The sequence below is a fragment of the Oncorhynchus masou genome, unplaced genomic scaffold (genome assembly GCF_036934945.1).
Source record: "Oncorhynchus masou masou isolate Uvic2021 unplaced genomic scaffold, UVic_Omas_1.1 unplaced_scaffold_897, whole genome shotgun sequence".
Taxonomy (NCBI): Eukaryota; Metazoa; Chordata; class Actinopteri; order Salmoniformes; family Salmonidae; genus Oncorhynchus; species Oncorhynchus masou.
Genome location: NW_027015440.1, coordinates 163,577 through 293,046, shown reverse-complemented (window position 1 = coordinate 293,046; position 129,470 = coordinate 163,577). Strand labels below are relative to the sequence as shown.

The 129,470-nt window shown below is 47.3% G+C and overlaps 1 protein-coding gene across 2 annotated transcripts; it reads left to right on the top strand.

Annotated features, from left to right (window-relative positions):
- Positions 1-7,971: 7,971 nt before the first annotated feature.
- LOC135538043 (TBC1 domain family member 15-like) lies at positions 7,972-101,975 on the top strand. Of its 2 annotated transcripts, XM_064964039.1 has the most exons (17): positions 7,972-8,244; positions 9,208-9,306; positions 9,401-9,472; positions 13,607-13,766; positions 15,548-15,773; positions 44,720-44,822; positions 50,181-50,381; positions 64,606-64,734; positions 68,361-68,464; positions 72,464-72,558; positions 75,184-75,300; positions 77,082-77,182; positions 81,691-81,790; positions 85,576-85,673; positions 86,120-86,236; positions 95,985-96,071; positions 96,998-101,975. In XM_064964039.1, the coding sequence occupies exons 1-17, from the start codon at positions 8,101-8,103 to the stop codon at positions 97,220-97,222; spliced, it is 2,178 nt and encodes a 725-aa protein (XP_064820111.1). In that variant the 5' UTR covers positions 7,972-8,100; the 3' UTR covers positions 97,223-101,975. The 2 variants fall into 2 exon arrangements, with proteins under 2 accessions (XP_064820111.1, XP_064820112.1); XM_064964040.1 differs by lacking the exons at positions 85,576-85,673; positions 86,120-86,236; positions 95,985-96,071; positions 96,998-101,975 and adding an exon at positions 84,742-85,568.
- The last annotated feature ends 27,495 nt before the right edge of the window (positions 101,976-129,470 follow it).

The window sequence follows — 129,470 nt, the reverse complement described above, 5'->3', positions numbered from 1 at the left end:
CTATACATACAGAGATTGGAACACAGGGCAGCCCTATATACATACAGAGATTGGAACACAGGGCAGCCCTATATACATACAGAGATTGGAACACAGGGCAGCCCTATATATGCAGAGATTGGAACACAGGGCAGCCCTATATACATACAGAGATTGGAACACGGGGCAGCCCTATATACATACAGAGATTGGAACACGGGGCAGCCCTATACATACAGAGATTGGAACACGGCAGCCCTATACATACAGAGATTGGAACACGGGGCAGCCCTATATATATGCATAGCCCATACAGAGATTGGAACACAGGGCAGCCCTATATATACATGGAACACAGGCAGATACAGATTGGAACACAGGGCAGCCCTATATACATACAGAGATTGGAACACGGGGCAGCCCTATATACATACAGAGATTGGAACACAGGGCAGCCCTATACATGGAACACGGGGCAGCCCTATATACATACAGAGATTGGAACACAGGGCAGCCCTATATACATACAGAGATTGGAACACAGGGCAGCCCTATATATATACAGAGATTGGAACACGGGGCAGCCCTATATACAGAGATTGGAACACAGGCAGCCCTATATTACAGAGAACACAGGGCAGCCCTATATATATATACAGAGATTGGAACACAGGGCAGCCCTATACATACAGAGATTGGAGAGACTGGAGCAGAGGGCAGCCGTACCTCTGCATCCGTTGAGCATTTGAGGGGTTAAATGCCTTGCTCAAAGGCACAACGGCAGGTGATTGCATCTTGGTTACTGATGCTCTCAACTCTTCAGTTGCCGGCCCACTTCCGACCAGAATTGGAACGTTACAGGTCCACTTCTCTAACCTCTATGTTACCTGCCACCCCCAAAGGAAATGGTCATCCAACGTGGGGCTTGAACACTGAGATTAAGAGATTGTGCTCCACCGACTGAGCTAGCCAGGCAATGATTTGAACTATCTGGTTATGTGTTATAATTGTGCGTCATTGTCTTGTTGTCAGTGTGTATAATGGTGTTGTTATCATTGTGTTGTTGCCATTTTGTGTCATTGTGTTGTTGTCATGGTGTATCATTGTTTTGTTGTCATGGTGTTGTTGTCATGGTGAATCATTGTGTTGTTGTCAGTGTGTATCATTATGTTGTCATGGTGAATCCATGTGTTGTTGTCATGACGTATCATTGTGTTGTTGTCTTTGTGTATCATTGTGTTGTTGTCATGGCATATCATTGTGTTGTTGTCTTTGTGTATCATTGTGTTGTTGTCATGGCATATCATTGTGTTGTTGTCATGGTGTATCATTGTGTTGTTGTCATGGCGTATCATTGTGTTGTTGTCTTTGTGTATCATTGTGTTGTTGTCATGGTGTATCATTGTGTTGTTGTCATGATGAATCATTGTGTTGTTGTCAATGTGTATCATTGTGTTGTTGTCATGGTGTATCATTGTGTTGTTGTCATGGTGTATCATTGTGTTGTTGTCATGATGAATCATTGTGTTGTTGTCTTTGTGTATCATTGTGTTGTTGTCATGGCATATCATTGTGTTGTTGTCTTTGTGTATCATTGTGTTGTTGTCATGGCATATCATTGTGTTGTTGTCATGGTGTATCATTGTGTTGTTGTCATGGTATCATTGTGTTGTTGTCATGGCGTATCATTGTGTTGTTGTCTTTGTGTATCATTGTGTTGTTGTCATGGTGTATCATTGTGTTGTTGTCATGGTGTATCATTGTGTTGTTGTCATGGTGTATCATTGTGCTGCTGTTCTGGTGTATCATTGTGTTGTTGTTCTGGTGTATCATTGTGTTGTTGTTCTGGTGTATCATTGTGTTGTTGTCATGGTGTATCATTGTATTGTTGTCATGGTGAATCATTGTGCTGTTGTTCTGGTGTATCATTGTGTTGTTGTCATGGTGTATCATTGTGTTGTTGTCATGGTGTATCATTGTGTTGTTGTCATGGTGTATCATTGTGATCTATGTGGATTTTACATGTTTTTTTACATCTCATCCTTACCTGCTGCAAAACCAATTGCCCTCTGGGACAAATCAAATTCCATCCATAAATCCCTTTCTATATCATCAGTCACAAAGTGCTTTTACCGTAAGCCGGCCTAGATCCCTATGCAAGCAGCAGTAGAGTAAACATCTCCTTAGAAGGAAGTAACCTTGAGAGAAACAAGAGTCAGGGAGAAACTTAATATCTTCTCGTCTCCTTCTCAAAACCCACCGGAGGAGAAGTCTCCTCGTCTCCTTCTCAAAACCCACCCCGGAGGAGAAGTCTCCTCGTCTCCTTCTCAAAACCCACCGGAGGAGAAGTCTCCTCGTCTCCTTCTCAAAACCCACCGGAGGAGAAGTCTCCTCGTCTCCTTCTCAAAACCCACCGGAGGAGAAGTCTCCTCGTCTCCTTCTCAAAACCCACTGGAGGAGAAGTCTCCTCGTCTCCTTCTCAAAACCCACCGGAGGAGAAGTCTCCTCGTCTCCTTCTCAAAACCCACTGGAGGAGAAGTCTCCTCGTCTCCTTCTCAAAACCCACCGGAGGAGAAGTCTCCTCGTCTCCTTCTCAAAACCCACCAGAGGAGAAGTCTCCTCGTCTCCTCAAAACCCACCGGAGGAGAAGTCTCCTCGTCTCCTTCTCAAAACCCACCGGAGGAGAAGTCTCCTCGTCTCCTTCTCAAAACCCACTGGAGGAGAAGTCTCCTCGTCTCCTTCTCAAAACCCACCGGAGGAGAAGTCTCCTCGTCTCCTTCTCAAAACCCACTGGAGGAGAAGTCTCCTCGTCTCCTTCTCAAAACCCACTGGGGGAGAAGATCAGAGGGGAAGGACCTCTAGCTTTTTCCAATGTGTTTTTGAGATGGAGACGAGGAGAGAGAGGACGCGAGGAGTATGCATTTGAGATTCTCCCTCATACGGGAGGAGGCCCATCCTTCTGGCAGGTTGACGTTTATTGTCATTAATCTTGCCCTGGAGGCAGAACTGTGTGATTTTCATTACATGGGCCAGCTTAAAAGTCAAAATAGTCTGTATTGTAAAAATTAATGAAAACAAACATTTGCTTTTTGGTCTTCATTTAAGTTTGGGATTAGTCATTAGGGTTAGCAGTGTGGTTAAGGTTAGGTTCAAATGTATATTTTCTGACTTTATGGCTGTGCCAGGTTGTGACTACTCTGCAGGCTGCCTCTAGGGCAAGATTCATGACAATAAAAGCCAAACTGCGTCCTCCTCTTGTTGTACTGGTTAGAAGCTAATAATACACACGACCACTAGGTGGCGACATCACACCAGGAAAACTTGTGGGAACCGTTAACACAGACCAAGGTGGTGACATCACACCAGGAAAACGAATGGGAACCGTGAACACAGACCAAGGTGGTGACATCACACCAGGAAAACTACATGCCAGGTTTCCTGGACACTTTTTACAGAATGACATCAATAACCTCATGAAAACAGTGAACTGTGTTTTTAAAGACGTTAGTCGGTGTGTGTGTGTGTGTGTGTGTATATATATTTGTGCTCGTGCGTGTCCGTGCGTGTGTAGCAGGGCACCATGGAGAGAATATTCATTTTTAGTCATACACGAAACTGCACTCGCACTCTGTCTAACTGTGGGAGTCATCATCATGTTTGTGGTTGAGTGAACCAGAGACCAAGCGGTTCTTCACGGAGTTGTGTACTTGAACTTAGAGCATTATTACTGACTGCTGTAGCCTCCAGTGGGAACAGACTGAGTGGTGAGTTAGAACAGTTTAGGAGAAAGTGATACACACTTCCCTTCAGACTCATCCAGGGGCTGTCCCAGATATCCCTTCTGTCTCCTGAAATATTAGCCTCATCCATCCCAGATACCCCTTCTGTCTCCTGAAATATTAGCCCCATCCATCCCAGAGACACCTTCTGTCTCTCCTGAAATATTAGCCCCATCCATCCCAGATACCCCTTCTGTCTCTCCTGAAATATTAGCCCCATCCATCCCAGATACCCCTTCTGTCTCCTGAAATATTAGCCTCATCCATCCCAGATACCCCGTCTCCTTCTCTCCTGAAATATTAGCCTCATCCATCCCAGATACCCTTCTCTCTCTCTCTCTCTCTCTCTCTCTGTGTTTCTCTCTCTCTCTCTCTCTCTCTCTCTCTCTCTCTCTCTCTGTGTTTCTCTGTCTCTCTCTCTCTCTCTCTAACTCTCACTCTATTTCTCCCTCCTCTCTCTCTCTTCTGTGAAGACAAAGAGGTCTTACAGGAGCCAGAAGAGGTAAATGTGTGAGCTGGTCTGTAAATGGAGCAATTCCAGCTTTAATTTGCTATTAAGAGAGAACAAGATGCACTAAATTATACATTAGAAAGAGAGAGGAGAAAGAGAAAACCCACTGACACCCCTATCAGATCACAGCAAAATCACATTCTACTTGAACAGAGCAATATTCAATCATGAGGCATCAAGCTGAATAAACTGCATACATTTTAGAAATGTTATAGATGAAAGGAAAGTAGTGTAGAAACCTACCAGAAAGCAATTAATCACAACAAATTCAATCCCTTTTAGACAACTTTCTGGACAAAACTTTTCACTGCAATAGCGAAGGTGTAAACTTGGCAGTAGAAAGCCTAAATAGCTTCACAATCAAATCTAAACATTTCAACCAGACAACCTAAGAATATGAACAACAATGACAAATGGTTGGATGAAAAGTACAAAATCCTAAGAAATGAATTGAGGAACATATCTAACCAAAAACACAAAGACCCAGAAAACCTGAGTCTACGCCTTCACTATGGTGAATCACTAAAACAATACAGAAATACACAGTAGAAAAAGAAGGAACAGCACGTCAGAAATCAGCTCAATGTAATTGAAGAATCCATAGACTCTAACAACTTCTGGGAAAATTGGAAAACACAAATAGTTATCTATCCAAAATGGAGATGTCTGGGTAAACCACTTCAAAACATATGTTTTTTTATAACAAAGAACAAACAGCAAAAACACATACATGAACAATAGAAAATATTAGTCAGCTATTAAAGACTACCAGAACCCACTGAATTCTCCAATTACATTGAATGAACTACAGGACACAATTACAACCCCTCCAACCCTAAAAGGGCTGTCGTGTTAATGGTATCCTACATGACATTGTAAGTTATACAGACAACAAATTTCACCTCGCTATATTTAAACTCTTTAACATCATCCTCAGCTCTGGCATCTTCCCTAAAACTTGGAACCGAGGACTGATCACCCCAAACCACAAAAGTGGAGACAAATCTGACCCCAATAACTACCGTGGGATATGTGTCAACAGCAACCTTGGGAAAATTCTCTGCATTATCATTAACAGCAGACTTCTACATTTCCACAGTGAAAACAATGTACTGAGCAAATGTCAAATTGGCTTTTTACCAAATTACCGTACGACAGGCCACATATTCAAATCAAATCAAATGTATTTATATAGCCCTTCGTACATCAGCTGATATCTCAAAGTGCTGTACAGAAACCCAGCCTAAAACCCCAAACAGCAAGCAATGCAGGTGTAGAAGCACGGTGGTTAGGAAAAACTCCTAGAAAGGCCAAAACCTAGGAAAAAACCAAAGAGAGGAACGAGGCTATGAGGGGTGACCAGTCCTCTTCTGGCTGTGCCGGGTGGAGATTATAACAGAACATGGCCAAGATGTTCAAATGTTCATAAATTACCAGCATGGTAAAATAATAATAATCACAGGCAGAACAGTTGAAACTGGAGCAGCAGCACGACCAGGTGGACTGGGAACAGCAAGGAGTCATCATGTCAGGTCGTCCTGAGGCATGGTCCTAGGGCTCAGGTCCTCCGAGAGAGAGAGAGAAAGAGAGAGAGAATTAGAGAGAGCATACTTAAATTCACACAGGACACCGGATTGGACAGGAGAAGTACTCCAGATATAACAAACTGACCCCAGCCCCCGACACATAAACTACTGCAGCATAAATACTGGAGGCTGAGACAGTAGGGGTCAGGAGACACTGTGGCCCCATCCGATGAGACCCCCGGACAGGGCCAAACAGGAAGGATATAACCTCACCCACTTTGCCAAAGCACAGCCCCCACACCCACCACTAGAGGGATATCTTCAACCACCAACTTACCATCCTTGCACCCCCTTATTGACAAACAAAACACAACAAAAGCAAAGTCTTCTCATGCTTTGTTGATTTCAAAAAAGCCTTTGACTCAATTTGGCCTGAGGGTCTGCTATACAAACTGATGGAAAGTGGTGTTGGGGGAAAAGCAACATTATAAAATGAATGTACACAAACAACAAGTGTCCGGTTAGAATTGGCAGAAAACACACCCATTTCTTTCCACAGGGCCGTGGAGTGAGACAGCTTGATCCCCACCCTCTTCAACATATATCTTAATGAACTGACGAGGGCACTAGAACAGATTCTTTTCAGTCCTGGGCCCTGACAGTAAATCTCAGTAAGGCCAAAATAAAGGTGTTCCAAAAAAGGACCAGTCACCAGGACCACAAATACAAATTCCATCTAGACACTGTTGCACTGGAGCACACACAAAACTATACATACCTTGGCCTAAACATCAGCGCCACAGGTACCTTCCACAGAGCTGTGAACGATCTGAGAGACAAGGCAAGAAGGGCCTTCTACGTCATCAAAAGGAATATCAAATATGACATCCCAATTAGGATCAGGCTAAAAATACTTGAATCGGTTATAGAACCCATTGCCCTCTATGGTTGTGAGGTCTGGGATCCGCTCACCAACCAAGAAAATAAGGAGAAAACTATAAAGCTGTTTGGCCCTAAACAGAGAGACACAGTGGCAGAATACCTGACCACTGTGACTAACCCAAGATGAAGGAAGGCTTTGACTATGTACAGACTCAGTGAGCATAGCCTTGCTATTGAGAGAGGCTGCCATCGGCAGACCAGCCTCTCAAGAGAAGACAGGCTCTGTGCTCACTGCCCACAAAATGAGGTGGACACCGAGCTGCACTTCCTAACCTCCTGCCCAATGTATGACCATATTAGAGACACATATTTCCCTCAGATTACAGACCCACAAAGAATTTGAAAACAATCCAATCTTGATATTGGTTGAAATACAGTACCACAGTTGTGCCATCACAGCAACAAGATATGTGACCTGTTGCCACAAGAAAAGGGCAACCGGTGAAGAACAAACCACATTGTAAATATAACTCATATTTATGCTTATTTATTTTCCTTTTTGTACTTTAACTATTTGCACACCATTACAACACTGTACATAGTCATACTATGACATTTGAAATGTCTCTAATTCCTTTTAAACTTTTGTTGTTTATTATTGTGTTTCACTTTTGTTTATTATCTATTTCACTTGCTTTGGCAATGTAAACATGTTTCCCATGCCAATAAAGCCCTTTGAATTGAAGAGAGAGAGTTGATTTTATCACCTGCTCGCTTAAGGTATGACGACAGTCTTTGACCGGTACCCCCTGTACATAGCCTCGCTAGTTATTTTATTGTTGCTCTTTAATAATTTGTTATTTTTCTATTTTCTTATTTATTTTTTACTTCAGTTAATTTTAGTAAGAAATTCTTAACACTGTTTTTCATGAAACCGCATTGTTTGTTAAGGGCTTGTAAGTAAGCATTTCACTGTAAGGTCTACTTCACCTGTTGTACTCGGTACATGTGACAAATACAATTTGATTTGATGATTTGACTGAATATGTACAGGGTTTTACAACCTTTGTCTGGAATAAAAGCCGCAAATTAAACACTAAACAACATCCTATGACAAAGTCCAAAGGTGCCACCTCCCACTCCTACTGCCGGGTGTAATCATTAGTCCAAACAGTTCCAAAGAAACGAGTGATTCTATTGGACAGATTAAGGTAGGTCCCGCCCCGTTTCGTTCCGTTTATGAAACGTTTTGCAACAGAATCAGGATAATGACTACACCCCTGTTAACGCTAATGTTCCATGGCAAATGTTTGCGGAAGTGGAAGCTTGAACAAATAACAGTTCAATTAATAATCTCTGTTGTATGCGAGATACACTCAATTTTTTCAATGATCTCGTTATTTGCGTCGTTGGTTTACAATGAATGTGTCAAAAATCAGCAACACACATTGACGAGTATTTAGTTATTTATTCTGCCCTCCCCTCCCAAAACAACTGGAAACGTGTGAGCTGTCCTACTACGTCGTCAGCTGAGACAGGCGACATGGCGACTTCAGCGGGCTTCAAGGTGCTGAGAAAACAGATTTGTGGCATTTAGTTAAATAATAATATATATATATATGTTTTGTTTTCATTGTCAACGGATCATGTTGTCTGTGAGGGTTTGTAAATAGTTTAACCGAAAACAGTTGGCTCGAAGTTGAGAAAGCCATTGTCGACACATGACAGTTAACGTTAGTTAGTAGAAGTTGCCTGTCCAGTTGGCAGAGTAATGCAGATTCATGTGAAACAAAGTGGTTTGCGGTCATAAGAAGTTACTTGTAAAATGTTGAACCTGTCTACTTCCAGAATACCAACAGGCTCATGTTGTTAGCTTTCATAGTGACAAGTCGAGCTAACTTGTCGTAACGTTACTAACAACCACCAAAACAAACATGCAAAACAGTTTAAAAGTTGTCAGGAAGTTGGTTGAGGCAGCTACCTAGTTAGCCACAACATCACATTTCTGAAAAGGTAGAAAGGTGAAAGAATGTGAAATTGGTCAATGTTCAAAGAGCAAAATTATAAACAATACAGCCAATGTATCCTATTACATTATCACATGGACATAGCACTTGATTTGGATGAAGTTAGCTAGCTAGGTACACTAGGCATATTTGTTTACCAAGTCTCCAACAACAACATAACATGAGTTGTATCAAATCAAAATCAAATGTTATTTGTCACATACACATGGTTAGCAGATGTTAATGCAAGTGTAGCGAAATGCTTGTGCTTCTAGTTCCGACAATGCAGTAATAACCAACAAGTAATCTAACTAACAATTCCTAATCTACTGTCTTATACACAGTGTAAGGGGATAAAGAATATGTACATAAGGATATATGAATGAGTGATGGTACAGAGCAGCATAGGCAAGATACAGTAGATGGTATCGAGTACAGTATATACATGTGAGATGAGTATGTAAACAAAGTGGCATAGTTAAAGTGTATTCATCTCTGCATGCGTTTCCCTCTTTCTCTCTCAGGTTCTATATGAGCATGATGGAGTTTTTATACACACCAACCCAGAAAGTAGTGAGGAGCAGGATTCTCTGACTTCGGGATCCCTGCGTGTCCTGGACCAGGTATGTCAATATGGAACAACAGAGTGAGATGTGTCCTTCCCTGTTAGGATGTCCACAGATCAGACTCAACATTCCTTCTCCTCATTCCTACCAGGATGGAGACATAGTGCTGGAATATAAACCCGTGGAACATGTTGACCACTCTGCCATGCTGTGTGCTGCCAAGGTTAGACGTTATTTACATATCTTTTGATGTTATATTCCATGTTTCAGGTCATCATAAACAAAGTGTACACATGTGCGTATATTAAAATACTAACAAGATTACTCTTATCAATCTTACTGGTACATTCATATAGAAAAACTGCTGATTGGCTTTTGGCCACAACTGTTGGCTGGTGCTGATAATACAGACAGAGCAATTTGTTTAACATGGAAATAGCTGTTCTATCAGTCAGCCTACAGTAGCAGCCAATGTGTGGTGTTCAATGTAGACCTACATTTCATGAGACCTTTGAAAAAAAAAAAATACGCAGGACTTGACGTGAACCTGTTTATCCACTTGTCCTTCAGACCAGGAGGTGACTGGAAATTGTGTTTGATGCAAGAAACCACTTAAAATACAATTCATTATTATTCTGACATTATTACAGGGAATTAGACAAATTATACTACCTTCTACCTATTGGATACTTATATTATTCAAGCCTGTCTCAAAATACACAACTGCCCCTTTAAGACAAAAACAAAAGCCCTTTACCTGACTCTCGTTTCAAAGATGTCTAGAAATGTACATGTGTTGTGGTCTTGTAGGAAGCAATCACTCCCCTATTGCTGACTACAGATGACCTATCACTGGGCTAATACCAACGTAATTAGAACAGTAAAACTAAATGTTCTGTCATACCCGTGGTATACGGTCTGATATACCACAGCTGTCAGCCAATCAGGATTCAGGGCTTGAACCACCCAGTTTATAATTGTGTGTGTATAGGACTACTGCAGCTCTGATTGGTTATGCCACCGGTCTGTGTAGAGTACGGGCTGAGTGGTGCCTGTCAACGCAATAGAATCATACAGCGATGTGTTCTGACTACAACAACATCTCTTGCATTGTTAGTTTTGCCTACTAAGTCTTGCACAATTAGTTTTGTTTTGTTATGTTGCGTTGGAAGTGGCTAATAACGCATTGACTCGATCACAATTAGTTTTGTTTCGTTATGTTGCGTTGGAAGTGGCTAATAACGCATTGACTCGATCACAATTAGTTTTGTTTCGTTATGTTGCGTTGGAAGTGGCTAATAACGCATTGACTCGATCACAATTCGTTTTGTTTTGTTATGTTGCGTTGGAAGTGGCTAAGAACGCATTGACTCGATCACAATTCGTTTTGTTTCGTTATGTTGCAAGTGGCTAATCACGCATTGACTCGATCACACTTCGTTTTGTTTCGTTATGTTGCGTTGGAAGGGGCTAATCACGCATTGACTCGATCACATTCCCACAGCTTAAAGGGAAATGTTGATAGTGTTAACCGCCTACCCAGCCAGCCACCTACCCAGCCACCTACCCAGCCACCTACCTACCCACCTACCCAGCCACCTACCTACCCACCTACCCAGCCACCTACCTACCCACCTACCCAGCCACCTATCTCAACCCAGCCAACTACCCAGCCACCACCTACCCAGCCAGCCACCTACCCAGCCACCTACCTACCCACCTCCCCAGCCACCTACCCAGCCATTTACCTACCCAGCCACCAGCCAGTCACCACCCAGCCAGCCACCTACCTACCCAGCCACCTACCTACCCACCCAGCCAGCCACCTACCCAGCCACCTACCTACCAGCCAGCCACCTATCTCCTTGCCCACCCAGCCAGCCACTTTCCCCCAGCCATGGAAACCTACCCAGCCCCAGCCAGCCACCTACCCAGCCACCTACCTACCTACCCAGCCACCTACCTACCCACCCAGCCAGCCACCTACCCCCAGCCACCTACCACCCAGCCAGCCACCTAACCAGCCACCTACCTACCCACCCACCCAGCCACCTACCCAGCCACCTACCTAACCACCCAGCCAGCCACCTACCTACCCACCTACCCAGCCAGCCAGCCACCTACCTACCCAGCCACCTACCTACCCAGCCAGCCACCTACCTACCCAGCCACCTACCCAGCCACCTACCCAGCCACCTACCCACCCAGCCACCTACCTACCCAGCCACCTACCCAGCCACCTACCTACCCACCCAGCCAGCCACCTACCCAGCCACCTACCTACCCAGCCACCTACCTACCTACCCACCCAGCCAGCCACCTACCCAGCCACCTACCCAGCCACCTACCTACCCACCCAGCCAGCCACCTACCCAGCCACCTACCTACCCAGCCACCTACCTACCTACCCAGCCAGCCACCTACCTACCTACCCAGCCACCTACCTACCCAGCCACCTACCTACCCAGCCACCTACCTACCCACCCAGCCAGCCACCTACCTACCCACCCAGCCAGCCACCTACCCAGCCACCTACCTACCCACCCAGCCAGCCACCTACCCAGCCACCTACCTACCCACCCAGCCAGCCACCTACCTACCCACCCAGCCAGCCACCTACCCAGCCACCCTACCTACCCACCCAGCCAGCCACCTACCCGGCCACCTACCTACCCACCCAGCCAGCCACCTACCCAGCCACCTACCTACCCACCCAGCCAGCCACCTACCCAGCCACCTACCTACCCAGCCACCTACCTACCCACCCACCTACCTACCCACCCAGCCAGCCACCTACCTACCTACCCACCCAGCCAGCCACCTACCCAGCCAGCCACCCACCCAGCCACCTACCTACCTACCTACCTACCTACCTACCTACCTACCTACCCACCTACCTACCCACCCAGCCAGCCACCTACCCAGCCACCTACCTACCCACCCAGCTAGCCACCTACCCAGCCAGAACTCTGTACTGTATATAGATAGTACAACATTTTGGGGTCACTTACACATTTCTGAAAAACAGCAGATTAAAAAAAAAAATGGAATATCTACGTAGGTGTACAGAGGAGCATTATCAGCAATCATCACTCCTGTGTTCCAATGGCACGTTATATAGCTAATCCAAATTTATAGTTTCAAAAGGCTAATTGATCATTAGAAAACCCCTTTTCACAGAACAGTGCAAACTGGTTCTAACCAAAAGAGAAGTAGAAGGCCCCGGTGCACAACTGAGCAAAAGGGCAAGTACATTTGTGTCTGGTTTGAGAAACAGATGCCTCACATGTCCTCAACTGGCAGCTTCATTAAATAGTACCTGCAAAACACCAGTCTCAACGTCAACAGTGAAGAGGCGACTCCGGGATGCTGGCCTTCTAGGCAGAGTTGCAAAAAATAAATCCATATCTCAGACTGGCCAATTAAAAATAAAATATTGAGATGGGCAAAAGAACAAACACTGGACAGAGGAAGATTTGGGGAAAAAAAGTGTTATGGACAGACGAATCTGAGTTTGAGGTGTTAGGATCACAAAGAAGAACATTCATGAGATGCAGAAAAGATGCTGGTGGAGTGCTTGATGCCATCTATCAAACATGGGGGCGGCAATGTGATGGTCTGGGGGTGCTTTGGTGATGGTGAAGTGGGAGATTTGTACAGGGTCAAAGGGATCTTGAAGAAGCAAGGCTATCACTCCATTTTGCAACGCCATGCCATACTCAGTGGACGGCGCTTAATTGGAGCCAGTTTCCTCCTACAACAGGACAATGACCCAAAGCACAGCTCCACACTATGCAAGAACTATTTAGGGAAGGAGCAGTTCGCTGGTGTTCTGTCTATAATGGAGTGGCCAGCAGTCACTGGATCTCAACCCTATTGAGCTGTTGTGGGAGCAGCTTGACCGTATGGTACTTAAGAACGGCCCATCAAGCCAATCCAACTTGTGGGCGGGGCTTCAGGAAGCATGGGGTGAAATCTCTTCAGATTACCTCAACAAATTGACAACTAGAATGTCAATGGTCTACAAGGCTGTAATTGCTGCAAATGGAGGATTCTTTGACAAAAGCAAAGTTTGAAGGACACAATTATTATTTAAATTAAAAATCATTATTTATAACCTTATCAATGTCTTGACCCTATTTCCTATTAATTTTGCAACTCATTTCAGGTATGTTTTCATGGAAAACAAGGACATTTCTACATGACCCCAAACTTCTGAACAGTACTGTTGATAGTACAGTATATGGGTGTGTGTACTGTATATAGATAGTGCAGTATATGGGTAGGTGTGTGTGTACTGTATTTAGATAGTACAGTATATGGGTGGGTCTGAGTATACCTGTATTCTCTCTCCCAGGAGTCGAGCTCTGTGTTTGAATGGGGACAGCGGCACCAGGGTCCAAGCCAAGACCCAGGAGACAAGCCTACCAGGCAGGTGGAGCACCAGCTGGGCTATGAGACAGAATGGGACATGGTTCACACTGTTCAGTTCAGGAAGAAACCCAGCAACAATGAAGGTGAGTGGAAGAGAACACAGCAGAACAGAGTAGGCCTGGGTAGGCCACAGTAGAACACCCTAGAACACAGCAGAACACCCTAGAACACAGCAGAACACCCTAGAACACAGCAGAACAGAGTAGGCCTGGGTAGGCCACAGTAGAACACCCTAGAACACCCTAGAACACAGCAGAACACCCTAGAACACAGCAGAACAGAGTAGGCCTGGGTAGGCCACAGTAGAACACCCTAGAACACCCTAGAACACCCTAGAACACAGCAGAACACCCTAGAACACAGCATAACACCCTAGAACACAGCAGAACAGAGTAGGGCCGGGTAGGCCACAGCAGAACACCCTAGAACACAGCAGAACACCCTAGAACACAGCAGAACACCCTAGAACACAGCAGAACAGAGTAGGCCCGGATAGGCCACAGCAGAACACCCTAGAACACAGCAGAACACCCTAGAACACAGCAGAACACCCTAGAACACAGCAGATCACCCTAGAACACAGCAGAACACCCTAGAACACAGCAGAACAGAGTAGGCCCTGATAGGCCACAGTAGAATGGTTATTGATTTGACCTGTTCATTTAGTCAGGGAAAGTCATGGAGAACATATCAATGTTTTAGCATCATCATGCTTCCTCTATGGAGAGACAAATGTCACTATTCCTACTGCAATGAGAAATGTCCGGTTTCTTTGATCTGTCAAAGTCTTGTACTGGAACCGCAATGTCTAGTACTGGAACCGCAATGTCTAGTACTGGAACCGCAATGTCTAGTACTGGAACCGCAATGTCTGGTACTGGAACCGCAATGTCTGATACTGGAACCGCAATGTCTAATACTGGAACCGCAATGCCTGGTACTGGAACCGCAATGCCTGGTACTGGAACCGCAATGCCTGGTACTGGAACCGCAATGCCTGGTACTGGAACCGCAATGCCTGGTACTGGAACCGCAATGCCTGGTACTGGAACCGCAATGCCTGGTACTGGAACCGCAATGCCTGGTACTGGAACCGCAATGCCTGGTACTGGAACCGCAATGCCTGGTACTGGAACCGCAATGCAACATAATTGTTGTTCTTGGCCTTGCCGTTCTGTGGTTCTTCCTGGTGAGACTTAACCTTGTTAAGCGTGCAGTGGTCTCTCTCTCATATATACAGTATATTTCTCTCTCTCTCCCTCCTCTCTGGCTGGAATTCCAAAACACCTCCCCTCTTTACGTCCAGAAGCTGCTTTAGCAGAGCGACCATGATTAAGTTGGTTGGAGGAGAGGAGACTAATTGCTTCAGTTTTCCCACAGTACGATCAATCTTCTCCAGCAGGCCCTTGGGGGATTAATCAGGCCTCCTGCTACTTCCTGCTCTGCAGACATTTAAATGTCAAGCGAGTCAAATTAAAAAGCATTACACATGGATCTATACAACTATAGATGAAGTGTGGCATGAACGTTGTGCTGCTTGTCTCTCTGCATTAGGAAAACCCCTAGCGAGAATACACACACATACTCTCATTTGTGTGTGTCTCTCTTCTGTGTGTTTGTACATGTGTATCTAAACCCCCCCCCCTCTCTCTCCATCTCTCCCCCTCCTCATTGTGTGAGTACATGTGTAGTGTTGTCTATCTAAACCCCCCTCTCCACCTCCCTCACCTCATTGTGTGTTTCTGTGTATATCCTGTATCTAAACCCCCCCCCCCCTCTCCATCTCCCCCCTCTCCACCTCCCTCACCTCATTGTGTGTTTCTGTGTATATCCTGTCTCTAAACCCCTCTCCCTCTCTCTCCAGGTGCTCCTCCTCAACCCGCTCCCATCCCAGAGAAGAGTAAGGGTTCCCGGCTGTTGTTCCATCTCAGTGACCTGGCCTCGGTCAGGGTGAAGGAGGAGGGCTGGTCCTACCTGGTGTTCACCCTCAGAGACAGCAACATGGGGGTTGAGCTGCCTGCCCTACACTTTCACCAGGGAGGTAGTGAAGTCTTCCTGGACTGTCTCAGGAAGTACATGCTGCTGACAGAGTACGTAGACCAGACAGTACATATACATGCTGCTGACAGAGTACGTAGACCAGACAGTACATATACATGCTGCTGACAGAGTACGTAGACCAGACAGTACATATACATGCTGCTGACAGAGTACGTAGACCAGACAGTACATATACATGCTGCTGACAGAGTACGTAGACCAGACAGTACATATACATGCTGCTGACAGAGTACGTAGACCAGACAGTACATATACATGCTGCTGACAGAGTACGTAGACCAGACAGTACATATACATGCTGCTGACAGAGTACGTAGACCAGACAGTACATATACATGCTGCTGACAGAGTACGTAGACCAGACAGTACATATACATGCTGCTGACAGAGTACGTAGACCAGACAGTACATATACATGTTGCTGACAGAGTACGTTGACCAGACAGTACATATACATGTTGCTGTCAGAGTACGTAGACCAGACAGTACAAATACATGCTGCTGACAGAGTACGTAGACCAGACAGTACATATACATGTTGAGATGCATGCTGCTGACAGAGTACATAGACCAGACAGTACATATACATGCTGCTGACAGAATACATAGACCAGACAGTACATATACATGCTGCTGACAGAATACATAAACACACTCAACTTCGTCTCTCAAAAACAGAACTGCGGGAGCGGGGCTAGGTGAGGGAGCTGGGGCTAGGTGAGGGAGCGGGGCTAGGTGAGGGAGCTGGGGCTGGGTGAGGGAGCTGGGGCTGGGTGAGGAGCTGGGGCTGGGTGAGGGAGCGGGGCTGGGTGAGGGAGCGGGGCTGGGTGAGGGAGCGGGGCTGGGCGAGGAGCGGGGCTGGGCGAGGAGCGGGGCTGGGCGAGGGAGCGGGGCTGGGCGAGGGAGCTGGGCGAGGAGCGGGGCTGGGCGAGGGAGCTGAGCGAGGAGCGGGGCTGGGCGAGGGAGCTGGGCGAGGGAGCGGGGCTGGGCGAGGAGCGGGGCTGGGCGAGGAGCGGGGCTGGGCGAGGAGCGGGGCTGGGCGAGGAGCGGGGCTGGGCGAGGGAGCGGGGCTGGGCGAGGGAGCTGGGCGAGGGAGCTGGGCGAGGGCGAGGGAGCTGGGCGAGGAGCGGGGCTGGGCGAGGAGCGGGGCTGGGCGAGGGAGCGGGGCTGGGCGAGGGAGCGGGGCTGGGCGAGGGAGCGGGGCTGGGCGAGGGAGCTGGGCGAGGGAGCGGGGCTGGGCGAGGGCGAGGGAGCTGGGCGAGGGAGCGGGGCTGGGCGAGGGAGCGGGGCTGGGCGAGGGAGCGGGGCTGGGCGAGGGAGCGGGGCTGGGCGAGGGAGCTGGGGCTGGGCGAGGGAGCTGGGGCTGGGCGAGGGAGCTGGGGCTGGGCGAGGGAGCTGGGGCTAGGTGAGTCTAATACAACTTATTCCACTTAATTCAAATGTTTAAAAAAACAAAACAACTTTAGCAATAGAAAAAGTCAGGGAAGAGTGTTGTATGTATTGCCTCTGGTCACACTGCGTATGTGGTGATCTTTGTGTTCCTCGAAGGGCCACTATCCTATGTCAGCCAAGGCACAAGCCCAGTCCCACGGTGAACACAATTACAGGTTAAACAGACAGTTACTAGTGGACTGAGCAGAGCAATCACGCCCTGGACAGACACACTCCAGAACACACTGCGCTCTAGAATTGAAAGTCAAGTCTTTCCCAGTGCTGGAGACGATTGCTTTCAGGAAAGTATGACCCAGTCCCCACCCCCTCCCCCAGTCCCCACCCCCTCCCCCAGTCCCCACCCCCTCCCCCAGTCCCCACCCCCCAGCCAGATGTAGCCTGTTCTGCTGTACAAAAAACAGTGGCCCGGTGCCCACACACCAGGTGGTCTGGTTAGTTCTGTGGCCGCATGTGAAGAGGCGTTAAGTCTGAGTCCGTGTCCCAATTGGCACCCTATTCCCTATAATAGTGCTCTACTTTTGACCAGAATCCTATGAGCCCCGGTAGAAAGTAGTGCACTAAATAGGGAATAGGGTGCCGTTTTGGTACACATCCTGAAAGTGGTTTCTGTTCTGCTTCCACTCTGCCAGGTTCAGTTTAAAACATAAATAAAATGAATGCATTTTTATTTGTCACCTGCTTTCGTAAACAACAGGCAGGTTGAAATGCTTTAAGGCTTCCCTTTTCCAGCAATGTAGAGAGAAAGATACAACTCTCTGCTGCTATCCCCCCTGTGGGTTCCTCTCTGCTGCTATCCCCCCTGTGGGTTCCTCCTATCCCCCCTGTGGGTTCCTCTCTGCTGCTATCCCCCCTGTGGGTTCCTCCTATCCCCCCTGTGGGTTCCTCCTATCCCCCCTGTGGGTTCCTCTCTGCTGCTATCCCCCTGTGGGTTCCTCCTATCCCCCCTGTGGGTTCCTCCTATCCCCCTGTGGGTTCCTCTCTGCTGCTATCCCCCCTGTTGGTTCCTCCTATCCCCCCTGTGGGTTCCTCCTATCCCCCTGTGGGTTCCTCTCTGCTGCTATCCCACCTGTGGGTTCCTCCTATCCCCCCTGTGGGTTCCTCTCTGCTGCTATCCCCCCTGTGGGTAACTCTCTGCTGCTATCCCCCCTGTGGGTAACTCTCTGCTGCTATCCCCCCTGTGGGTTCCTCTCTGCTGCTATCCCCCCTGTGGGTTCCTCTCTGCTGCTATCCCCCCTGTGGGTGCCTCTCTGCTGCTATCCCCCCTGTAGGTTCCTCTCTGCTGCTATCCCCCCTGTGGGTTCCTCTCTGCTGCTATCCCCCCTGTGGGTTCATCTCTGCTGCTATCCCCCTGTGGGTTCCTCCTATCCCCCCTGTGGGTAACTCTCTGCTGCTATCCCCCCTGTGGGTTCCTCTCTGCTGCTATCCCCCCTGTGGGTTCCTCTCTGCTGCTATCCCCCTGTGGGTTCCTCTCTGCTGCTATCCCCCTGTGGGTTCCTCTCTGCTGCTATCCCCCTGTGGGTTCCTCTCTGCTGCTATCCCCCCTGTGGTTTCCTCTCTGCTGCTATCCCCCCTGTGGGTTTCTCCTCTCTGCTGCTATCCCCCCTGTGGGTTCCTCTCTGCTGCTATCCCACCTGTGGGTTCCTCCTATCCCCCCTGTGGGTTCCTCTCTGCTGCTATCCCCCCCGTGGGTTCCTCTCTGCTGCTATCCCCCCTGTGGGTTCCTCTCTGCTGCTATCCCCCCTGTAGGTTCATCTCTGCTGCTATCCCCCCTGTGGGTTCCTCCTATGCCCCTGTGGGTTCCTCCTCTCTGCTGCTATCCCCCTGTGGGTTCCTCTCTGCTGCTATCCCCCCTGTGGGTTCCTCTCTGCTGCTATCCCCCCTGTGGGTTCCTCTCTGCTGCTATCCCCCTGTGGGTTCCTCCTATCCCCCCTGTGTGTTCCTCTCTGCTGCTATCCCCCTGTAGGTTCCTCCTATCCCCCTGTGGGTTCCTCCTATCCCCCTGTGGGTTCCTCTCTGCTGCTATCCCCCTGTGGGATCCTCTCTGCTGCTATCCCCCCTGTGGGTTCCTCCTATCCCCCCTGTGGGTTCCTCTCTGCTGCTATCCCCCTGTAGGTTCCTCCTATCACCCCTGTGGGTTCCTCTCTGCTGCTATCCCCCCTGTGGGTTCCTCTCTGCTGCTATCCCCCCTGTGGGTTCCTCTCTGCTGCTATCCCCCTGTGGGTTCCTCCTATCCCCCCTGTGGGTTCCTCTCTGCTGCTATCCCCCTGTAGGTTCCTCCTATCCCCCCTGTGGGTTCCTCCTATCCCCCCTGTGGGTGCCTCTCTGCTGCTATCCCCCTGTGGGTTCCTCTCTGCTGCTATCCCCCTGTGGGTTCCTCTCTGCTGCTATCCCCCATGTGGGTTCCTCTCTGCTGCTATCCCCCTGTCGGTAACTCTCTGCTGCTATCCCCCCTGTGGGTTCCTCTCTGCTGCTATCCCCCTGTGGGTTCCTCCTATCCCCCCTGTGGGTTCCTCTCTGCTGCTATCCCCCTGTGGGATCCTCTCTGCTGCTATCCCCCTGTGGGTTCCTCTCTGCTTCTATCCCCCTGTGGGTTCCTCTCTGCTGCTATCCCCCCTGTGGGTTCCTCTCTGCTGCTATCCCCCCTGTGGGTTCCTCCTATCCCCCCTGTGGGATCCTCTCTGCTGCTATCCCCCTGTGGGTTCCTCCTATCCCCCCTGTGGGTTCCTCTCTGCTGCTATCCCCCCTGTGGGTTCCTCTCTGCTGCTATCCCCCGTGGGTTCCTCTCTGCTGCTATCCCCCCGTGGGTTCCTCTCTGCTGCTATCCCCCCTGTGGGTTCCTCTCTGCTGCTATCCCCCCTGTGGGTTCCTCTCTGCTGCTATCCCCCTGTGGGTTCCTCCTATCCCCCCTGTGGGTTCCTCTCTGCTGCTATCCCCCTGTGGGTTCCTCTCTGCTGCTATCCCCCTGTGGGTTCCTCCTATCCCCCCTGTGGGTTCCTCTCTGCTGCTATCCCCCTGTGGGTTCCTCCTATCCCCCTGTGGGTTCCTCTCTGCTGCTATCCCCCCTGTGGGTTCCTCCTGTCCCCCCTGTGGGTTCCTCCTCTCTGCTGCTATCCCCCCTGTGGGTTCCTCTCTGCTGCTATCCCCCCTGTGGGTTCCTCTCTGCTGCTATCCCCCCTGTGGGTTCCTCTCTTCTGCTATCCCCCTGTGGGTTCCTCCTATCCCCCTGTGGGTTCCTCTCTGCTGCTATCCCCCTGTGGGTTCCTCCTATCCCCTGTGGGTTCCTCTCTGCTGCTATCCCCCTGTGGGTTCCTCCTGTCCCCCTGTGGGTTCCTCCTCTCTGCTGCTATCCCCGCTGTGGGTTCCTCTCTGCTGCTATCCCCCTGTGGGTTCCTCCTATCCCCCTGTGGGTTCCTCTCTGCTGCTATCCCCCTGTGGGTTCCTCCTGTCCCCCCTGTGGGTTCCTCCTCTCTGCTGCTATCCCCCTGTGGGTTCCTCTCTGCTGCTATCCCCCTGTGGGTTCCTCCTATCCCCCCTGTGGGTTCCTCCTATCCCCCCTGTGGGTTCCTCTTATCCCCCCTGTGGGTTCCTCTTATCCCCCTGTGGGTTCCTCCTATCCCCCTGTGGGTTCCTCCTATCCCCCTGTGGGTTCCTCCTATCCCCCTGTGGGTTCCTCTCTGCTGCTATCCCCCTGTGGGTTCCTCTCTGCTGCTATCCCCCTGTGGGTTCCTCCTATCCCCCCTGTGGTTTCCTCCTCTCTGCTGCTATCCCCCTGTGGGTTCCTCCTATCCCCCTGTGCGTTCCTCTCTGCTGCTATCCCCCTGTGGGTTCCTCCTGTCCCCCTGTGGGTTCCTCCTATCCCCCCTGTGGGTTCCTCTCTGCTGCTATCCCCCTTGTGGTTTCCTCTCTGCTGCTATCCCCCCTGTGGGTTCCTCTCTGCTGCTATCCCCCTTTGGGTTCCTCTCTGCTGCTATCCCCCCTGTGGGTTCCTCCTATCCCCCCAGTGGGTACCTCTCTGCTGCTATCCCCCCTGTGGGTACCTCTCTGCTGCTATCCCCCCTGTGGGTTCCTCCTATCCCCCCTGTGGGTTCCTCCTATCCCCCCTGTGGGTTCCTCTCTGCTGCTATCCCCCTGTGGGTTCCTCCTATCCCCCTGTGGGTTCCTCTCTGCTGCTATCCCCCTGTGGGTTCCTCCTATCCCCCCTGTGGGTTCCTCTCTGCTGCTATCCCCCTGTGGGTTCCTCTCTGCTGCTATCCCCCTGTGGGTTCCTCTCTGCTGCTATCCCCCTGTGGGATCCTCTCTGCTGCTATCCCCCCTGTGGGTTCCTCTCTGCTGCTATCCCCCTGTGGGTTCCTCCTATCCCCCCCGTGGGTTCCTCTCTGCTGCTATCCCCCTGTGGGTTCCTCTCTGCTGCTATCCCCCTGTGGGTTCCTCTCTGCTGCTATCCCCCTGTGGGTTCCTCTCTGCTGATATCCCCCCTGTGGGTTCCTCTCTGCTGCTATCCGTCTGTGGGTTCCTCCTATCCCCCCCCCCGAGCGTTCCTCCTATCCCCCCTGTGGGTTCCTCTCTGCTGCTATCCCCCCTGTGGGTTCCTCCTATCCCCCCAGTGGGTTCCTCTCTGCTGCTATCCCCCCTGTGGGTTCCTCCTATCCCCCCTGTGGGTTCCTCTCTGCTGCTATCCCCCCTGTGGGTTCCTCTCTGCTGCTATCCCCCTGTGGGTTCCTCTCTGCTGCTATCCCCCCTGTGGGTTCCTCCTATCCCCCCAGTGGGTTCCTCTCTGCTGCTATCCCCCCTGTGGGTTCCTCCTATCCCCCCTGTGGGTTCCTCTCTGCTGCTATCCCCCCTGTGGGTTCCTCTCTGCTGCTATCCCCCTGTGGGTTCCTCCTAGCCCCCCTGTGGGTTTCTCCTATCCCCCTGTGGGTTCCTCTCTGCTGCTATCCCCCCTGTGGGTTCCTCTCTGCTGCTATCCCCCCTGTGGGTTCCTCCTGTCCCCCCTGTTGGTTCCTCCTATCCCCCCTGTGGGTTCCTCCTATCCCCCCTGTGGGTTCCTCTCTGCTGCTATCCCCCTGTGGGTTCCTCCTATCCCCCCTGTGGGTTCCTCTCTGCTGCTATCCCCCTGTGGGATCCTCTCTGCTGCTATCCCCCTGTGGGTTCCTCCTATCCCCCCTGTGGGTTCCTCTCTGCTGCTATCCCCCTGTGGGTTCCTCTCTGCTGCTATCCCCCCTGTGGGTTCCTCTCTGCTGCTATCCCCCCTGTGGGTACCTCTCTGCTGCTATCCCCCTGTGGGTTCCTCTCTGCTGCTATCCCCCTGTGGGTTCCTCCTATCCCCCCTGTGGGTTCCTCTCTGCTGCTATCCCCCTGTGGGTTCCTCCTATCCCCCTGTGGGTTCCTCTCTGCTGCTATCCCCCTGTGGGTTCCTCTCTGCTGCTATCCCCCTGTGGGTTCCTCTCTGCTGCTATCCCCCTGTGGGTTCCTCTCTGCTGCTATCCCCCTGTGGGTTCCTCTCTGCTGCTATCCCCCCTGTGGGTTCCTCTCTGCTGCTATCCCCCTGTGGGATCCTCTCTGCTGCTATCCCCCCTGTGGGTTCCTCCTATCCCCCCTGTGGGTTCCTCCTATCCCCCCTGTGGGTTCCTCTCTGCTGCTATCCCCCCTGTGGGTTCCTCTCTGCTGCTATCCCCCTGTGGGTTCCTCCTATCCCCCCTGTGGGTTCCTCTCTGCTGCTATCCCCCTGTGGGTTCCTCCTATCACCCTGTGAGGTTTCTCTCTGCTGCTATCCCCCCTGTGGGTTCCTCTCTGCTGCTATCCGTCTGTGGGTTCCTCCTATCCCCCCTGTGGGTTCTTCTCTGCTGCTATCCCCCCTGTGGGTTCCTCTCTGCTGCTATCCCCCTGTGGGTTCCTCTCTGCTGCTATCCCCCCTGTGGGTTCCTCTCTGCTGCTATCCCCCCTGTGGGTTCCTCTCTGCTGCTATCCCCCCTGTGGGTTCCTCTCTTCTGCTATCCCACCTGTGGGTTCCTCTCTGCTGCTATCCCCCCAGTGGGTTCCTCCTATCCCCCCTGTGGGTTCCTCCTATCCCCCTGTGGGTTCATCTCTGCTGCTATCGCCCCTGTGGGTTCCTCCTATCCCCCTGTGGGTTCCTCCTATCCCCCCTGTGGGTTCCTCTCTGCTGTTATCCCCCCTGTGGGTTCCTCCTATCCCCCCTGTGGGTACCTCTCTGCTGCTATCCCCCCTGTGGGTACCACTCTGCTCCTATCCCCCCTGTGGGTTCCTCCTATCCCCCCTGTGGGTTCCTCTCTGCTGCTATCCCCCCTGTGGGTTCCTCTCTGCTGCTATCCCCCCCGTGGGTTCCTCTCTGCTGCTATCCCCCCGTGGGTTCCTCTCTGCTGCTATCCCCCTGTGGGTTCCTCTCTGCTGCTATCCCCCCTGTGGGTTCCTCTCTGCTGCTATCCCCCTGTGGGTTCCTCTCTGCTGCTATCCCCCTGTGGGTTCCTCTCTGCTGCTATCCCCCTGTGGGTTCCTCCTATCCCCCCTGTGGGTTCCTCTCTGCTGCTATCCCCCTGTGGGTTCCTCCTATCCCCCTGTGGGTTCCTCTCTGCTGCTATCCCCCCTGTGGGTTCCTCCTGTCCCCCTGTGGGTTCCTCCTCTCTGCTGCTATCCCCCCTGTGGGTTCCTCTCTGCTGCTATCCCCCCTGTGGGTTCCTCTCTGCTGCTATCCCCCCTGTGGGTTCCTCTCTTCTGCTATCCCCCTGTGGGTTCCTCCTATCCCCCCTGTGGGTTCCTCTCTGCTGCTATCCCCCTGTGGGTTCCTCCTATCCCCCTGTGGGTTCCTCTCTGCTGCTATCCCCCTGTGGGTTCCTCCTGTCCCCCCTGTGGGTTCCTCCTCTCTGCTGCTATCCCCGCTGTGGGTTCCTCTCTGCTGCTATCCCCCTGTGGGTTCCTCTCTGCTGCTATCCCCCTGTGGGTTCCTCCTATCCCCCCTGTGGGTTCCTCCTATCCCCCCTGTGGGTTCCTCTTATCCCCCCTGTGGGTTCCTCCTATCCCCCCTGTGGGTTCCTCCTATCCCCCCTGTGGGTTCCTCCTATCCCCCTGTGGGTTCCTCCTATCCCCCTGTGGGTTCCTCTCTGCTGCTATCCCCCTGTGGGTTCCTCTCTGCTGCTATCCCCCTGTGGGTTCCTCCTATCCCCCCTGTGGGTTCCTCCTCTCTGCTGCTATCCCCCCTGTGGGTTCCTCCTATCCCCCTGTGCGTTCCTCTCTGCTGCTATCCCCCTGTGGGTTCCTCCTGTCCCCCCTGTGGGTTCCTCCTATCCCCCCTGTGGGTTCCTCTCTGCTGCTATCCCCCTTGTGGTTTCCTCTCTGCTGCTATCCCCCCTGTGGGTTCCTCTCTGCTGCTATCCCCCTTTGGGTTCCTCTCTGCTGCTATCCCCCCTGTGGGTTCCTCCTATCCCCCCAGTGGGTACCTCTCTGCTGCTATCCCCCCTGTGGGTACCTCTCTGCTGCTATCCCCCCTGTGGGTTCCTCCTATCCCCCTGTGGCTTCCTCCTATCCCCCTGTGGGTTCCTCTCTGCTGCTATCCCCCTGTGGGTTCCTCCTATCCCCCTGTGGGTTCCTCTCTGCTGCTATCCCCCTGTGGGTTCCTCCTATCCCCCTGTGGGTTCCTCTCTGCTGCTATCCCCCTGTGGGTTCCTCCTATCCCCCCTGTGGGTTCCTCTCTGCTGCTATCCCCCCTGTGGGTTCCTCTCTGCTGCTATCCCCCTGTGGGTTCCTCTCTGCTGCTATCCCCCTGTGGGTTCCTCTCTGCTGCTATCCCCCTGTGGGTTCCTCTCTGCTGATATCCCCCCTGTGGGTTCCTCTCTGCTGATATCCCCCCTGTGGGTTCCTCCTATCCCCCCTGTGGGTTCCTCCTATCCCCCCTGTGGGTTCCTCTCTGCTGCTATCCCCCTGTGGGTTCCTCCTATCCCCCCTGTGGGTTCCTCTCTGCTGCTATCCCCCTGTGGGTTCCTCTCTGCTGCTATCCCCCTGTGGGTTCCTCTCTGCTGCTATCCCCCTGTGGGTTCCTCTCTGCTGATATCCCCCCTGTGGGTTCCTCCTATCCCCCCTGTGGGTTCCTCCTATCCCCCCTGTGGGTTCCTCTCTGCTGCTATCCCCCCTGTGGGTTCCTCCTATCACCCTGTGAGGTTTCTCTCTGCTGCTATCCCCCTGTGGGTTCCTCTCTGCTGCTATCCGTCTGTGGGTTCCTCCTATCCCCCCCCCCCGAGCGTTCCTCCTATCCCCCCTGTGGGTTCCTCCTATCCCCCCAGTGGGTTCCTCTCTGCTGCTATCCCCCCTGTGGGTTCCTCCTATCCCCCCTGTGGGTTCCTCTCTGCTGCTATCCCCCTGTGGGTTCCTCTCTGCTGCTATCCCCCTGTGGGTTCCTCTCTGCTGCTATCCCCCTGTGGGTTCCTCCTATCCCCCCAGTGGGTTCCTCTCTGCTGCTATCCCCCCTGTGGGTTCCTCCTATCCCCCCTGTGGGTTCCTCTCTGCTGCTATCCCCCCTGTGGGTTCCTCTCTGCTGCTATCCCCCCTGTGGGTTCCTCCTAGCCCCCCTGTGGGTTTCTCCTATCCCCCTGTGGGTTCCTCTCTGCTGCTATCCCCCCTGTGGGTTCCTCCTGTCCCCCCTGTTGGTTCCTCCTATCCCCCCTGTGGGTTCCTCCTATCCCCCCTGTGGGTTCCTCTCTGCTGCTATCCCCCTGTGGGTTCCTCCTATCCCCCCTGTGGGTTCCTCTCTGCTGCTATCCCCCTGTGGGATCCTCTCTGCTGCTATCCCCCCTGTGGGTTCCTCTCTGCTGCTATCCCCCTGTGGGTTCCTCTCTGCTGCTATCCCCCCTGTGGGTTCCTCTCTGCTGCTATCCCCCCTGTGGGTACCTCTCTGCTGCTATCCCCCTGTGGGTTCCTCTCTGCTGCTATCCCCCTGTGGGTTCCTCCTATCCCCCTGTGGGTTCCTCTCTGCTGCTATCCCCCTGTGGGTTCCTCCTATCCCCCCTGTGGGTTCCTCTCTGCTGCTATCCCCCTGTGGGTTCCTCTCTGCTGCTATCCCCCTGTGGGTTCCTCTCTGCTGCTATCCCCCTGTGGGTTCCTCTCTGCTGCTATCCCCCTGTGGGTTCCTCTCTGCTGCTATCCCCCTGTGGGTTCCTCTCTGCTGCTATCCCCCCTGTGGGTTCCTCTCTGCTGCTATCCCCCTGTGGGATCCTCTCTGCTGCTATCCCCCCTGTGGGTTCCTCCTATCCCCCTGTGGGTTCCTCCTATCCCCCTGTGGGTTCCTCTCTGCTGCTATCCCCCTGTGGGTTCCTCTCTGCTGCTATCCCCCTGTGGGTTCCTCCTATCCCCCTGTGGGTTCCTCTCTGCTGCTATCCCCCTGTGGGTTCCTCCTATCACCCTGTGAGGTTTCTCTCTGCTGCTATCCCCCCTGTGGGTTCCTCTCTGCTGCTATCCGTCTGTGGGTTCCTCCTATCCCCCCTGTGGGTTCTTCTCTGCTGCTATCCCCCCTGTGGGTTCCTCTCTGCTGCTATCCCCCCTGTGGGTTCCTCTCTGCTGCTATCCCCCTGTGGGTTCCTCTCTGCTGCTATCCCCCCTGTGGGTTCCTCTCTGCTGCTATCCCCCCTGTGGGTTCCTCTCTGCTGCTATCCCCCCTGTGGGTTCCTCTCTGCTGCTATCCCCCCTGTGGGTTCCTCCTATCCCCCTGTGGGTTCCTCCTATCCCCCCTGTGGGTTCCTCTCTGCTGCTATCCCCCCTGTGGGTTCCTCCTATCCCCCTGTGGGTTCTCTCTGCTGTTATCCCCCCTGTGGGTTCCTCCTATCCCCCTGTGGGTACCTCTCTGCTGCTATCCCCCTGTGGGTACCACTCTGCTCCTATCCCCCCTGTGGGTTCCTCCTATCCCCCTGTGGGTTCCTCCCTGCTGCTATCCCCCCTGTGGGTTCCTCTCTGCTGCTATCCCCTTGTGGGTTCCTCCCTGCTGTTTTCCCCCCTGTGGGTTCCTCCTATCCCCCTGTGGGTTCCTCCTATCCCCCCTGTGGGTTCCTCCTATCCCCCTGATAGTTCCTCCTATCCCCCCTGTGGGTTCCTCCTATCCCCCCTTGAGGGTTCCTCCTATCCCCCTGATAGTTCCTCCTATCCCCCCTGTGGGTTCCTCCTATCCCCCTGTGGGTACCTCCTATCCCCCTGTGGGTTCCTCTCTGCTGCCTCCTATCCCCCCCCCGAGGGTTCCTCCTATCCCCCCCCGAGTGTTCCTCCTATCCCCCGAGTGTTCCTCCTATCCCCCCTGTGGGTTCCTCCTATCCCCCCCCTGTGGGTTCCTCCTATCCCCCCTGTGGGTACCTCCTATCCCCCTGTGGGTAACTCTCTGCTGCCTCCTATCCCCCCCCCGAGGGTTCCTACTATCCCCCCCCAGGGTTCCTCCTATCCCCCCCCCGAGGGTTCCTCCTATCCCCCCAGTGGGTTCCTCTCTGCTGCTATCCCCGGTGGGTTCCTCCTATCCCCCTGTGGGTTCCTCTCTGCTGCTATCCCCCTGTGGGTTCCTCTCTGCTGATATCCCCCTGTGGGTTCCTCTCTGCTGCTATCCCCCTGTGGGTTCCTCCTATCCCCCAGTGGGTTCCTCTCTGCTGCTATCCCCCTGTGGGTTCCTCTCTGCTGATATCCCCCTGTGGGTTCCTCTCTGCTGCTATCCCCCTGTGGGTTCCTCCTATCCCCCAGTGGGTTCCTCTCTGCTGCTATCCCCCTGTGGGTTCCTCCTATCCCCCTGTGGGTTCCTCTCTGCTGCTATCCCCCTTTGGGTTCCTCTCTGCTGCTATCCCCCCTGTGGGTTCCTCTCTGCTGCTATCCCCCTGTGGGTTCCTCTCTGCTGCTATCCCCCTGTGGGTTCCTCCTATCCCCCCTGTGGGTTCCTCTCTGCTGCTTTCCCCCTGTGGGTTCCTCCTATCCCCCCTGTGGGTTCCTCTCTGCTGCTATCCCCCTTTGGGTTCCTCTCTGCTGCTATCCCCCCTGTGGGTTCCTCTCTGCTGCTATCCCCCTGTGGGTTCCTCTCTGCTGCTATCCCCCCTGTGGGTTCCCCTCTGCTGCTATCCCCCTGTGGGTTCCTCCTATCCCCCTGTGGGTTCCTCCTATCCCCCTGTGGGTTCCTCCTATCCCCCTGTGGGTTCCTCTCTGCTCCTATCCCCCTTGTGGGTTCCTCCTATCCCCCCTGTGGGTTCCTCCTATCCCCCCTGTGGGTTCCTCCTATCCCCCCCGTGGGTTCTTCCTCCTATCCCCCCCGTGGTAAATTAAGTGGGTGTCAGTGTAATTCCTAAATTCACCACTAGAGGGCTTCAGGTTCTATGGAAGTCAGTCCATTCAGTTGCTGTCAAATATATTAATATCATTACACAATTAACTATTTCTTCTAACATATGTCAAAATTCACCAATCGAATGGTGTTCACACGTTTATTTGTTTGACTTACAACTGGCACAGGACCCCAAAAAATGTGACCTAAACTTAAATTTGGGGCTCCCGAACGGCGCAGCGGTCTAAGGTACTGCATCTCAGTGCAAGAGGCGTCACTACATTCCCTGGTTCGAAATCCAGGTTGTATAACATCCGGTTGTGATTTGGGAGTCCCATAGGGCGGCGCACAATTGGCCCAGCGTCGTCCGTGTTTGGCTGGGGGTAGGCCGTGTTTGGCTGGGGGTAGGCCGTGTTTGGCTGGGGGTAGGCCGTGTTTGGCTGGGGGTAGGCCGTGTTTGGCTGGGGGTAGGCCGTGTTTGGCAGGGGGTAGGCCGTGTTTGGCTGGGGGTAGGCCGTGTTTGGCTGGGGGTAGGCCGTGTTTGGCTGGGGGTAGGCCGTGTTTGGCTGGGGGTAGGCCGTGTTTGGCTGGGGGTAGGCCGTGTTTGGCTGGGGTCGGCTGTCATGGTAAAAAGATAAAGAGACCTTGTTCTTAACTGACTTGCCAAGTTAAATAAAAAAATTTTTTTTTTTTTTTAAAGATTTTTCACTTCCAACTAAAAAAATGTTCTGGACCAAAAAATTCAAAATTCTAATTACTTTGGTTGGAGGCAAGTAATTCTCGGCAAGTGTAATTTATCCTACTTGTAGTAAGTTGCAGGTGCCTAAAGTGAAATTTATCCTACTTGTTGTAAGTTGCAGGTGCATACAGTGTAATTTATCCTACTTGTAGTAAGTTGCAGGTGCCTACAGTGTAATTTATCCTACTTGTTGTAAGTTGCAGGTGCTTACAGTGTAATTTATCCTACTTGTAGTAAGTTGCAGGTGCCTACAGTGTAATTTATCCTACTTGTAGTAAGTTGCAGGTGCCTACAGGGTAATTTATCCTACTTGTAGTAAGTTGCAGGTGCCTACAGTGTAATTATCCTACTTGTAGTAAGTTGCAGGTGCCTACAGTGTAATTTATCCTACTTGTAGTAAGTTGCAGGTGCCTACAGTGTAATTTATCCTACTTGTAGTAAGTTGCAGGTGCCTACAGGGTAATTTATCCTACTTGTAGTAAGTTGCAGGTGCCTACAGTGTAATTTATCCTACTTGTAGTAAGTTGCAGGTGCCTACAGTGTAATTTATCCTACTTGTAGTAAGTTGCAGGTGCCTACAGTGTAATTTATCCTACTTGTAGTAAGTTGCAGGTGCCTACAGGGTAATTTATCCTACTTGTAGTAAGTTGCAGGTGCCTACAGTGTAATTTATCCTACTTGTAGTAAGTTGCAGGTGCCTACAGTGTAATTTATCCTACTTGTAGTAAGTTGCAGGTGCCTACAGTGTAATTTATCCTACTTGTAGTAAGTTGCAGGTGCCTACAGTGTAATTTATCCTACTTGTAGTAAGTTGCAGGTGCCTACAGTGTAATTTATCCTACTTGTAGTAAGTTGCAGGTGCCTACAGGGTAAAAATGGCCGTTCAACCAGTGTTGAAAAGCATCAGTAGTACTTCATCACATCAAATCAAGTAATAACATGGCTGTATACAGGAAGTACCGGGTAATAACATGGCTATATACAGGAAGTACCAGGTAATAACATGGCTATATACAGGAAGTACCGGGTAATAACATGGCTGTATACAGGAAGTACCGGGTAATAACATGGCTGTATACAGGAAGTACCGGGTAATAACATGGCTGTATACAGGAAGTACCGGGTAATAACATGGCTGTATACAGGAAGTACCAGGTAATAACATGGCTGTATACAGGAAGTACCGGGTAATAACATGGCTGCATACAGGAAGTACCGGGTAATAACATGGCTGCATACAGGAAGTACCGGGTAATAACATGGCTGCATACAGGAAGTACCGGGTAATAACATGGCTGCATACAGGAAGTACCGGGTAATAACATGGCTGCATACAGGAAGTACCGGGTAATAACATGGCTGCATACAGGAAGTACCGGGTAATAACATGGCTGTATACAGGAAGTACCGGGTAATAACATGGCTGTATACAGGAAGTACCGGGTAATAACATGGCTGTATACAGGAAGTACCAGTACTGAGTGGATGTGCAGAGGTATGAGGTAATTGAGGTAGATAGGAACATTTAGATAAGGGTAAAATGACGAGGCAACAGGATAGATAATAGACGGTGGTAGCAGCATATGTGGTGAAAGTGTGTGTGGGGTCAGTATGCGTGTGTGTGTGTTGGGGTGTGAGCTGTGTGTGTGTGTGTGTGTGTGGGGTCAGTATGTGTGTGTGTGTGTTGGGGTGTGAGCTGTGTGTGTGGGGTCAGTATGTGTGTGTGTGTGTGTTGGGGTGTGAGCTGTGTGTGTGGGGTCAGTGTGTGTGTGTGTGTGTTGGGGTCAGTGTGTGTGTGTGTTGGGGTCAGTGTGTGTGTGTGTGTGTGTGTGTTGGGGTCAGTGTGTGTGTGTGTGTGTTGGGGTCAGTGTGTGTGTGTGTGTGTGTGTGTGTGTGTGTGTGTTGGGGTCAGTGTGTGTGTGTGTGGGGTCAGTATGCGTGTGTGTGTGTGTGTGGGGTCAGTATGCGTGTGTGTGTGTGTGTGTGCGTGTGTATTGGGGTGTGAGCTGTGTGTGTGTGTGTGGGGTCAGTATGCGTGTGTGTGTGTGTGTGTGGGGTCAGTATGCGTGTGTGTGTGTGTGTGTGTGTGAGTCTTGTTCAGCAGTCTTATGGTTTGGGGATAGAAGCTGTTCAGAGTCCTGTTGCCTCCAGACATTGGTACCGTTTGCCGTGTGGTAGCAGAGAGAACAGTCTACGACTTGGGTGACCTTCCTGCCGCTGAAAAACATCCCCACAGCAGGATGCTGCCACCACCATGCTTCACCGTAGGGATGGTGCCATGTTTCCTCCAGGCATGATGCTGCCACCACTATGCTTCACCGTAGGGATGGTGCCATGTTTCCTCCAGGCATGATGCTGCCACCATTATGCTTCACCGTAGGGATGGTGCCATGTTTCCTCCAGGCATGATGCTGCCACCACTATGCTTCACCGTAGGGATGGTGCCATGTTTCCTCCAGGCATGATGCTGCCACCACTATGCTACACCGTAGGGATGGTGCCATGTTTCCTCCAGGCATGATGCTGCCACCACCATGCTTCACCGTAGGGATGGTGCCATGTTTCCTCCAGGCGTGACACTTGGCATTCAGGCCAAGGAGTTCAATCTCGGTTTCCTCAGACCAGAGAATCTTGTTTCAGAGTCCTTTAGGTGCCTTTTGGCAAACTCCAAGCGGGCTGTCTTGTGCCTTTTACTGAGGAATGGATTCCGTCTGGCCTGATTGGTGGAGTGCTGCAGAGATGGTTGTCCTTCTGGAAGGTTCTCCCAACTCTGGAGCTCTGTCAGAGTGGCCATCAGGTTCTTGGTCACCTCCCTGACTAAGGCCCTTCTCCCTTGGATTGCTCAGTTTGGCCGGTTGGCCAGCTCTAGGAAGAGTGTTGGTGGTTAAAACAATATTGGGAACCTTCACCCTGCAGAAATGTTTTGGTACCCTTCCCCCAGATCTGTGCCTCGACACAATCCTGTCTCGGAGCTCTAAGGACAATTCCTTCGACCTCATGGCTTGGTTTTGGCTTTGACATGCACTGTCAACTGTGGGACCTTATATAGACAGGTGTGTACCTTTCCAGATCATGTCCAATCAATTGAATTTATCACAGGTGGACTCCAATCAAGTTGTAGAAACACCTCAAGGATGATCAATGGAAACAGCATTAATCCGAGCTCAATTTCGAGTCTCATAGCAAAGGGTCTGAATACCTATGTAAATAAGGTATTTCCGTTTATTAAATTTTAAGGCATTTGCAAACATTTCTAAAAACCTGTTTTTGCTTTGTCATTATGGGGTTGTGTGTGTAGATTAGTGAGTATTTTTGGTTTCTTTAATCAATTTTAGAATAAGGCTTTAATGTAACAGAATGTGGAGAGAAAAAAATCAAGGGGTCGGAATGCTTTCCAAATGCACTGTATGTCCCTTATGAGTACCGGTAGCCTCATTTAATTCATATGATTATTATTGGCAATCTCATCAACTGGTGTTACTGCTGATGTTGTTTACAACGTGATACAGTCACGCCTTCATAAAACATAATGCATCACAATATTGATGTGGACGTGTCTTGTTGGTCAGTGTACACTGTTTGGTACAGTCACCAGGAATGTGTTGACTCAGGGGTAGAGGTTTTAACACAGACTACAGTACCTGACATCTATGAAAGGACACTACAGGATAACCCTGGGTTTGTCTGTTTGGTACAGTAACCAGGAATGTGTTGACTCGGGGGTAGAGCTTTTAACACAGACTACAGTACCTGACATCTATGAAAGGACACTACAGGATAACCCTGGGTTTGTCTGTTTGGTACAGTAACCAGGAATGTGTTGACTCGGGGGTAGAGCTTTTAACACAGACTACAGTACCTGACATCTATGAAAGGACACTACAGGATAACCCTGGGTTTGTCTGTTTGGTTTTGTGTTTATTTGTTTGTTTCATGATTTCCCTACACATTGATTACCTCCCCATAAGGAGTAGAAAGGGGTGTGGTCCCGTTTGTTTAACCATCTACTGTGACATCAGCATGGTACTATATATAGAGGTGCTGTGAGAACCGAGAACCGAGGCCCCAGCATACAGCCCCCAGTGGCGCTGTGAGAATAGCCCCCCCTCTCAGCGGCGCTGTGAGAACAGGGCCCCCCCCCAGCGGCGCTGTGAGAACAGGGCCCCCCCCAGCGGCGCTGTGAGAACAGGCCCCCTCCCCCAGCGGCGCTGTGAGAACAGGGCCCCCCAGCGGCGCTGTGAGAACAGGCCCCCCCGCCCCCTCCAGCAGCGCTGTGAGAACAGCCCCCCCCCTCCAGCGGCGCTGTGAGAACAGGCCCCCCCTCCAGCGGCGCTGTGAGAACAGCCCCCTCCCCCCAGCGGCGCTGTGAGAACAGGCCCCCCCTCCAGCGGCGCTGTGAGAACAGCCCCTCCCCCCAGCGGCGTTGTGAGAACAGGCCCCCCCTCCAGCGGCGCTGTGAGAACAGGCCCCCCCTCCAGTGGCGCTGTGAGAACAGCCCCCTCCCCCCAGCGGCGTTGTGAGAACAGGGCCCCCCCCCCCCAGCGGCGCTGTGAGAATAGGGGGCCCCCCGGCGGGTGGGCCCTGTGATCATTTACAGGTGGCTTCATTGCTCATCCAGCAGTGATTTATGTTGTTTCTGCTGCGCTGCTACAGAACCTGGGAGGAGAGATACTCACTCACTCACTCACTCACTCACTCACTCACTCACTCACTCACTCACAGGCTCTGGTCTAATGTAGTGAACAGGGAATAGGGCTCTGGTCTAATGTAGTAAACAGGGAATAGGGCTCTGGTCTAATGTAGTAAACAGGGAATAGGGCTCTGGTCTAATGTAGTAAACAGGGAATAGGGCTCTGGTCTAATGTAGTCAACAGGGAATAGGGCTCTGGTCTAATGTAGTAAACAGGGAATAGGGCTCTGGTCTAGTGTAGTTTAGTAAACAGGGAATAGGGCTCTGGTCTAGTGTAGTAAACAGGGAATAGGGCTCTGGTCTAGTGTAGTAAACAGGGAATAGGGCTCTGGTCTAGTGTAGTAAACAGGGAATGGGGCTCTGGTCTAGTGTAGTAAACAGGGAATAGGGCTCTGGTCTAGTGTAGTAAACAGGGAATAGGGCTCTGGTCTAGTGTAGTTTAGTAAACAGGGAATAGGGCTCTGGTCTAGTGTAGTTTAGTAAACAGGGAATAGGGCTCTGGTCTAGTGTAGTAAACAGGGAATAGGGCTCTGGTCTAGTGTAGTAAACAGGGAATAGGGCTCTGGTCTAGTGTAGTGTAGTGAATAGGGCTCTGGTCTAATGTACTGTAGTAAACAGGGAATAGGGCTCTGGTCTAATGTAGTGTAATAAACAGGGAATAGGGCTCTGGTCTAGTGTAGTGTAGTAAACAGGGAATAGGGCTCTGGTCTAGTGTAGTAAACAGGGAATAGCGCTCTGGTCTAGTGTAGTAAACAGGGAATAGGGCTCTGATCTAATGTAGTGTAGTTAACAGGGAATAGGGCTCTGGTCTAATGTAGTGTAGTAAACAGGGAATAGGGCTCTGGTTTAACGTAGTGTAGTAAACCGGGAATAGGGCTCTGGTTTAACGTAGTGTAGTCAACGGGGAATAGGGCTCTGGTCTAATGTAGTGTAGTTAACGGGGAATAGGGCTCTGGTTTAACGTAGTGTAGTAAACAGGGAATAGGGCTCTGGTCTAACGTAGTGTAGTAAACAGGGAATAGGGCTCTGGTCTAACATAGTGTAGTAAACAGGGAATAGGGCTCTGGTCTAACGTAGTGTAGTAAACAGGGAATAGGGCTCTGGTCTAATGTAGTGTAGTCAACAGGGAATAGGGCTCTGGTCTAATGTTGTGTAGTAAACAGTGAATAGGGCTCTGGTCTAATGTAGTGTAGTAAACAGGGAATAGGGCTCTGGTCTAATGTTGTGTAGTAAACAGGGAATAGGGCTCTGGTCTAATGTAGTGTAATAAACAGGGAATAGGGCTCTGGTCTAGTGTAGTAAACAGGGAATAGGGCTCTGGTCTAATGTAGTGTAGTAAACAGGGAATAGGGCTCTGGTCTAATGTAGTGTAGTAAACAGGGAATAGGGCTCTGGTCTAATGTAGTGTAGTAAACAGGGAATAAGGCTCTAGTAAACAGGGAATAGGGCTCTGGTCTAATGTAGTGTAATAAACAGGGAATAGGGCTCTGGTCTAATGTAGTGTAATAAACAGGGAATAAGGCTCTAGTAAACAGGGAATAGGGCTCTGGTCTAATGTAGTGTAATAAACAGGGAATAAGGCTCTAGTAAACAGGGAATAGGGCTCTGGTCTAATGTAGTGTAATAAACAGGGAATAAGGCTCTAGTAAACAGGGAATAGGGCTCTGGTAAACAGGGAATAAGGCTCTGGTAAACAGGGAATAGGGCTCTGGTCTAATGTAGTGTAGTAAACAGGGAATAGGGTGCCATTTGAGAGACAGCCCAGTCTCAGCCCTGTATGTGTCCAACAGAATCACACAACTGTCTGTTCATCTATCAGCTGTTTTGTAACAGTTTCTCAGTGGCCTTTAGCAACGCCTTCCCCTCTCTAGTGGTAATAATACCTGCTGTCACACCGTGCCTGTGTCCCAAACCCCACACTATCCCCTGTATAGAGGGTCTCTGGTAGGAGTTAGTGCTCTATATATGGGATCGGGTGCCATTTAGGACGATAGTAACCGCTGTCACACCGTGCCTGTGTCCCAAACCCCACACTATCCCCTGTATAGAGGGTCTCTGGTAGGAGTTAGTGCTCTATATATGGGATCGGGTGCCATTTGGGACGACGGCTGTGGGATTTATCTGCGTGCGGGGAGCTGCTATTGCAGTTTATCCCTTTTTTTTTCTCTAGATGCTGCCGCGCTGTGATTGGTTATTAAAGGCTTCTCTTCCCTTCAACGGATGGGACAGTTTTAACGTGTTGTGTTTCTACACCATGTCTATGCTAATGCTGCGGGTGGTGAGTTGCAGTGTGTTCTGTGTGTGGCTGGCTACATTGTGTTGGTGTGGCCTTCTCTTACCTTCCCTCTGCTGTGTCAGGCTAACAGTCTACTGGTCTATTAGGACCAATTGTGAGGGGGGGCGGAGAGAGAGACTGTCAATTCTAATAACCCCTCTTAGCCCTCTCCTCGTTTTCGAGTGTCCCTCGGTGTGGGAGTGTCCCTCAGGCGGAGCATTTAGTCGTAGGGAGAGATAAATACCCCTATGGAGTGGGACATCACTCATGCACAGCAGAAGCCGACAAAGGATTGCTCACCTCGCACTTCACTGAAGACGAGCCTCGTGTTTTTCACCATGCCACTACTGACGGCAGTAATAGCATTACTTATGATGTATTTCTCATGCAACAACACGTACTCACCGTATGAGAAACAAATGGGAACCGCAAAACAATAATGGGGTGGTAATGTAGCTGTCCTCTGGCTGTGGTTCAATGTAGAGTAGTAATGTAGCTGTGGTTCAATGTGGAGTAGTAATGTAGCTGTCCTCTGACTGTGGTTCAATGTGGAGTGGTAATGTAGCTGTCCTCTGGCTGTGGTTCAATGTAGAGTAGTGATGTAGCTGTCCCCTAGCCGTGGTTCAATGTGGAGTAGTGATGTAGCTGTCCTCTGGCTGTGGTTTAATGTGGTGTAGTAATGTAGCTGTCCTCTGGCTGTGGTTCAATGTAGAGTGGTAATGTAGCTGTCCCCTGGCTGTGGTTCAATGTAGAGTAGTAATGTAGCTGTGGTTCAATGTAGAGTGGTTATGTAGCTGTCCCCTGGCTGTGGTTCAATGTAGAGTAGTAATGTAGCTGTGGTTCAATGTAGAGTGGTAATGTAGCTGTCCTCTGGCTGTGGTTCAATGTGGAGTAGTAATGTAGCTGTGGTTCAATGTAGAGTGGTAATGTAGCTGTCCTCTGGCTGTGGTTCAATGTAGAGTAGTAATGTAGCTGTCCTCTGGCTGTGGTTTAATATTGCTGTCCCCTGGCTGTGGTTCAATGTAGAGTAGTGATGTAGCTGTCCTCTGGCTGTGGTTCAATGTGGAGTAGTAATGTAGCTGTCCTCTGGCTGTGGTTCAATGTGGAGTAGTAATGTAGCTGTGGTTCAATGTGGAGTAGTAATGTAGCTGTCCTCTGGCTGTGGTTCAATGTAGAGTAGTATTGTAGCTGTGGTTCAATGTGGAGTAGTAATGTAGCTGTCCTCTGGCTGTGGTTCAATGTAGAGTAGTAATGTAGCTGTGGTTCAATGTGGAGTAGTAATGTAGCTGTCCTCTGACTGTGGTTCAATGTGGAGTGGTAAAGTAGCTGTCCTCTGGCTGTGGTTCAATGTGGGGTGGTAATGTAGTTGTCCTCTGGCTGTGGTTCAATGTGGAGTGGTAATGTAGCTGTCCTCTGGCTGTGGTTCAATGTAGAGTAGTAATGTAGCTGTGGTTCAATGTGGAGTAGTAATGTAGCTGTCCTCTGACTGTGGTTCAATGTGGAGTAGTAATGTAGCTGTCCTCTGGCTGTGGTTCAATGTAGAGTAGTAATGTAGCTGTGGTTCAATGTGGAGTAGTAATGTAGCTGTCCTCTGACTGTGGTTCAATGTGGAGTGGTAAAGTAGCTGTCCTCTGGCTGTGGTTCAATGTAGAGTAGTAATGTAGCTGTGGTTCAATGTGGAGTAGTAATGTAGCTGTCCTCTGACTGTGGTTCAATGTGGAGTAGTAATGTAGCTGTCCTCTGGCTGTGGTTCAATGTAGAGTAGTAATGTAGCTGTGGTTCAATGTGGAGTAGTAATGTAGCTGTCCTCTGGCTGTGGTTCAATGTGGAGTGGTAATGTAGCTGTCCTCTGGCTGTGGTTCAATGTAGAGTAGTAATGTAGCTGTCCTCTGGCTGTGGTTTAATATCGCTGTCCCCTGGCTGTAGTTCAATGTGGAGTAGTAATGTAGCTGTCCTCTGGCTGTGGTTCAATGTGGAGTAGTAATGTAGCTGTCCTCTGGCTGTGGTTCAATGTGGAGTAGTAATGTAGCTGTCCTCTGGCTGTGGTTCAATGTGGAGTAGTAATGTAGCTGTCCCCTAGCCGTGGTTCAATGTGGAGTAGTAATGTAGCTGTCCTCTGGCTGTGGTTCAATGTGGAGTAGTAATGTAGCTGTCCTCTGGCTGTGGTTCAATGTAGAGTAGTAATGTAGCTGTCTTCTGGTTGTGGTTCAATGTGGAGTAGTAATGTAGCTGTCCCCTAGCCGTGGTTCAATGTGGAGTAGTGATGTAGCTGTGGTTTAATGTGGTGTAGTAATGTAGCTGTCCTCTGGCTGTGGTTCAATGTAGAGTGGTTATGTAGCTGTCCCCTGGCTGTGGTTCAATGTAGAGTAGTAATGTAGCTGTGGTTCAATGTAGAGTGGTAATGTAGCTGTCCTCTGGCTGTGGTTCAATATAGAGTTGTAATGTAGCTGTCCTCTGGCTGTGGTTCAATGTAGAGTAGTAATGTAGCTGTCCTCTGGCTGTGGTTTAATATTGCTGTCCTCTGGCTGTGGTTCAATGTAGAGTTGTAATGTAGCTGTCCTCTGGCTGTGGTTCAATGTAGAGTTGTAATGTAGCTGTCCTCTGGCCGTGGTTCAATGTAGAGTATTAATGTAGCTGTCCTCTGGCCGTGGTTCAATGTGGAGTAGTAATGTAGCTGTCCCCTGGCTGTGGTTCAATGTAGATTAGTAATGTAGCTGTCCTCTGGCTGTGGTTCAATGTAGAGTAGTAATGTAGCTGTCCTCTGGCTTTTGTTCAATGTAGAGTTGTAATGTAGCTGTCCTCTGGCTGTGGTTCAATGTAGAGTAGTAATGTAGCTGTCCTCTGGCTGTGGTTCAATGTAGAGTAGTGATGTAGCTGTCCTTTGGCTGTGGTTCAATGTGGAGTAATAATGTAGCTGTCATCTGGCTGTGGTTCAATGTAGAGTTGTACTGAAGAAGGACTTTCATTTCATAATAGCAGTTTGACAGTCACATTTCCTTCACTCTGTAATTTTCTGCAATTTCTTGGGGATTAATGATGAACCAGTTGAAGCCATTAAAACCAGTGTTCTGAACTATAATTTCTACCAAACGTTTTAGGGTGCATTCAGATGGCCACACAGCTCCATAGGCATTACAGCTCTTCATCATCGACTACACAATAAGCTAGAAAATAGTTAGCTACGTTACAAACATCTTCAATCTCTAATGTTACTACAATATTTACATCAGCTACGTTACAAACATCTTTAATCTCTAACGTTACTACAATATTTACATCAGCTACGTTACAAACATCTTATCTCTAACGTTACTACAATATTTACGTCAGCTACGCTACAAACATCTTTAATCTCCAATGTTGCCACAATAAAGAACAATGACTTGTGTTTGACTTTGAAACGTGTTTTAATGAACATCAAGGCAAGCTTACAACATTGTTCATTCAATTTGTAGTAAATGGCTTTATCTAGATTCTTTACATCCACTGGTTCACAAGATGACAGCTTGGTTTGCTGGTTTATTGGAGGACCATACTATAAGTTCCATTTAAAATGGACAAAAATGCAATTTCTCAGGCAAGAATTTTGCTAAGACTGTCTGGAAGTGATCTAAGTGAGGGGAAAACGGAAAACTATCTTTTATTGGCAGAGAGGTTTGGAACTCTTTTTGTTATTGGTCTATTAACCAGTTTACGGCATTGTGATGTCACCATGGAAAGCCGGAACTCCCGCCCATGCCAACCTGCTGATTAGAAGGTCGTCTGGATATCGTTTTTTTTTCAACTAGAAACTATCAGAAATTAAACGGATAAAATGTTTTCACTCTTTAACAGTTAGTTTCATCAACTGTTGTACAATATGATATAAAACACTGAATTTGGAACACACTGTGCCTTTAAACAACACAAATGCCAATTAATTCAAACGTCAACACTCCATTTAGCAAGCTTAATGTATAGCTAGCTAGCTAATGTTAGCTAGTCGGATAGCTTGTTAATTTGTGATTTTCGTAAATTAATGGCAAAAAAAATGCAAAATCGTTTGTCAAAATATTAACATATACCTGTTAAATGTACATCATTATTTGCATGATTTGTTATGAAGTTATGACTTATATTTGCTTCCATCCTAGTATAGGCGTACTCATCCACAGATAAAAGCCCATTACAATCAGCTTCCATTTGTAATCAACCTTTTTCCCAAATATCAATAAGGAATGTTTCAATGTCACTGGAGTCTGGAGGAGTTACAGAATGACCCTCCTATTGTTCTTCACTTTGTCATCCTCATCCCGCCTTTCTCTTTCCTCATTTCCTCTCCTGGCCGGAGTGGGAATAGGCCACCCGTTATACCCCTATAAATGGCACCTTATTCCCTATGAAGTGCACTACTTTCTAAAGTACTTTATAGTGTCGTTTGGGACGGAGCCTCACTCTCTCCTCTGTTTTTAAATCAGCCAAACTGAGCACAGTGGAGTTTGTTTGAAATAGCTCTGAATATTAAAATCACAGAGTATATTACAGCTGGCAGAGGTTTTTAATGAGTTGCAAGCCTTTAACAACTGCTGTGTTGGTTTTCTGGGGCTGCAGGACTATTCAAACAGGCTAATTAACTTTACATCACACTACTGTCCCAAACGTGACCCTATTTATTCACTATATAGGGCACCTCTTTAGAAGTAGTGCACTATAAAGGGAATAGGCTGCCATTTTGCCAGATGGCGTTTTTTTTATTTGTTTATTTTTCATTAGCATCATCGCTAACGGCTACAGAAAGGGGTAGACAAACGGGCACAGACAGACAGGGGCTTTCTTGTGATCTGGCCTCTTCAAATCAAAGTTTATTTGTCACGTGTGCCGAATACAACGGGTACATTACATTGAAATGCTTACAGTCTCTAACCAACAGTGCAAAAAGGTATTAGGTGAAATATAAACAACAGTGAAAAATAACAGTAGAGAGGCTATATACAGTAGAGACTATATACAGTAGCTAGGCTAATAATAATAATAATAATAATAATATATCCCATTTAGCAGACGCTTTTGTCCAAAGCGACTTACAAGTCGGCTGGGGCCACTACTTTTACATATGGGTGGCCCCAGCGGGAATCGAACCCACGACGCTTGGCGTTGCAAGCGCCATGCTCTACCGACTGAGCCACACAGGACTATATACAGTAGAGGCTATATACAGTAGCTAGGCTATATACAGTAGCTAGGCTATATACAGTAGAGGCTATATACAGTAGAGGCTATATACAGTAGTGAGGCTATATACAGTAGCGAGGCTATATACAGTAGCGAGGCTATATACAGTAGCGGGGCTATATACAGTAGCGGGGCTATATACAGTAGCGGGGCTATATACAGTAGCTAGGCTGTATACAGTAGAGGGGCTGTATACAGTAGAGGGGCTGTATACAGTAGCTGGGCTGTATACAGTAGGGGGGCTATATACAGTAGGGGGGCTATATACAGTAGGGGGGCTATATACAGTAGCGGGGCTATATACAGTAGCGGGGCTATATACAGTAGCGGGGCTATATACAGTAGCGGGGCTATATACAGTAGCGGGGCTATATACAGACACAGGTTAGTCGGGCTGATTGAGGTAGTACATGTAGTACAAGTACATGTAGATAGTTAAAGTGACTATGCATATATGATGAACAGAGAGTAGCAGCAGTGTGAAAGAGGGGTTGGCGGGTGGAGGGACACAATGCAGCCCGGTTAGCCAATGAGCAGGAGCACTGATTGGTCGGGCCAAGTGAGGTAGTATGTACATGAATGTCCAGATAAAGTGATTATGCATATATGATAAACAGAGTAGCAGCAGCGTAAAAGAGTGGTTGAGGGGGGGCACAATATGCAAATAGTTCAGGTAGCCATTTGATGACCTGTTCAGGAGTCTTATGGCTTGGGGGTAAACACTGTTGAGAAGCCTTTTTGTCCTAGACTTGGCACTCCGGTACCGCTTGCCATGTAGTAGAGAGAGAGAACAGTCTATGACTGGGGTGGCTGGGGTCTTTGACCATTTTTAAGGCCTTCCTCAGACACCGCCTATTATATAGGTCCTGGATGGCAGGCAGCTTAGCCCCAGTGATGTACTGGGCCGTACACATTACCCTCTTGTGTCTTGCGGTCGGAGGCCGGGCAGTGATGCAACCAGTCAGGATGCTGTCGATGTTGCAGCTGTAGAAACTTTTGAGGATCTGAGGACCCACGACAAATCTTCAGCAAGTTGAAGGAATTTATTCATCACCGACTTATTTTGTTTGTTTTATGATCATCTTTGGACAATTATAGAATTTTTTAATAAGTTAATCACATTTAGTTGATGTCCTGCTAGCTTCAATACATTTAGGTGATGTCCTGCTAGCTTCAACACATTTAGGTGATGTCCTACTAGCTTCAACACATTTAGGCGATGTCCTACTAGCTTCAACACATTTAGGCGATGTCCTACTAGCTTCAACACATTTAGGCGATGTCCTGCTAGCTTCAACACATTTAGGTGATGTCCTGCTAGCTTCAACACATTTAGGTGATGTCCTGCTAGCTTCAACACATTTAGGTGATGTCCTGCTAGCTTCAACACATTTAGGTGATGTCCTGCTAGCTTCAACACATTTAGGTGATGTCCTGCTAGCTTCAACACATTTAGGTGATGTCCTGCTAGCTTCAACACATTTAGGTGATGTCCGGCTCGCTTCAACACATTTAGTTGATGTCCGACAAGCTTCAGTAGTTAAATGTTTTAATATTGTTGACTTGTGTTTTAATATCTGGATCCCGTCCGTGTTCTCCACAAAGCAGATCTTTGTAGGGCCCTACATTTGGGCCCTACATTTGGGCCGCAGCCCCTGTTTGACCCCACTCTACGATATGATATGAGTAACGCTAGTCACTGAGCCTACCTACTATAGTACAGGGCTGTTGATGAACTAAGTGTGTTAGTGTTTCCTGTGCTACTCCCCGATGTGAAGCAACCGTTGTCAGACCTGGTGTTTTTTTACGTGTTACATTTTTAGTCTTTTAAAGAGTCCCTATTCAATTTCCATGAAAAATCAATAGAGCTCTTCAATAATTCATGGAGGAACAAGTCCTAGTGGGGATCATCTTAACCATAGAAAAGACTCTTCCCCCACATCCCAAATGGCAGCCTGTTTCCTATTTAGTGCACTACTTTTGACCAGAGCCCTATAGAACCCTATTCCCTATATATAGTGCACTACTTTAGACAAGGGCACTATAGAACCCTATTCCCTATATAGTGCACTACTTTAGACAAGGGCCCTATAGAACCCTATTCCCTATTTAGTGTACTTCTTTTGACCAGAGCCCTGTGGACTATGAAGGGAATAGGGTGCCATTTGGGACCCAGGCACTGGCTGTGGGGCTGTTAGCACCAGAAGTAGTCTACTCCACACATCAGCCAGACACTAACAACACACCGTTAAGACCTGTGACTTGTAGTAGTCTACAGGATGGATCTGAGTACAGCTTAGTGAAGGACTGTTAAGTGGTTGTCACAATATTGGTTTCTGTAGTGGCAGAATCCAATACTGGACAAGCTTGTTCCCTGAGACCATAGACTCTCTGAGCTTCTCTCCCAGACAAGCTTGTTCCCTGAGACATTGACTCTCTGAGCTTCTCTCCCAGGCAAGCTTGTTCCTGAGACATTGACTCTCTGAGCTTCTCTCCCAGACAAGCTTGTTCCCTGAGACCATTGACTCTCTGAGCTTCTCTCCCAGACAAGCTTGTTCCCTGAGACATTGACTCTCTGAGCTTCTCTCCCAGACAAGCTTGTTCCCTGAGACCATTGACTCTCTGAGCTTCTCCCCCAGACAAGCTTGTTCCCTGAGACCATTGACTCTCTGAGCGTCTCTCCCAGACAAGCTTGTTCCCTGAGACCATTGACTCTCTGAGCGTCTCTTCCAGACAAGCTTGTTCCCTGAGACCATTGACTCTCTGAGCGTCTCTTCCAGACAAGCTTGTTCCCTGAGACCATTGACTCTCTGAGCGTCTCTTCCAGACAAGCTTGTTCCCTGAGACCATTGACTCTCTGAGCTTCTCTCCCAGACAAGCTTGTTCCCTGAGACCATTGACTCTCTGAGCGTCTCTCCCAGACAAGCTTGTTCGCTGAGACCAGAGACCCAACTGTCACTGGGGGCCGTGGGATTTTATGATTGGAATGTGATAGAAAAAGAAGCAACAGTGGGCTTTAGGACCGTGCGGACGCCTCCGAGCGGTCGGGTTGAATGTTTGGAGTGTTTATCCGACTGGAAAAATAATAATAAATATTATGTCAACCCCCCCCCACACACACACACACACACACACACACACACACACACACACACACACACACACACTTCTAAAACCAAAGTTGTGTCCCTGAAACCACCGACTCTTGGCCTCGTCTCATGATCAGTCCATGACACAGAGGCTTTGAACGTTCCTCCTCTGTTCTCTGTCATATCTCACTTATTCTAATTTCTCTTTCTCTCTCTCTTTCTTCCCTATTAGGTCTACCACAGATGCCTCCCTCCTCCAGGTCAGCCCCCACAGCAGAGCTCTGTCCCAGTCCTTTGAGAACCTGCTAGATGATGCCACCTTCGGACTTATTACGGTACAACCTGAACACTCTAGTGTACACCTGCCCCCTCACACCCTAGTGTACACCTGCCCCCTCACACCCTAGTGTACACCTGCCCCCTCACACCCTAGTGTACACCTGCCCCCTCACACCCTAGTGTACACCTGCCCCCTCACACCCTAGTGTACACCTGCCCCCTCACACCCTTGTGTACACCTGCCCCCTCACACCCTAGTGTACACCTGCCCCCTCACACCCTAGGGTACACCTGCCCCCTCACACCCTAGTGTACACCTGCCCCCTCACACCCTAGTGTACACCTGCCCCCTCACACCCTAGTGTACACCTGCCCCCTCACACCCTAGGGTACACCTGCCCCCTCACACCCTAGTGTCCACCTGCCCCCTCACACCCTAGTGTCCACCTGCCCCCTCACACCCTAGTGTCCACCTGCCCCCTCACACCCTAGGGTACACCTGCCCCCTCACACCCTAGGGTACACCTGCCCCCTCACACCCTAGGGTACACCTGCCCCCTCACACCCTAGTGTACACCTGCCCCCTCACAACCTAGTGTCCACCTGCCCCCTCACACCCTAGGGTACACCTGCCCCCTCACAACCTAGGGTACACCTGCCCCCTCACAACCTAGTGTCCACCTGCCCCCTCACACCCTAGGGTACACCTGCCCCCTCACACCCTAGTGTACACCTGCCCCCTCACAACCTAGTGTCCACCTGCCCCCTCACACCCTAGTGTCCACCTGCCCCCTCACACCCTAGTGTCCACCTGCCCCCTCACACCCTAGTGTCCACCTGCCCCCTCACACCCTAGTGTCCACCTGCCCCCTCACACCCTAGTGTCCACCTGCCCCCTCACACCCTAGTGTCCACCTGCCCCCTCACACCCTAGTGTCCACCTGCCCCCTCACACCCTAGTGTCCACCTGTCCCCTCACACCCTAGTGTCCACCTGCCCCCTCACACCCTAGTGTCCAGCCAGGCTCTGTACGGCCTCCTCCCAGCCGGGCTCTGTACGGCCTCCTCCCAGCCGGGCTCTGTACGGCCCCCTCCCAGCCGTGCTCTGTACGGCCTCCTCCCAGCCGGGCTCTGTACGGCCTCCTCCCAGCCGGGCTCTGTACGGCCCCCTCCCAGCCGTGCTCTGTACGGCCCCCTCCCAGCCGGGCTCTGTACGGCCCCCTCCCAGCCGGGCTCTGTACGGCCCCCTCCCAGCCGGGCTCTGTACGGCCCCTCCCAGCCGGGCTCTGTACGGCCCCCTCCCAGCCGGGCTCTGTACGGCCCCTCCCAGCCGGGCTCTGTACGGCCCCCTCCCAGCCGGGCTCTGTACGGCCTCCTCCCAGCCGGGCTCTGTACGGCCCCCTCCCAGCCAGGCTCTGTACGGCCCCCTCCCAGCCGGGCTCTGTACGGCCTCCTCCCAGCCGGGCTCTGTACGGCCTCCTCCCAGCCAGGCTCTGTACGGCCTCCTCCCAGCCGGGCTCTGTACGGCCTCCTCCCAGCCGGGCTCTGTACTGTCTCAGGGTTCACAGAACAACTCTGCTGTTATTTTAATGAGTGTGACTTAATGAGAGCAGCACATTTGTTGGTTTGTTTTATGAGGCCTCTGAAAGCCTGGGTAGGAGAAATGAAATATGTCCTAAATGGCACCCTATCCCCTTTATAGTCCATAGGGCTCTGGACTAAAGTAGTGCACTATATAGGGAATAGGGCTCTGAACTAAAGTAGTGTACTATATAGGGAATAGGGCTCTGGTCTAAAGTAGTGCACTATATAGGGAATAGGGCTCTGAAGTAAAGTAGTGCACTATATAGGGAATAGGGCTCTGGACTAAAGTATTGCACTACATAGGGAATAGGGCTCTGGACTAAAGTAGTGCACTATATAGGGAATAGGGCTCTGGACTAAAGTAGTGCACTATATAGGGAATAGGGCTCTGGTCAAAAGTAGTGCACTATATAGGGAATAGGGCTCTGAACTAAAGTAGTGCACTATATAGGGAATAGGGCTCTGGTCTAAAGTAGTGCACTATATAGGGAATAGGGCTCTGAACTAAAGTAGTGCACTATATAGGGAATAGGGCTCTGGTCAAAAGTAGTGCACTATATAGGGAATAGGGCTCTGAACTAAAGTAGTGCACTATATAGGGAATAGGGCTCTGGTCTAAAGTAGTGCACTATATAGAGAATAGGGCTCTGGTCTAAAGTAGTGCACTATATAGGGAATAGGGCTCTGAACTAAAGTAGTGCACTATATAGGGAATAGGGCTCTGGTCAAAAGTAGTGCACTATATAGGGAATAGGGCTCTGAACTAAAGTAGTACACTATATAGGGAATAGGGCTCTGGTCTAAAGTAGTGCACTATATAGAGAATAGGGCTCTGGTCTAAAGTAGTGCACTATATAGGGAATAGGGCTCTGAACTAAAGTAGTGCACTATATAGGGAATAGGGCTCTGGACTAAAGTATTGCACTACATAGGGAATAGGGCTCTGGACTAAAGTAGTGCACTATATAGGGAATAGGGCTCTGGACTAAAGTAGTGCACTATATAGGGAATAGGGCTCTGAACTAAAGTAGTGCACTATATAGGGAATAGGGCTCTGGACTAAAGTATTGCACTACATAGGGAATAGGGCTCTGGACTAAAGTAGTGCACTATATAGGGAATAGGGCTCTGGACTAAAGTAGTGCACTATATAGGGAATAGGGCTCTGAACTAAAGTAGTGCACTATATAGGGAATAGGGCTCTGGACTAAAGTAGTGCACTATATAGGGAATAGGGCTCTGGACTAAAGTAGTGCACTATAACTGGGTAATAAAGGATGGGGGGTACAGGGGGGGTACATGCTCTGAATAGAGGAGAACTGGGTAATAAACTTCGTACGCCATCAGCACCAGGCTACATGGCCAGCGGACAGAGGGAATAGTTGGCAGGAGTTGTTTTTTAGGTCGCCTCAGGGACTTTTAATTGCGTGTCATTTATCTATTGTCTTTCTCGTTGACATTTTGACTCTTGTAATAAAAATCTTTTTTTTTTCTGTTTGAAATAGAACCTCTGTCAGGTCTCAGTGTTGTCCTTTATAATAAAAAGTGGGCCGTGCCTCTGCTCCCTCCCAACCAACCGCGGGCACGTTTTTAACGGCGTCTGGTAATGCGCTGTGGGCAGATAGCAGGCCTAACTGCGGTGGTCCATTGTTTTAGATCCCGACTGTGTTATGGAATAGCAGCGACATCTCATAGACATTAACTTGGCTGCCTGTCTGAGTGGGAGCACTGTACTCATTATCATTAAGGTTCAGGGTGCCTCCTCCCGGCCCAGCCTCCTCTCTCCTGCTCTATATCAGTATTACAGGAGCCATTTAGTAGAGCAGGGATTGTGGGGGAGAAGCTAATGAGCCTTGACTTGCTAATAACATTGGGTGGCCTCTCTTCACAAAAGGGGTTAACGCTGCTGGAATATTGTTTTCTAATGTGACTCTAAAAAAAAAAATATCCAATTGCAAAGATGAATGAGCAGCGTCTCAGCTGGCCGGTAACCAACGTCAGGAGAAATAGATTGGCCTCTTTTCTGTCTTTCATTCCTGTGCTACTTTTTGTAGCGAGAGTAAAAATAAAATAAAAGAGGCCTTTGAAAAGCATTTAGTTTTCTTGGTGATGTGATATTGTAGGCTTTTACTTCTTCGTAGTGAGAGAACGCAGTGTGGAGAGTTGACAGTGTAAGAGTACGCAGTGTGGAGAGTTGAAAGTGTACGAGTACGCAGTGTGGAGAGTTGAAAGTGTTCCAGGCAGTGAGTGGCCAGGGGAGGGGGGGGGGGCTACTAGGTTGGGCGTCTGAGATGATGACCAATGCTGTTGTGCTTTTGAGATGCTTTCGCCCGTTGCTTTTGATGAAAATCGAAAGAAGTTATAATGTGCAGTAAGTCATCTGGCTGTGGGCACTTCCTAATGTAACATTTCACACCTGGGATTCAGGTGAAAATAGCATGGCTAAAATAAGCTCGTGTCATCTTAAAGTGCTTATAATGAGACTGCAGCTAAACTACATCTGTCTGGTGCCACAGCGTTAACAGTGACCTCCTTCATGACCCCTATCTTCCCTGTCATCCCTCTCCTCTCTCCTTCTCTCTCCTTCTCCCTCTCCTCTCCCTCTCTCCTCCTCTCTCCTTCTCCCTCTCTCCTCCTCTCTCCTTCTCCCTCTCTCCTCCTCTCTCCTTCTCCCTCTCTCCTCCTCTCTCCTTCTCCCTCTCTCCTCCTCTCTCCTTCTCCCTCTCTCCTCCTCTCTCCTTCTCTCCTCCTCTCTCCTTCTCCCTCTCTCCTCCTTTCTCCTTCTCCCTCTCTCCTCCTTTCTCCTTCTCCCTCTCTCCTCCTCTCTCCTTCTCCCTCTCTCCTCCTCTCTCCTTCTCTCCTCCTCTCTCCTTCTCCCTGTCTCCTCCTCTCCTCATCTCTCTCTCCTCCTCTCTCCTTCTCCCTGTCTCCTCCTCTCTCTCCTTCTCTCCTCCTCTCCTTCTCCCTGTCTCCTCCTCTCCTCATCATCTCTCTCCTCCTCTCTCCTTCTCCCTGTCTCCTCATCTCTCTCCTCCTCTCTCCTTCTCCCTGTCTCCTCCTCTCTCCTTCTCCCTGTCTCCTCCTCTCTCCTCCTCTCTGTCTCCTCCTCTCTCTCCTTCTCCCTCTCTCCTCCTCTCCTCCTCTCTCTCCTTCTCCCTCTCTCCTCCTCTCCTCCCCTCTCTCCTTCTCCCTCTACTCCCCTCTCTCCTTCTCCCTCTCTCCTCCTCTCCTCCCCTCTCTCCTTCTCCCTCTACTCCCCTCTCTCCTTCTCCCTCTACTCCCCTCTCTCCTTCTCCCTCTCTCCCCCTCTCTCCTTCTCCCTCTCTCCCCCTCTCTCCTTCTCCCTCTCTCCCCCTCTCTCCTTCTCCCTCTCTCCCCCTCTCTCCTTCTCCCTCTCTCCCCCCTCTCCTTCCTCCCTCTCTCCCCCTCTCTCCTTCTCCCCTCTCCCCCTCACTCTCTCTTTTCCCCTCTCTCTCCTTCTCCCTCTCTCTCCTCCCCTCTCTCCTTCTCCCTCTCTCTCCTCCCCTCTCTCCTTCTCCCCTCTCTCTCCTTCTCCCACTCTCTCCTTCTCCCACTCTCTCCTTCTCCCACTCTCTCCTTCTCCCTCTCTCTCCTCTCTCTCCTTCTCCCTCTCTCCTCCTCTCTCTCCTTCTCCCTCTCCTCCTCTCTCCTTCTCCCTGTCTCCTCCTCTCTCCTCCTCTCTTGTCCCCCCCAATCTTCTTCCTTTTTCCTCTCCTCTCTCTCTCTCTCTCTCTCTCTCTCTCTCTCCCCTGTTCCGCTTTACTCCCTCTCTCCACCAATCAACTCTCTCTCCTCCCTCTCCCCCACTAGAAGTTTTCCCAGGACCCAGTCACCACTACGCTGGGTGGTTTCTCCAAGGTGACCAACTACCTGTTTGACGCGTTCCGGGGTCCAGACACGGTGCTACTGAAGCAGAGGCCTGTCGGGGAGGTGGCTGACCTGCTGAATGAGACCATACCTGGTCTGGACATCAACCAGCTGGAGGAACCAGGCTTTGAGGTTATCACCAGGGTGAGGAACACACACACACACACACACACACAACCAGCTGGAGGAACCAGGCTTTGAGGTTATCACCAGGGTGAGTCAGAGTAGACAATGATGAATGAACTCACTCACTCACTCACTCACTCAGGAACTCACTCACTCACTCACTCAGGAACTCACTCACTCAGGAACTCACTCACTCAGGAACTCACTCAGGAACTCACTCAGGAACTCACTCACTCAGGAACTCACTCAGGAACTCACTCAGGAACTCACTCAGGAACTCACTCAGGAACTCACTCACTCAGGAACTCACTCAGGAACTCACTCAGGAACTCACTCAGGAACTCACTCAGGAACTCACTCACTCAGGAACTCACTCACTCACTCACTCAGGAACTCACTCACTCACTCACTCACTCACTCACTCACTCACTCAGGAACTGGAAAATGGCGCCAGAAGAAATGGCAGCAGTTTTACGGGCGTCCAACCAGTTGTGCTGTTATGTGTTGTTTTTTTGCGTTATTTGTAACTTATTTTGTACATAATGTTTCTGCAACCGTATCTTACGGCAAAAAAAGAGCTTCTGGATATCAGGACAGCGATCACTCACCTCGGATTAGACAAAGATCTTCTGGATATCAGGACAGCGATCACTCACCTCGGATTAGACAAAGAGCTTCTGGATATCAGGACAGCGATCACTCACCTTGGATTAGACAAAGAGCTTCTGGATATCAGGACAGCGATCACTCACCTCAGATTAGACAAAGAGCTTCTGGATATCAGGACAGCGATCACTCACCTCGGATTAGACAAAGAGCTTCTGGATATCAGGACAGCGATCACTCACCTCGGATTAGACAAAGAGCTTCTGGATATCAGGACAGCGATCACTCACCTCGGATTAGACAAAGAGCTTCTGGATATCAGGACAGAGATCCCTCACCTCGGATTAGACAAAGAGCTTCTGGATATCAGGACAGCGATCACTCACCTCGGATTAGACAAAGAGCTTCTGGATATCAGGACAGAGATCACTCACCTCGGATTAGACAAAGAGCTTCTGGATATCAGGACAGAGATCACTCACCTCGGATTAGACAAAGAGCTTCTGGATATCAGGACAGCGGTCACTCACCTCGGATTAGACAAAGAGCTTCTGGATATCAGGATCACTCACCTCGGATTAGACAAAGAGCTTCTGGATATCAGGACAGCGATCACTCACCTCGGATTAGACAAAGAGCTTCTGGATATCAGGATCACTCACCTCGGATTAGACAAAGAGCTTCTGGATATCAGGACAGAGATCACTCACCTCGGATTAGACAAAGAGCTTCTGGATATCAGGATCACTCACCTCGGATTAGACAAAGAGCTTCTGGATATCAGGATCACTCACCTCGGATTAGACAAAGAGCTTCTGGATATCAGGACAGTGATCACTCACCTCGGATTAGACAAAGAGCTTCTGGATATCAGGATCACTCACCTCGGATTAGACAAAGAGCTTCTGGATATCAGGACAGTGATCACTCACCTCGGATTAGACAAAGAGCTTCTGGATATCAGGATCACTCACCTCGGATTAGACAAAGAGCTTCTGGATATCAGGACAGTGATCACTCACCTCGGATTAGACAAAGAGCTTCTGGATATCAGGACAGTGATCACTCACCTCGGATTAGACAAAGAGCTTCTGGATATCAGGACACCGATCACTCACCTCGGATTAGACAAAGAGCTTCTGGATATCAGGACAGTGATCACTCACCTCGGATTAGACAAAGAGCTTCTGGATATCAGGACAGCGATCACTCACCTCGGATTAGACAAAGAGCTTCTGGATATTAGGACAGCGATCACTCACCTCGGATTAGACAAAGAGCTTCTGGATATCAGGACAGCGATCACTCACCTCGGATTAGACAAAGAGCTTCTGGATATCAGGACAGTGATCACTCACCTCGGATTAGACAAAGAGCTTCTGGATATCAGGACAGAGATCACTCACCTCGGATTAGACAAAGAGCTTCTGGATATCAGGACAGAGATCACTCACCTCGGATTAGACAAAGAGCTTCTGGATATCAGGACAGAGATCACTCACCTCGGATTAGACTAAGAGCTTCTGGATATCAGGACAGAGATCACTCACCTCAGATTAGACAAAGAGCTTCTGGATATCAGGACAGAGATCACTCACCTCGGATTAGACAGAGCTTCTGGATATCAGGACAGAGATCACTCACCTCGGATTAGACAGAGCTTCTGGATATCAGGACAGAGATCACTCACCTCGGATTAGACAGAGCTTCTGGATATCAGGACAGAGATCACTCACCTCGGATTAGACAAAGAGCTTCTGGATATCAGGACAGAGATCACTCACCTCGGATTAGACAAAGATTTTTTTTCTTCAACAAGCAGACGCAACAAGACATTCTCCGAACACCCGACAAGGCCAACATCCCCGTTATTCTGTAGAGGAAGAGACGCAGGTACAGAGGACACAGAGCAGGATGCCTTGTGAGGATCCGCAGAAGGTGTGTGGGAAAGCTGCCGTTACCTTAAATATTACTCGCCAACGTGCAATCATTGGACAATAAATTAGGCGAGGTACGATCACGAATATCCTACCAGCGGGACATCAAAAACTGTAATATCCTATGTTTTCACGGAACCGTGACTGACTGACGACATGGATATTCAGCTAGCAGGATATACGCTGCACCGGCTAGATAGAACAGCACACTCCGGTAAAACGAGGGGGGGGGGGGGGGGGGGGGTCTGTGCGTATTTGTAAACCGCTGGTGCACGAAATCTAATGAAGTCTCTAGATTCTGCTCGCCTGAAGTAGAATATATTGTGATAAATTGCAGGCCACACTACTTGCCTAGAGAGTTTTAAAGCTATAGTATTCATGGCTGTTTATTTACCACCACAGACTGATGTGGTCACTGAGATCACACTCAGTCAGCTGTATAAGGAAATAAGTAAACAGGAAACCACTCACCCAGAGGCGGCGCTCCTAGTGGCCGGAGACTTTAATGCAGGGAAACTTAAATCAGTTCTACCAAATCTCTATCAACATGTTAAATGTGCAACCAGAGGAGGAAAAACAAATCTAGATCACCTGTACTCCACACACAGAGACGCGTACAAAGCTCTCCCTCGCCCTCCATTTGGTAAATCGGACCACTACTCTATCCTCCTGATTCCTGCTTACAAGCAGAAATTAAAGCAGGAAGCACCAGTGACGAGATCAATAAAGACGTGGTCAGATGAAGCAGATGCTGAACTTCCAATGGCATTGAGGAGAACACCACATCAGTTACTGGCTTTATCAATAAGTGCATTGAGGACGTTGTCCCCACAGTGACTGTACGTACATACCACAACCAGAAGCCATGGGCTACAGGTAACATTCGCACTGAGCTGAAGGGTAGAGCTGCCTCTTTCAAGGTGCGGGACTCTAACCTGGAAGAAATCCCGCTATGCCCTGTGACGAACCATCAAATAGGCAAAGCGTCAATACAGTCTTGGAGATATAGACAGACTTAGGAAACACATACAGGCGATCAGATCTGACCGCGTTTAACGTCTCCAGAACCACATCAATATGACATACTGTAGCAATCTTGTGAGATGTGAAGCACGGCTGCTTACTGCCTAGTGCCCACCTGTCTCACTGGCTAGATGGGACTCTCAGCCAGGACCCGAGCATTCTGGCTAGATGGGACTCTCAGCCAGGACCCGAGCAGACTGGCTAGATGGGACTCTCAGCCAGGACCCGAGCAGACTGGCTAGATGGGACTCTCAGCCAGGACCCGAGCAGACTGGCTAGATGGGACTCTCAGCCAGGACCCGAGCAGACTGGCTAGATGGGACTCTCAGCCAGGACCCGAGCAGACTGGCTAGATGGGACTCTCAGCCAGGACCCGAGCAGACTGGCTAGATGGGACTCTCAGCCAGGACCCGAGCAGACTGGCTAGATGGGACTCTCAGCCAGGACCCGAGCAGACTGGCTAGATGGGACTCTCAGCCAGGACCCGAGCAGACTGGCTAGATGGGACTCTCAGCCAGGACCCGAGCAGACTGGCTAGATGGGACTCTCAGACAGAAATGCCCTTTTTCCTCACACAGATACAGCTCTACCGTCTGTCTCCATTAAAACAGGAGGTTGTGGTAACAGCCACCCAGTTCCTCTCTAATTGCCTCTCTGTTTTAATTAGAAGTGACCCTCTGCTCTCAGCGTTGCCAAGGCAACCCGCGCTGCTCGCTTGCCTCCTCTTCTCTCCACAGGTGTGGTTGAGTGTGATGTTGGATGACATGTGCTTTGCTAAACATAGGAATAGTCACCCCACACAACCCACTCAGTGGAATGGCACCCAGAGTGGAACGGCAAAATCACACTCTCTGTGCTTCTCAGAAACGGCTGGAAATGAGAAATCCACTTAAATGTGGTTTGAACTTTGTTTCTCAGTAGGTTTATAGGACCGAGTGTGGGGACGTCGGTAGGTCTGTGGGACAGAGTGTGGGGACGTCGGTAGGTCTGTGGGACAGAGTGTGGGGACGTCGGTAGGTCTGTGGGACAGAGTGTGGGGACGTCGGTGGGACAGAGTGGGGGGTGGGACGTCGGTAGGTCTGTGGGACAGAGTGTGGGGATGTCGGTGGGACAGAGTGGGTGGGGGGGCGTCGGTAGGTCTGTGGGACAGAGGGTGGGGACTTCGGTAGGTCGGTGGGACAGAGTGGGGTGGGGACGTCGGTAGGACAGAGTGGGGGGTGGGACGTCAGTATGTCTGTGGGACAGAGTGTGGGGACGTCGGTGGGACAGAGTAGGTGGGGGCGTCGGTAGGTCTGTGGGACAGAGGGTGGGGACTTCGGTAGGTCGGTGGGACAGAGTGGGGTGGGGACGTCGGTAGGACAGAGTGTGGGGACATCGGTGGGACAGAGTGGGGGGACGTCGGTAGGTCGGTGGGACAGAGTGTGGGGACGTCGGTAGGACAGAGTGGGGGGACGTCGGTGGGACAGAGTGGGGGGACGTCGGTGGGACAGAGTGGGGGTGGACGTCGGTGGGACAGAGTGGGGGGTGGACGTCGGTGGGACAGAGTGGGGGGTGGACGTCGGTGCGACAGAGTGGGGGGGACGTCGGTGGGACAGAGTGGGGGGGCGTCGGTGGGACAGAGTGTGGGAACGTCGGTGGGACAGAGTGGGGGCGTCGGTGGGACAGAGTGGGGGGCGTCGGTGGGACAGAGTGGGGGGTGGGGGCGTCGGTAGGTCTGTGGGACAGAGGGGGGCGTTGGTGGGACAGAGTGGGGGGTGGACGTCGGTGGGACAGAGTGGGGGGTGGACGTCGGTGGGACAGAGTGGGGGGGACGTCGGTGGAACAGAGTGTGGGGACATCGGTGGGACAGATTGGGGGGGACGTCGGTGGGACAGAGTGGGGGACGTCGGTGGGACAGAGTGGGTGGGGGGGCGTCGGTAGGTCTGTGGGACAGAGGGTGGGGACTTCGGTAGGTCGGTGGGACAGAGTGGGGTGGGGACGTCGGTAGGACAGAGTGGGGGGGTGGGACGTCGGTATGTCTGTGGGACAGAGTGTGGGGACGTCGGTGGGACAGAGTAGGTGGGGGGGCGTCGGTAGGTCTGTGGGACAGAGGGTGGGGACTTCGGTAGGTCGGTGGGACAGAGTGGGGTGGGGACGTCGGTAGGACAGAGTGTGGGGACGTCGGTGGGACAGAGTGGGGGGGACGTCGGTAGGTCGGTGGGACAGAGTGTGGGGACGTCGGTAGGACAGAGTGGGGGACGTCGGTGGGACAGAGTGGGGGGACGTCGGTGGAACAGAGTGTGGGGACATCGGTGGGACAGAGTGGGGGGGGACGTCGGTGGGACAGAGTGGGGGGACGTCGGTGGGACAGAGTGGGGGTGGACGTCGGTGCGACAGAGTGGGGGGCGTCGGTGCGACAGAGTGGGGGGACGTCGGTGGGACAGAGTGGGGGGGCATCGGCATCGGTGGGACAGAGTGTGGGGACTTCGGTGGGACAGAGTGTGGGGACGTCGGTGGGACAGAGTGTGGGGACGTCGGTGGGACAGAGTGTGGAGACGTCGGTGGGACAGAGTGGGGGCGTCGGTGGGACAGAGTGGGGGCGTCGGTGGGACAGAGTGGGGGGGGGTGGGGGCGTCGGTAGGTCTGTGGGACAGGGGGGGCGTTGGTGGGACAGAGTGGGGGGGGGCGTCGGTAGGTCTGTGGGACAGAGTGTGGAGACGTCGGTGGGACAGTGGGGGGGGGGGACGTCGGTAGGTCTGTATCACCTCCTCCTGGTTCTAATCTTCTGTCTTGGTGCTACTGTAATAGAGAACGTGTTCTCAGTAATCAATATATGAATAATAAATAAAGAGTGCACTATATTTATTTATTATTCATATATTATTACTGTTATTATTAAACCTCATGACCAACAGAGTGCGCTGTAATAATATGTGCCGGTAGGCAGCAGGTAGGGTGAGGGGGAGGCAGGCAGGGTGAGGGGAGGCAGGCAGGGGGAGGGGGCAAATCTGCTTTTCTGTCATTGGGCAAAGCAGTTACCCTCAACAACAACTGCTCCCCAGGCAGCGCTGACGTGGATTAAGCCCCCCCCCCCCCCCCCCCCACCCCCGCTCTGATTCAGAGGGTTAAATGAGGAAGACACATTTCAGTTGATGACATTCAGTTGTACATCTGACTAGGTCTCCCCTTTCAACGTCAGGACTGTTGTCCTCAACTGACTAGGTCTCCCCTTTCAACATTAGGACTGTTGTCCTCAACTGAGTAGGTCTCCCCTTTCAACGTTAGGACTGTTGTCCTCAACTGACTACGTATCCCCTTTCAACATTAGGACTGTTGTCCTCAACTGACTAGGTCTCCCCTTTCAACATCAGGACTGTTGTCCTCAACTGACTAGGTCTCCCCTTTCAACATCAGGACTGTTGTCCTCAACTGACTAGGTCTCCCCTTTCAACATCAGGACTGTTGTCCCCAACTGACTAGGTCTCCCCTTTCAACATCAGGACTGTTGTCCTCAACTGAGTAGGTCTCCCCTTTCAACATTAGGACTGTTGTCCTCAACTGACTACGTATCCCCTTTCAACATTAGGACTGTTGTCCTCAACTGACTAGGTCTCCCCTTTCAACATTAGGACTGTTGTCCTCAACTGACTAGGTCTCCCCTTTCAACATTAGGACTGTTGTCCTCAACTGACTAGGTCTCCCCTTTCAACATTAGGACTGTTGTCCTCAACTGACTACGTATCCCCTTTCAACGTCAGGACTGTTGTCCTCAACTGACTAGGTCTCCCCTTTCAACATTAGGACTGTTGTCCTCAACTGACTACGTATCCCCTTTCAACATTAGGACTGTTGTCCTCAACTGACTAGGTCTCCCCTTTCAACATTAGGACTGTTGTCCTCAACTGACTACGTATCCCCTTTCAACATTAGGACTGTTGTCCTCAACTGACTAGGTCTCCCCTTTCAACATTAGGACTGTTGTCCTCATCTGACTAGGTCTCCCCTTTCAACATCAGGACTGTTGTCCTCAACTGACTAGGTCTCCCCTTTCAACGTCAGGACTGTTGTCCTCAACTGACTAGGTCTCCCCTTTCAACATCAGGACTGTTGTCCTCAACTGACTACGTATCCCCTATCCCATTTAGCAGATGCTTTTATCAAGTACAGACAGTAGTGTGCATAAGTACAGACAGTAGTGTGCATAAATGTAACATATGGGAGGCTCCAGCGAAAATCTAACCAAGGACCCTTGGCATTGCAAGCGCCATGTGCTCTCAATCTACCTGGTTTAAATAAAGGTTAATACATTATGTAAATAGATCTGTGGTGAGTAAATAGTAAATCGCTCTCTCTCTCTCACACACACACACACCCTTCGATTGGCTGATGATGCAGAGTGTAACCTCTGAGTCGCGGAGGAATGCAACGCACGGCAGATTTTTTAATTAGATTTTGATTACATGAACCTCCTGGCTGGCCACTTTATTACCTTGTGGAAATCATTAGAAGAGAGGGAGAAAGATCAATAGTGTAACTATGCTACTTTACCTGTTTAAAACAACCTCTGTATAAAGAGCCACACTATACGAAGGTGATCAGATATGCAGCTTTGAAGGTTCCCCAAGAACACCGTGGCCTTCATCATTATTAAATGGAGGTAGTTTGGAACCACCAGGGGCTGGTCGCCAGGACAACCTGAGCAAATGGGGGAGAAGGGCCTTGGTCAGGGAGGTGACCAAGAACCCGATGGTCACTCTGACAGAGCTCCAGAGTTCCAGAAGAATAACCATCTCTGCAGCTCTCCACCAATCAGGCCAGACAGAATCCATTCCTCTATGGAGATGGGAGAACCTTCCAGAAGAACAACCATCTCTGCAGTTCTCCACCAATCAGGCCAGACGGAATCCATTCCTCTATGAAGATGGGAGAACCTTCCAGAAGGACAACCATCTCTGCAGCACTCCACCAATCAGGCCTTTATGGTAGAGTGGTCAGACGGAAGCCACTCCTCACTAAAAGGCACATGACAGCCTGCTTGGAGTTTGCCAAACGACACCTAAAGGACTCAGACCATGAGGAACCAGATTTTCTGGTCTGATGAAACCAAGGTTGAACTCTTTGGCGTCACGTCTGGAGGAAACCTGGCACCATCCCTACGGTGAAGCATGGTGCTGGCAGCATCCTGCTCTGGGGATGTTTTTCAGCGGCAGGGACTGGGAGACTAGACAGGATCAAGGGAAAGATGAATGGACCAGAGAGATCCTTGATGAAACCTGCTCCAGAGCACTCAGGACCTCAGACTGGGGCGAAGGTTCACCTTCCAACACGACAACCCATAAGCACACAGCCAAGACAATGCAGGAGTGTCTTTGGGACAAGTCTCTGAATGTCTGAGTGGCCCAGCCAAAGCCCAGACGTCTCCGGAGAGACCTGAAAATATCTGTGCAGCGACGCTCCCCATCCAACCTGACAGAGCTTGAGTTGATCTGCAGAGAAGAATGGGAGAAACTCCCCAAATACAGGTGTGCCAAGCTTGTAGCGTCATACCCAAGAAAACTCTAGGCTGTAATCGCTGACAAAGATGCTTCAACAAAGTTCTGAGTAAAGGGTCTGAATACATATGGTAATGTGAAATGTCAGTGTTTTTATTTTGTATCATATTTTTTTCAAACAATGTTTAACTTGTTTTTGCTTTGTCATTATGGGGTGTTGTGTATAGCTTGATGAGGGGGATTTAAATGATTATAATCCATTTTAGAATAAGGCTGTAATGTAACAGAATGCGGATGACGTCGAGGGGTCTGAGTACTACCTGAATCCACTGAATGGAGAAGCTTAGTGGAACTCTCTCTCTGAATCCACTGAATGGAGAAGCTTAGTGGAACTCTCTCTCTGAATCCACTGAATGGAGAAGCTTTGTGGACTTCTCTCTCGTTCTGTTTATACAACCCACACCTTAAGAAAAAATATTTTCACTGATGTGAGAAAAGTTCTTCCTAAATCTCTTTCTAGTTATTTTCCAATGAAGGCGTAACAAAATAGCGCTGTCTTGTGTGTGTTGGCTGGCTGGATGTTGGATAGTGATGGTGCTGCACGAACACATGCACACACACACACACACACACACACACACACACACACACACACACACACACACACACACACACACACACACACACACACACACACACATCCCTGCTTATCACAAAGCTCATGAATTATTGACTCCTATTTACAGTCCACCCCGTCCCCCCCCTTATCAGCCCTGTTCCCATGGAAACAGTTCTCCGCTTCGTAGCTTAGGCTTTAGTTAGTCTGTCTTTCTGGCTGAATCCTCTTCTTCTATCTCTCTGAGCAGAACTGTTCAATTGACTTAAGTGTCTGAAAAGAGGACAGAGTGTCGTCGCTACGGTATTGTACCAGGTTGTTGGCCTGGCAAACCAAACGTCACACAGCTGTTAATTGGACGTGTGTGTAGGCTAGTACTGGACACAGAGTTAGAAATGACACACACACACACACACACACACACACACACACACACACATTAGAAATAGTGTTTTAAATGATTTCCATTTTAAAACAGCCACAACGTAACCAGTGTGTCCAGCCAGAGCTTGGGGTTTTGTTGGATTTCAATGGGGTCGTGACCCTCATGACTTGGTCTTTCTCTCTGTCTCGGCTATATTGGCATGGGAAACATATGTTAACATTGCCAAAGCAAATGAAGTAGATATTAAACAATTTACAGTAAACATATGTCTATATACAGTGTTGTAATGATGTGCATATAGTTTAAATAAACATAAATATGGGTTGTATATTCAATGGTGTTTGTTCTTCACTAGTTTCCCTTGTGGCAACAGGTCACCAATCTTGCTGCTGTGATGGCACACTGTGGTATTTCACCCAATAGATATGGGAGTTTATCAAAAGTGGATTTGTGTGATCTGAGGGAAATATGTGTCTCTAGTATGGTCATACATTTGGCAGGAAGTGTGGTTAAGTGCACCACAGTTTCCACCTCATTTTCTGCAACTGTGAACTCACTGTTTAGGGCAAAATGGCGTTCGAGTTTGCACAGTTTTTTTGTTAATTACTTGACACGTTGAAAATAATAATATTTTTGTTTTCTCATGATTTGGTTGGGTTCTAGTTGTGTTGCTGTCCTGGGGCTCTGTGGGGTCTGTGTGTGAACAGAGCCCCAAGACCAGCTTGTTTTCTATGTTGTCTCTATAGCCAGGCTATGGTCACTGAGTCTTTACATTGTTAATGTCTTTCTTTTGTTTAAATTCTTAGATTTTGACAAGGTATTTTGCTGATTTGATATCTCAGTCCCCTCCCTCTCCCTCTCTCTATAGTGTGTTATTGGTGTAGCAGTCAGTCCCCTCCCTCCCTCTCTCTCTATAGTGTGTTATTGGTGTAGCAATCAGTCCCCTCCCTCTCTCTCTATAGTGTGTTATTGGTGTAGCAGTGAGTCCCCTCCCTCTCTCTCTCTATAGTGTGTAATTGGTGTAGCAGTGAGTCCCCTCCCTCACTCTCTATAGTGTGTTATTGGTGTAGCAGTAAGTCCCCTCCCTCTCTCTCTCTATAGTGTGTTATTGGTGTAGCAGTCAGTCCCCTCCCTCTCTCTCTATAGTGTGTTATTGGTGTAGCAGTGAGTCCCCTCCCTCTCTCTCTCTATAGTGTGTTATTGGTGTAGCAGTAAGTCCCCTCCCTCTCTCTATAGTGTGTTATTGGTGTAGCAGTGAGTCCCCTCCCTCTCTCTCTCTATAGTGTGTTATTGGTGTAGCAGTAAGTCCCCTCCCTCTCTCTATAGTGTGTTATTGGTGTAGCAGTAAGTCCCTTCCCTCTCTCTCTCTATAGTGTGTTATTGGTGTAGCAGTAAGTCCCCTCTCCCTCTCTATAGTGTGTTATTGGTGTAGCAGTAAGTCCCCTCTCTCTCTCTATAGTGTGTTATTGGTGTAGCAGTAAGTCCCTTCCCTCTCTCTCTCTCTAGTGTGTTATTGGTGTAGCAGTAAGTCCCCTCTCTCTCTCTATAGTGTGTTATTGGTGTAGCAGTAAGTCCCCTCCCTCTCTCTCTCTCTAGTGTGTTATTGGTGTAGCAGTAAGTCCCCTCTCTCTCTATAGTGTGTTATTGGTGTAGCAGTGAGTCCCCTCCCTCTCTCTCTCTCTATAGTGTGTTATTGGTGTAGCAGTGAGTCCCCTCCCTCTCTCTCTCTATAGTGTGTTATTGGTGTAGCAGTGAGTCCCCTCCCTCTCTCTCTCTATAGTGTGTTATTGGTGTAGCAGTGAGTCCCCTCTCTCTCTATAGTGTGTTATTGGTGTAGCAGTAAGTCCCTTCCCTCTCTCTCTCTCTAGTGTGTTATTGGTGTAGCAGTAAGTCCCCTCCCTCTCTCTCTATAGTGTGTTATTGGTGTAGCAGTGAGTCCCCTCCCTCTCTCTCTCTATAGTGTGTTATTGGTGTAGCACTAAGTCCCTTCCCTCCCTCTCTCTCTAGTGTGTTATTGGTGTAGCAGTCAGTCCCCTCCCCCTCTCTCTCTATAGTGTGTTATTGGTGTAGCAGTAAGTCCCTTCCCTCTCTCTCTCTCTAGTGTGTTATTGGTGTAGCAGTAAGTCCCCTCCCTCTCTCTCTCTCTAGTGTGTTATTGGTGTAGCAGTAAGTCCCCTCTCTCTCTATAGTGTGTTATTGGTGTAGCAGTAAGTCCCTTCCCTCTCTCTCTCTCTAGTGTGTTATTGGTGTAGCAGTAAGTCCCTTCCCTCTCTCTCTCTCTAGTGTGTTATTGGTGTAGCAGTAAGTCCCCTCTCTCTCTATAGTGTGTTATTGGTGTAGCAGTAAGTCCCCTCTCTCTCTATAGTGTGTTATTGGTGTAGCAGTAAGTCCCTTCCCTCTCTCTCTCTCTAGTGTGTTATTGGTGTAGCAGTAAGTCCCCTCTCTCTCTATAGTGTGTTATTGGTGTAGCAGTAAGTCCCCTCTCTCTCTATAGTGTGTTATTGGTGTAGCAGTAAGTCCCTTCCTCTCTCTCTCTAGTGTGTTATTGGTGTAGCAGTAAGTCCCCTCTCTCTATAGTGTGTTATTGGTGTAGCAGTAAGTCCCCTCTCTCTCTATAGTGTGTTATTGGTGTAGCAGTAAGTCCCCTCTCTCTCTATAGTGTGTTATTGGTGTAGCAGTAAGTCCCTTCCCTCTCTCTCTCTCTAGTGTGTTATTGGTGTAGCAGTAAGTCCCCTCTCTCTCTCTATAGTGTGTTATTGGTGTAGCAGTAAGTCCCTTCCCTCTCTCTCTCTCTAGTGTGTTATTGGTGTAGCAGTAAGTCCCCTCTCTCTCTATAGTGTGTTATTGGTGTAGCAGTGAGTCCCCTCCCTCTCTCTCTCTCTATAGTGTGTTATTGGTGTAGCAGTGAGTCCCCTCCCTCTCTCTCTCTATAGTGTGTTATTGGTGTAGCAGTGAGTCCCCTCCTCTCTCTCTCTATAGTGTGTTATTGGTGTAGCAGTGAGTCCCCTCCCTCTCTCTCTCTATAGTGTGTTATTGGTGTAGCAGTAAGTCCCTTCCCTCCCTCTCTCTCTAGTGTGTTATTGGTGTAGCAGTCAGTCCCCTCCCTCTCTCTCTCTATAGTGTGTTATTGGTGTAGCAGTCAGTCCCTTCCCTCTCTCTCTCTATAGTGTGTTATTGGTGTAGCAGTAAGTCCCCTCCCTCTCTCTCTATAGTGTGTTATTGGTGTAGCAGTAAGTCCCCTCCCTCTCTCTCTCTATAGTGTGTTATTGGTGTAGCAGTCAGTCCCCTCCCTCCCTCTCTCTCTATAGTGTGTTATTGGTGTAGCAGTCAGTCCCCTCTCTCTCTCTATAGTGTGTTATTGGTGTAGCAGTGAGTCCCCTCCCTCCCTCTCTCTCTATAGTGTGTTATTGGTGTAGCAGTCAGTCCCCTCTCTCTCTATAGTGTGTTATTGGTGTAGCAGTAAGTCCCTTCCCTCCCTCTCTCTCTATAGTGTGTTATTGGTGTAGCAGTCAGTCCCTTCCCTCTCTCTCTCTATAGTGTGTTATTGGTGTAGCAGTAAGTCCCCTCCCTCTCTCTCTCTATAGTGTGTTATTGGTGTAGCAGTCAGTCCCCTCCCTCCCTCTCTCTCTATAGTGTGTTATTGGTGTAGCAGTCAGTCCCCTCTCTCTCTCTATAGTGTGTTATTGGTGTAGCAGTGAGTCCCCTCCCTCCCTCTCTCTCTATAGTGTGTTATTGGTGTAGCAGTCAGTCCCCCCTCTCTCTCTATAGTGTGTTATTGGTGTAGCAGTAAGTCCCTTCCCTCCCTCTCTCTCTATAGTGTGTTATTGGTGTAGCAGTAAGTCCCCTCCCTCTCTCTCTCTATAGTGTGTTATTGGTGTAGCAGTCAGTCCCCTCCCTCTCTCTATAGTGTGTTATTGGTGTAGCAGTGAGTCCCCCCTCTCTCTCTATAGTGTGTTATTGGTGTAGCAGTCAGTCCCCTCCCTCTCTCTCTCTCTATAGTGTGTTATTGGTGTAGCAGTCAGTCCCCTCCCTCTCTCTCTATAGTGTGTTATTGGTGTAGCAGTCAGTCCCCTCCCTCTCTCTCTCTCTCTATAGTGTGTTATTGGTGTAGCAGTCAGTCCCCTCTCTCTCTCTATAGTGTGTTATTGGTGCAGCAGTAACATGTAGGTAATGCAGTATTTCCATACCCTCTCTGTCCTGGTAGATTGATCTTGGCGTGCTGCCAGAGGTCCGGCGTAGGGAGCCTGTTGGGGCGAAGGAGTGGAACACCAACATGGACCCTGAGGGACGCATGAGGAACATCTCACACCTCAAACAGACCATTTTCAAAGGGGTAAGGAACACCTCAAATGTGGGGCCAGGAACCAGCTAAAAGCAGTATGATGTAACACACTGAAACACCAGGATGTAACACACTGAAACACCAGGATGTAACACACTGAAACACCGGGATGTAACACACTGAAACACCGGGATGTAACACACTGAAACACCAGGATGTAACACACTGAAACACCAGGATGTAACACACTGAAACACCGGGATGTAACACACTGAAACACCAGGATGTAACACACTGAAACACCAGGATGTAACACACTGAAACACCGGGATGTAACACACTGAAACACCAGGATGTAACACACTGAAACACCAGGATGTAACACACTGAAACACCGGGATGTAACACACTGAAACACCAGGATGTAACACACTGAAACACCAGGATGTAACACACTGAAACACCAGGATGTAACACACTGAAACACCAGGATGTAACGCACTGAAACACCAGGATGTAACACACTGAAACACCAGGATGTAACACACTGAAACACCAGGATGTAACACACTGAAACACCGGGATGTAACACACTGAAACACCAGGATGTAACACACTGAAACACCAGGATGTAACACACTGAAACACCAGGATGTAACACACTGAAACACCAGGATGTAACACACTGAAACACCAGGATGTAACACACTGAAACACCGGGATGTAACACACTGAAACACCAGGATGTAACACACTGAAACACCGGGATGTAACACACTGAAACACCGGGATGTAACACACTGAAACACCAGGATGTAACACACTGAAACACCAGGATGTAACACACTGAAACACCGGGATGTAACACACTGAAACACCAGGATGTAACACACTGAAACACCAGGATGTAACACACTGAAACACCGGGATGTAACACACTGAAACACCAGGATGTAACACACTGAAACACCAGGATGTAACACACTGAAACACCAGGATGTAACACACTGAAACACCAGGATGTAACACACTGAAACACCAGGATGTAACACACTGAAACACCAGGATGTAACACACTGAAACACCAGGATGTAACACACAGAAACACCAGGATGTAACACACTGAAACACCAGGATGTAACACACAGAAACACCGGGATGTAACACACTGAAACACCGGGATGTAACACACTGAAACACCGGGATGTAACACACTGAAACACCAGGATGTAACACACAGAAACACATGATCAAACGGGACAGTCTCTGTATCTCACACACACCACAAACACACCACACACACCACAAACACACCACACACACGCCCTCTGCTGTTAATTAAGAGAGTAGCAACAGCACAAACCCATCAGTGCTTTTAATTCCTACATATACTGTTCATCCTTGACAGAGCTACAGTAGCTCATCCACACTGGAGTCTATGGCCTGTGGATGTCTGTGGCCTGTGGATTATCTATGGCCTGTGGATGTCTATGGCCTGTGGATGTCTATGGCCTGTGGATGTCTATGGCCTGTGGATGTCTATGGCCTGTGGATGTCTATGGCCTGTGGATGTCTATCGTCTGTGGATGTCTATGGCCTGTGGATGTCTATGGCCTGTGGATGTCTGTGGCCTGTGGATGTCTGTGGCCTGTGGATGTCTATGGCCTGTGGATGTCTATGGCCTGTGGATGTCTATGGCCTGTGGATGTCTGTGGCCTGTGGCTGTCTGTGGCCTGTGGATGTCTGTGGCCTGTGGATGTCTGTGGCCTGTGGATGTCTGTGGCCTGTGGATGTCTGTGGCCTGTGGATGTCTGTGGCCTGTGGATGTCTGTGGCCTGTGGATGTCTGTGGCCTGTGGATGTCTGTGGCCTGTGGATGTCTATGGCCTGTGGATGTCTGTGGATGTCTATGGCCTGTGGATGTCTATGGCCTGTGGCTGTCTGTGGATGTCTATGGTCTGTGGATGTCTATGGTCTGTGGATGTCTATGGCCTGTGGCTGTCTATGGATGTCTATGGCCTGTGGCTGTCTATGGTCTGTGGATGTCTATGGTCTGTGGATGTCTGTGGCCTGTGGATGTCTGTGGCCTGTGGATGTCTATGGCCTGTGGATGTCTATGGCCTGTGGATGTCTATGGCCTGTGGCTGTCTATGGCCTGTGGCTGTCTATGGCCTGTGGCTGTCTGTGGCCTGTGGATGTCTGTGGCCTGTGGATGTCTGTGGCCTGTGGATGTCTGTGGCCTGTGGATGTCTGTGGCCTGTGGATGTCTGTGGCCTGTGGATGTCTATGGCCTGTGGATGTCTATGGCCTGAGGATGTCTATGGCCTGAGGATGTCTATGGCCTGTGGCTGTCTATGGCCTGTGGATGTCTGCGGCCTGTGGATGTCTGCGGCCTGTGGATGTCTGCGGCCTGTGGATGTCTGCGGCCTGTGGATGTCTGCGGCCTGTGGATGTCTGCGGCCTGTGGATGCCTGCGGCCTGTGGATGCCTGTGGATGTCTGTGGCCTGTGGATGTCTGTGGCCTGTGGATGTCTGTGGCCTGTGGATGTCTGTGGCCTGTGGATGTCTGTGGCCTGTGGATGTCTGTGGCCTGTGGATGTCTATGGCCTGTGGATGTCTGTGGCCTGTGGATGTCTGTGGCCTGTGGATGTCTGTGGCCTGTGGATGTCTGTGGCCTGTGGATGTCTGTGGCCTGTGGATGTCTATGGCCTGTGGATGTCTATGGCCTGTGGATGTCTATGGTCTGTGGATGTCTGTGGATGTCTATGATCTGTGGATGTCTATGGCCTGTGGATGTCTGTGGATGTCTATGGCCTGTGGATGTCTATGGCCTGTGGCTGTCTGTGGATGTCTATGGTCTGTGGATGTCTATGGTCTGTGGATGTCTATGGCCTGTGGATGTCTATGGCCTGTGGATGTCTATGGCCTGTGGATGTCTATGGTCTGTGGATGTCTGTGGCCTGTGGATGTCTGTGGCCTGTGGCTGTCTATGGCCTGTGGATGTCTGCGGCCTGTGACTGTCTGTGGATGTCTGTGGCCTGTGGATGTCTGTGGATGTCTATGGTCTGTGGCTGTGGATGTCTGTGGATGTCTATGGCCTGTGGATGTCTATGGTCTGTGGATGTCTATGGCCTGTGGATGTCTATGGCCTGTGGATGTGGATGTCTATGGCCTGTGGCTGTCTGTGGCCTGTGGATGTCTGTGGCCTGTGGATGTCTATGGTCTGTGGCTGTCTATGGCCTGTGGCCTGTGGATGTCTATGGCCTGTGGATGTCTATGGCCTGTGGCCTGTGGATGTCTATGGCCTGTGGATGTCTATGGCCTGTGGATGTCTATGGCCTGTGGATGTCTGTGGCCTGTGGATGTCTATTGGCCGTGGCCTTGAGCAGCGAGGCAGAACACTCATTAAAGGCAGCATCTGATGCCTCTCCGTAGTCTCTCTCCATGAAGGATATGAAAGTAGTGGTCAGCCGCTTTTCAAAGATTGTTGTCTCCCGACATTGCCTCTCTCTTTCTGAAGCGACCGTTGGAAGTCGAAGGCTCAGTTGAAACTGGAATAGCTCTGTTTTGTTTGTTACTTACTGTAGGACTGTGGAAATGAAAGCTGTCCGTCTCTCCTCTCTTACTTTCTCTCTGTCCCCCCCCCCATCCCTCTTTCTGTCTCTCCTTCCCTCCTAGGGTCTGTGTCACGTGTTGAGGAAGGAGGGATGGAAGTTTCTGCTGGGCTACTTCCCCTGGGAGAGCACCCTGGAGGAGAGGAGGAGTCTGACCAGGAGGAAAACGTAAGATAGACACTCCTCCTCATTAGGAGACTGGGAGGAAAACCTAAGAGAGACACTCCTCATTAGGAGACCGGGAGGAAAACCTGAGAGAGACACTCCTACTCATTAGGAGACCGGGAGGAAAACCTGAGAGAGACACTCCTCCTCATTAGGAGACCGGGAGGAAAACCTAAGAGAGACACTCCTCATTAGGAGACCGGGAGGAAAACCTAAGAGAGACACTCCTCATTAGGAGACCAGGAGGAAAACCTGAGAGAGACACTCCTACTCATTAGGAGACCGGGAGGAAAACCTAAGAGAGACACTCCTCATTAGGAGACTGGGAGGAAAACCTGAGAGAGACACTCCTCATTAGGAGACTGGGAGGAAAACCTGAGAGAGACACTCCTCATTAGGAGACTGGGAGGAAAACCTAAGAGAGACACTCCTACTCATTAGGAGACTGGGAGGAAAACCTAAGAGAGACACTCCTACTCATTAGGAGACCGGGAGGAAAACCTAAGAGAGACACTCCTACTCATTAGGAGACCGGGAGGAAAACCTAAGAGAGACACTCCTACTCATTAGGAGACTGGGAGGAAAACCTAAGAGAGACACTCCTACTCATTAGGAGACCGGGAGGAAAACCTGAGAGAGACACTCCTACTCATTAGGAGACCGGGAGGAAAACGTAAGAGAGACACTCCTACTCATTAGGAGACTGGGAGGAAAACCTAAGAGAGACACTCCTACTCATTAGGAGACTGGGAGGAAAACCTGAGAGAGACACTCCTACTCATTAGGAGACCGGGAGGAAAAGGTAAGAGAGACACTCCTACTCATTAGGAGACCGGGAGGAAAACGTAAGAGAGACACTCCTACTCATTAGGAGACCGGGAGGAAAACCTGAGAGAGACACTCCTACTCATTAGGAGACCGGGAGGAAAACCTGAGAGAGACACTCCTACTCATTAGGAGACAGGGAGGAAAACCTGAGAGAGACACTCCTACTCATTAGGAGACAGGGAGGAAAACCTGAGAGAGACACTCCTACTCATTAGGAGACCGGGAGGAAAACCTGAGAGAGACACTCCTACTCATTAGGAGACTGGGAGGAAAACCTGAGAGAGACACTCCTACTCATTAGGAGACCGGGAGGAAAAGGTAAGAGAGACACTCCTACTCATTAGGAGACCGGGAGGAAAACCTGAGAGAGACACTCCTACTCATTAGGAGACCTGGAGGAAAACCTGAGAGAGACACTCCTACTCATTAGGAGACCGGGAGGAAAAGGTAAGAGAGACACTCCTACTCATTAGGAGACCGGGAGGAAAACCTGAGAGAGACACTCCTACTCATTAGGAGACCTGGAGGAAAACCTGAGAGAGACACTCCTACTCATTAGGAGACCTGGAGGAAAACCTGAGAGAGACACTCCTACTCATTAGGAGACCTGGAGGAAAACCTGAGAGAGACACTCCTACTCATTAGGAGACCTGGAGGAAAACCTAAGAGAGACACTCCTACTCATTAGGAGACCGGGAGGAAAACCTGAGAGAGACACTCCTACTCATTAGGAGACTGGGAGGAAAACCTGAGAGAGACACTCCTACTCATTAGGAGACCGGGAGGAAAACCTAAGAGAGACACTCCTACTCATTAGGAGACTGGGAGGAAAACCTGAGAGAGACACTCCTACTCATTAGGAGACCGGGAGGAAAACCTAAGAGAGACACTCCTACTCATTAGGAGACTGGGAGGAAAACCTAAGAGAGACACTCCTACTCATTAGGAGACAGGGAGGAAAACCTGAGAGAGACACTCCTACTCATTAGGAGACAGGGAGGAAAACCTGAGAGAGACACTCCTACTCATTAGGAGACTGGGAGGAAAACCTGAGAGAGACACTCCTACTCATTAGGAGACAGGGAGGAAAACCTGAGAGAGACACTCCTACTCATTAGGAGACTGGGAGGAAAACCTGAGAGAGACACTCCTACTCATTAGGAGACAGGGAGGAAAACCTGAGAGAGACACTCCTACTCATTAGGAGACCGGGAGGAAAACCTGAGAGAGACACTCCTACTCATTAGGAGACTGGGAGGAAAACCTGAGAGAGACACTCCTACTCATTAGGAGACTGGGAGGAAAACCTGAGAGAGACACTCCTACTCATTAGGAGACAGGGAGGAAAACCTGAGAGAGACTCTCCTACTCATTAGGAGACTGGGAGGAAAACGTAAGAGAGACACTCCTACTCATTAGGAGACAGGGAGGAAAACCTGAGAGAGACACTCCTCATTAGGAGACAGGGAGGAAAACCTGAGAGAGACACTCCTCATTAGGAGACCAGGAGGAAAACGTAAGAGAGACACTCCTACTCATTAGGAGACTGGGAGGAAAACCTAAGAGAGACACTCCTCATTAGGAGACAGGGAGGAAAACCTGAGAGAGACACTCCTACTCATTAGGAGACTGGGAGGAAAACCTAAGAGAGACACTCCTCATTAGGAGACAGGGAGGAAAACCTGAGAGAGACACTCCTACTCATTAGGAGACTGGGAGGAAAACGTAAGAGAGACACTCCTCATTAGGAGACTGTGAGGAAAACCTGAGAGAGACACTCCTACTCATTAGGAGACTGGGAGGAAAACCTAAGAGAGACACTCCTCATTAGGAGACAGGGAGGAAAACCTGAGAGAGACACTCCTACTCATTAGGAGACTGGGAGGAAAACGTAAGAGAGACACTCCTCATTAGGAGACTGGGAGGAAAACCTGAGAGAGACACTCTTCATTAGGAGACCGGGAGGAAAACCTGAGAGAGACACTCCTACTCATTAGGAGACTGGGAGGAAAACCTAAGAGAGACTCTCCTCATTAGGAGACAGGGAGGAAAACCTGAGAGAGACACTCCTACTCATTAGGAGACAGGGAGGAAAACCTAAGAGAGACTCTCCTCATTAGGAGACAGGGAGGAAAACCTGAGAGAGACACTCCTACTCATTAGGAGACAGGGAGGAAAACCTAAGAGAGACACTCCTACTCATTAGGAGACTGGGAGGAAAACCTGAGAGAGACACTCCTACTCATTAGGAGACTGGGAGGAAAACCTGAGAGAGACACTCCTACTCATTAGGAGACTGGGAGGAAAACCTGAGAGAGACACTCCTACTCATTAGGAGACAGGGAGGAAAACCTGAGAGAGACACTCCTCCTCATTAGGAGACCGGGAGCTCCTCCATAGTTGACACATGTCCTCTGTCAGATCTGCAGATCGTAACAGCACTGCTGATATAATACTAGGATGCGAAAACCCAACAACTCTCACTTCATGTTGTCTTTATGCTCGTAGAGAGATCTTCACAGCCTTTTATGAATCGTTAAGCTTTACATTTACAAGTAAAATGACTTGTCTTTAAGAATGGCTAATACGTTTCAGTTTGAAAATAAATTACTTCATATTATTATACAGAAATATATTTAAAAGACAGAGAAATCAAGGTTTTGACTGCACTGGGCTCTTAAAAAGAAGATGGAGAACGAGCTATAGGACAAAATACCAGTGTTTTGGTACAGGTAAAGTGAACTAGCGCTAGCTAACACTACCTAGCAAAATCAACAAATATTTACATTTCTATATGTTTTACTTGGAGTCAAGGTATCTATAATATGGTCCAAAGTAATATTGCGATATGTAACTATCCATTTTTCCCCGTCACTAATGTAATATGTGAAATATTCTCCATTGTCTCACTCCTTTACTTTGCTCTCTTTCCTCGGGGATGAGTACTTATTCCCTCTCTCCTCATCCTCTTTTCTCTCTTCTCATCTTCTTTCCTCAGGGATGAGTACTTATTCCCCCTCTCTCCTCATCCTCTTTCCTCAGGGATGAGTACTTATTCCCCCTCTCTCCTCATCCTCTTTCCTCAGGGATGAGTACTTATTCCCCCTCTCTTCTCATCCTCTTTCCTCTGGGATGAGTACTTATTCCCCCTCTCTTCTCATCCTCTTTCCTCAGGGATGAGTACTTCCGTATGAAGCTCCAGTGGAAGTCAGTGAGTGAGGAGCAGGAGAAACGCAACAGCATGTTTAGAGACCACAGGAGTCTAATAGGTAATCATCATCATCATCATCATCACTTCTAACAGCATGTTTAGAGACCACAGGAGTCTAATAGGTAATCATCATCATCATCATCACTTCTAACAGAATGTTTAGAGACCACCGGAGTCTAATAGGTCATCATCATCATCATCATCATCATCACTTCTAACAGCATGTTTAGAGACCACAGGAGTCTAATAGGTAATCATCATCATCATCACTTCTAACAGCATGTTAGTCATGAGTCTAATAGGTAATCATCATCATCATCACTTCTAACAGCATGTTTAGAGACCACAGTAGTCTAATAGGTAATCATCATCATCATCATCATCATCACTTCTAACAGCATGTTTAGAGACTACAGTAGTCTAATAGGTAATCATCATCATCATCACTTCTAACAGCATGTTTAGAGACCACAGGAGTCTAATAGGTAATCATCATCATCATCACTTCTAACAGCATGTTTAGAGACTACAGGAGTCTAATAGGTAATCATCATCATCATCACTTCTAACAGCATGTTTAGAGACCACAGGAGTCTAATAGGTAATCATCATCATCATCACTTCTAACAGCATGTTTAGAGACTACAGGAGTCTAATAGGTAATCATCATCATCATCACTTCTAACAGCATGTTTAGAGACTACAGGAGTCTAATAGGTAATCATCATCATCATCACTTCTAACAGCATGTTTAGAGACTACAGGAGTCTAATAGGTAATCATCATCATCATCACTTCTAACAGCATGTTTAGAGACCACAGGAGTCTAATAGGTAATCATCATCATCATCATCATCACTTCTAACAGCATGTTTAGAGACCACAGGAGTCTAATAGGTCATCATCATCATCATCATCATCAGCATCATCATCATCATCACTTCTAACAGCATGTTTAGAGACCACAGGAGTCTAATAGGTAATCATCATCATCATCACTTCTAACAGCATGTTAGTCAGGAGTCTAATAGGTCATCTTCATCATCATCACTTTTAACAGAATGTTAGTCAGGAGTCTAATAGTTCATCATCATCATCATCACTTCTAACAGAATGTTAGTCAGGAGTCTAATAGGTCATCATCATCATCATCATCACTTCTAACAGAATGTTAGTCACCAGATAATAGCCTGGAGGTTTTAGACCAGCAGCCAAAAGGATTTCATCCCATGTAACATATCCTGCCATTGTGCCCTTGATCAAGGGACTTAACCCCCCACGATTGGTGCGCTGCTGCTGACCCTGTACATCTGGGGGCTCTCTCTGGGGGCTCTCTCTGGGGGCTCTGTCTGGGGGCTCTGTCTGGGGGCTCTGTCTGGGGGCTCTGTCTGGGGGCTCTGTCTGGGGGCTCTGTCTGGGGGCTCTGTCTGGGGTCTCTCCCGTGGGGTCTCTGTCTGGGGGCTCTGTCTGGGGGCTCTCTGGGGGCTCTCTCTGGGGGCTCTCTCTGGGGGCTCTGTCTGGGGTCTCTGTCTGGGGTCTCTGTCTGGGGTCTCTGTCTGGGGGCTCTGTCTGGGGGCTCTGTCTGGGGGCTCTGTCTGGGGGCTCTGTCTGGGGGCTTTCTCTGGGGCTATGTCTGGGGTTGTTGAGGAAGCCAGAAGAAAGTTTTCCCTTCTAATCGATGGACAATAGTTGTATTCTATTTGATTCTGTTGGTCTGACAGTTGGATGGTTACGTGGTTTGAACGATGGGCACTGTGACAAACAGGAGACCTTTCCAATATGTTAATGAGTTAGACTCCTTGTTCCAACAGCCTCAGTCAGCAACTCAACTTCCACCAGCCAGTGAAGAACAAAAGTTGGCCACATTTCTCCAGGTCTCACCCCAAACTGCTCAGCAAAACCATTTGAAACAAAGTGTGACACCTTTCCTCGTTTAGCTACTTTACGACTGAGCTGAGCCTGGAATCAATCTGTCTCCCATCGGATCAACCCCATGTTTTATTTATTCAATATTCCATCAGCGTCGTCCGCCTGGAGAACCCGGCCCCAAATCTGCGTCCCAAATCGCACCTTATACCCTGTACGTAGTGCACTACTTTTGACCTGAGCCCTATGTGCACTAAATACAGAGCAGGTTGTCATTTGGGACAGGACCCATGTCAGCCAGGTAATGGGATCTCATCTCCTCCTGATCGTTGAGGAATGATCCATACTGGATCTGGCTGGCTCCTCAATGGACTTGGCATTTCTGTTCTCTCTGTCTCTTTATTCTCTCTCTCTCTGAGTCGCCCCCCCCCCTCCCCCTGCTATTGAAAGGATTGAAATTAGGCTCCGGTTGTAACAGGGTTAGAGTTGTGTGCTCTCTGTAAATGTCAACTGAAATGAATATGTAAATGAGCGGCGGCTGGCATGGAGCAATGCTGAACTGCTGGAAGTGCTGCTGGTCCCATTTCTGATTTCAACTCCTGGTGGTAAAACTTTTCATCTGAGGACCGTCAGGCAGACGAGATGTGTGGTGAAGTCGGAGCCTGTAATCATAAAGTGTCTCTGAGTTGTGAGGATCTACGATCAGCTTCCTTCTGTTGCATGTCATCTGACTCATTATGTTCTTCATGTACATGCAACTGTATTTGGTGAATTCAGGGGATTCTAAGGTCTCTGACTGTGTTGATTTCCTCCACAGAGAAAGACGTGAACAGGACAGATCGGACCAACACTTTCTACGAAGGACAAGACAACCCCGGACTGATCCTGCTGCACGATGTCCTCATGACCTACTGCATGTATGACTTTGACCTGGGTAAGACCACGCTTGTCATACTGAATGACTTTGACCTGGGTAAGACCACGCTTGTCGTACTGAATGACTTTGACCTGGGTAAGACCACGCTTGTCGTACTGAATGACGTTGACCTGGGTAAGACCACGCTTGTCATACTGAATGACTTTGACCTGGGTAAGACCAAGCTTGTCATACTGAATGACTTTGACCTGGGTAAGACCAAGCTTGTCATACTGAATGACTTTGACCTGGGTAAGACCACGCTTGTCATATTGAATGACTTTGACCTGGGTAAGACCAAGCTTGTCATACTGAATGACTTTGACCTGGGTAAGACCAAGCTTGTCATACGGAATGACTTTGACCTGGGTAAGACCAAGCTTGTCATACTGAATGACTTTGACCTGGGTAAGACCAAGCTTGTCGTACTGAATGACTTTGACCTGGGTAAGACCACGCTTGTCATACTGAATGACTTTGACCTGGGTAAGACCACGCTTGTCATACTGAATGACTTTGACCTGGGTAAGACCACGCTTGTCGTACTGAATGACGTTGACCTGGGTAAGACCACGCTTGTCATACTGCATGACTTTGACCTGGGTAAGACCACGCTTGTCATACTGAATGACTTTGACCTGGGTAAGACCACGCTTGTCATACTGAATGACTTTGACCTGGGTAAGACCACGCTTGTCGTACTGAATGACGTTGACCTGGGTAAGACCACGCTTGTCATACTGAATGACTTTGACCTGGGTAAGACCACGCTTGTCATACTGAATGACTTTGACCTGGGTAAGACCAAGCTTGTCATACTGAATGACTTTGACCTGGGTAAGACCAAGCTTGTCATACTGAATGACTTTGACCTGGGTAAGACCACGCTTGTCATACTGCATGACTTTGACCTGGGTAAGACCAAGCTTGTCATACTGAATGACTTTGACCTGGGTAAGACCACGCTTGTCATACTGCATGACTTTGACCTGGGTAAGACCAAGCTTGTCATACCGAATGACTTTGACCTCGGTAAGACCAAGCTTGTCATACTGCATGTACTCGGCCTCTACTGGGTTTTTACTGAGGATTCACCAACAATAAATACTAGATGCCACTCAGCACCAGACGTGATCAGTGGATGTTATCAAACACATGGAAACCATGGAAACCATGTGTTTGATGTAGTTGATACCATTCCTCTGATTCCGCTCCAGCCATTACCACGAGCCTGTCCTCCCTAATTAAGGTGCCACCAACCTCCTGTGGTCAAGATTGTGTTGGAATGAAAACTCTCCAGAACTGTTTCAAATCCTCTCTCTGTCACCACCAGGCTTAGGCTGGCTGGCTGACTGACTGACTTGCTGACTGACTTGCTGACTGACTTGCTAGCTGGCTGGCTGACTGGCTGATTTGCTGACTGGCTGGCTGGCTGGCTGGCTGGCTGGCTGGCTGACTTGCTGACTGGCTGGCTGGCTGACTGGCTGGCTGACTTGCTGACTGGCTGGCTGGCTGGCTGACTGGCTGACTGGCTGGCTGATTGATTGGCTGGCTAGCTGGCTGGCTGACTGGCTGGCTGACTTGCTGACTTGCTGACTGGCTGGCTGGCTGGCTGGCTGGCTGATTGACTTACTGGCTGGCTGACTTACTGGCTGGCTGACTTACTGGCTGGCTGACTTACTGGCTGGCCGGCTGGCTGACTGACTGGCTGACTGACTGACTGGCTGATTGACTGACTGGCTGGCTGACTTGCTGACTGGCTGGCTGGCTGAACCGGGTTGTTTTCTCTCTGTCACCAGGCTATGTCCAGGGTATGAGTGACCTGCTGTCTCCGATCCTCTATGTGATGGAGGACGAGGTGGACGCCTTCTGGTGCTTTGTCTCCTTCATGGACCAGATGGTGAGACTGACGACATAGAACTAGATATACTAGAACAGACATAACTTAATAAGACCATAGAAATAGGCTAGATAAACTAGCAGGGACATAACCTTTTAGTGGTTTGTCTCCTTCATGAACCAGATGGGTAAAACTGAGAACATCTGAATTATTAGAACATACGTAACACAGAAATATAAATACTAGAATGGACAAAGCCCCTCAGACCAAAGCAAATTAAATGAGGATATCCATTCTAGTCATTCCATGTCTGTGTGAGAGACCTTCACTTACCTCTGTGTCGGTATATGACAGCACAGTTCTTCCTGTTTAACGAGAGAGGGAGGCCAACTAGGTAAGTGTTGGTAGAGTGAGACCTGATTACCTGACCACGCTGGGTTCCCATGGTGCATTTCACAAAGGATGCATCCAAGACCACTCTCTCATAGCCTCCACCAATAGCTGAGCAGAGCCCTGACACTTTGATGTCACTCCAGCTCTATGATTTGTGTTCTGAATTAGTTTCTTTCTGTCTTATTATCCAACTTATTACAACACCATCCAGCTTCCTGTCTGTTCTGTTACGACACCATCCAGCTTCCTGTCTGTTCTGTTACGACACCATCCAGCTTCCTGTCTGTTCTGTTACGACACCATCCAGCTTCCTGTCTGTTCTGTTACAACACCATCCAGCCTCCTGTATGTTCTGTTACGACACCATCCAGCCTCCAGTCTGTCACGACACAACACCATCCAGCCTCCAGTCTGTCACGACACCATCCAGCTTCCTGTCTGTTACGACACCGTCCAGCTTCCTGTCTGTTACGACACCGTCCAGCCTCCTGTCTGTCACGACACCATCCAGCCTCCTGTCTGTCACGACACCATCCAGCCTCCTGTCTGTCACGACACCATCCAGCCTCCTGTCTGTCACGACACCATCCAGCCTCCTGTCTGTCACGACACCATCCAGCCTCCTGTCTGTCACGACACCATCCAGCTTCCTGTCTGTCACGACACCATCCAGCTTCCTGTCTGTCACGGCACCATCCAGCCTCCAGTCTGTCACGACACCATCCAGCCTCCAGTCTGTCACGACACCATCCAGCCTCCAGTCTGTCACGACACCATCCAGCCTCCAGTCTGTCACGACACCACCCAGCCTCCTGTCTGTTCTCTGTCACGACGCCACCCAGCCTCCAGTCTGTCACGACACCACCCAGCCTCCAGTCTGTCACGACACCATCCAGCCTCCTGTATGTTCTCTGTCACGACACCACCCAGCCTCCTGTCTGTCACGACACCATCCAGCCTCCAGTCTGTCACGACACCATCCAGCTTCCAGTCTGTCACGACACCATCCAGCTTCCAGTCTGTCACGACACCATCCAGCTCCCTGTCTGTCACGACACCATCCAGCTCCCTGTCTGTCACGACACCATCCAGCCTCCAGTCTGTCACGACACCATCCAGCCTCCAGTCTGTCACGACACCATCCAGCCTCCAGTCTGTCACGACACCATCCAGCTTCCTGTCTGTCACGACACCATCCAGCTTCCTGTCTGTCACGACACCATCCAGCTTCCTGTCTGTCACGACACCATCCAGCCTCCTGTCTGTCACAACACCATCCAGCCTCCAGTCTGTCACGACACCATCCAGCCTCCTGTCTGTTCTCTGTCACGACACCACCCAGTCTCCAGTCTGTCACGACACCACCCAGTCTCCTGTCTGTCACGACACCACCCAGCCTCCAGTCTATCACGACACCATCCAGCCTCCAGTCTGTTACGACACCATCCAGCCTCCAGTCTGTCACGACACCATCCAGCTTCCTGTCTGTTCTCTGTCACGACACCACCCAGCCTCCAGTCTGTTCTCTGTCACGACACCACCCAGCCTCCTGCCTGTCACGACACCATCCAGCCTCCAGTCTGTCACGACACCATCCAGCTTCCAGTCTGTCACGACACCATCCAGCTTCCTGTCTGTCACGACACCATCCAGCTTCCTGTCTGTCACGACACCATCCAGCTTCCTGTCTGTCACGACACCATCCAGCTTCCTGTCTGTCACGACACCATCCAGCTTCCTGTCTGTCACGACACCATCCAGCTTCCTGTCTGTCACGACACCATCCAGCTCCCTGTCTGTCACGACACCATCCAGCTCCCTGTCTGTCACGACACCATCCAGCTCCCTGTCTGTCACGACACCATCCAGCTCCCTGTCTGTCACGACACCATCCAGCCTCCAGTCTGTCACGACACCATCCAGCCTCCAGTCTGTCACGACACCATCCAGCCTCCAGTCTGTCACGACACCATCCAGCCTCCAGTCTGTCACGACACCATCCAGCCTCCAGTCTGTCACGACACCATCCAGCTTCCTGTCTGTCACGACACCATCCAGCTTCCTGTCTGTCACGACACCATCCAGCTTCCAGTCTGTCACGACACCATCCAGCTTCCTGTCTGTTACGGCACCATCCAGCTCCCTGTCTGTCACGACACCATCCAGCTCCCTGTCTGTCACGACACCATCCAGCTCCCTGTCTGTCACGACACCATCCAGCTCCCTGTCTGTCACGACACCATCCAGCTCCCTGTCTGTCACGACACCATCCAGCCTCCAGTCTGTCACGACACCATCCAGCTTCCTGTCTGTCACGACACCATCCAGCCTCCTGTCTGTCACGACACCATCCAGCCTCCTGTCTGTCACGACACCATCCAGCCTCCTGTCTGTTCTCTGTCACGACACCACCCAGCCTCCTGTCTGTTCTCTGTCACGACACCACCCAGTCTCCAGTCTGTCACGACACCATCCAGCTTCCTGTCTGTCACGACACCACCCAGCCTCCAGTCTGTCACGACACCATCCAGCCTCCAGTCTGTCACGACACCACCCAGCCTCCTGTCTGTTTCCTCTATTCTTTCCTCCAGATAGCTGCTGAAGTAATTTAAAGGGGATTTCGTGTTCATTAACCATCCATAGCTTTATAGATACTGTAGCCCAGGGCTGGTCTACCCTGGTAAACAGCTACACACAGGTTAGGGTAAACAGCAATCATGATATTATTACTCGGCTGAGTGGTCTTGTACCTGACAGGCCCTTGTTATTCAAAGAAAACCCAAAGACCTTGTCATCTCCAGCACTGTAGCTGTCATCCCACCCATTAATACATCAAACATGGCAACATCAGGGTTATTGATTTAAACGCCAGATAGCAACTTGTTAGTGAGGAAGGCAAAAGGAAGCCTGGTGATTGAGGAGCAGAGAGAATCAATGTGGTGTTATGTGACGGGCTGGCTGGCCGACTGGCTGGCAGGCTTGCCGACTGGCTGGCTGGCCGACTGGCTGGCTGGCTGGCCGACCGCCTGGCTGGCAGGCTGGCCGACTGGCTGGCTGGCTGGCTGGCCGGCTGGCTGGCTGGCCGACTGGCTGGCTGAATGGCTGGATGGCTGAATGCCGGCACGCTTCATCTGGCAGTCCGACGGACGAATCGGGGTTAGGCGCATGCCAAGATAACACTACCTGCCCCATGCATACTGCCAACTGTAAAGTGTGGAGGAGGAGCAATAATGAATACAGAAATGCTTTGTCAAGATCGGTATGGGAAGAACTTGACTGGTCTGCATGGAGCCCTGACCTCAACCCCCAATCGAACAACTTTAGGATGAATTGGAATGCCGACTGCGGGCCAGGCCTAATCAGTGCCCGACCTCACCAATGCTCTTGTGACTTAATGAAAGAAAGTCCCCCACAGCAATGTTCCAACATCTAGTGGAAACTCTTCCCAGAAGAGTGGAGGCTGTTATAGCAGCAATGTTCCAACATCTAGTGGAAAGCCTTCCCAGAAGAGTAAGAGACTGTTAGAGCAGCAATGTTCCAACATCTAGTGGAAAGCCTTCCCAGAAGAGTGGAGGCTGTTATAGCAGCAATGTTCCAACATCTAGTGGAAAGCCTTCCCAGAAGAGTAGAGACTGTTATAGCAGCAATGTTCCAACATCTAGTGGAAACTCTTCCCAGAAGAGTAGAGACTGTTATAGCAGCAATGTTCCAACATCTAGTGGAAAGCCTTCCCAGAAGAGTAGAGACTGTTATAGCAGCAATGTTCCAACATCTAGTGGAAAGCCTTCCCAGAAGAGTGGAGGCTGTTATAGCAGCAATGTTCCAACATCTAGTGGAAAGCCTTCCCAGAAGAGTAGAGACTGTTATAGCAGCAATGTTCCAACATCTAGTGGAAACTCTTCCCAGAAGAGTAGAGACTGTTATAGCAGCAATGTTCCAACATCTAGTGGAAACTCTTCCCAGAAGAGTGGAGGCTGTTATAGCAGCAATGTTCCAACATCTAGTGGAAACTCTTCCCAGAAGAGTAGAGACTGTTATAGCAGCAAAAGGGGGGACCAACTCCATGTTCATGCCCATGATTTTGTAATGAGTTGTTTGACGAGCTGGCATCCACATAGTGTCGATCGTGTCGTCTGTATAGTGTGAATGTATTTCTATTCTGTCTAAACTCTCAGCACCAGAACTTTGAGGAGCAGATGCAGGGAATGAAGACTCAACTGATCCAGCTCAGCACTCTGCTACGACTACTGGACCTGTCCTTCTGGAACCACCTGGGTGAGGGGAACACACACACACTCTGCTACGACTACTGGACCTGTCCTTCTGGAACCACCTGGGTGAGGGGCACACACACACACACACTCTGCTACGACTACTGGACCTGTCCTTCTGGAACCACCTGGGTGAGGGGAACACACACACACACACTCTGCTACGACTACTGGACCTGTCCTTCTGGAACCACCTGGGTGAGGGGAACACACACACACACACACACTCTGCTACGACTACTGGACCTGTCCTTCTGGAACCACCTGGGTGAGGGGAACACACACACACACACACACACACACACACACACACACACACACACACACTGCTACGACTACTGGACCTGTCCTTCTGGAACCACCTGGGTGAGGGGAACACACACACTCTGCTACGACTACTGGACCTGTCCTTCTGGAACCACCGGGGTGAGGGGAACACACACACACACACACACACACACACTCTGCTACGACTACTGGACCTGTCCTTCTGGAACCACCTGGGTGAGGGACACACACACACACACACACACACACACACACACACACACTGCTACGACTACTGGACCTGTCCTTCTGGAACTACCTGGGTGAGGGACACACACACACTCTGCTAAGACTACTGGACCTGTCCTTCTGGAACTACCTGGGTGAGGGGAACACACACACACACACACACACACACACACACACACACACACACACACACACACACACACACTCTGCTACAACTACTGGACCTGTCCTTCTGGAACTACCTGGGTGAGGGACACACACACACACACACACACACACACACTGCTACGACTGCTGGACCTGTCCTTCTGGAACTCCCTGGGTGAGGGGAACAGACACACACACACACACACACACTCTGCTATGACTACTGGACCTGTCCTTCTGGAACTACCTGGGTGAGGGACACACACACACACACTCTGCTACGACCAATGGACCTGTCCTTCTGGAACTACCTGGGTGAGGGACACACACACACACACACACACACACACACACTGCTACGACTACTGGACCTGTCCTTCTGGAACTACCTGGGTGAAGGGAACACACACACACACACACACACACACACACACTGCTACGACTACTGGACCTGTCCTTCTGGAACTACCTGGGTGAGGGACACACACACACACACACACACACACACACTGCTACGACTACTGGACCTGTCCTTCTGGAACTACCTGGGTGAGGGACACACACACACACACACACACACACTGCTATGACTACTGGACCTGTCCTTCTGGAACTTCCTGGGTGAGGGGAACACACACACACACTCTGCTATGACTACTGGACCTGTCCTTCTGGAACTACCTGGGTGAGGGACACACACACACACACACACACACACACACACACACACACACACACACACACACACACACACACACACACACACTGCTACGGCTACTGGACCTGTCCTTCTGGAACTACCTGGGTGAGGGGAACACACACACACACACACACTGCTACAACTACTGGACCTGTCCTTCTGGAACTACCTGGGTGAGGGACACACACACACACACACACTGCTACGACTACTGGACCTGTCCTTCTGGAACTACCTGGGTGAGGGACACACACACACACACACACACTGCTACGACTACTGGACCTGTCCTTCTGGAACTACCTGGGTGAGGGACACACACACACACACACACACTGCTATGACTACTGGACCTGTCCTTCTGGAACTTCCTGGGTGAGGGGAACACACACACACACACACACACTGCTACGACTACTGGACCTGTCCTTCTGGAACTACCTGAGTGAGGGACACACACACACACTGCTACAACTACTGGACCTGTCCTTCTGGAACTCCCTGGGTGAGGGGAACACACACACAAACAGGGCATGCTTTAAAAAATAAAATCCTTACAGAAAATTACATTTTAGCGTCAATTTTTGGAGTCTGGGTAGTCCAGTCCCTCCCTAATGAACAACACCCATTACTGCCATTTAGAATCCACGGAATAGAACGTTCACCGTGACAACGGAACACACATTCATCCTCGTCATAAGTGTACTAGATAATCACCTTGATGGAGCCAGTGAAACATTGCCCTTGTGTTTTCTCTCTCTCTCTCTCACAAGTGCCGACGCCACATTTTGTCTTCGAAAGAAAAACCAGAGTTTATCCGAGTTTGACTAAGACTTCCTAATGAGATAAATATGGTGTGTTCTGTTTGGAAAAGTCTCCTATTTGCTAGAGGTCACAGGGGTTAGCCGCGTCCCTAAACAGTCCCTGATAAGTTGTTTTGAATTAGGCTGTTTAAATGCGGCGAGCGCTACCGTGCAGTCTGATCGGGACGATGTTGATTTATCACCGCGTACTTTATAGTCATTAATTTTCTAGATTAATTTGGGTTCGCTCAGCCACCCTACAAAAACTGGTCTGCTGTTCGTTACCGCGCCGGATAACAACAACTGCTCCTTCGGAATTTAGAGAGCTTCCAAGAACAATAAACCAAGGAAATTCAATAATATGTAAATGAAATGTGCTATTTATCGCTTTAATTTGAGCTGGAAAGGTTAGATTGAGGGCAGGAAGAGAACGACAGTGATGGACGGGATTGTCTTTTGCGGGGGAGGGGGGGGGTGCCGGGGGGGGGAGAAGAGATAGCGAGGGGACGTAAGAGGCTTAAGGTCTATGATTGGTTGACTTTAATTTACGAGGCTCCACTTCCTCACTATTGATATTCCTTCAGCTCCTTGATCAGAGATACTCACAACTCTGACACATGCCGAGTGGATTTAACCCCTCAGGGATGGCTGGATCTCTGCCCAATGGCTTTTCAGCTCATGATGTCTGAAGGCAATACCTAAGATGTTGTCGGGTTCCCTTCATTCTAACCTTATGTTAGAGGCTACCTGTACTTCTGCTAACCTTGTGTGTGTGTGTCCATCTTACAGTGGCCCAGGACTCTGGTCACCTGTACTTCTGCTAACCTCGTGTGTGTGTGTGTGTGTGTCCATCTTACAGTGGCCCAGGACTCTGGTCACCTGTACTTCTGCTAACCTCGTGTGTGTGTGTGTGTCTCCATCTTACAGTGACCCAGGACTCTGGTCACCTGTACTTCTGCTAACCTCGTGTGTGTGTCCATCTTACAGTGGCCCAGGACTCTGGTCACCTGTACTTCTGCTAACCTCTGTGTGTGTGTGTGTGTGTGTGTCCATCTTACAGTGGCCCAGGACTCTGGTCACCTGTACTTCTGCTAACCTCGTGTGTGTGTGTGTGTGTGTGTGTCTCCATCTTACAGTGGCCCAGGACTCTGGTCACCTGTACTTCTGCTAACCTCGTGTGTGTGTGTGTGTCCATCTTACAGTGGCCCAGGACTCTGGTCACCTGTACTTCTGCTAACCTCGTGTGTGTGTGTGTGTGTGTGTGTGTGTCTCCATCTTACAGTGGCCCAGGACTCTGGTCACCTGTACTTCTGCTAACCTCGTGTGTGTGTGTGTGTGTGTGTGTGTGTGTGTGTGTGTGTGTGTGTGTGTGTGTGTGTGTGTGTGTGTGTGTGTGTGTGTGTGTGTGTGTGTCTCCATCTTACAGTGGCCCAGGACTCTGGTCACCTGTACTTCTGCTAACCTCTGTGTGTGTGTCCATCTTACAGTGGCCCAGGACTCTGGTCACCTGTACTTCTGCTAACCTCGTGTGTGTGTGTGTGTGTCCATCTTACAGTGGCCCAGGACTCTGGTCACCTGTACTTCTGCTAACCTCGTGTGTGTGTGTGTGTGTGTCCATCTTAGTGGCCCAGGACTCTGGTCACCTGTACTTCTGCTTCCGCTGGCTCCTGATTCGCTTCAAGAGAGAACTGAGTTTCCCTGATGTCCTGCGTCTTTGGGAGGTGAGTCCCAGACATTCAAGGCGTTTACCGTTAATCAATCGTCTGTTCTCTAATGATCGATCAGCCCACACAGTCAATCCAGCCAATCAATCAAAGAGGCCAATCAGTCATTACAGTGAGCACTTAATCAATCAGTGGCCTCTCTCTGTCCCCTGACTCTCTGGTCCTGCTGCTCCTCAGTCTCTCCTCCTCTTCTCCTGCTCTCCTCCTCCTCCTAACTCCCCGTAGAGGAATCGGTAACCTGATTAAAGGGCCCATAGTTTAGTTTTCATTTCATCATCTCTCCATTCGTCCAGAGGCATTGCGAGAAAACACAAGCCAATTAGCATTAATTTAATTATGTTTCACAGAATCACAACAATTAGTTTTATTCATCAGACATAATGATGCAGATACTGTGTCTCTCACACACACACCGACTCTGATTGTCTCTGGGTTGACTTCAGGTAATGTGGACCGGGCTGCCATGCCAGAACTTCCACCTGCTGGTGTGCTGTGCCATCCTGGACTCAGAGAAACACCAGATTATGGAGAAACAATATGGCTTCAATGAGATCCTCAAGGTGTGTGTTCTGACGTTTTTGTCTATGTGTGTGTTCACTTGTCTCTGTCTCTGTGTGAGTGCAAGGTTGGTTGGGTCAACATTATACTAAATATGACCTAACCTACCTCCTAAAATAAAAAGGGTCCTTTTAACTCCTATCAGAGGAGAGTGGGGGGGGGGGAGAGGAGAGTGGGGGGGAGAGAAGAGGAGAGTGGGGGGGGAGAGTGGGGGGGGGAAGAGGAGAGTGGGGGGAGAGAAGAGGAGAGTGGGGGGGGGGGGAAAGAGGGGGGGGAGAGGAGAGGAGAGTGGGGGGGGGGAAGAGGAGAGTGGTGAGGAGAGTGGGGGGGGGGAAGAGGAGAGTGGTGAGGAGAAGAGGAGAGTGGGGAGGAGAAGAGGAGAGTGGGGGGAGAAGAGGAGAGTGGGGGGGAGAAGAGGAGAGTGGGGGGGAGAAGAGGAGAGTGGGGACAGCACTACAGACACATTGATGTCTGGTCCCCTCTGTCTTTTAGTGGTGTTCAACCACTCACTATTAAAAGTCTCCATCTAAATGTACTGATGACGGTCAATGAAAACCATAGAACTAGTTTTTCCCCCGTTTTCTCAATAGTGGAATGGGATTGTTTTAGTGCTCAGTGTAACGGATGTGAAACGGATAGCTTAGTTAGCGGTGTTCGTGCTAAATAGCGTTTCAATCGGTGACGTCACTTGCTCTGAGACCTTGAAGTAGTAGTTCCCCTTGCTCTGCAAGGGCCGCGGCTTTTGTGAAGCGATGGGTAACGATGCTTCGAGGGATGACTGTTGTTGATGTGTGCAGAGGGTCCCTGGTTCGCGCCCGTGTCGGGGCGAGGGACGGTCTAAAGTTATACTGTCACATTGATGCTGTTGACCCGGATCACTGGTTGCTGCGGAAAAGGAGGTCAAAAGGGGGTGAGTGTAACGGATGTGAAACGGCTAGCTTAGTTAGCGGTGTGTGCAGAGGGTCCCTGGTTTGCGCCGGGTATGGGTGAGGGGACGGTCTAAAGTTATACTGTTACACATGTTTAGTGTCTTTGTATATTGAAAATGACTAATGGTAGGTCTGGTAATCTCTCTAGAAATACAGGCTGATGTAATCAGGAGTTATCTTGGCTGTGGCATATACATGTAAGGATGCTTGGAACCGTTTTAAATCATTCAGCATTTTACCTTGACGTTACTTCCTGATGTGATCACAGCTGTTCTTTCTGCAGTTGGTAGACAGCTAGTAGATGGTAACCATGGAGACCTTGCAGGCTCTATCTATACAGTAGCTACAACACCAGGTGGGAGACAGTTAGTAGACAGCTAGTAGATGGTAACCATGGAGACCTTGCAGGCTCTATCTATACAGTAGCTACAACACCAGGTGGGAGACAGTTAGTAGACAGCTAGTAGATGGTAACCATGGAGACCTTGCAGGCTCTATCTATACAGTAGCTACAACACCAGGTGGGAGACAGTTAGTAGACAGCTAGTAGATGGTAACCATGGAGACCTTGCAGGCTCTATCTATACAGTAGCTACAACACCAGGTGGGGGAGGGAGGTGGCAGTAGATAGGGGGAGAAAGAGAGTGGGGAGAGCGAGGGGGGGTTTAGGGAGGGAGAGAGGGAGAGAAAGTTGGAAGAGTGAGAGGGAACGAGAGTGGTGAGAGAGAGAGAGAATGGGCTGTGTTTTATGATGTCTGAAGGAAGCAGTTAATTATCACCTAGCAGGAGCATGTGGTCTTCTAACTAACAGGCTCTCACTGCCTAGTCACATTACAACACACGTGTGTTATATCCACACAGAACACTGGTTTCCAGTGTTGGAGTGTTTATCCGTGTCATCACTTTAGCACAGGGACGGGCAACTTCGGGTGGGGTGGGGGCCACCAAAAACCTCATCACGAGGGGACGCAGTGGCTCGCAGTCTGCGTACCCACATCCATGTTCACACATGCAGTCAGAGCTGGCTCTAGCCTTTTGGAGGCCCTAAGCAACATTTTGTTGGGGGGCCCTGCCACCTTGCGGGCAAAACTTGTTTTAGCTGCCTCCCCTCTTGAAAGCCGGAGAGAGAAATTTTGACACATTTTGCAAAATGTGAAAAATGTTTGCAGTGTATAAGAATTTGTTCTTAAAATAAGAATGTGTTCTTAACTGACTTGCCTAGTTAAATAAAGGTAAAATAAACACTCATTTCCACTTATTACAGGACACTGATAATAACTTGTCCACTGGAGCTGTTGACTTCTGTTTCAACTTTCTCCTTCTGGTTCCTGAGAGAGTGATGGCACAAGACTTGCAAAGTCAAAATTAACACCCAAAACACAACAGCATTAACAACGTGTTAAGATCTGCATGACAACGTGTCAATTCCAACTCTCTCTTCGCCTGACTTTGTCTTCAGGACACTGTTCTGCTGGATTCCACCAAAATGAAAGCCCTAAAAAGCCTCCTCATGCTTTCGCCTGTCTTCACCGTCAGACCACAGGTTCCGAGAGCGGTTCCCAAGCCATGGCATCCTCACTCTGCTCTCCATCTCCTCCTTTGTCACCTGATAGGCAGGTTCCCAAGCCATGGCATCCTCACTCTGCTCTCCATCTCCTCCTTTGTCACCTGATAGGCAGGTTCCCAAGCCATGGCATCCTCACTCTGCTCTCCATCTCCTCCTTTGTCACCTGATAGGCAGGTTCCCAAGCCATGGCATCCTCACTCTGCTCTCCATCTCCTCCTTTGTCACCTGATAGGCAGGTTCCCAAGCCATGGCATCCTCACTCTGCTCTCCATCTCCTCCTTTGTCACCTGATAGACAGGTCACCCGATAGGCAGGTCACCCGATAGGCAGGTCACCCGATAGGCAGGTCACCCGATAGGCAGGTCACCTGATAGGCAGGTCACCCGATAGGCAGGTCACCCGATAGGCAGGTCACCCGATAGGCAGGTCACCCGATAGGCAGGTCACCCGATAGGCAGGTCACCCGATAGGCAGGTCACCCGATAGGCAGGTCACCCGATAGGCAGGTCACCCGATAGGCAGGTCACCCGATAGGCAGGTCACCCGATAGGCAGGTCACCCGATAGGCAGGTCACCCGATAGGCAGGTCACCCGATAGGCAGGTCACCCGATAGGCAGGTCACCCGATAGGCAGGTCACCCGATAGGCAGGTCACCCGATAGGCAGGTCACCCGATAGGCAGGTCACCCGATAGGCAGGTGCGTAGCCCTAATCAATGCTCCATCCTCTTGAGGTAACTCGGCACTGGATAGACTTTCACATCAATGCCTCCAACATGTTGTTTAAAGTACCATCTCACAACCTAACAACCTCACAACCTCACAGGTTTCTGGAAAGTTGACAATAGTGTCCAAAATGCCAACACGATCTCTGCTACTCTCACCATGATCTGGGTCTGTGTAATAGTCTCTATATTGGGCACAGTCAGCTGTCCTCCCTCTCCTACGAGCCATCTCCTGTAACAACATACACATCACCTTCCCTCTCACTTAACAGTCTACAGTTAGCTGTCCTCCTTCACCTACGAGCCATCTCCTGTAACAACATACACATCACCTTCCCTCTCACTTAACAGTCTACAGTTAGCTGTCCTCCTTCACCTACGAGCCATCTCCTGTAACAACATACACATCACCTTCCCTCTCACTTAACAGTCTACAGTTAGCTGTCCTCCTTCACCTACGAGCCATCTCCTGTAACAACATACACATCACCTTCCCTCTCACTTAACAGTCTACAGTTAGCTGTCCTCCTTCTCCTACGAGCCATCTCCTGTAACAACATACACAGTCTCTGTGGATGATCCCATTCTATCACCTCCATCACCTTCCCTCCCACTTAAGTCTGATGTCAACATTCTCTGTCTCAATCACAGGCCCCATGTGTACCTCACTTCCTGCTACAGATACATTTACACAGATATCATTCCATCTAACCCGTAACACACTAGTCACTACTCCTAATGCACTTCTACAGTTATAAACATACTGAAACATTCCTAAATCACTTAGTCAGTATACCTCAGTCTCTCCTCCTCCTGAGTGTGTGTGTGTGTGTGTGCGTGCGTGCGTGCGTGTTAGTCAATATACATCAGTCTCTCCTCCTCCTGAGTGTGTGTGTGTGTGTGTGTGTGTGTGTGCGTGTGTGTGTGTGTGTTAGTCAATATACATCAGTCCCTCCTCCTCCTGTGTGTGTGTGTTAGTCAATATACATCAGTCCCTCCTCCGGAACAATGATCAGTCTTATGTTCCACGACACCTAAAAACCTGTTGACTTGATCAGGGAAGAGAGAAAGAAGTCTGTTTAATAATTCACACCACCCTTGATGCTACTCGGACTGGGGTACAGAACCGTCCATCCGGTACGTTCTATGGCCTTGTGATGCTGGTCTCCATGCCATCTCCTTCACGTTCATCCTTGGGTGTTATCGCAAGACACAGACTATGAACCTTGTGTGCAACTAATTATACCGTATCGTCCAGCAATCTGAATGTATGATGCGATTTAACATTAATATTCTGATGACATGGTAAAACAGAAGAGAACAGAAATGGTTGACCCGAGCTTATCATCCAGTGAGTTCTCCAATAACCTCCCTCTTGGAGGACACTTAAAGATAAGGTTTCTAGAGCCTTCCTGGGGCCTAATACGTTTTAAAGATAAGGGTTCTAGAGCCTTCCTGGGGCCTAATACATTTTAAAGATAAGGGTTCTAGAGCCTTCCTGGGCCTAATACATTTTAAAGATAAGGGTTCTAGAGCCTTCCTGGGGCCTAATACGTTTTAAAGATAAGGTTTCTAGAGCCTTCCTGGGGCCTAATACATTTTAAAGAAAAGGTTTCTAGAGCCTTCCTGGGCCTAATACATTTTAAAGATAAGGTTTCTAGAGCCTTCCTGGGCCTAATACATTTTAAAGATAATGTTTCTAGAGCCTTCCTGGGCCTAATACATTTTAAAGATAAGGTTTCTAGAGCCTTCCTGGGGCCTAATACATTTTAAAGATAAGGGTTCTAGAGCCTTCCTGGGCCTAATACATTTTAAAGATAAGGGTTCTAGAGCCTTCCTGGGCCTAATACATTTTAAAGATAAGGGTTCTAGAGCCTTCCTGGGCCTAATACATTTTAAAGATAAGGGTTCTAGAGCCTTCCTGGGCCTAATACATTTTAAAGATAAGGGTTCTAGAGCCTTCCTGGGGCCTAATACGTTTTAAAGTTAAGGGTTCTAGAGCCTTCCTGGGCCTAATACATTTTAAAGATAATGGTTCTAGAGCCTTCCTGGGCCTAATACATTTTAGCAGTGTCCCCATGCCTCCAGTTTGAGAGCGACTCTCTCTCGCTGAATCATAACTAAAACATTTTTATAAATTATCCGACCCAAATTTAAAATGACAGTCCTTAGTGCTTTACTTTGTCTTCTCAGACTAGCACACATCATCCCGGTTAGAATGTACATTTAGAAATGGGATCTTTTTATTGCCGGTAATAACTCTTCTCATTACAGCCTCCCTTTGTCCCTGTTTTCCTGTTGCGAGTGGCCTGGTAATGACAGATCGGTATCTCAATGCGTACTTAGTCTAAATTGTTGACAGTGTGTAGACCTCCATTCTCCCGGCACTTATAATTCTAGCGTCTTCTTCAGATGGCGTTGCAGTTCATCTTCCCAACGGCACTCTTGCCTGTCACGTTTGATGGCCCTTGATAATGTCCCGATTTTAATGTCCCGATTTCAATGTAAAGTTTTTCCCACAATTACAAGTCTCTCACCTGAGCCGCTATTTTTTTATTTGTAATTTGATCTTTATTTAACTCGGCAAGTCAGTTAAGAAAAAAATTATTATTTTCAATGACGGCCTAAAAACAGTGGGTTAACTGCCTGTTCAGGGGCAGAACGACAGATTTGTACCTTGTCAGCTCAGGGGTTTGAACTTGCAACCTTCCGGTTACTAGTTCAACGCTCTAACCACTAGGCTACCCTGTCTGGTCAATTTCTCCCATCAGCACGCTAGAAGTTTCTCTCTCCATGCTGACTCCACATGCGCGGTCTCAGCGCCCCTGCCGCCCGCACCCAGGTTTGGCTCGGACACAGATAAGTGTTAAAGGTCACCGTCACTTTGAACGCCTTTTGTCACTCTTTCTGCAGCCGGTCTGGGAGGGTTTTAAGGTTCACACACACTGTTTGTGGCCAAATGATTCCTACATCTGTTAAGACACCATCTGACGTCCCCTTCCATGATAACCTAAAGAGAGGACAGATCAGAACAACAGTTTTAGTTCATTTCGGTTTCAGGAAATCCAGACAAGATTTGACTATATGACAAATGATTACATTGCCAATTTTCTTAATAATAGCATTTTCTCTAGGATAAATAACACAACAACATACATACAACAACATACTGTTACTGTTGAAAAGGTTTTTCCTACTTAGTTCACACTCCCTTATTGTACTGGCTGCCGCTCTGAAGAGTTGCCAGGTCAGGGAGTTAGCACCCTAACCCATCGGGGGGAACCCCAACACTCCCTTATTGTACTGGCTGCCGCTCTGAAGAGTTGCCAGGTCAGGGAGTTAGCACCCTAACCCATCGGGGGGAACCCCAACACTCCCTTATTGTACTGGCTGCCGCTCTGAAGAGTTGCCAGGTCAGGGAGTTAGCACCCTAACCCATCGGGGGGAACCCCAACACTCCCTGATTTTACTGGCTACCGCTCTGAAGAGTTGCCAGGTCAGGGAGTTGACACCCTAACCCATCGGGGGGAACCCAACACTCCCTTATTGTACTGGCTACCTCTCTGAAGAGTTGCCAGGTCAGGGAGTTGACACCCTAACCCTTTGGGGGGAACCCCAACACTCCCTTATTTTACTGGCTTCCTCTCTGAAGAGTTGCCAGGTCAGGGAGTTGACACCCTAACCCTTTGGGGGGAACCCCAACACTCCCTTATTTTACTGGCTACCTCTCTGAAGAGTTGCCAGGTCAGGGAGTTGACACCCTAACCCATCGGGGGGAACCCCAACACTCCCTTATTGTACTGGCTACCTCTCTGAAGAGTTGCCAGGTCAGGGAGTTGACACCCTAACCCATCGGGGGGAACCCCAACACTCCCTTATTTTACTGGCTACCTCTCTGAAGAGTTGCCAGGTCAGGGAGTTGACACCCTAACCCATCGGGGAACCCCAACACTCCCTTATTTTACTGGCTGCCACTCTGAAGAGTTGCCAGGTCAGGGAGTTGACACCCTAACCCATCGGGGAACCCCAACACTCCCTTATTTTACTGGCTACCTCTCTGAAGAGTTGCCAGGTCAGGGAGTTGACACCCTAACCCATCGGGGGGAACCCCAACCCTCCCTTATTTTACTGGCTACCTCTCTGAAGAGTTGCCAGGTCAGGGAGTTGACACCTTAACCCATTGTGGGGAACCCAACACTCCCTTATTTTACTGGCTACCTCTGAAGAGTTGCCAGGCCAGGGAGTTGACACCCTAACCCATCAGGGGGAACCCCAACACTCCCTTATTTTACTGGCTACCTCTCTGAAGAGTTGCCAGGTCAGGGAGTTGACACCCTAACTCTTCGGGGGGGAACCCCAACACTCCAGGTCAGGGAGTAGACCCATTCTGGTGAAGTTGGTATCGAAACAAAGACACTAATGAAATCAGCAAATACACACATCACAATCCATTTCATGAAATCAGCAATACACACGTCACAATCCATTTCATGAAATCAGCAATACACACGTCACAATCCATTTCATGAAATCAGCAATACACACGTCACACTCCATCTGTCAACCCTCATTAACATATATTTTATTTTATTATATTTTTCTTTCTATATGCAGACTGAACAAAATACATGTGTATATTTACCCAAAGACCAGGACCCTGGGAACTGGTCGTTTCCACTTTGAACACATGATTCACATCGTGATTTAAAAAAAAAAAACACTGCATGTTAACTCAAAAATAAACAAATTCGAATACCCAATCATCTTAGAATTACAATTCTTGATAATTGTTTATTTTATTTATTTAACCTTTATTTAGCCAGGCAAATCATAACTCCTTATGGAAATAATGGTACCTCATTAACTAATGGTAGAATAGAGACGGGTGTTTCTCATTCATTTTGTAATTAAATCCCACATGTCCCCTTCATTGATCAAACACCCCTAAGTAAAATGGTCCTGTCCCGCTGCTCTCTAGAGGATTGGTTGTTGCTCTTTTGAAAAAGATGCAAACGCTCGTATAGCGTCATTTCCTCCGACTGCAGCAGGCTTCATTCCTACTTCACACTCATTTTCCAATGTCCGATAGCTCCCTGTTTTTAGATGTGGGACAGTCTGCCTACGCTAAAGTATTTTTTTTTTGCTACTCAAAACACCAGTCTGAACGTTAACATTGAGTTCCTCTGTCCAGTGTCTGTGTTCTTTTGCACATCTTAATCTTTTATTTTCATTGGCCATTCTGAGATGTGGCTTTTTCTTTGCAACCCTGCCTAGAAGGCCAGCATCCCGATGTCTCCTCTTCACTGTTGATGTTGAGACTGGTGTTTTGCGGGTACTATTTAATGGAGCTGCCAGTTGAGGACTTGTGAGGCGTCTGTTTCTTAAACTAGACACTATAATGTACTTGTCCTACTGCTCAGTTGTGCACCGGGGCCTCCGACTCCTCTTTCTATTCTGGTTAGAGCCTGTTTGCGTTGTTCTGTGACGGGAGTAGTACACAGCGTTGTACGAGATCTTCAGTTTCTTGGCAATTTCTCGCATGGAATAGCCTTCATTTCTCAGAACAAGAATAGACTGACGAGTTTCAAAAGACATTACCATTTTGAGCCTGTAGTTGAACCCACAAATGTTGATGCTCCTGATACTCAACTAGTTTAAAGAAGGCCAGTTTTATTTCTTTTTTAAATCAGTTCAATAGTTTTCAGCTGTGCTAACATAATTGTAAAAGGGTATTCTAATGATCAATTAGCCTTTTTTTAAATGATGAACTTGGATTAGCTAACACAACGTGCCATTGGGACACAGGAGTGATGGTTCCTAATAATGGGCCTAATTTAGATATTCCATTAAAAAATCAGCTGTTTCCAGCAACAATAGTCATTTACAACATTAACAGTGTCTACACTGTATTTCTGATCAGTTTGATGTTATTTTAAATGGACAAAACATGTGCTTTTAAAGAAAAAAAACAAGGACGTTTTTAAGTGACCCCAAAGTTGTGAACGGTTAGAATATGTTTTACTGATCTGCCAGCAGGCCGTCAGTTACCCATCTCTGCTTTAGCAAGTCACCGATCAAAGATTTTTCTCCCTTCTTCTTTCCTCCCTTCTTCTTTTCTCCCTTCTTCTTTCCTCCCTTCTTCTTTCCTCCCTTCTTCTTTCCTCCCTTCTTCTTTCCTCCCTTCTTCTTTCCTCCCTTCTTCTTTCCTCCCTTCTTCTTTCCTCCCTTCTTCTTTCCTCCCTTCTTTTCTCCCTTCTTCTTTCCTCCCTTCTTCTTTTCTCCCTTCTTCTTTCCTCCCTTCTTCTTTTCTCCCTTCTTCTTTCCTCCCTTCTTCTTTTCTCCCTTCTTCTTTCCTCCCTCCTTCTTTTCTCCCTTCTTCTTTCCTCCCTTCTTCTTTTCTCCCTTCTTCTTTCCTCCCTTCTTTTCTCCCTTCTTCTTTCCTCCCTTCTTCTTTTCTCCCTTCTTCTTTCCTCCCTTCTTCTTTCCTCCCTTCTTCTTTCCTCCCTTCTTCTTTTCTCCCTTCCTTCCAGCTCATAAATGAACTGTCGATGAAACTGGACATCGTGGCCATCCTCAACAAAGCTGAAGCTATATGCCTGCAGCTGAAGAGTTGTAAGGTATGTATCCATAGATAGGACATCTATCTTCAGAACATTTGTGCTTCCACTATATTCTGAAATACAATGCATGGGTTTTAAGAACCCATCCGGCTCGAAGGACCATGGTAAATAATGGCGGGTTTGCCGAGTGTGGAGAGGGAAAGGAAGTGGGATACAATTGGTTTGTGCTGTTTCCAGTAGAAGGGTGTGAAGGGGGTTTTCAACACAACCCTCGTTAACTTGTTTGTTTAGTCCGACAATATGTTCACAGAATTTACCCAACAGTGGTAGAAACACACAGGGGATATGAATGAATGCAGTTGAATCTAACCCGCATTCAAAAAAAACTGTAACATATATGTTTTTAATATTTATTTTGATTTATTTTATTAAAAAAATAAGAAAACTGTGTAGGATTTCCCCAACTTGGTGGTATAACTATATACACAAGATGTGTGAATAAATGCAGTTGAAAATAAACCTCATTAAAACTGTGTTTTTAATAGTTTCCTCTGATGATATCCTTGTAGGGTGTGTCCAACTCCGTGGCAGAACATTAGATACCTTCAGAATGTTTGTTCCTGTATTCTGAAACACTTACTGAACTTGCTACTCTTTTTTTTTCAAATGGCTTTTTACTGTTGTTTTATTTCTTCACACACACACACACACACACACACACACACACACACACACACACACACACACACACACACACACACACACATACACACACACACACACACACACCTTTTTTTCCCCGCACCATTGGTTAGAGTAGACATTTCACTGTAAGGTCAACACCTGTTGTATTCGGTGCACGTGACAAATAAACTTTGATTTGATACGATTGTACCTATATTCATAGCTAACACTCTTCAACACCTTGTTATTGACCTATGGTTCTAACCAGATCGTTAACCTGATGTTTATTATCTGTGTAGGATTTGCCCAACTCCGTGGTTGAGATGCTTGGATTCAACAGCACAGACACTGAGTCATCATCCCAGTCAGAGGACACTGAGAGAACGGACAGACCGGACTCTCCCGAACCTTCGACACCGTCAGACGACCAGCAGGACTTAGTCTCTGAGCACAACCCCGGCGGCAACAGCGGACACTTACGGGACGCGGCGCGTGACGTTTACAAATTAGCCTACATATCGTAGCCAGCCTGGCTAACAGTCGTCTCTCGTCCAGTGAGAGATTTGGTTCTGGTGGTTGAGACGAGGCTCACAGCCTAGTGGAAAAGGTGGATTGCCTCTCTCCCACCTCACAGACCGAGGAGAGATGGGAAACGGCTTCTCAGGGCAGTATCTTTCTAATAGAGCCCAAGAGGTATTCATTTAAAGGAAGTTTTTCAAATCATTTTTGTAATGATTCTCTGTCTGTTAATCGTCTAATTTTTCTTTTTCGATGGTGGTCTTTGAGTTAAGATATTGTTCCTTATTGCCCCTGACTATAAGGTATTTAGTGTTCAGCAGATTGCTCCTTATTGCCCCTGACTCCTAGGTATTTAGTGTTCAGCAGATTGCTCCTTATTACCTTGTTAATCTTGACTTGACTTGTTAGTCGCTCCTGAATCGTGTGAATAGTCAAACATAATGCTGAAGTAGTTGACATTTAAATAGAGGTGGAAGTGCTGAGGAATGGATAAGGTTTTATATAAACAGGGCTTATTATATCTCACTGCAGTATTCAGCTAATAGGAGCCCTGCTGTAGGTGTAATTCAATTAGAACTATTTAATGAAGATGTGGCTGTATTATCTCAAGGCAAGGCCCCTCTCCTCTACCAACTGAAAATGCTTTTCTGCCCTGCAGCCTATTGCCATGGGTTTTACACAGTGTACAAAACATTAAGAACACCTGGTCTTTACATGACATAGACTGACCAGGTGAATCCATGACATAGACTGACCAGGTGAATCCAGTTGAAAGATATGATCCCTTATTGATGTCACTTGTTAAATCCACTTCAGTCAGTGTAGATGAAGGGGAGGAGACGGGTTAAAGAAGGATTTTTAAGCCTTGAGACATGGATTGTGTGCCATTCAGAGGGTGAATAGTCAAGACCAAATATTTAAGTGCCTTTGAACAGGGGTATGGTAGTAGGCGCCAGCCGCACCAGTTTAAGTGTGAAGAACTGCAACGCTGCTGGATTTTTCAACAGTTTCCGTGTGTATTACCAATGGTCCACCATCCAAAGGACATTCAGTCAACTTGAGACAACTGTGGGGAACATTGCAGTCAACATGGACCACTATCCCTGTGGAACGCTTTCGACACCTTGTAGAGTCCACGCCCCAACGAATCGAGGCTGTTCTGAGTGCGAATATAATCAATGTTAAGAAAGTGTTCCTAATGTTTTGTCCACTCAGTGGTTTTCTATCCCGCTGCCTTTCCTGACATGTGATTTGGTAAGACTGAAAGAGACATGATTTATTATTTTTAATTTTACCTTTATTTAACTGGGCAAGTCAGTTAAGAACAAATTCTTATTTTCAATGACGGCCTAGGAACAGTGGGTTAACTGCCTGTTCAGTTAACCAGTCCAACGCTCTAACCACTAGGCTACCCTGCCACCCCATGTCATTCTGTTTCTGAATCCATATTGTTAATCGCACTAGACTGTGTGGGTTTGCATGGTGATAATGTATATACAAATAGTTAGCTGTCTGTTCCTCTGGACTGGAGGGTTCCCAGAAGTTGCTTCAACATACATCCAACCTTACAGCAACGTTTTTTTTTTTTAACGATGTTGAGTTCATGCTTAGCCAACCATGAGGCCTTTGTCAACATATACAGACAGACTTGCTTCCCATGTACTCCTTTATATAATCTGTTAGCTTCACTCGCCTCCCAAAACGTAGTGAATTCTTGGTGTGTTTAACATGGACACGTCTTACTTCTGTGGGGAAGATTGGAAAGGAGTTGATGTAGTCATTGATTATGTTGGGGAAGATTGTAAAGGAGTTGATGTAGTCATTGATTATGTTGGGGAAGATTGTAAAGTTGATGTAGTCATTGATTATGTTGGGGAAGATTGTAAAGGAGTTGATGTAGTCATTGATTATATTGGGGAAGATTGTAAAGGAGTTGATGTAGTCATTGATTATATTGGGGAAGATTGTAAAGGAGTTGATGTCGTCATTGATTATGTTGGGGAAGTTTGTAAAGGAGTTGATGTCGTCATTGATTATATTGGGGAAGATTGTAAAGGTGTTGATGTAGTCATTGATTATATTGGGGAAGATTGTAAATGAGTTGATGTCGTCATTGATTATGTTAGGGAAGATTGTAAAGGAGTTGATGTAGTTATTGATTATGTTGGGGAAGACTGTAAAGGAGTTGATGTAGTCATTGATTATGTTGGGGAAGACTGTAAAGGAGTTGATGTAGTCATTGATTATGTTGGGGAAGATTGTAAAGGAGTTGATGTCGTCATTGATTATGTTAGGGAAGATTGTAAAGGAGTTGCTGTAGTCATTGATTATGTTGCATGATGAAAGTCTCTTCAAGTGATTTATCAGAAACAGCAATGCTGGAAGACTGTTCGTACCTGAATCTTTCTGTGTACAGATTTGTCTATTGCAGCAGTTTGTAATGTATTTATATTTGATACCATCTTTCACAACCAATTATGTTTTGAAATCTTTTAAAGAAGCTGAAATTCATGACTCCTCTTTGTATTGCTTAATTTGGTAGGAGTATCAGTGTCCCTCTCCCCTCTGTTCAGGTGTCTCTCCCAGTCCTGACAGCCGTCTATGGGAGGATCTCAATGGCCTTTCCTTGATTTCTAGCATCCTCGCTTCCTTCTCAACACGCATTGGATGAAATGGTCAGATGGGGAGGGAACTCTTACCTTCTCATCCAATGGGTTTTCAGAAGGTGAGAAGAGAGGATGCGAAGAATCAAGGAAAAAAAGGTTCTCTCCATGTCTCAACTGGCGTGGCCAGTCAGTTCACAGTTCCACATATCCTGTGTCTAGAAATATAACTAAATGAACCATAATGTCCCATATAATGTCTCTTATTTTGTTCCCTATTTTATACTGACACACATGGACAACTATATACCTTTTTTGTTTTGTTTTCCAATACAATGAATGTCGCTCTTTCAAAGGCTTGATGTAACAGTGAGACAACGGGACACTTTTTCAGGTTAGTTATTCACCGATGCGACAATGAATCTGTTGGCTCTCAGCTGATGTGCTGTTCTCTCCGGTCTCTCTTGTTGTTGTGAGAGATTTGGAGTCGTTCCTCGAAATAGAGTCCGCTTCCCAAATGGCACACTATTTCCTACGATGTGCACTACTTAGCCTAGGGCTCTGGTCAAAAGTAGTGCACTATATAGTGAATAGGGTGCCAGTCAGTGTCTGAGAATCAGCATCTGAATAGGACCGTCTGAATGAAACGGTATCGCTGGTCTGTTCAGAGCGTTTGTAGCAACAAAAAAAATCATATCCTTGTCCCATAGGAAATGACCTCAGTTGCTATGTCACTTTCTAGGCTACAGCCCTGAGGCCCCTAACTCTGCGTGGCTGTCCTCCTGTCACACAGAAAGGGGAGTAAAACCAAAATACAAGGATTCTGTTAGCCTCGACTTGAAGAATAAAATGGGATCCGATATCAAAAACTTTTCTAGCATAGACTTTGGATAAATAACCCAGAGAAAATGAAGTTGTTCTTTGAGATGAGAGCTTTAGGCGCTATCGTGGTTTTGTAACAAACTACTTGTGAGTTATGGATGTATGGTGCTGGTGAATGGCGGCGCGTGTTTGAAAGCCTGCAAATTGTTGGGGGAAAAAATAGCACTTTACAAAATAAATAAAACTTCACACATCTCGAGACCACCAGATGGCTCATAGCAAGTGGCAGTATTAATATAGCTAAGACTGCCAGCTGTTGTAAGTCGTCTGAAACAACGCATAGCTGAACACTGCAGCTCAATCAGGTAAGAACACTGAATAGCCACATCCAGCAGCAGCTCACTTCGTTGACCATCTCATCTCCTCCCTCAAATACACAGGCGTGGAGCATGTTGCTCTACCAAGGAGAGGAGGTCACATGGAGATCCTACTTGCGACAGAGGGAGGCCTATCGGATATCCTGTCTAAAAACATGGACCCCTAGTGGTCTGAATATTGACTTAGATCTCAGACCCTTTTTGTGAACAAGTATTTTGAAAAATCTGTTAAATTCTTGCTACAGGTTATCATCGTACACCCAATATGTTCCCCCTGTTGATGATGCTTACTATGCATCAGGGCTGAACCAAAGGTTTATTGGAAACTTAAACGATGTATGTTGATGCTAATAATTCTGTACAACATCTAATTATGTTTCCATGTGATAACAGTAGCCTAATATATTCAATATGCTGTAAACTATTGTTTTGTTTTTTAAACAGTTTCACTCAATTCATTCTAATCAACCTAATAGTGATGACACGCCCCTCACTGTTGTCATTGGTTGCTCTCATAGTTATGACACGCCCCTCACTGTTGTCATTGGTTGCTCTAATACTAATGACATGCCCCTCACTGTTGTCATTGGTTGCTCTAATACTAATGACATACCCCTCACTTGTCATTGGTTGCTCTAATACTAATGACATACCCCTCACTGTTTTCATTGGTTGCTCTAATACTAATGACATACCCCTCACTGTTTTCATTGGTTGCTCTAATACTAATGACATACCCCTCACTGTTTTCATTGGTTGCTCTAATACTAATGACATACCCCTCACTGTTGTCATTGGTTGCTCTAATTGCCTTGTTTGTCGACAACCTGGTTCCAGCATTCATGACATCATCCTGAAGAAGAAAAAGTGATGCTGAAATGTTGCTGTTTTCCCAAATAAATTACTGGGACTTAATATATATACAGCAGTAAATACATTCATAAAAAATCCTACAATGTTATTTTCTGGAATTTTTTTCTTCTGATTTTGTCTGTCATAGTTGAAGTGTACCTATGATGAAAATTACAGGCCTCTCTCATCTTTTTAAGTGGGAGAACTTGCACAATTGGTGGCTGACTAAATTATTTTTTGCCCCACTGTATGTATGTGTGTGTGTGTGTGTGTGTGTATATATGTGTATATGTGTATATATGTATGTATATGTATATATGTATGTATATATATGTATGTATATGTATATATGTGTGTATGTATATGTATGTATGTATGTATGTATGTATGTATGTATATGTGTATGTATGTGTATATATGTATGTATGTATATGTATGTATATATGTGTGTGTGTGTGTGTGTATATGTATGTATGTATGTATGTACACACACACGCACACACACACACACACACAGTGCATTTTGGAAAGTATTCAGACCCCTTTGCCTTTTTCCACATGTTGTTACAGCCTTATTCTAAAATGGATTAGATGCATTATTTTCCTCATCAATTCTACACACAAAACCCCATAATGACAAAGTGAAAACAGAAATGCTTGCAAATGTATAAAAAAACAACAGAAATACCTTATTTACATAAATATTCAGACCCTTTGCTATGACACTCAACATTGAGCTCAGGTGCATCTTGTTTCCCTTGATCATCCTTGAGATGTTTCAACAACTTGATTGAAGCCCAGCTGTGGTAAATTCAAATAGATGGACATGATTTGGAAAGATACACACCTGATACACATATAAGGTCTCACAGTTGACAGTGCGTGTCAGAGCAAAAACCAAGCCATGAGTTCAAAGGAAGTGTCTGTAGAGCTCCGAGACAAGATTGTGTTGAGGAACAGATCTGGGGAAGGGTACCAAAATAATTATTGAACGGAAGAAGTTTGGAACCACCAAGGCTTTTCCTAGAACTGTCCGCCAAGCTAAACTGAGCAAATGGGGGAGAAGGGTGTATGTCAGGGAGGTGACCAAGAACCAGATGGTCACTCAAAGAGCTCCAGAGTTCCTCTGTGGAGATGGGAGAACCTTCCAGAAGGACAACCATCTCTGCAGCACTCCACCAGTCTGGCCTTTATGGTAGAGTGGTCAGACGGAAGCCACTCCTCAGTAGAAGGCACATGACAGCCCGCATGGAGTTTGCCAAAATGCACCTAAAGGACTCTCAGACCATGAGAAACAAGATTCTCTGGTCTGATGAAACCAAGTGAGAACTCTTTGGCCTGAATGCCAAGCGTCACATCTGGAGGAAACCTGGCACCATCCCTAGTACGTTGAAGCATAGTGGTGGCAGCATCATGCTGTGGGGATGTTATTCAGCAGCAGGGACTGTTTCACATTGACATTGCTTATTTGAGCTGTTCTTGCCATAATATGGACTTGGTATTTTTACCAAATAGGGCTATCTTCTGTATACCACCCCTACCTTGTCACAACACAACTGATTGGCTCAAACTAAATAACAAATCAACTTTTAACAATGCACACTTGTTAATTGAAATGCATTCCAGGTGACTACCTCATGAAGCTGGTTGAGGGAATGCCAAGAGTGTGCAAAACTGTCATCAAGGCAAAGGGTGGCTACTTTGAAGAATCTCAAATATAAAATATAGAAGGTGCTCTGGTCAGATGAAACCAAAATGTAACTTTTTGGCAACAATGCAAAAATGTTATGTTTGGCGTAAAAGCAACACAGCTCATCACCCTGAACACACCATCCCCACTGTCAAACATGGTGGGGGCAGCATCATGGTTTGGGCCTGCTTTTCTTCAGCAGGGACAGGGAAGATGGTTAAAATTGATGGGAAGATGGATGGAGCCAAATACAGGACCATTCTGGAAGAAAACCTGATGGAGTCTGCAAAATACCTGAGACTGGGACGGAGATTTGTCTTCCAACAAGACAATGATCCAAAACATAAAGCAAAATCTACAATGGAATGGTTCAAAAATAAACATATCCAGGTGTTAGAATGGCCAAGTCAAAGTCCAGACCTGAATCCAATCGAGAATCTGTGGAAAGAACTGAAAACTGCTGTTCACAAATGCTCTCCATCCAACCTCACTGAGCTCGAGCTGTTTTGCAAGGAGGAATGGGAAAAAATTTCAGTCTCTCGATGTGCAAAACTGATAGAGACATACCCCAAGCGACTTACAGCTGTAATCGCAGCAAAAGGTGGCGCTACAAAGTATTAACTTAAGGGGGCTGGATAATTTTGCACGCCCAATTTTTCAGTTTTTGATTTGTTAAAAAAGTTTGAAATATCCAATAAATGTCGTTCCACTTCATGATTGTGTCCCACTTGTTGATTCTTCACAAAAAAATACAGTTTTATATCTTTATGTTTGAAGCCTGAAATGTGGCAAAAGGTCGCAAAGTTCAAGGGGGCCGAATACTTTCGCAAGGCACTGTATATGTATATGACTGGGCGACTATTTTAATAACCGGTAAGTCGTATGAAAATCATATATTTTTGGTGTTTTGAGTCCTCTGACAATTCCAGGAAAAGCTTGTGTATTCATGGGGCTGTAGGTGAGCAGATGGCTGTGTCAGGTCTGTCCAGGTGAGCTCCCTCAGCACACCAGTAGCTCCAACATGTTTAACTGATTGGCAGATCATTTGACTGGAGAGTTCTCTTCCTAGCTTTATATAAGTGAGTTGAGCTTGCATCCCAGGTGGCACTCTATTTCCTATATAGTGCACTACTTTTGACCAGAGTTTGCACCCTATGAAGTGCACTACTTTTGACCAGAGTGCTACGGGAATAGGGTGCCATTTCAGAAGCAGACAGTGACTAACACACCTGTAAATACCACATGTATATTTGATAGGAAGTGTGACTTCAGACTCAGAGAAGCTAAGCCAGTCCTTATCTCTCCCCTCCAGACCAATGAGGGGGTCTTCAGGAGGTAGCAAGGAAGGGAACAGTGAGTGCACTGAGCTGGGGGTATTAGGCTCTGGGGTTTAAGGGTAACTACAAGGAAGGGAACAGTGCACTGAGCTGGGGGTATTAGGCTCTGCATCTCCCCCCTGGGAGCTACAGACTATGGACAGTCTGAGATGGATGCTTCAGTGAGAAAGCACTGGGGCTGGGTTTAAGGTTAACTACAAGGAAGGGAACAGTGCACTGAGCTGGGGGTATTAGGCCCTGGGGTTTAAGGGTTACTACAGTCAAATTCCCAAGTTATCTTGCCTTTCCAAACTTTTTGAATCCCAAATCAAATTTTATTTGTCACATACACATGGTTAGCAGATGTTAATGCGAGTGTAGCGAAATGCTTGTGCTTCTAGTTCCGACAATGCAGTAATAACCAACAAGTAATCTAACTAACAATACCTAAACTACTGTCTTATACACAGTGTAAGGGGATAAGGAATATGTACATAAGGATATATGAATGAGTGATGGTACAGAGCAGCATAGGCAAGATACAGTAGATGGTATCGAGTACAGTATATACATATGAGATGAGTATGTAAACAAAGTGGCATAGTTAAAGTGGCTAGTGATACATGTATTACATAAGGATGCAGTCAATGATATAGAGTACAGTATATACGTATGCATTTGAGATGAATAATGTAGGGTAAGTAACATTATATAAGGTAGCATTGTTTAAAGTGGCTAGTGATATATTTACATCATTTCCCATCAATTCCCATTATTAAAGTGGCTGGAGTTGAGTCAGTGTCAGTGTGTTGGCAGCCTTATTCTGAAATGGGTTAAATCGTTTTTTCCCCCTCGTCAATAAACACACAATATCCCATAATGAAAGTCACAAAATGGGTTTTTATATATTTTTGCAAATTTATAAAAAACATCACATTTACGTCAGTAGTCACACATTTTACTCGGTACTTAGTTGAAGCACCTTTGGTAGCGATTACAGCCTCGAGTACTCTTGGGTATGATGCTACAAGCTTGGCACACCTGTATTTGGGGAGTTTCTCCCATTCTTCTCTGCACATCCCCAAGCTCTGTCAGGTTGGATGGGGAGCATTGCTGCACAGCTATTATCAGTGTTGTGTCTTTGGCTATGCCGGATTAAGTGATATGACATGCTATTCTATAAAATCATTTCTCTGTAATTAATATTACCTGATTAAGCTAATCATGTAATTAGCTAGAAAGTCGGGGCACCACAAAATAATATTTATAGAGCTGTTATCTTCCGAATAAACTCTTAAAGACCTAGTCATCTTTTACATCAATAGCAGTCAATATTCAATCGTCACCTTATTTAGTCTTAACCAATAATTTACCACTTTCAGATATCTTCACAAACCCTGGCTAAGAAGTTCAATCAGCAATACAAAATTTGGTTTAATTATGTATTTACTAAATACCTAAATAATCACAGTTACATCTACACGGAATGGATCATACATTGATTACAAATGATGTCATAAAGGAAAACGTCCCTAGCGGACGGATCAGATATGACGGCTGGTTACACAAAGAAAGGGGGTTGGGTTTGTGTGAAAGAGCGGGAAGACTGAGTAACAAAGGGAGAAGCTATCGTAAATACAGTATCTTATGCATTCTAAATTTACCAACCATTTGAAAAAGGAAAATGCAATAAATATTCACTCTGAGCTGCGCTTTTGTAGATTGGTCGTAGATAGTAGGTCGGGTTGTCCTTTGAAGAATGTCTGGTGGTAAAAAGGATACTAGGTAGTACCGTCGTCGTGGAGTAGAAGAGACACTCTGTCCGTCCTCTCCTAGCCCACATCTACAGTTGCTGCGCTAACGCAAAGGCTTGGACGTATCACTTCTTTAGTGAATAAGAGTTCAAAGTTCATACCAAGTTGCTGTACTTAAAACTTGTTTGGAATAGGGGGCAGTATTTTGACATCCGGATGAAAAGCGTGCCCAAAGTAAACTACCTGCTACTCAGGCCCAGAAGCTAGGATATGCATATAATTGGTAGATTTGGATAGAAAACACTAACGTTTCAAAAACTGTTAAAATAATGTCTGTGAGTACAACAGAACTAATATGGCAGGTGAAAACCCAGAGGACAAACCATCCCAAAACAAATGTTTTCAGCCTACCACTGTTTTCACTGGCTGTCACTTTTATTATAAGGTGAAGTCCTCCCAGATTGCAGTTCCTAGGGCTTCCACTAGATGTCAACAGTCTTTAGAAAGAGTTTCAGGCTGGGTTTTGGAAATTGTAGTTTTTCTAGGTGGCTCCCATTTTGGCTGTAGTGTTTCCAAGCGTGTGAATGAGAGTGCGTTCTTTGGTATTTTTCTCCGGTAAAGACTAAATCTCCGTTATTAGCATACCTAAGGTTTGATAATAAATGTTGTTTGACTTGTTTGGAAAAGTTTATTAGTAATGTTTGGGATTCATTTTGTATGCATTTTGATGGAGGGAAACTGGGTGGATTATTGACTGAGTTTTTATGGATACAAAGAAGGACATTATCGAACAAAAGGACCATTTGTGATGTAACTGGGGCCTTTTGGAGTGCCAACAGAAGAAGATCATCATAGGTAAGGGATTTATTATATCGCTATTTCTGACTTTCGCCTCGCACATGCCTGGTTGAAATATGGTTTTGTATGCAGGGCGCTATCCTCAGATAATCGCATGGTGCTTTCGCCGTAAAGCCTGTTTGAAATCGGACACATCGGCTGGATTACCAAGAAGTTTTATTTTGATGTATTGGGGTGGCGCAGTGGTTAAGGGCGCCAGCTGTGCCATCAGAGACTCTGGGTTCGCGCCCAGGCTCTGTCGTAACCGCGACCGGGAGGTCCGTGGGGCGACACACAGTTGGCCTGGTCCGGGTTAGGGAGGGCTTGGCCGGTAGGGATACCTTTGTCTCATCATGCACCAGCGACTCCCATGGCGGGCCGAGTGCGCGTTAACCAAGGTTGCCAGGTGCACGGTGTTTCCCCCGTCACATTGGCTTCCAGGTTGAGAAGCAGTGCGGGCTTGGTTGGGTTGTGTATCGGAGGATGAATGACTTTCAACCTTCGTCTCCCCCGACCGTTGTAGCGATGAGACAAGATAGTAGCTACTAAACAATTGGAAACCGTGAAATTGGGGAGAAAAAAAGAGGTTAAAAAAATTATGAAAACATTTAAAAAAAAGAATGAATGAAGCCACCGTGTCCTTGGGAACCTTCAATTCTGACATTTTGGTACCCTTCCCCAGATCTGTGCATCGACATGTCTCAGAGCTCTACGGACAATTCCTTTGACCTCATGGCTTGGTTTTTGCTCTGACATGCACTGTCAACTGTGGGACCTTATATAGACAGCTGTGTGCCTTTCCAAATGATGTCCAATTCATAAAAATCACCACAGGTTCACTTCAATCAAGTTGTTAAAACGTATCAAGGATGAATCAATGGAAACAGAATGCACCTGAGCTCAATTTCGAGGCTCATAGTGAAGGGTCTGAATACTAATGTAAATAAGGTATTTTAGTTCATTTGTAATACATTTACAAAAATATGTAAAAACCTGTTTTTGCTTTGTTATTATGGGGTATTGTGATGTCATTATGGGGTATTGTGATGTCATTATGGGGTATTGTGTGTAGACTGATGAGGAAAAAAACTATTTACTTCTTTTTAGAACAAGGCTGTAACGTAACATAATGTGGAAGAAGTCAATACTTTCTGAATGCCCTGTATCAACAGATATGAATACTTTCTGAATGCCCTCTATCAACAGATATGAATACTTTCTGAATGCCCTCTATCAACAGATATGAATACTTTCTGAATGCCCTGTATCAACAGATATGAATACTTTCTGAATGCCCTGTATCAACAGATATGAATACTTTCTGAATGCCCTGTATCAACAGATATGAATACTTTCTGAATGCCCCGTATCAACTGATATGAATACTTTCTGAATGCCCTCTATCAACAGATATGAATACTTTCTGAATGCCCTCTATCAACAGATATGAATACTTTCTGAATGCCCTGTATCAACAGATATGAATACTTTCTGAATGCCCTGTATCAACGGATATGAATACTTTCTGAATGCCCTGTATCAACGGATATGAATACTTTCTGAATGCCCTGTATCAACAGATATGAATACTTTCTGAATGCCCTGTATCAACGGATATGAATACTTTCTGAATGCCCTGTATCAACGGATATGAATTCTCTTCAAATGCACTGTATCAAGCACCTTAAAGAAGGAGTGCTGATCCAGGACCTGGTTTTACCTGTCCATGCAATCGTATTCATTATGATAAATCCTGATCCTAAACCAGTACTTCTGCTCTGAGATGCTTTATACATACAGTACCTACAGAAAGTATTCACGCAGCCTGAATTTAAAATGGATTCAATTGAGATGTCTTGTTACTGTCCTAAACACAATACCCCATAATGTCAAAGTGGAATTATGTTTTTAGACATTTTTACAAATGAATTAAAAATGAAAAGCTGAAATGTCCCGAGTCAATAACTATTCAACCCCTTTGTTCTGGCCAGCTATTCGCCAGCCTAACTAAGTTCAGGAGTAAACATGTGCTTAACAAGTCACATGGACTCACTCTGACTACCTAATGACTACCTAATCTCTGTACCCCCCACACAACTATCTATCTCTAAGGTCCTTCAGTCAAGCAGTGCATTTCAAACACAGATTCAACCACAAATACCAGGGAGGTTTTTCAATGCCTCGCAAAGAACGCCACCTATTTTTTTTATATTTTTAAATCAGATATGAAATATCCCTTTGAGCCTGGTGAAGTTATTAATTACACTTTGGATGGTGTGTCAATACACCCAGTCACTACAAAGATGCAGACGCCCTTCCTAACTTAGTTGCCAGAGAGGAAGGAAACAGCACAGGGATTTCACCTTGAAAACAGTTAGAGTTTAATGGCTGTGATAGGAGGAAACTGAGGATGGATCAACAACATTGTAGTTACTCCACAATACCGACCTAAATGACACAGGGAAAATAACAAAGCCTGTACAAAACATGCATCCTGTTTGCAACATTGCACAAAAGTAAAACTGCAAAAAATGTGGCAAAGCAAATAGCTTTGTCTGGAATACAAAGTGCAATGTTTGGAGCAAATCCAATACATCACTGAGTATCCCTCCTCATATTTTCAAGCATAGTGGTGGCCGTATCATTTTATGGGTATTCTTGTAATCGTTAAGGACCTGGGAGTGTTTCAGGATAAAAAAAAAGAAGAAATGGAATGGAGCGAAGCACAGGCAGAATCCTTGAGGAATACCTGGTTCATTCGCCTCTCTGATTCAGAGGGTTAAATGCGGAAGACACATTTCAGTTGAAGGCATTCAGTTGTATAACTGACTAGGTCTCCCTCTTTCAACTGACTTACCCCTTTTCTCTTGCCACCAGACACTGGAAGATGAATTCAGTAACCTAAACCGCAAGGCCAAATCTACACTGGAGCTGCTTACCAAGAGGACAGTGAATGTTCCTGAGTGGTTGAGTTACACGTTTGACTTGAATCTACTTAACAATCTATGTCAAGACCTGAAAATGGTTGTCTAGCAATGATCAACAACCAATTTGACAGAGTTTGATAAAATATTTGAAGAATAATGGGCAAATATTGCAAAATTCAAGTTTGGAAAGCTCTGAGACTTACCCAGAAAGGACCATGACAAATATCTGTCCCGAAGGACCATGACAAATATCTGTCCCGAAGGACCATGACAAATATCTGTCCCGAAGGACCATGAAAAATATCTAAATATCTGTCCCGAAGGACCATGACAAATATCTGTCCCGAAGGACCATGACAAATATCTGTCCAGAAGGGCCATGACAAATATCTGTCCAGAAGGGCCATGACAAATATCTGTCCTGAAGGACCATGACAAATATCTGTCCCGAAGGAACACGACAAATATCTGTCCCGAAGGGCCATGACAAATATCTGTCCCGAAGGAACACGACAAATATCTGTCCCGAAGGACCATGAAAAATATCTGTCCTGAAGGACCATGACAAATATCTGTCCCGAAGGACCATGACAAATATCTGTCCCGAAGGACCATGACAAATATCTGTCCCGAAGGACCATGACAAATATCTGTCCCGAAGGACCATGACAAATATCTGTCCCGAAGGACCATGACAAATATCTGTCCCGAAGGACCATGACAAATATCTGTCCCGAAGGACCATGAAAAATATCTAAATATCTGTCCCGAAGGACCATGACAAATATCTGTCCCGAAGGACCACGACAAATATCTGTCCCGAAGGACCACGACAAATATCTGTCCCGAAGGAACATGACAAATATCTGTCCCGAAGGACCATGAAAAAGAGCACCACCTTACAGTCAGTGGTCTCAGAAATGAGATGCATCTTTAGTTTGGAACAGAAGCACGTACTTGATCAGTATGGGTTTAGTTTCATCCAGTACCATACATGGAAAACTAGAAAGCTGTCTCAAACAGTTACAGGAGGAGTTCTGCGTTTTCCCCCAGCACTCCTCTCACAACCTGTTAGTGGATGAGAATATTTATAGAGCCCATGTCTGATAGTATTGCCTTAAAGTGCCTGTACTTGGCTATACTTGTCTGTTAAAATGGCTGTAAAGTGGATGTAGTTGTCTGTTAAAAATGGAGAGCGGCCAGTGTTGTAGTGTTCCGGAATCCTCCATCACTTCCAAAGCATCCTCTGGAGGATTCTCAAGCTTTTACAAGATGGCTGCCAGTAGCCTACAGGGTGTTAAAGCTGATCTAACCTGCAGTGTTGTCAGCCTTATCACAGACACGGTTCTGTGGCTCTCGCTCTCCCTCTCTATTTCTATCTTTCTTTCTGCTCTCTTAGAAAAAGAGTGCCTCTCTGAGCACTGCTATGGGCAGTTTTCCTGACCTCATTCCAGTTGTATGGCAGCACAAAGAAACAGAACATATCAGGGACTCATAATAGTCATATTGAAGTAACTAATGACCAGGTGCATTGGACCCTTTGTCCAGCATCAAGCCAGAGCACACAGATATCCTGAATGAAATGTGCTGTAGTATTATGAAAAGGGCCGTAGTCTCATGGTCTGTTATTGTTATCATTACAGGTTGGCATGTATGATGGGTGTTGTTGCCCTTGTCTTACCCCTCCTGTTACCCCTCCTGTTACCCCTACTGTTACCCCTCCTGTTACCCCTCCTGTTAACCCTCCTGTTACCCCTCCTGTTAACCCTCCTGTTACCCCTCCTGTTACCCCTCCTCTTACCCCTACTCTTACCCCTCCTGTTACCCCTCCTCTTACCCCTCCTCTTACCCCTCCTCTTACCCCTCCTCTTATCCCTCCTGTTACCCCTCCTGTTACCCCTCCTGTTACACCTCCTGTTACCCCTCCTGTTACCCCTCCTCTTACCCCTCCTCTTACCCCTCCTGTTACCCCTCCTGTTACACCTCCTGTTACCCCTCCTCTTACCCCTCCTCTTAACCCTCCTCTTACCCCTCCTCTTACCCCTCCTCTTAACCCTCCTGTTACCCCTCCTGTTACCCCTCCTCTTAACCCTCCTCTTAACCCTCCTCTTACCCCTCCTCTTACCCCTCCTCTTACCCCTCCTCTTACCCCTCCTGTTACCCCTCCTCTTACCCCTCCTCTTACCCCTCCTCTTATCCCTCCTCTTAACCCTCCTGTTACCCCTCCTGTTACCCCTCCTCTTAACCCTCCTCTTAACCCTCCTCTTACCCCTCCTCTTACCCCTCCTCTTACCCCTCCTCTTACCCCTCCTGTTACCCCTCCTCTTACCCCTCCTCTTACCCCTCCTCTTATCCCTCCTGTTACCCCTCCTCTTACCCCTCCTGTTACCCCTCCTCTTACCCCTCCTGTTACCCCTCCTCTTACCCCTCCTCTTACCCCTCCTCTTACCCCTCCTCTTACCCCTCCTGTTACCCCTCCTGTTACCCCTCCTCTTACCCCTCCTCTTACCCCTCCTGTTACTCCTCCTCTTACCCCTACTGTTACCCCTCCTGTTACCCCTCCTCTTACCCCTACTGTTACCCCTCCTGTTACCCCTCCTCTTACCCCTCCTCTTACCCCTCCTGTTACCCCTCCTGTTACCCCTACTGTTACCCCTCCTGTTACCCCTTCTGTTACCCCTCCTCTTACCCCTACTGTTACCCCTCCTGTTACCCCTACTGTTACCCCTCCTGTTACCCCTCCTCTTACCCCTACTGTTACCCCTCCTGTTACCCCTACTGTTACCCCTCCTGTTACCCCTACTGTTACCCCTACTGTTAGCCCTACTCTCTCTCTCTCTCTCTCTGAGATGCCATCTCTCTCCCTCTCCCTCTCCCTCTCCCTCTCTCTCTCTCTCTCTCTCTGAGATACCATCTCTCTCTCTCCCTCTCTCCCTCTCTCTCTCTGAGATGCCATCTCTCTCCCTCTCTCTCCCCTCTCTCTCTCTGAGATGCCATCTCTCTCTCTCCCTCTCTCTCTCTAAGATGCCATCTCTCCCTCTCTCCCTCTCTCTCTCTGAGATGCCATCTCTCTCTCTCTCTCTCTCTCTGAGATGCCATCTCTCTCTCTCTCTCCCTCTCTCTCTCTCTCTCTCTGAGATGCCATCTCTCTCTCTCCCTCTCTCTCTCTCTCTCTCTCTCTCTCTCTGAGATGCCATCTCTCTCTCTCTCTCTCTGAGATGCCATCTCTCTCTCTCTCTCTCTGAGATGCCATCTCTCTCTCTCCCTCTCTCCCTCTCTCTCTCTGAGATGCCATCTCTCCCTCTCTCTCTCTCTCTCTCTCTGAGATGCCATGTATCTCTCTCTCTAAGATGCGGTGTCTCTCTCTGAGATGCCATGTCTCTCTCTCTCTGAGATGCCATGTATCTCTCTCTCTAAGATGCCATGTATCTCTCTCTCTAAGATACGGTGTCTCTCTCTCTCTGAGATGCCATGTCTCTCTCTCTCTGAGATGCCGTGTCTCTCTCTCTCTGAGATGCCATGTCTCTCTCTCTCTAAGATGCGGTGTCTCTCTCTCTCTGAGATGCCATGTCTCTCTCTCTCTGAGATGCCATGTTTCTCTCTCTCTTCACCCTCCCCACTAAAACATAGTTATGTGTGGACCTTGGTGAAAGAGAGAGGTGATGAGGAACTGTAACTCTGTGTTAAACTCTCAGGTGATGAAGAACTGTAACCCTGAGAGGTGATGAAGAACTGTAACCCTGAGAGGTGATGAGGAACTGCAACTCTGAGAGGTGATGAGGAACTGTAACTCTGAGAGGTGATGAGGAACTGTAACTCTGAGAGGTGATGAGGAACTGTAACTCTGAGAGGTGATGAGGAACTGTAACTCTGAGAGGTGATGAGGAACTGTAACTCTGAGAGGTGATGAGGAACTGTAACTCTGAGAGGTGATGAGGAACTGTAACTCTGAGAGGTGATGAGGAACTGTAACTCTGAGAGGTGATGAAGAACTGTAACTCTGTGTTAAACTCTCAGGTGATGAGGAACTGTAACTCTGAGAGGTGATGAGGAACTGTAACTCTGTGTTAAACTCTCAGGTGATGAAGAACTGTAACCATGAGAGGTGATGAAGAACTGTAACTCTGAGAGGTGATGAGGAGTTGTAACTCTGAGAGGTGATGAGGAACTGTAACCCTGAGAGGTGATGAGGAACTGCAACTCTGAGAGGTGATGAGGAACTGTAACTCTGAGAGGTGATGAGGAACTGTAACTCTGAGAGGTGATGAAGAACTGTAACTCTGAGAGGTGATGAAGAACTGTAACCCTGAGAGGTGATGAGGAACTGTAACTCTGAGAGGTGATGAGGAACTGTAACTCTGTGTTAAACTCTCAGGTGATGAAGAACTGTAACCCTGAGAGGTGATGAAGAACTGTAACCCTGAGAGGTGATGAGGAGTTGTAACTCTGAGAGGTGATGAGGAACTGTAACCCTGAGAGGTGATGAGGAACTGCAACTCTGAGAGGTGATGAGGAACTGTAACTCTGAGAGGTGATGAGGAACTGTAACCCTGAGAGGTGATGAGGAACTGTAACTCTGAGAGGTGATGAGGAACTGTAACTCTGAGAGGTGATGAGGAACTGTAACTCTGAGAGGTGATGAGGAACTGTAACTCTGAGAGGTGATGAGGAACTGTAACTCTGTGAGGTGATGAGGAACTGTAACTCTGAGAGGTGATGAGGAACTGTAACTCTGAGAGGTGATGAGGAACTGTAACTCTGAGAGGTGATGAGGAACTGTAACTGAGAGGTGATGAGGAACTGTAACTCTGAGAGGTGATGAAGAACTGTAACTCTGAGAGGTGATGAGGAACTGTAACTCTGTGAGGTGATGAAGAACTGTAACTCTGAGAGGTGATGAAGAACTGTAACTCTGAGAGGTGATGAGGAACTGTAACTCTGAGAGGTGATGAGGAACTGTAACTCTGTGTTAAACTCTCAGGTGATGAAGAACTGTAACCCTGTGTTAAACTCTCAGGTGATGAGGAACTGTGACTCTGTGTTAAACTCTCAGGTGATGAAGAACTGTAACTCTGAGAGGTGATGAGGAACTGTAACTCTGAGAGGTGATGAGGAACTGTAACTCTGAGAGGTGCTGAGGAACTGTAACTCTGTGTTAAACTCTCAGGTGATGAGGAACTGTAACTCTGAGAGGTGATGAGGAACTGTAACTCTGAGAGGTGATGAGGAACTGTAACTCTGAGAGGTGATGAGGAACTGTAACTCTGTGAGGTGATGAGGAACTGTAACCCTGAGAGGTGATGAGGAACTGTAACTCTGAGAGGTGATGAGGAACTGTAACTCTGAGAGGTGATGAGGAACTGTAACTCTGAGAGGTGATGAGGAACTGTAACTCTGAGAGGTGATGAGGAACTGTAACTCTGAGAGGTGATGAGGAACTGTAACCCTGAGAGGTGATGAGGAACTGTAACTCTGAGAGGTGATGAGGAACTGTAACTCTGTGTTAAACTCTCAGGTGATGAGGAACTGTAACTCTGAGAGGTGATGAGGAACTGTAACTCTGAGAGGTGATGAGGAACTGTAACTCTGTGAGGTGATGAGGAACTGTAACTCTGTGTTAAACTCTCAGGTGATGAAGAACTGTAACTCTGAGAGGTGATGAGGAACTGTAACTCTGTGAGGTGATGAGGAACTGTAACTCTGAGAGGTGATGAGGAACTGTAACTCTGTGAGGTGATGAGGAACTGTAACTCTGTGTTAAACTCTCAGGTGATGAAGAACTGTAACTCTGAGAGGTGATGAGGAACTGTAACTCTGAGAGGTGATGAGGAACTGTAACTCTGTGAGGTGATGAGGAACTGTAACTCTGTGTTAAACTCTCAGGTGATGAGGAACTGTAACTCTGTGTTAAACTCTCAGGTGATGAAGAACTGTAACTCTGTGTTAAACTCTCAGGTGATGAAGAACTGTAACCCTGAGAGGTGATGAGGAACTGTAACTCTGAGAAGTGATGAGGAACTGTGACTCTGAGAGGTGATGAGGAACTGTAACTCTGTGTTAAACTCTCAGGTGATGAGGAACTGTAACTCTGTGAGGTGATGAGGAACTGTAACTCTGTGTTAAACTCTCAGGTGATGAGGAACTGTAACTCTGTGTTAAACTCTCAGGTGATGAAGAACTGTAACTCTGTGTTAAACTCTCAGGTGATGAAGAACTGTAACCCTGAGAGGTGATGAGGAACTGTAACTCTGTGTTAAACTCTCAGGTGATGAGGAACTGTAACTCTGAGAGGTGATGAGGAACTGTAACCCTGAGAGGTGATGAGGAACTGTAACCCTGTGAGGTGATGAGGAACTGTAACTCTGTGTTTAACTCTCAGGTGATGAAGAACTGTAACTCTGTGTTAAACTCTCAGGTGATGAAGAACTGTAACTCTGTGTTAAACTCTCAGGTGATGAGGAACTGTAACTCTGAGAGGTGATGAGGAACTGTAACCCTGAGAGGTGATGAGGAACTGTAACCCTGTGAGGTGATGAGGAACTGTAACTCTGTGTTTAACTCTCAGGTGATGAAGAACTGTAACTCTGTGTTAAACTCTCAGGTGATGAAGAACTGTAACTCTGTGTTAAACTCTCAGGTGATGAAGAACTGTAACTCTGTGTTAAACTCTCAGGTGATGAAGAACTGTAACTCTGTGTTAAACTCTCAGGTGGTGAAGAACTGTAACTCTGTGTTAAATCCTCAGGTGATGAGGAACTGTAACTCTGTGTTAAATCCTCAGGTGATGAGGAACTGTAACTTTGAGAGGTGATGAGGAACTGTAACTCTGAGAGGTGATGAGGAACTGTAACTCTGAGAGGTGATGAGGAACTGTAACTCTGAGAGGTGATGAGGAACTGTAACTCTGTGAGGTGATGAGGAACTGTAACTCTGAGAGGTGATGAGGAACTGTAACTCTGAGAGGTGATGAGGAACTGTACCTCTGAGAGGTGATGAGGAACTGTAACTCTGAGTTTAACTCTCAGGTGATGAGGAACTGTAACTCTGAGAGGTGATGAGGAACTGTAACTCTGAGAGGTGATGAGGAACTGTAACTCTGTGAGGTGATGAGGAACTGTAACTCTGAGAGGTGATGAGGAACTGTAACTCTGAGAGGTGATGAGGAACTGTAACTCTGAGAGGTGATGAGGAACTGTAACTCTGAGAGGTGATGAGGAACTGTAACTCTGAGAGGTGATGAGGAACTGTAACTCTGAGAGGTGATGAGGAACTGTAACTCTGAGAGGTGATGAGGAACTGTAACTCTGTGAGGTGATGAGGAACTGTAACTCTGAGAGGTGATGAGGAACTGTAACTCTGAGAGGTGATGAGGAACTGTAACTGAGAGGTGATGAGGAACTGTAACTCTGAGAGGTGATGAAGAACTGTAACTCTGAGAGGTGATGAGGAACTGTAACTCTGTGAGGTGATGAAGAACTGTAACTCTGAGAGGTGATGAAGAACTGTAACTCTGAGAGGTGATGAGGAACTGTAACTCTGAGAGGTGATGAGGAACTGTAACTCTGTGTTAAACTCTCAGGTGATGAAGAACTGTAACCCTGTGTTAAACTCTCAGGTGATGAGGAACTGTAACTCTGTGTTAAACTCTCAGGTGATGAAGAACTGTAACTCTGAGAGGTGATGAGGAACTGTAACTCTGAGAGGTGATGAGGAACTGTAACTCTGAGAGGTGCTGAGGAACTGTAACTCTGTGTTAAACTCTCAGGTGATGAGGAACTGTAACTCTGAGAGGTGATGAGGAACTGTAACTCTGAGAGGTGATGAGGAACTGTAACTCTGAGAGGTGATGAGGAACTGTAACTCTGTGAGGTGATGAGGAACTGTAACCCTGAGAGGTGATGAGGAACTGTAACTCTGAGAGGTGATGAGGAACTGTAACTCTGAGAGGTGATGAGGAACTGTAACCCTGAGAGGTGATGAGGAACTGTAACTCTGAGAGGTGATGAGGAACTGTAACTCTGAGAGGTGATGAGGAACTGTAACCCTGAGAGGTGATGAGGAACTGTAACTCTGTGAGGTGATGAGGAACTGTAACTCTGTGTTAAACTCTCAGGTGATGAGGAACTGTAACTCTGAGAGGTGATGAGGAACTGTAACTCTGAGAGGTGATGAGGAACTGTAACTCTGAGAGGTGATGAGGAACTGTAACTCTGTGAGGTGATGAGGAACTGTAACTCTGAGAGGTGATGAGGAACTGTAACTCTGAGAGGTGATGAGGAACTGTAACTCTGTGTTAAACTCTCAGGTGATGAAGAACTGTAACTCTGAGAGGTGATGAGGAACTGTAACTCTGAGAGGTGATGAGGAACTGTAACTCTGTGAGGTGATGAGGAACTGTAACTCTGTGTTAAACTCTCAGGTGATGAGGAACTGTAACTCTGTGTTAAACTCTCAGGTGATGAAGAACTGTAACTCTGTGTTAAACTCTCAGGTGATGAAGAACTGTAACCCTGAGAGGTGATGAGGAACTGTAACTCTGAGAAGTGATGAGGAACTGTGACTCTGAGAGGTGATGAGGAACTGTAACTCTGTGTTAAACTCTCAGGTGATGAAGAACTGTAACTCTGTGAGGTGATGAGGAACTGTAACTCTGTGTTAAACTCTCAGGTGATGAAGAACTGTAACTCTGTGTTAAACTCTCAGGTGATGAAGAACTGTAACTCTGTGTTAAACTCTCAGGTGATGAAGAACTGTAACCCTGAGAGGTGATGAGGAACTGTAACTCTGTGTTAAACTCTCAGGTGATGAGGAACTGTAACTCTGTGTTAAACTCTCAGGTGATGAAGAACTGTAACTCTGTGTTAAACTCTCAGGTGATGAAGAACTGTAACTCTGTGTTAAACTCTCAGGTGATGAGGAACTGTAACTCTGAGAGGTGATGAGGAACTGTAACCCTGAGAGGTGATGAGGAACTGTAACCCTGTGAGGTGATGAGGAACTGTAACTCTGTGTTTAACTCTCAGGTGATGAAGAACTGTAACTCTGTGTTAAACTCTCAGGTGATGAAGAACTGTAACTCTGTGTTAAACTCTCAGGTGATGAAGAACTGTAACTCTGTGTTAAACTCTCAGGTGGTGAAGAACTGTAACTCTGTGTTAAATCCTCAGGTGATGAGGAACTGTAACTTTGAGAGGTGATGAGGAACTGTAACTCTGAGAGGTGATGAGGAACTGTCACTCTGAGAGGTGATGAGGAACTGTAACTCTGAGAGGTGATGAGGAACTGTAACTCTGTGAGGTGATGAGGAACTGTAACTCTGAGAGGTGATGAGGAACTGTAACTCTGAGAGGTGATGAGGAACTGTAACTCTGAGTTTAACTCTCAGGTGATGAGGAACTGTAACTCTGAGAGGTGATGAGGAACTGTAACTCTGAGAGGTGATGAGGAACTGTAACTCTGTGAGGTGATGAGGAACTGTAACTCTGAGAGGTGATGAGGAACTGTAACTCTGAGAGGTGATGAGGAACTGTAACTCTGAGAGGTGATGAGGAACTGTAACTCTGAGAGGTGATGAAGAACTGTAACTCTGAGAGGTGATGAGGAACTGTAACTCTGTGAGGTGATGAAGAACTGTAACTCTGAGAGGTGATGAAGAACTGTAACTCTGAGAGGTGATGAGGAACTGTAACTCTGAGAGGTGATGAGGAACTGTAACTCTGTGTTAAACTCTCAGGTGATGAAGAACTGTAACCCTGTGTTAAACTCTCAGGTGATGAGGAACTGTGACTCTGTGTTAAACTCTCAGGTGATAAAGAACTGTAACTCTGAGAGGTGATGAGGAACTGTAACTCTGAGAGGTGATGAGGAACTGTAACTCTGAGAGGTGCTGAGGAACTGTAACTCTGTGTTAAACTCTCAGGTGATGAGGAACTGTAACTCTGAGAGGTGATGAGGAACTGTAACTCTGAGAGGTGATGAGGAACTGTAACTCTGAGAGGTGATGAGGAACTGTAACTCTGTGAGGTGATGAGGAACTGTAACCCTGAGAGGTGATGAGGAACTGTAACTCTGAGAGGTGATGAGGAACTGTAACTCTGAGAGGTGATGAGGAACTGTAACTCTGAGAGGTGATGAGGAACTGTAACTCTGAGAGGTGATGAGGAACTGTAACTCTGAGAGGTGATGAGGAACTGTAACTCTGAGAGGTGATGAGGAACTGTAACTCTGTGAGGTGATGAGGAACTGTAACTCTGTGTTAAACTCTCAGGTGATGAGGAACTGTAACTCTGAGAGGTGATGAGGAACTGTAACTCTGAGAGGTGATGAGGAACTGTAACTCTGAGAGGTGATGAGGAACTGTAACTCTGTGAGGTGATGAGGAACTGTAACTCTGAGAGGTGATGAGGAACTGTAACTCTGTGAGGTGATGAGGAACTGTAACTCTGTGTTAAACTCTCAGGTGATGAAGAACTGTAACTCTGAGAGGTGATGAGGAACTGTAACTCTGAGAGGTGATGAGGAACTGTAACTCTGTGAGGTGATGAGGAACTGTAACTCTGTGTTAAACTCTCAGGTGATGAGGAACTGTAACTCTGTGTTAAACTCTCAGGTGATGAAGAACTGTAACCCTGAGAGGTGATGAAGAACTGTAACCCTGAGAGGTGATGAGGAACTGTAACTCTGTGTTAAACTCTCAGGTGATGAGGAACTGTAACTCTGTGTTAAACTCTCAGGTGATGAAGAACTGTAACTCTGTGTTAAACTCTCAGGTGATGAAGAACTGTAACCCTGAGAGGTGATGAGGAACTGTAACTCTGAGAAGTGATGAGGAACTGTGACTCTGAGAGGTGATGAGGAACTGTAACTCTGTGTTAAACTCTCAGGTGATGAAGAACTGTAACCCTGAGAGGTGATGAGGAACTGTAACTCTGTGTTAAACTCTCAGGTGATGAGGAACTCTAACTCTGTGTTAAACTCTCAGGTGATGAAGAACTGTAACTCTGTGTTAAACTCTCAGGTGATGAAGAACTGTAACTCTGTGTTAAACTCTCAGGTGATGAGGAACTGTAACCCTGAGAGGTGATGAAGAACTGTAACTCTGTGTTAAACTCTCAGGTGATGAGGAACTGTAACTCTGTGTTAAACTCTCAGGTGATGAAGAACTGTAACTCTGTGTTAAACTCTCAGGTGATGAAGAACTGTAACTCTGTGTTAAACTCTCAGGTGATGAGGAACTGTAACTCTGTGTTTAACTCTCAGGTGATGAGGAACTGTAACTCTGTGTTAAACTCTCAGGTGATGAGGAACTGTAACTCTGAGAGGTGATGAGGAACTGTAACTCTGAGAGGTGATGAGGAACTGTAACTCTGAGAGGTGATGAGGAACTGTAACTCTGAGAGGTGATGAGGAACTGTAACTCTGTGAGGTGATGAGGAACTGTAACTCTGAGAGGTGATGAGGAACTGTAACTCTGAGAGGTGATGAGGAACTGTAACCCTGAGAGGTGATGAGGAACTGTAACTCTGTGAGGTGATGAGGAACTGTAACTCTGTGTTAAACTCTCAGGTGATGAGGAACTGTAACTCTGAGAGGTGATGAGGAACTGTAACTCTGAGAGGTGATGAGGAACTGTAACTCTGAGAGGTGATGAGGAACTGTAACTCTGTGAGGTGATGAGGAACTGTAACTCTGAGAGGTGATGAGGAACTGTAACTCTGTGAGGTGATGAGGAACTGTAACTCTGTGTTAAACTCTCAGGTGATGAAGAACTGTAACTCTGAGAGGTGATGAGGAACTGTAACTCTGAGAGGTGATGAGGAACTGTAACCCTGAGAGGTGATGAGGAACTGTAACTCTGAGAGGTGATGAGGAACTGTAACTCTGAGAGGTGATGAGGAACTGTAACTCTGAGAGGTGATGAGGAACTGTAACTCTGAGAGGTGATGAGGAACTGTAACTCTGAGAGGTGATGAGGAACTGTAACTCTGAGAGGTGATGAGGAACTGTAACTCTGAGAGGTGATGAAGAACTGTAACTCTGAGAGGTGATGAGGAACTGTAACTCTGAGAGGTGATGAGGAACTGTAACTCTGAGAGGTGATGAAGAACTGTAACTCTGAGAGGTGATGAGGAACTGTAACTCTGAGAGGTGATGAGGAACTGTAACTCTGTGTTAAACTCTCAGGTGATGAGGAACTGTAACTCTGTGTTAAACTCTCAGGTGATGAGGAACTGTAACTCTGAGAGGTGATGAGGAACTGTAACTCTGAGAGGTGATGAGGAACTGTAACTCTGAGAGGTGATGAGGAACTGTAACTCTGAGAGGTGATGAGGAACTGTAACTCTGAGAGGTGATGAGGAACTGTGACTCTGAGAGGTGATGAGGAACTGTAACCCTGAGAGGTGATGAGGAACTGTAACCCTGAGAGGTGATGAGGAACTGTAACCCTGAGAGGTGATGAGGAACTGTAACCCTGAGAGGTGATGAGGAACTGTAACCCTGAGAGGTGATGAGGAGTTGTGTGGCCCTGTGTTAGTGTGTTAAACTCTCAGAAACCTGACACCAATCTGTCAGTGTTACTGGCAAGATCAACGCCTCCCTGCAACTTCTCAGCATTGTCACATTGAGGTTATCTAAAGCCAGAGTGTTACTTCTAATGGCAGTTAAGATGAGACGGGAACTGCTGACGAACAGACAGCCATTCACATTTGATGTGACTGAGTTTGATTTGCTGTTGAAATGGAAGCTCATCTCCAGTTTTACTTGTATGGAGGAAGAAAGCTACACCTTGTGTTGTTCAGTAGTGGATACAGACATACTTAGGTGCTTGGTTCTGGGTGTGTATTGTAACCATTATGATAGTGATACACTTAATACAATACAAGAGAGGCTCATCAACTGTCTTCTATGGTGGATGGGAACAGATTCTCACAATAGAATAGAACTAGGACTATCTAGACAGGCACACTGGTGCAGATAACCATGGATACATTTTACTGTATGGAGCCATAAACATATACATTACACACTGATGGTAGACACTATATAATATCAGACACTATACAATACTAGACACTATACAATACCAGACACTATACAATACTATACACTATATAATACTAGACACTATACAATACTAGACACTATACAATACTAGACACTATACAATACTAGACTCTATACAATACCAGACACTATACAATACTAGACACTATACAATACTAGACACTATACAATACTAAACAATATACAATACCAGACACTATACAATACTAGACCTGCTGGTAGACACTATACAATACTAGACTCTATACAATACTAGACACTATACAATACTAGACACTAGACACTATACAATACTAGACACTATACAATACTAGACACTATACAATACTAGACACTATACAATACTAGACACGAGCCAATATAAGACACTAGACATTATACAATACTAGACACTAGACACTATACAATACTAGACACTAGACACTATACAATACTAGACACTATACAATACTAGACACTAGACACTATACAATACTAGACACTAGACACTATAAAAAACTAGACACTATACAATACTAGACACTATACAATACAAGACACTATACAATACTAGACACTATACAATACTAGACACTATACAATACCATACACTATACAATACCAGACACTATACAATACTAGACCTGATGGTAGACACTATACAATACTAGACACTATATAATACTAGACACTAGACACTATACAATACTAGACACTATACAATACTAGACACTATACAATACTAGACACTATACAATACTAGACACTATACAATACTAGACATTATACAATACTAGACACTATACAATACTAGACACTATACAATACCAGACACTATACAATACTAGACACTATACAATACTAGACACTATACAATACTAGACACTATACAATACTAGACACTATACAATACTAGACCTGATGGTAGACACTATACAATACTAGACACAATACAATACTAAAAACTATACAATACTAGACACTATACAATACCAGACACTCTACAATACCAGACACTATACAATACTAGACACTATACAATACTAGACACTATACAATACTAGACACTATACAATACTAGACCTGATGGTAGACACTATACAAATCTATACACTATACAATACTAGACACTATACAATACTAGACACTATACAATACTAGACACTATACAATACTAGACACTATACAATACTAGACACTATACAATACTAGACCTGATGGTAGACACTATACAAATCTATACACTATACAATACTAGACACTATACAATACTAGACACTATACAATACTAGACACTATACAATACTAGACACTATACAATACTAGACACTATACAATACTAGATACTATACAATACTAAACACTATACAATACTAGACACTATACCATACTAAACCTGATGGTAGACGCTGTACAATACTAGACACTATACAATACTAGACACTATACAATACTAGACACGAGACAATATAAGACACTAGACATTATACCATACCAGACACTAGACACTATACAATACTAGACACTAGAAACTATACAATTCTAGACACTATACAATACTAGACACTATACAATACTAGACATTATACAATACTAGACCTGATGGTAGACACTATACAATACTAAACACGAGACAATATAAAACACTAGACATTATACAATACTAGACACTATACAATACTAGACACGAGACAATATAAGACACTAGACATTATACCATACCAGACACTAGACACTATACAATACTAGACACTAGACACTATACAATTCTAGACACTATACAATACTAGACATTATACAATACTAGACCTGATGGTAGACACTATACAATACTAAACACGAGACAATATAAAACACTAGACATTATACAATACTAGACACTATACAATACTAGACACTATACAATACTAGACACGAGACAATATAAGACACTAGACATTATACCATACCAGACACTAGACACTATACAATACTAGACACTAGACACTATACAATACTAGACACTATACAATACTAGACACTATACGATACTAGACACTAGACACTAAAATACTAGACACTATACAATACTAGACACTATACAATACTAGACACTATACAATACTAGACGCTATACAATACCAGACACTATACAATACTAGACACTATACAATACTAGACACTATACAATACTAGACACTATACAATACTAGACACTATACAATACTAGACACTATACAATACTAGACACGAGACAATATAAGACACTAGACATTATACAATGCTAGACACTAGACACTGTACAATACTAGACACTAGACACTATACAATTCTAGACACTATACAATGCTAGACACTAGACACTGTACAATACTAGACACTAGACACTATACAATACTAGACACTATACAATACTAGACACTATACAATACTAGACACTATACAATACTAGACACTATACAATACTAGACACGAGACAATATAAGACACTAGACATTATACAATGCTAGACACTAGACACTGTACAATACTAGACACTAGACACTATACAATTCTAGACACTATACAATGCTAGACACTAGACACTGTACAATACTAGACACTAGACACTATACAATTCTAGACACTATACAATACTAAAAACTATACAATACTAGACACTATACAATACTAGACACTATACAATACTAGACATTATACAATTCTAGACCTGATGGTAGACACTATACAATACTAAACACGAGACAATATAAAACACTAGACATTATACAATACTAGACACTAGACACTATACAATACTAGACACTATACAATACTAGACACTATACAATACTAGACCTGATGGTAGACACTATACAATACCAGACACTATACAATACTAGACACTATACAATACAATACACTATACAATACTAGACACTATACAATACTAGATACTATACAATACTAAACACTATACAATACCAGACACTATACAATACCAGACACAATACAATACTAGACACTATACAATACTAAACCTGATGGTAGACACTATACAATACTAGGCACTATACAATACTAGACACTATACAATACTAGATACTATACAATACTAGACACTCTACAATACCAGACACTATACAATACCAGACACAATACAATACTAGACACTATACAATACTAGACACTATACAATACTAGACACTATACAATAGTAGACACTATACAATACTAGACACTATACAATAATATAAACTATATAATACTAGACTCTAGACACTATACAATACTAGACACTATACAATACTAGACCTGATGGTAGACACTATACAATAATATACACTATACAATAATATACACTATACAATTCTAGACACTATACAATACTAGACACTATACAATACTAGAACTGATGGTAGACACTATACAATACTAGACACTATACAATACTAGACACTATACAATACTAGACACTATACAATACTAGACCTGATGGTAGACACTATACAATACCAGACACTATACAATACTAGACACTATACAATACTAGACAGTATACAATACTAGACACTATACAATACTAGATACTATACAATACTAAACACTATACAATACAATACAATAATAGGTTATTAATGCTAAACTGTATAGAATAAATAAACTGTACTGTATAATCTGACCTGTATAGAATAGATGATTAATTCTGTATAAAATAGATTATTAATGCTCTATAATCTGACCTGTATGAAATAGATTATTAATGCTATATAATCTGCCCAGTATATTATAGAATATTAATGCTGTGTAATCTGACCTGTATAGAATAGATTGGTAATGCTGTATAATCTGACCTGTATATTATAGAATATTAATGCTGTATAATCTGACCTGTATAGAATAGATTGGTAATGCTGTATAATCTGACCTGTATAAAATAGATTATTAATGCAGTATAATCTGACCTGTATGAAATAGAATATGAATGCTGTATAATCTGACCTGTATAGAATAGATGATTAATGCTGTAATCTGACCTGTATAGAATAGATGATTAATGCTGTAATCTGACCTGTATAGAATAGATGATTAATGCTGTATAATCTGACCTGTATAAAATAGATAAATAGTACTGTATAATCTGACCTGTATAGAATAGATTATTAATGCTGTATAATCTGACCTGTATATAATAGATTATTAATGCTGTATAATCTGACCTGTATAGAATAAATAAACTGTACTGTAGAATCTCACCTGTATAGAATAGATTATTAATGCTATATAATCTGACCTGTATAGAATAGATTATTAATGCTGTATAATCTGACCTGTATAGAATAGATTATTAATGCTGTATAATCTAACCTGTATAGAATAAATAAACTGTACTGTATAATCTGACCTGTATAGAATAGATTATTAATGCTGTATAATCTAACCTGTATAGAATAAATAAACTGTACTGTATAATCTGACCCCTATAGAATAGATTATTAATGCTGTATAATCTGACCTGTATGAAATAGAATATTAATGCTGTATAATCTGACCTGTATGAAATAGAATATTAATGCTGTATAATCTGACCTGTATGAAATAGAATATTAATGCTGTATAATCTGACCTGTATAAAATAGATTATTAATGCTGTATAATCTGACCTGTATGAAATAGAATATTAATGCTTTATAATCTGACCTGTATAGAATAGAATATTAATGCTGTATAATCTGACCTGTATGAAATAGATTATTAATGCTGTATAATCTGACCTGTATAGAATAGATTATTAATGCTGTATAATCTGACCTGTATAGAATAGATTATTAATGCTGTATAATCTGACCTGTATAGAATAGAATATTAATGCTGTATAATCTGACCTGTATAGAATAGATTATTAATGCTGTATAATCTGACATGTATAGAATAGATAAATAGTACTGTATAATCTGACCTGTATAAAATACATTATTAATGCTGTATAATCTGACATGTATAGAATAGATAAATGGTACTGTATAATCTGACCTGTATAAAATACATTATTAATGCTGTATAATCTGACCTGTATAGAATAGATTATTAATGCTGTATAATCTGACCTGTATAGAATAGATAAATAGTACTGTATAATCTGACCTGTATAAAATAGATAAATAGTACTGTATAATCTGACCTGTATAAACCACTGCTGTGCTGCTGTGCTTTTGAATGTGATGACACATATTTAGCATATTTTGCTTTTTAATTAGGGTCTAATTATACACACTGTGTTTGTTGAAGGCATTTACTGCGCAAAGATATCTTCCTCACAATGTGATATAAGAAAACATTTTGCTTCTCTTCTGGGTTATACAATAGCATTAGGCAGAACAATTCATTTTGGGTTATACAGTAGAACTAGGTAGAACAGTTCATTCTGGGTTATAGTGTAGAACTAGGCAGAACAGTTCATTCTGGGTTATACAGTAGAACTAGGTAGAACAGTTCATTCTGGGTTATACAGTAGATCTAGGTAGAACAATTCATTCTGGGTTATACAGTAGAACTAGGTAGAACAGTTCATTCTGGGTTATACAGTAGAACTAGGTAGAACAATTCATTCTGGGTTATACAGTAGAACTAGGCAGAACAATTCATTCTGGGTTATAGTGTAGAACTAGGCAGAACAATTCATTCTGGGTTATACAGTAGAACTAGGTAGAACAGTTCATTCTGGGTTATACAGTAGAACTAGGTAGAACAGTTCATTCTGGGTTATACAGTAGAACTAGGTAGAACAGTTCATTCTGGGTTATACAATAGCATTAGGCAGAACAATTCATTCTGGGTTATACAGTAGAACTAGGTAGAACAGTTCATTCTGGGTTATAGTGTAGAACTAGGCAGAACAATTCATTCTGGGTTATACAGTAGAACTAGGTAGAACAGTTCATTCTGGGTTATAAAGTAGATCTAGGTAGAACAGTTCATTCTGGGTTATACAGTAGAACTAGGTAGAACAGTTCATTCTGGGTTATACAGTAGAACTAGGCAGAACAATTCATTCTGGGTTATAGTGTAGAAC

What these genes read in the sequence shown, in the direction of transcription:
- LOC135538043 (XM_064964039.1), top strand. Translation starts at nt 8,101, where the DNA reads ATGTGTCAAAAATCAGCAACACACATTGACGAGTATTTAGTTATTTAT. An exon ending in AGTCTGACCAGGAGGAAAAC is followed by an intron (nt 68,465 to 72,463) that starts GTAAGATAGACA and finishes CTCTTTCCTCAG; the next exon opens with GGATGAGTACTTCCGTATGA. An exon ending in ATGTCCTGCGTCTTTGGGAG is followed by an intron (nt 85,674 to 86,119) that starts GTGAGTCCCAGA and finishes GGTTGACTTCAG; the next exon opens with GTAATGTGGACCGGGCTGCC.